The 144,179-nt window shown below is 36.8% G+C and overlaps 4 protein-coding genes across 32 annotated transcripts; 2 read left to right on the forward strand and 2 right to left on the reverse strand.

Moving 5' to 3' along the window:
- The first annotated feature begins 6,740 nt into the window (after positions 1–6,740).
- Positions 6,741–12,413, forward strand: LOC114311674 (Transducin/WD40 repeat-like superfamily protein). The gene is made up of 5 exons (XM_028257808.2): positions 6,741–6,996; positions 9,128–9,379; positions 9,623–9,766; positions 9,994–10,743; positions 12,042–12,413. Exons 1-5 carry the CDS (start codon positions 6,874–6,876, stop codon positions 12,276–12,278), a joined length of 1,506 nt encoding a protein of 501 aa, XP_028113609.1. The 5' UTR covers positions 6,741–6,873; the 3' UTR covers positions 12,279–12,413.
- A 14,164-nt stretch (positions 12,414–26,577) lies between these two features.
- LOC114311677 (uncharacterized) lies at positions 26,578–37,008 on the forward strand. 8 transcript variants are annotated; one of them, XM_028257819.2, is made up of 6 exons: positions 26,578–26,684; positions 28,185–28,235; positions 28,321–28,406; positions 28,512–28,660; positions 28,831–28,912; positions 36,509–37,008. In XM_028257819.2, exons 2-6 carry the CDS (start codon positions 28,208–28,210, stop codon positions 36,620–36,622), a joined length of 459 nt encoding a protein of 152 aa, XP_028113620.1. In that variant the 5' UTR covers positions 26,578–26,684; positions 28,185–28,207; the 3' UTR covers positions 36,623–37,008. The 8 variants fall into 8 exon arrangements, with proteins under 8 accessions (XP_028113620.1, XP_028113621.1, XP_082724351.1 ...); XM_028257820.2 differs by having other exon boundaries at positions 26,580–26,684; positions 28,182–28,235; XM_082868225.1 differs by having other exon boundaries at positions 26,580–26,684; positions 28,182–28,235; positions 36,555–37,008.
- A 1,389-nt stretch (positions 37,009–38,397) lies between these two features.
- Positions 38,398–87,995, reverse strand: LOC114311675 (transportin-1). 14 transcript variants are annotated; one of them, XM_082868222.1, is made up of 30 exons: positions 87,702–87,837; positions 86,597–86,688; positions 84,535–84,822; positions 73,421–73,510; positions 73,232–73,309; positions 73,024–73,104; positions 72,220–72,270; positions 71,925–72,010; positions 65,045–65,111; positions 64,899–64,955; positions 64,775–64,804; positions 64,605–64,664; positions 64,321–64,434; positions 62,870–62,983; positions 62,351–62,449; positions 60,596–60,721; positions 60,446–60,520; positions 60,233–60,304; positions 58,870–58,980; positions 57,593–57,676; positions 44,560–44,667; positions 43,937–44,038; positions 42,998–43,060; positions 42,848–42,922; positions 41,605–41,676; positions 41,327–41,484; positions 39,671–39,722; positions 39,521–39,589; positions 39,358–39,417; positions 38,398–39,109 (listed from the first exon to the last, which is right to left on the reverse strand). In XM_082868222.1, the coding sequence occupies exons 3-30, from the start codon at positions 84,811–84,813 to the stop codon at positions 39,026–39,028; spliced, it is 2,517 nt and encodes an 838-aa protein (XP_082724348.1). In that variant the 5' UTR covers positions 84,814–84,822; positions 86,597–86,688; positions 87,702–87,837; the 3' UTR covers positions 38,398–39,025. The 14 variants fall into 14 exon arrangements, with proteins under 14 accessions (XP_082724348.1, XP_082724337.1, XP_082724338.1 ...); XM_082868211.1 differs by lacking the exon at positions 86,597–86,688 and having other exon boundaries at positions 87,702–87,994; XM_082868212.1 differs by lacking the exon at positions 86,597–86,688 and having other exon boundaries at positions 41,360–41,484; positions 87,702–87,993.
- A 5,999-nt stretch (positions 87,996–93,994) lies between these two features.
- On the reverse strand, positions 93,995–101,130 carry LOC114311678 (protein EIN6 ENHANCER). 9 transcript variants are annotated; one of them, XM_028257827.2, is made up of 5 exons: positions 100,816–100,957; positions 98,006–98,202; positions 96,080–96,254; positions 95,364–95,431; positions 93,995–94,468 (listed from the first exon to the last, which is right to left on the reverse strand). In XM_028257827.2, exons 3-5 carry the CDS (start codon positions 96,252–96,254, stop codon positions 94,337–94,339), a joined length of 375 nt encoding a protein of 124 aa, XP_028113628.1. In that variant the 5' UTR covers positions 98,006–98,202; positions 100,816–100,957; the 3' UTR covers positions 93,995–94,336. The 9 variants fall into 9 exon arrangements, with proteins under 9 accessions (XP_028113628.1, XP_028113627.1, XP_082724369.1 ...); XM_028257826.2 differs by having other exon boundaries at positions 96,080–96,266; XM_082868243.1 differs by having other exon boundaries at positions 98,006–98,140; positions 100,816–100,954.
- Positions 101,131–144,179: the final 43,049 nt, after the last annotated feature.

Below are 144,179 nucleotides of genomic sequence, written 5' to 3' on the forward strand. Positions count from 1 at the left end.
GAAGGTTTGTTTTTATAGAGGAAGAGAGCCAAGGCTTCTTGGAGAAGCCTCAAGAAAAGGTCAAAGCTTCTCAAAGAAGCTTAACCAAAAGGGTCAAGCTTCTTGAGGACGCTAGACCAAAGGAAGCTTGACAAAAGGGTCAAGATTCTCCTTGAAGCTAAGCAAAAGGATCAAATCTTCCTTAAGAATATAAACAAAAGGCTCAAAATCCCGAAGGAAGGGTCAAGTGCTTCACAGTTGGCACAGTTGTGTTGCACTCAAGAAGGCCAAAAAGCAGAAGGCTGGCTGACCAGCCAAGGTGGTCGGCCGACCAGGGGTCAAAAGGGTCAAGGTGAAATGCTGGTCGGCCATACCAGAAAGGTGGCCTCCCAGATGAGTAGAATGCAGTTGTATAGTAGGAGACCAGAAAATGTGGCCCATGAGTGAGAAAAACCAGCTTTCTAGCAAGGTTCAAAAGGGCCAAGAAGAAAAGCTGGTCGGCCTACCCTTATTGGTGGCCTCCCAGATGAGTACAACACAATAGTGGTATGGGAGACCAGAAATTATGGCCCAAAAGTAAGGAAAACCAGCTTTCTGATAAGAAAACCGGCTGGAGGAGAGAGAAAATGATTTCCAAAAGAATTGCTGGTCTCCCACCATACTACCACCCTCCTAACAATGAAAATAGGGTCCATACCAAAAATGAACCCTAACCGATGCAAAACGAGGGTTCGGGGGCCAAAACGCGCAGCCCGAGGCCCCGAAAACAGGTTATTAGGTACCGAAAGTGGCGTGCAACCACGAAGGTGGTCTCTCGGGCCACAGTGTGCCTCAAAAAAGAGGAAACAAGGTGTGTGTGCCAAAAACCGGAGCAAACGGAGGTAGTTAAGCGGTCCCGAACCGAGGCACACGGCCGACGGCTCTGAAAATCAGAAACTAGTCTCCAAACGGGAAAAATGGCCTACGGCCACGAAACGTAGCCTACGACCACTGAGAGATGGTCTACGAGACCTCTCCCTCCCTTCGGGAAGAGAAAACAGAGAAAACAGAACCTGATTCGCAAACTGAGGCAAATCACAAAAGAGCCCCGAAGTCCGGAGGCAAGGCTAGCAGCCGAGACTCTAAAACCTCAAAACGAGCGCAATATCCACCATCACCGAGCGCTCAATTGGTGATGTCTGAGTCTTAAGGTCGGTCAAAAATGGGGTGTCTACATGTATGTGTTGAATTAGTCACTTGCATATTAAAGCATGCATTTTTCTAACTATTTTCTGCTATTTTGGCTTGCCTCGTTTGAGTACTAAGTGAGCGTTTTTATTTTAGCATGTTGCATGTATGTTTATGTTGCCATATCAAGCATATCACAATGAGGCTAAGTGCTTATTTGATATATCTCTTAAATGCCTATGGATTGAGTCTTTTTCGCTTAAGTTAGAATGATTTGATTAATATATATATGAGATCACTTTTTTTCAAGTGGTACATATTCAAAACACTTTTCAAAAACAAACATAAAATCAAAATGTTCCAAAGTGGATGCATTAGTCTATACTTGTTTGCCCTCACATAGTAAGGTTAGCATAATAATCGGAACAAGAGCATATAATGTAAATAAAATCACATCATGATTAGTAGAGATCGATCTTTGATCGGGTGAGTGGGGTGCTCAATTCATGACCTTCCCCTTTCATACCTAAGTTCTCGAGCCGAGACACTTTGGTGATAACAAACAAGTGGCCTTTGGCACGAGTCACGATATAATAACCCCGATCCGTAATTAGCCACTAATCCGTAATTAATGATGCTAATGAGAGAATTAAAATAAATTATGTGTTTATTCTGTATTTTGCATGATATTTGGCTTTCTATCTGTTACCTGTAGAAATACCTGTTTGGATTTTCCGCTTTAATATGTAAATTGAAAGCCTTATTGGCATCCGAAACCGAAATTGATTACATCAATATGTTATTTGGAATTTTTAGAACCTTGTGGCAAATTTTATTAAAAATTGATTTAGAACGATTAATTAGGTCGCGTTTGGTTAGCCTAATGTCCCAATTAATGCATTATATCATCATAACTATATATACATCACATTTAGCTCTTTTGAGCTCATTTCCCTTCATTTCCCTTGAGTGGAAAAATCTGAGATTTCATCTTGAGAGAGAGAATGCAATTCTAGAGAGAGGGAATGAGAGATTAAAGAAGAAGTTAAAGATTTTACTAGAGTTCATCAATTTTGTGCAAGAGCTAGACTAATTCAAGACTATAGGTATGAATTCAACTCCTAAATTTATGAATCTAAGTTATTAACATGTAGATTGTGAGTTTAAATGTGTATATTGAGCCTAGGATAAAGATTTGAGTTACCATTCATACATGCATGCATAGATACATGGAGTTTTGACGTGTTAAGTTTGATTTTGGGCATCTATGTTGTTATCATGAGTTATTTGGCACATGCATGTGTAATTCATCATATTTTAAAGCTTAAATCCATGTTTTGAAAAGGATTTTCCTCATGCATGGAGCCTTTTAGCTCAATTTACTAGTTTCATGAAGTTTGAAGAAAAGATTTTACATGCATGTTTGTTTCTTGAATTTGAAGTTGAAATTGTGAGTTTTTAACAAACCCTTGGGCCATGATTTTATGAAATGATCCTAAATTCTTCATGTTTGACAAGTTTACTATGTTATCTCAAGTTTTGGGGCCCAAGAGATGTGTTTTGGATGGTTGAATTCGAGTTTTGAGCTTGGTGATCAAATCTGGAAATTCCAGAATTTGCATCCATGCTCGAGCGTGGGAGTTTACGCTCGAGCGACCATTCTGAGAGCGTGCACTCCGCTCGAGCGACCAAAAGTCCGCTCGAGCATGAATTGCAAGCTCCCAGAAGTTTCATGTCGTTTACAGATTGCTCGAGCGAAGGAAAGTGCGCTCGAGCGACCATTCTCATTTTGCATGTCCGCTCGAGCGAGAAAGTCTACGCTCGAGCGGGGACCTTATTTTCAGAAATTTTGCCTAAGTGTTCCAACTCATGTTTTGGTATCCTCATTGCATCTTAGGCATTCCTAAGCCTTAATTAAGCTTTGATAATGAGGTTATGGATTAGAAACACACTAAGAAAAGAATGTACCAAGTTCCGAGACGGCAAGTGTGTGTGTGTTTTAATCAATGTGCTAAGTATGAACAAGAACCAACGTAATGAAAGTTAAGCTGTGTTGGCCATGTGAACATGTAATAAAGAGATATGTTGTGTTATGTAATTTTGTGATTGTAGGTCAACGTCTGAAGATTGATTAACCGTTTGCGAGAACCACTGTGAGTAACGTTATTGTAAAGATACATTTATATGAAATTATGTTCCAAATGACATGTGATAAGCTATGATTTCTGTTATGATATCTGTTTTACGTGAACAAACATCCCCAGTTTAAAATCTATTATGGCATCCATAGATAGTCCCAAGTCATGGGGGACGACATGAAAATGCGGGTCCATGACATACAAGTTTACGAGATCTCGTTAGCTACTTCCTTGTGGTGATATGTGTTTAATCGGTATCCGGAACCGGTTACTCTAGTCGGAAGACGTTCTGTGATGTGTTCTATGGGATGTACCATTATTATGTTCTGATATGAGAATGATTATGCTATGATCCATTTTCTGTTTATGATATGTTCGGATTTCGTTCACTAACCCCTTTACCTTAATGTTATTCACTGGGCTTTAGCTCACTGTTTATATATATATATATGTATAGGTAAGCATTCCGGAGTTTAAGTCTGGAGACTTTTTGTCTGGATCTATGTTCGGTTGTCATCCAGCCATTGTGCCTCACGTGGAGGTTCCCGAAGTGTCCTGTGTTCAAGTTTTGTTGGTCCTGTATATCTATTTGACTTGATATAATTCTGTTGGCTGTACTTTAGTACTTTAATGTGTGTGGGTATAATGTATGATTGACTTTTGACTATGTATATAAAGTTTTAAATATTCTGTTTCATATAAGTCAGCAGAGCTCATTGGACAACTATATTTATGTACTTGCTTCCGCTAGCCCCCTTATTATATGTTTATTTGTTCAGAGGCCTTCGGTAATCCAAGGATTACTGGCCGGTTACGATGCTAAACCTATAGGGGCGGGTTTGGGTCGTGACACACGGGTTTCCTAAATTTTTCAAAAACATTTAGGTGGCGACTCTGTAATTTGGCAATGCTGTCCATTTTTTGCATTTTTGATTAAAATTGATTTTCTAAAAGATTTGTTGAATTTGAACTCATTTGTATTTATTTATTTCACATTGCACTTGTGAAATCAGATTCAGAACCATGAGAGTCTGAACTGTAGGGCTATCGTATCTGATGAGACTAAACCCCTCCGAGGAGCACGAAAAGCAAACTACATGTAGTTTATTCTCCTATTAGACTGATCTTAGGGAAATTGGCAAGAAACCAGGCTTAAAAGAGCCAAAAAGGGTCACCTACACTATGGCTAATTCTTTTGTCATGGAAGAAGAAAAGTCCTCTGTACATGTTAGCCAATAGGAAAAAGGCAAAAGCCAGTTGTTTTCCCTTTTGAATTAGGAGGGCAAAGGTAAGGTATTCTTTAGTGACCCTAAGGCCACCCATACAAAAAAGGAATTAGCCCAAGCAGCACAAGTAGAAGGCAATCCTCTCAGTGACTAAAAGGATGCCATTTTTTTTAAATGGTTTGAAATGAATTTATCGTAGTTGCCTATCTTAACGCCATGCTTAATTTCTGGGGTTTTGAGTAGGGCATGGATGTCTTGACCATAAGTAAGAAGACCAGTAAGGTGCATGACATCAAGGATAGTGAGGGAGGCTATACTAGATTTAAGCATCATAGAATTACAAAAAGTATACCAAGAACATGTGGTTACGCCAATAAGCTAAGGGGTCTATTTCAAACAGAATGGTGAACAATTGAATAACATAGTAAATGCCCAGCTTATACTATATGTCCCCTTCAAAAGTAGTCATTCTCTTCACCCAAGCTACTCACACGTCAGTTGGTTTGGGCCATGACCTAGGGCATGTCGACCAGTTAAACCGCGAAAGTGAAGATTGGTCCAGAATGAGAGTCTTACCATCAGTAATTGGGACAAACCGTCTAGAAAGGTGGTTAGGACACAGGGGCCAAGTTCCCCAGCATCGGCAGTGAGACTAGCTGTAATTTAGGAGTCAAGTTTGTTCTTTTCGATGAGTTAGATAGCTTCATGAGGGAATTGACAAACTAGGTCAGTGTCTGAATCGGAAGACATGCCTAGAGAGCTTAGGGTTCTAAGGTTCAAGAGTAAATGAAGGGTTTGTTAAAGGGAATAAGGGGCAAAGAGGGAGAGTTTGAAAAGCTTTAAGTACTTTCGTATGGGGCCCAAGTAGAATAACAAATTGGATAAATTGGAAAGGGGCCTAATAGTGTATGGGCCTGCAGATTGTTGGGAGGCCGGAAAAGGTCAAAGAGTTTTAGGCCCAAAATTGGTCAACAGGGGTCTATGGTTATCAATAATCCCAGAATAAAATCATTCAAAGCAAAAGATTTTTTACCTTAAATGAATGGGGCATTATTGGTGCTAAAAATTGAAAAAAATTCGTCGACAGGTCACTAACGTGACAAGATTGATTAATGTGGCTGACATAGCATAAGGATGTGTTAAGAATGAGTTAAGAGACTCTTTTAAAAGGATAAGGAAGATAGCGGCAGAGAATCAAGGAAAAGATCAAAAGGTCAAGGAAATAGTTTCTAGAATGTTGGGATAGATATGCAGAAATGCAGAGAATCAATGAGGCTCAAAGCTACAAGTCAAAAGTCAAGTATAAAAGAGAACTGGGTATAGAGAGAGCAGGACACATTTAGAACCACTCACAAATCGTGAAGAAGTACTTAGGAGTAGTTTAAGTTAGCATTTTAGGAGTAGATTAGGTAATTTTCCAACCCCCACTTCTCTTCTTTCTATCGATTGTTATATTTTTCATTTAGAGCAATGGTAGAGGGCCCAAATTCTGTGGCTCAAATGTGGCTCAAATAGCCAAAACGACGTCGTTTTGAGTACAAAACAACATCAAAATGGCCAAAACGACGTCGTTTTGGCCATTTGAGCCACATTTGAGCCACAGAATTAGGGCCCCCAAACATTTTTCTTTCATTTATTTGTCCTTATTTAAGTTCTTATAACTAGTAACAAATAACAATTTAATTGAATAAATACATATTCTATTTCTTCTTTATTTAATCACCTCCAAAAAAGTACTTAATCTATTTAAAACATATAACCCAACCATGAAAAACATAATTATTTTCTATGTTTATTTGAAAATTAGTCTTAAAATTTTATTAAATTTTTTTATCAAATATCTCATTTATCTAAGAATTCACAGGAGACCGCATGATGTGGTCCTGCATCGAGATTTAATAGAAAATTTGGTAAAAAACGATGGGTGTGTTTTGTTTGTGTTTGTAGAGTAGTTTTTGAGATAAAAAGTACGAAAATTTATTTAATTTGTCTTTTTTTAAAAATGGTTGTGGAAAATTGTTTTGGGGAGAAAGTTTTAAAAAAAGTGATTGATTTAATGTGTATGAAAGAAAAAGTTATTTTGAAAAGTAAGGAACCAAACAAAATTTTAAAATTTTAATGTGTATGAGAGAGAGAGAGTTATTTTGAAAAGTAAGGGACTAGACAAAATTTTAAAATTTTTTTAAAAAAAAATTATTTGATTTAATTACTATTAAAAAAAATTTGTAATGAAAAACAAACCAAACAATCTGTCTGGTACCTTCGACGGAGACACCCAAAGGCCCTCTCTCTCTCTCTCTCTCTCTCTCTCTATATACAGAGATAGATTCATAGATACATACGTATACCAAATCGAAAGCACGATGGAGTGGAAGATGAGAAAGAGGCCGAGAACGAGGTTCGACACGGCCATCGTGGATGTTTGGAAGCGAGAAGTCGGTGTGCTCTCCACCAGACACTTCGCTCGCCGTCTCGGCGCTTCCCAGGTCCTTTCTTCTGGATCCTCGTCATTCTTAACCATTTTTTAATATAATCTCGTTTCTGATTTGTTTATATCTTATCTTGTGTAAATTACCATTGCAATTTCGATTTTTTGAAATCTGTTTATCTTGTTTATTTACACATTTACGATGATCGCTTGGTCGTTTTTGCTGAAGGAGTATGAAGTTTAGTCGTGCAATCGATACGATTGATGCTAGATTTAAGTCGGGGTGTTTGTGTTTTTGTGGAAGAAAGTGTAGGAACATTTTTGTTTGTCTTCTCTTCTCTCTAATATTGCCATTGTAATTGTGACATTGATGTTTGTTTTGGTAATTTGGTGGGTGCTAGAAAAAGATTTGATATTGGGGCATTGCGGGAAATTTCATAGATAGACTCCCCAATTGTTTCACATTTTATGAGGGAAAATTATGTTTAGAATTTTATTTATGTATTTTTGCTTCACATTGTCATGGTGATTGGTGTGGATGTATTAGCTAAAGGTTAAGATTGAGGCTTCTTTACTATCAGCTAATTAGTAGTGGTTGATCCTACTGGGACTGCCAATATAAGTTTAGATGTTTACTAGATTTGACATTGTCTTGTTCATCGAGAGCCCTATTTACAAACCACATTTCATTTCAAGGCACACCATTAATTGATTTAATTTTTATTACAATATTAACCTTATATAAAATGACCACAAAGGACTAAGGAATGTGATACACACCTTTTGTAAAATTACCATAAAGGACTATAATGAATACAATACACACCAAGTATTTCAGACGTTATATACATATCTTCACTATGAAGAATCCAAAAACCCTGAGACAAAAATCAAAAACCCTTAAAGAAACAACCAAAAATATACGTGTTATTGAAGTTTTTGATTGGACTGAATGATGGATGCATCTGATGATATTAGTTTGGAACAATAGAGTAAGAAAAAGGTTAGTTTTTCATTTTTTATTTTTTATTTATTTATTTTTTTCCGTTTTCGTTTACTTGCTGAGCGGTAAATTGTTTGTATTCATTCAGTTATCTAGAGTCGAACAATATACCCATGTTCGACTATCTACAACCGAACAAATTGTATATGTTCGATTTTATAGTGTTGAACTTTGCTTGGCTTACAACTCTTGTACCATCAGGAATTGATAATGTGAAGGGGCCTTTATAAGCCTACTAGCATATTGTGGATTCTGAAGTCACTAAGGCCATCTTGTTCAATTTTGTTCAACACTCAGATTTCGAACATATTGAAATTGTTCGACAGACTAAGTTCTAATAGTTTACTTAAGTTCGACACTAAAATGCCGAACATATTGAATTTGTTTAACAGAAACACTCCTGACAAAAGGTTAATATTCGACAGACCAGTGTAAGGGTGAAGATGGAAGATATGAGCGGGGTGTGTGACTAAGGGCAAAGATGAAAGATTGTGGTGTGTATTGAGTAAATTTTGTATTTATCAAATTACTAAATGTGTGCCTTGAGTAGTGGTGTGTCTTGAGATGAAAGGTGGTGTGTAAATAGAGGCTCCCTTGTTCATCAGCTTCCTTCATTATAGATAAAAAGTAGAGCAGGAATTTCTGAAGATCACAAAGAAATCATCTTTACACGTTTAGGCTAAAACTAGGGTCTGCTTTTCCTCTTGAAATATCCTTCTTCATTTTTGCAATGCTTCACAAGGGAGTTGGAAGAATTTTTACTTTTTGGTTCTTTCCTGATAATTTTTTTGGTACACTAGTGGGGAGGCAATGAACGTAGATTCTGGTTTAGATTTCTTAAAAGACGGCAATGTTTTTTGGTCTAATATTGCCCGGTTTGTTATAATATTAGTCAGTTTGTGGTAATTGGTGAACTTAGCTTTGTTCCCACAAATATTCTTCGGCACATTTTTCTACAGTAATACAGTTTATAGATATATATGTTTTTGTTTGGATTGGGTCTTTGTAGTTTTTGTTCATTGTAGCTCTTCATTTTTTTGGCAAGTGAGGATCAATCTGGAAATGTTGGATTATGTGCCTTTTGATGGAACTTTAAGGCTTGGTTTGGCTTGGTTATATGGAATTTTATATTCTACAAAGCTTTATTTGCTTCTTTTTTTTATTATTTAAATTTTTTTCTGTACAGGATCTTGTCCTCCGACTTGATATCTTCAGAAAGCTGGAAAAACACAGAGGTTGTGTTAACACAGTTAGCTTCAATGCAGATGGTGACATTGTTGTGTCGGGCTCTGATGATAGGAGAGTCATACTCTGGGATTGGGAAACTGGTTATGTTAAAGTCTCATTTCACTCTGGTCATAATAACAATGTTTTCCAAGCAAAGATCATGCCTTACACAGAGGACCGAAGCATTGTTACCTGTGCTGCTGATGGGCAGGTAATTCATTTTCTTAGAATGCTTATTTAGGACAGCATACACTTAAACAGTGGGTTCCTACTACAAGTAAGCATTTGAGGTGGATTATATTCATTATTGATGCATGTTTGTCACAGAATTTCCTCCTGGCTGGAATTTTCACTTTGTCTTATCATACTTTTAGAATTTATGATACAGGCTGTATTTCGTGAGCTAAAGAAATCACAAGTGTTTGTTTTCAATGAAAACATTTCTCAATTATAGGTCAGACATGCTCAAATTCTGGAACGTGGGAAAGTGGAGACTAAATTGCTGGGGAAGCACCAACGTCGAGCTCATAAGTTGGCCGTTGAACCTGGAAGCCCTTATATTTTTTACACCTGTGGTGAAGATGGATTGGTTCAGCATGTAAGTCAGGATTCATCTTGTTTTTGTTTTTGTTATTAAATTTCTATTATTTGTTTTTTCGTTTTCAATTAATCAATTTAAGTACTTCTGAATAAACCAAAATAACTATTCATAGCAATATTAGCAGAAGATTTTATGCATATTGTGTTTCTTGAATTATATTTTTGTTTTCTGTGCTTTGTCCAAATTGTAGACTCAACCGGTTTGACACTTGTTTATTCTCACAGTTTGATCTGAGAACTGGAGCTGCTACTCAACTTTTTACCTGCCAATCCCTCCATGACAACAGTTACTTGCCAATGATTCATCTAAACGCAATTGCAATAGACCCAAGGAATCCAAATCTGTTTGCAGTTGCAGGGTCCGATGCATACACTCGACTTTATGATATCCGCAAATATAAGTGGGATGGGTCAACTGATTTTGGTCAGCCAACTGACTACTTTTGCCCTCCACATTTGACCACTGACGAGGACGTAGGAATAACAGGCTTGGCATTCTCGGATCAGAGTGAGCTTCTTGTCTCTTACAATGATGAGTTTATCTATCTCTTTACAAGAGATATGGGATTGGGACCCGATCCTGCCCCAGCCTCTCCAGTGTCTATGGATAGTGATGCTGGTGAAATGGGAGCGGATCATCACTCCGCAGCATCTCCCTCAGATATGGATGCTGATGTTATAGTTACTCCCCAAGTCTACAAGGGGCATAAAAACTGTGACACAGTGAAGGGTGTGAACTTCTTTGGGCCTAACTGTGAGTATGTTGTGAGTGGGTCAGACTGTGGCCGGATTTTCATCTGGAAGAAGAAGGGTGGGGAGCTCATTCGTGTTATGGAAGCGGATAAGCATGTGGTGAATTGCATCGAGTCCCACCCTCACTCTGTTGTTCTTGCCAGCAGCGGGATCGATGCTGACATAAAAATATGGACTCCAAAAGCCCTTGAGAGAGCTACTCTGCCTACAAACATTGAAAAGGTATCCTCTGTTAAATTGAAGTAAATATTTGAAACATAACAATTTTGGGTATTATCCCAATTTCTAGCCTGAAGTCTACAATGTTTTATGTTTATTGCTTCATGGACCATGTATGTGTGAAATTGGAGTTTCAAAGTTGGAAAGGACAATCTATGCATACAATCTGGTCCCAGTGTGCTGAGAATATATTTATTGAAAATCAACCAGGTCAGAAGGTGTTAAGTTTGTTCAATGATTGGTTGCCTACATTATCCATTTAAGTCAAGCTTTCTACAATGTGTACTAAAATATTTACAGGACCATTTTGGGTATTGGGGGAAGGGTCTGTCTAGTGCCTGTTTCCCTTGCATTTGTATCATGCCAACGAAAGGATGTTGGTTGCTTTAATGCCTCTACTTTATGATCTCCAGTGAAAGTTTGGTTACAACTCTTTTATATTGTTAGAGTTATTCTCTAATCTTTGTTCCTCTACCAATTGAATCTTGTATCTCTCTAGTCCTATTTAGGTGATTCATATACTTTCCTGCTTATTTGTTAAACATGAAGGTCCATGGTAGACCATTACAATTCAATTATGATTTTATTAGTATCCTTCCCCTTTGTTTTTCTAAGGACACTGATTGAACCACTGAACAAACCACAACCCTCTTACATGCATGTGGGGCTCACATCCGTGGGTGGTTTGTTCGGTGGTTTGGGAGTTGTGTCCCTAGTTTTATTGTTTTTTGCCTTGTGAGAAAGAGTTTATCTCCAATGTTGTTTCTTGTTTTATGTTTTTTAAATAACCTCATGGGTGTAGACCTAGGCCACCTTCTCTTAAGTGCTTTACTAACCTACAAACTTCCCAACAATTGGCAGTTTTGTTACTTAAAAAATAAAAAATAAAAAAGGTGGCATTTTTGTTTACAGATATACATGGGCATAGTATCCTTGCTACAAACTGTATGGGTTGCAGATGAAGTTCTTATTTCTCTGCTGTTACTTGTTGGATAAGGTTTTGATACCTTGTCGAATTTATTTGTTTTTCATTGGTGATACGGATGGTGATGGCGATGGTGACAATGACGATGATAATGATGTTACTGATGAGGATGACGATGATTATGATGAATCCGGTGATGATGGTTCTAATGATTGTGGTGATGATGGTTCTAATGATTGTGACGATGTCTATGATGACGATTTAAATGATGGATGACAATGGTGACGATGATGAGGATAATGATATTTATATTGGTGGTGATCATGTTGCTAATGATGACGCTTAATGCTGATGATTTTCTTCTTTCTGTTTCCAGGTGAGACCCAAGACAAGGGGCTGGAATTACCACCCCTTGGCTTCACCCCAGGACCTGATGTTGCAGCTGTTTCCGTTGCAAAGGCGAAGGACAAGTTCAGAGAATGTTGGAGATAATTCTGCTGAGCGACGTGAACTGCTTGATTTTCTTTTGACATTTAACACCAACAGTGATGGTTCCTCAGATGATGGCAGTGATACCTTTGTTGCTGATTCTGCAGAAGACTTCTTTAATTGATTGGTGCTACATTCAACTTTTGTTTTATGAGATACTCTAGTAATTGTACATAACATAGCAAATATTTTGTTGTTCTACTCTTTCATTTTGAATCTGTTGGATACCTGCTTATTTAGTAAAGCTTTCATTCTTTTATCGATTTTCTTATTATTGATCTTTACATGTCATAGTTATGTTTCATCTATGTTTTCATACTGTTGGATGTTAGTGGTTTAAAATTTTCGTTCTCAGAAGGCATTTCAGATTAGGAATCTTAGAGCAACTTCACCCAATATGCCAATTCCATGTGGAATGTGGCAATCCAACGGCTCAGTTTTTGGCTGCAAGAGTGAGCTCGAACCGGTGTACAAAAAACTGACATGGCTTTTGGCATCACTCTTGCATGTCGATTTTGACACGCTCTTACTTCATGCCTTTTTTTGGAAATAAAAGAGCTTTCATGTAAAATAAAAGAGTTTAAATTTAAAAAATAATAGATTAATAAATTTAACATATCGGGTGGAGAGTTTTTATTTTCATGTTAAATTGACATATGCTAATTTGTTACCCAAGTTTTTAAAAAATTTTGCCATCAAATTTTAAAGGTTTGGGTGGAGATGCAGGATGTTCTAGAACTCTTACGTTTTGCTATTGATGACATGGTTTCTGCGAATGATATAGCTGGTGGTGAATCTCTCATTTTAGGTCTCTACTGCAGTGTTTATTGCTAAAAGATGGTATTACCTTAGCTGAGTTCCATTTCTACAGCAATCTAATTGAATCTGAAATATATGTTTTCCTGTCTTTGTATTCTGAAACAGGTAGCTGCCAGTGCTGAGTCTCTGTGTGTGTGTGTGTGTGTGTGTGTGTGTCTGAAAAAGATGAATCTCATGAGGACTTCTAGTTTGTGATCCTTATTTGTTGCAAAGCAGATGTTGGAATAGCCGTTGGCAAGAGACCAGGCCTGATGCCCACTCTCTCTCTCTCTCTCTCTCTTTCTCTCTTGCAAAGGATATCTAGTTTGAGGTTTTGTTTGTAGGGATGTAGATGTTGGAAGAGCCATTGGCAAGAGAATAGGCCTGATGCACACTCTAGAGACGTCTCCAACTTCAATTACATATAATTTCTCTGATATGGTGACTCAAATTACTGCAGAGTCCAAGTGAATTTGAATGAGAATAAGAGTAAGAAATCATCCTTCCAAGTAAAATGTAATGAAAAAGTTTACATGCACAAAAGGAACCAAACACAGAATGTATGGATGTGAAACAAATGTTCGCATCTCACATTTATGCATTCTGTCTTTGGTTCCTTCTGTGCAAGTAGCTTGGCTGAACCTAATAAAAAGAGACTGAATTTCTGGTCACATACATATCTTCCCCTGCCACAGGCTCTCCAAGGCTGAGGTTCTTAATATTGGTCCTGCACTGCACACATGGGTAAATCATGATGAAGCATTTTGACTGATTGCCTGAGACTAATATATCTAGATGTTAAATAGCATCTAGTTTGAGTAATACTATACAAACATTAATTTTTATATATAATGATGTGGCGGTTCTTTCATTTTTAAACCGAAATTTCCACCTTTGTAGCTTATAATTTCAAAAAAAATCATTGTCACATCATTCTGAATAGATCTTATATATAAATTTATATTTTGAGGTCATTTTCCATCTAATTTTTACATAATGGTGCATGACATGTTTGTTATGAGTAAGTCTACCACTTAAATCATCAAGAATACATGCTTGTTAGTACAATATGACCCATCTCTAATGAAAATAATGAAGATATCTATGAATGAGGAAATCTCTGATACTTTCAGGCCTTATTGTACGACAGACACTCTTGATACTTTCTGTGAATTAATTCTTTCTCATTTTTTTTCTCTTGAGTTGCCTCTGCATTATATATATACATATATTTTTTTCCCGGTGTGGGGGAAAAAGAACTAGTTGGAATCTGAAAGTAGATCACCTGGGAGAGAAGTAGCTGGCAAGTTGGATGCGCATCCAACCTGCAGAAACCCAGTTAACTTCTGATGAGACCTCTTATCTTCAAGAGAAGTGATTCTTGAAAAATAAAAATAAAAAAATTTAGTGATTCAACAACCTTGTTGAGAAAAGTAAATGCAAACATTTCTTGTAAAAAATATCTCTTTTGGTCCCGAGATTTCCGTGCTGATAAACTCATCATTGGCCTTGACAGATCATCATTCGTTGAAACCCTCTCCATTTACACAATCAAACCTTCAATCTTCTTTGTAATTTCACAGGCCTTTCTCTTCATCTCCTGATCACCCTAGCCATCACTGTCTTGAGGTTACTTGAGCTAGCAGGTTGTGGGTGGGAATGTGACATTCCATGAGGAAGCAGGTTGTGGTATGTGACAATCCATGAGGAGGCTCTTAGACTTAAAAGGGTGATTGAAACCATGGTCTTCAAAGGGCCGAATGGCGATGATTGTACAACATCAAGGGTGACTTTCTAAGGCATCAAAGGGCCGAATGGCGATGATTAAAGGAATGAGATGGTCTTCACCCATGAATGAAATCTCTCTCTTCACAATGCTACTATTGGTGAACTTCATCAGAACATGCCCTTGCTACCTTGGATGAGTTGGGTTGTGTCGTAAATTCCTCAAACAACTCGAGGAACAGGGCAAGCTTCTTGATTTTGCTTGTGAAATATCTGATTTGAAAAATTCTCCGATCTCAAAGTATAGACAACTTCATGTCTACAAGAAGATTTATTTTCAGATATTGTCTTCACTGAACCTTTTCTTTCAACAATATATATCCCACCTTCTCAATGGACGGATACAATTTATAAAATGAAACAATAAAATGCTTCTTTGACTCAAATCAGAGTGTTGTTATTGCCGCCATGTATACATCTATTTATTATAATTATGTACCAAGGTCAAACAAGAAAACAGGTCTATATCAGAAAGATAAATAAACATATGTAAATGAACAGGAAATTTGTCAGCTTATATGATCATAACTGTTGTCATTTTGGAGGACTTTGTAAGTCACTGTCCTACATGACTTTCAGTACCATTTATTGTTGTCTTATGCACTTGGATTAATGGGTAAGTGACACATACGTAAAAACATACAAGAGTAGAGAAGGCCTTGTTGCCACCAGAGTTTATCGTTTCAGCTAACATATTGTATAAGGAAGTTTTCTCAATGGAAACATGTTTTTGTCATTTATAATCCAAGCTAGCAGAAAGGAGACAATCGAAAGAGATCCACCAGAGTTTGCAACATCGAATGTTTTTGTCATTTATAATCCAAGCTAGCAGAAAGGAGACAATCGAAAGAGATCCACCAGAGTTTGCAACATCGACCAATACATGTCGTATCAAACTAATCATGTTTGAATTTGAAAATAGGACATATTCTTAGTAGATATAAAGGTATTAAGATATATGTCAGTATTGACTATACGATCATATATATAGACGATATCAGACAATATTGACTAATATTGTAAGTCCAAAATCTCAATACATCTTGTTGATGCACCTAATGGTTACATTTATCTGGTGCGAATATACTTTGTTTTGAAATTCCTCCATCCCCTCCACCACCCTCACCATTCATCATCGTCATCGTCATTTGAAGGACAATTGATCGATTACATTCCACTACGGAACTTTGTTTGACCTTTGATCGATCCCTTCTTATTTTTTATTCTTTTAAGTCAACATGAGCTAGGTGGCAATAAAAACTAGGCTGGATTTGTCTCACATGTTGTTGAGCAAGTACATGATATCTTCTAACAATGGAATGTTGTTTAAGGACTCCACCTTAATAGATGATTCACCATGAGAGTGAGGGAGTAGAGAGTCCTCTTCGACTTCTATCTTCAAGATTGGCCTTGTCAAAAACATTACCGTTGCGCATTTTGTACCAGTATCCTTGAAAAACATTCTTATGCATACTGCTTCAACCATTGATATTTGATACAAATGCATTGATAGGCAACAGAAGAGATACAATTGCGGTAAGGAAAGGTAGGTAGTTAGTAAATTTTATTTTATTTTATTTATTTATTTTTTATTTTTATTTTTTTCCACTCGTCAGAACCTACAATAAAGGTAACGAACAGTAAATTGCAGCTAAAAGTGACCAAAACAAAATAAACAAAAATAGAAGCTCAAACATTTGAGCAATGTAGAGGAAGCCAGCAGCTAAGGTGCTGGCCCCACACATGATAAAAGGCATGTTGGTTCTGTATTTTTTAAGCTGAAAGTTAATAATCAAAAAACATATTTTCTCCCAACTTTTAGATAATTTTTTTTTTTTTTTTTTTCGACTTGTTTAAGCTAGTTTTATGTTGTAAGTTATAAGCGAAATATTCTTGCACAAGTTATAAACAAGTAAATAAAATTTTGTAAACAACTCTAATAAATTGCACCAAACAAGACCAAAACCCCCTAAGGTCTGCTGTGTCTTAGAAGTGTTGCATGTCTTATAAGAAAGAATCATGATAGGAAAATGATACGTATACAAAATTTAAGATCAAAATGATGTGATAATATATATATATATATATTTATTTTTTTTTCTTTTACAATTATGAAGTATAGTGATGGATAATTTGACTTTCTATAAATGATTTAAAACAAGACACTATGAAATTTTTGTATGCAAATTTCGTTTGTATGAATAGTATTACCCATCCACATGCATCCACAGAAATTAGAATGGTGTTATTTACGAGGGAAAAGTGGTCACAACCGTATTAACTGTCGCAGGCTCACTCGCACATGAAGGCCCAGCGTACGATGGACTTTCATTATCATTTTAAAGCTGTCCTTTTTGGGTTCCAAATTGGCCCCTACCTAGTCTGATCAAAGGCCTATGCATGGTTCATTGGGCTTGGATTCGCTTACTGGTGTAATTTTTGTTTGGCCCATTGGACCATTAAACTTTCATTTTCTTTAAGGGCCCAAAAAAAAAAAGATACACACATACACATTAAGGGTGTTCGCGGATCGTTTTTGTGCGGTTTGCGGTTCGGTTTTGATCTGCCCGCATCTATGCGATTTGGGAAAAAGTCAACCCCGCAACCGTCGGCAGTGCGGTTTGCGGTTTGTGCGGATAGGATTTGTAGATGTGCGGGCGGTTTGCGATTTACACTTTTTTCTTTAAAAATTAATTTTTAATTTTTTTTCTCCATCGAATTTAAGCATTAGATTCATTTTATATATTTGTGATCATTTGACAACAATTTTTTGATGAGTTTACAAATAAAAATTGAACATCAATGCATTAAATGAAAGTACCTAAGACAAAGAGACCTTACACTAGCATTTTTGCCATGAAAAAAATGTATATCAATGCATTAAAGGTTGTACTCAATTAGAATTGTCAATTCAGTAATCAATAATCAAACTAGAAGCTTCATCGACCACCAAAAGAAAAATTTATTAGGAAAAAGTGGATGAGTCATCAATGAAAATTATATAAGAAACCAAGTTTAGGACTTGATAATTCTACGACATTAAGAAAGTTGAGAAATACTTAAAAATAAGGATCCTAGTGTCATAGAGAATATAAGTGTCATAGAGAATATAATGGTGCTCCTGTTAAAGTTATTAAGTTTGTATATAAAAAAAATAATAATAATAATAATAATTAAAGTGCGGATGGTTTTTGCGGGTACGCCCGCAACCCGCAAATTTTTCATATTTCAAACCGTATCCGCCCGCATTATGTTTGCGAAACTGCCTATTTATATGCGGGTTGGGCAGTTTGAACAGTTCGGATAAACCGTTGCCCACCCCTAATACACATACATATACACATAAATTCAAAACACTTTTTATTTTTTTGTTATAATTTTTCAATTTATTTTTATCCCATTCCCAATATTATTTTGTTAGGATTTACTATTATCTTCTTTTTTACTATTTACTATTTACTTTTTTTCTACTTTGTAATTGTTTTTCAAAAAAAGGTTATGCTATATGTCAAAAAAGTTAAAGCACTAATACACATTTTACATATTTTTATATATTTTTTAAAAAGATTTTTATTCTTTTTTTACACATTAATATGAACTACAGTGGTGCTTAGCATTTCCCTCTAAAGAAAATGTTTCATTGAATTTTTAAAAATTGTTACTAAAAATATAATTTGGTAAGAAAAAATTAAATTAAAATATTTTTTTAATTTAAAGATAAATTTTATTAATAAAATACAAATTTTAAAAATTACCAAACATATAACTATAAATCAGTATTAAAGTCCAACAATTTAAAAAGAACAATGTTAGACCATCTCCAATCCTTCATATATTTTTTTATTAAATTTTAATTTTATAAAAAAAATGTTAAAAATCAAATTTTCATTAAATCAATAGAGAGTCGTTTTTTAAAAGTCAAAAAATTATTAAAAACTCAAATCATACAAATTAGTCATTTACGTTTTTTTTATATAACTAAACAAAGGTTACTTTCAAACACATTGATTTTTTAAAATTAAAAATAAAGAGTAAAAAATTCGAATCTCAAATAACACCTTAGCTAAAAAAAGAAGAAAAAAATTCAATTAAGTGTAGACTTTTTTTTTAAAAAAAAAGTACAAATAAATAATAAACTTTATACACATTAATAATTAATAAGTTTTATGAATATATAATAATTTTCAAATAACATCAATGATCGATAATTTCCTCCCCAAAAAAAAATTAACCTTAATCCCAAACACCCCTAACTATGTTAAAAAACCATTTAAGGCCACAGGTAACTTTACTTCTTTGAATTAAAGATGATATATGCACGTGAAAACCAACTTAACCTTGCCACACCAAAACAACAAATGACAAAGGAATAAGTGTAGTTCAATTTGTGGTTGGGGCTGACTTTTTGGTGTTAGGCTAGTCCCACCTTTGTAATTCTCTTTTGTAGATAGGAATACATACATTCATTCCTTTTGCTCATGTTGCACCCAAACATTCTTGTCAATTTAATATACTCTGGCCTAATTTTATTTTTTTTTAAATTAAATGTTAATAATTAAAAATAAAAGTTAAAAAACACTTATTCCTTAATTTTCTTAATGATTGTTTTTTTTCTTTAACTTATTTAAGTTATTTATATCTAATCAACTGTAAATAAGAAAAAAAATACCAAATACTCAAAAAATAATAATTTTATATATATATACACTATAAACAGTACTTGTAATTGTACCAAATGAACCATTATTATATACATGAATATCAATATTAATATATAGGTTTCGTCTGTTAAGTGGGTTGACTTATTGTCTTTTGACTATTTTAGTCTGTACAAAAAAGTTTAATTTTTTTGTGAGAAAAATAATGTAATGATTATGGATTGAATGTGATGTGATGTGATGTTTTGTTTTATTAGATTAAAAAATCTATTTTATTTTTTTTGACTATTTTAATCAAAAAAAATCTTCAAAATCAACTTCCCAAACATAGGCATAGAGCACCCAATCAAGCAAAAAAAGTACTATCATATATACTTCACCATGAAAGTTAAGTCTTTGAAACATTGTTGGCATACTATTTTCCATTGTTGGCATACTATTTCCCATGGTGTAAAGTACTATCATATATACTTCACCATGAAAGTTAAGTCCTTGAAACATTGTTAGCATACTATTTCCCATGGTCTAAAGTACTATCATATATACTTCACCATCAAAGTTAAGTCTTTGAAACATTGTTGGCATACTATTTCCCATGGTGTAAATAAAAATAGGGTAAATTATAAATACACTTACTGAAGTTTGTTTAAAGTATACACTGTTTGTTATGATTTGAAAAATTAAAAATATCTCTTTGTTATAATTTTTTATTTAACAGAATTAATTAAAAAATAAAATTTATAATTGCTTTCTTATACAATAATAAAATTACATAAATTATTAATTAAAAAATATTTATAATATCATTATATAATGTTAATTTACTTGATGATTTATTAATAAAAAAAACTATTTGTTATGAAATTAGAAATCTCAGGAGGTAGAATGTAATTTCCAAACCACAGGAAGCGATTCGTATTTTAATCAAATCTCAGGGGATGTATTTGTAATTTACCAATAAAAATACTAATTTACTTGTTAAAAAAATAATAATAACTTTATATTAATTAATGACTAAACAACATTAATTATGAAAAGATTAAAAACAAAATGAGGTGTTAGATTTCCTCTAGTTCATAATTTGGATCGGAGAGGGATATCCAGACCTGTGAGGCCCACCATGAGTCATAATCATTCATTTTGTAATATCCATCATGTATAGCAACTACAAAAGAAAATTAGATTAATATCTAAAGAAATAAATAATAAATTTGTCTTTAAAAATAAATTATCTATTTTTTTTACAAACACAATATATTGAAAAGACTATGATTATCAAATTAACACTCCGTTTATTTGGATGGAAAACATTTTTAAATGAAAAATATTTTCTACGAAAACTTTTTTTCATAAAATGTTTTATGGAGAAAATGTTTTTCTATATTTGATACCGGCGGCACCGGCGGCAAAACGAAGGTGAAGGTGGTGGCATGGTGGTGGAGGTGGCAACAACAAAGGTGATAGTGACGATAATGGTAACAATGGTTGTGGTGATGGAAATGTGATGGTAGAGATGAAAGTAATGATAATAGTGTGGTAATATTGATAAGATTTTAATCTGAAAATTATTTTTCGCTTTCTAAAAATAAAAAATATTTTTTATTCATATAAACTTATTTTCTGTTGATCATAAAAAAATATTTGTCGTTACCTTTCATTTTCTATTATATCTAATATCAAAAAATATAAAAAATATATTTTATCCAAACAAACAAAACGTTAATAAATGATATACATAAAAAAAATTACAAAATAAATAATCCACATCATCGAAATAGAATTTGTAATGACCCTACAAACTCCACAGCGCCCACGAAAACATTCTATCTATTGGATCAAAAATCTATAGAATTTGTAATGACCCTACAAACTCCACAGCGCCCACGAAAACATTCTATCTATTGGATCAAAAATCTATTTACGCAATACACATCACCCATTATAAAAATAAATAGGGCAAATTATAAACACCTCCATCGAAATTTGGTAAAAATACAGATTCTTTTTGAAGTTTGAGAAATTACATTCCGTCTTCTGAGGTTTATATTTCCATAACAAATTACCTTCTGAGATTTTTATTTTCATACAGATTTTCCTTAATTTCTCCTAATTTATTATGAAAATTTGAGATAATTTGTAATTTCTCAAATCTCAAGAGAGAATTTGTATTTTTCACCAAACTTCGAAGGGTGGTTGTAATTTGCCCAAATAAATAAAAGAAAGATAAAAGAGAAAAAAAAAATCATCAAAAAAAAAAGAATGGAAAAAAGAAAAACAAAAAATTTATATAAAAAAAGTTCTATCTACCGGTCAAAACGAAGCTTCAAAAAGCAGCTCCTCAATGTTCAGTCAACTCTCTCTCTCTCTCTCTACTGTACGATGATCATCATCATCATCATCTTCTTCATCTCCATCTTCATCGTCATCTTCGTCTTCTATATTCTCATTCTTCTCCGAAACCAGCACCAACCTCTTCACCGTCTTCCAGACGACGTCGTTGAAGAACCCTCCAAAGCACCCAAACAACCACCACCCACCACCGCCGCACTTCTCCTTCCAGCTCTGCCCATCCCCCTGACGCGCCGCCGTCGACATCGGCTGCAAGTACGCCCACGCCGCATGCTGCACCAACGGATCCTTTATCGGAATCTCCCTCCAACTCTCTCTCCGATTATAATGAGTCGGTGACGTAATCAACGGTGGAGATACGGGCAAAAGATCTTTCAGACTGATGTACGACAGTGATTGTATTGTTACCATCTCTATGTCCGACATTCGGATTGGTGAGCCGGCGTGATTAATGCCATTCGCGATTAGGAAGCTCTTTGCTTCCGATTTTAATGGAACAACATCGTCGATTAGCGTTGTTTCTTCCATGTCTGAAATGCAGAGAGAGAAATAATATGGGATTTTAATAAATTGAATGGTTTGTGAATTTTGAGGAGGGTTGTGAATGAGATGAATTTTTACTCCTACTAGATTTTTATAGGAATGACAACAACTGTTGTTGGATATAGAAATAGAGTGGAAATAATAGTACTAGTGAGTTTGTTTGTACCCAAATCGGGTATTCGTTGTTGTTTCATTTCCTAGAGGGGAAGTGAGTTCAGTTTTGGTGGTGTTTGTGAACTTGTTGTGGGCCTTGTGGAGCAATTAGAGAAACTTAGAAAATACTGGGATGGGATGCTTATCCAAATTGTAATATAAATGGAATCTTAAAATGTAAATTGTAATTGGATACCACAGCACTTGAGTTTTAAGGTGTTCCAGCTCTATTTGTAGTCAAGATCGAGGGCTCGACTTCGCCTCTAAATTCATCTTATATCTAGTTGTAAATTATACATTTTAGTTAAAAAATTAAAAAATTATTATAAATTGTCATATCATTCGTTCTATTTTTTTATACTTTTTTTTATAAAAAAACAAAAAATTACTAAAACAGTATATTTCGAAACGAGACGTTAATTAAAGAATTAAGTTCAAACTTCAAACTTTAATTTTATTCTAATTAATTCGATTACATATAAATCAATTTAATTATATAAATGAGCCAATCTTGAAATGAAGAGGCTGTTATAGTTTTCATAGTTATTTGTACTCAATTTTGGTTTTATTCATGCACAACTCAATTAGTAAACAAACTTGAAAATTTAACTTGAATTTGTATATTTGGTCGCTTTTGGAATGAATTAAAAAAGTCAATTTATTAACTTATTTGAAATAAATTATCTTTTTAATTTTTACACTTTTTTCCGTAATAAGCAAACAATCTAGCTTAGAATTTGCATTCTGGTTCAATACCAAATAAAACATAAACTTTAAAAATATAAAACTTAAAAAAAAAGGGGTTTTTGTAGGTTTTATAGATTGGACAACCTAATCTAATTCTGTGTGATTCTATTTACATATGAAATCATTTTCATTATACCAAATTTCTAATTACACTCCACACAAAAATTTAAAAATATAATTTTATCTCTTTACACTCACATTAATACCAAACATATCTTTTATCTTTACATTGCACACTTTTTGAACCCTACCTTTACACCACCACCTTCAGTTCCCACTGCTAACACCTTCGATCACCAACTCTAAGTGTATCTCATTGGTGTATCCCATCGAGACCTCTATGGGATAGATCTAGAGTTCGTGATCCCTTTTTCCCTTTGTTTACCTTAAAAATGAAAAAGACAAACAAAGGGTAAGAGTGGTGGAAGTGGGGAAGGAACGAAGGAGAGAGTGGAATGCTAGTGGATTGATGGAAATTTGTATCATAAATTTTAGGGTGCGATAATTCTGAAAGGGGAAATTTATTAGAATTTTTTTTAAATACTTATATCTCAATTAATTCATAACATAATTTTATATTTCAATAAATTTAATTAGTTGGTCATTCAATTCATTAAATCCTAATTTTCATATTAAATATATTTTATGAATAATTTTACTCTTACAAATATTTTTTGAACCCTTAGCAATTTGGTGTGCACTATTTTATACTTTTTACACATTAAATTTTAAAAATTTATAATTTTTGTTGTACATTTTTTTAATGAAATTTATTATAACAATCCGAAAATTTAAATTGTCTCTTAAATTTTATATTAATATTATTTAATAATAATAAAATAACATAAACATATGAAATAATATATCTCATTACAGAACTACATGTACCAAAGATATAATTTAATTTGACCTTAATTTATTAAAATAAGATGAGTATATTGTACATAAAGGCCAAGTTAGCACAACAATTAATTGTGCAAATTGTCGGCGAAAGGAAAGCCGAGCCAGCTGTGCTGCCTAACACTGGAGAGGTGAGTCACCAATCGGAAGGAATCATTACATGGGTGATTCATCACCCAGGTCATGTATGTATGTGCCGATTTGGGAAGCTTGGCAAAACGCCACGTTTTTTATCCATGGAAAAAAAAGCTTCCGGCCAAAAACGTCACTTTTATTCATTTGGAAAATCAAAAAACGCAACACTTAAAATTACAAATTGAGCCTATGAGAAAAAAGTGAAAAAGTAAAAAATAAATGTTAGATACGGGTGTTTTAGTCATTTTAATTTAATTTAACAAAATAAACAAATATTAAATTAAAAAATCAAAAGTCAATTTTTTATCAACTTCCTAAATCACTTTTCAAAAAGTTAAAAAACTTGATAAAAAGTTAAAAGTTAACTTTTTACCAACTTCCTAAAACACCTATAAGGGGGCTGTGTGAAGTAAAGAAAAAAAAGGTAAAAAACAAAAAAAAAGAGGTGTAGTCTGTCTGCAAAAAGGGAAAATTTCGGTGAACGAAAAAATATTAACTTGGGATTAATATTAAGCTGAGTTATATATACTTTGAATTATCATAACATATTTTTTTATATATTTTGAGGTACTATAATTTATTTTATATAATTTATATTTTATAAACTATATTAATATTTTAATTACTTTGATAATTTTTTAAATTCTATTTGCTTAAAATAAAACACATGGATATGTATGTTTAAATTTGATTATTTATTTGACAGTGATTTCATGAGCAATTATTTTTTGTAAGTACCACTACAGAGATCCCATGTCATGGGAAACTTAAATAACCATTGACCCTTTGATTAGTCACTTTGTGACCCTCTGTCTATTATGGATCCACTGCATTCTGATATCTGGTATAGAGCAAAGTGTTGTACAAAGCTAAGTGTTACACTATTGTGAAGGCACCTCTATAATTCGTACGAGCCATCTCTTAAATCCTATTCTAGTGTGGAGCAAATTGTTGTGCGGAGCTAAGTGCAACATTATTGTGGGAGTCAGTTCTAGAGTTCATATGAGCTACCTCTTGAGTTCATACATCTGTTATGTTCTGTACCGTATGATTTCTGTATTATATGCCAAATGATTTTCGTATTATATATTTTGTATTTTAATATCAAGCCCTGTTTAACCCCATAATTATCTATAGTGAATTTTATGTCCTTATGCTCTTAGTATAATATTTCTCATTCTGCTATGTGCTTATAGTTGTTTACCAATTTTCAAGAAACAATGCAATTTAGAAATAACTTTGGTGAGTCTTAGATGTGGGGCTGCAGAATAGACACACACAACACTTTTAATGTATTTATAATTCTATTCTTCATATGTAAATATCGGCCTTTTTGGTCAATAAATTTTGTTATAAAAGTAGAAACTCCAACGATTATTTTGGTATCCTCACTTAAATATTTTTTCCGCTCGCATTTAGTAATTTGTTTAAGAATTGACCGGAGGTAACTTCATTTACTGGCCATCATGATACTTAACCCTTGAGTACGGGGAGCGAATCGTGGCATTTATATTTTTAAAACCTAGTTAATGCAATCTATCAAATAAGATCTCATTTGAATACGTAATTTTAAAAAATACATATAAATAAATAAATAAATTTGACAGTGTGAACATTCACATTTTCATGATGTTAACATTCACATTAAATAAATTTCACTATGTAAATGTTCATATCATAGAACATTCACGTTGCCACTGTAAACATTAATATGCATTTCACCCTATTATTATTAGGAATATTTTAGTAACTATATCACTTATAAAACTTATTGGAATATAAAAAATAATTTAGACAAAATAAAATATAAGTAAGTGAAGAAAAATTTAAGAATAAATGTCATTTTGAAAATGAATAAAAGTAATAAAAAATAAAAATAACATTGTAATGAGACTTTTTGTATTATAAATAGAATCATTCCTAATTTTTCAATCGTATTTGTGACAAAAATTTATATAATTTTCATTTTATTTTTATTTTTTTGGGATTTTTTGTTTCAAATTATTTGTTCATTTTGACTATTCTACACAAAACCATCAACCTACATTTATTTATTTATTTTTATGGATTTCAAAGATTTTATCCATAAAAATTAATTGAGATATTATAATTTATAAATAAATAAATAACCTGAATTTTTTTTCATAAAAACATTATCAATTTATTTATTGAGCGTGCGAATGTAAAAAATTGAACAAACAAAATGGGATAAAGTATATTTTAGGAATGAATAATATTTTAGAGCATTAAATTGGGAGCTTTAGAGTATTATTAATGATGTGGTACAGTGGTCCCCACCAAAATGATTTGATGTTTTGGTTTGAGATTTTTTTTTTTTTTTTTTTTTTTAAAAGCTCTTTAGGAATATAAAGTTCACTTTTTTTTTGCGCATTCCTCCTCTTCTCTTCTCTTCTATTCTCTTCGGCGTCCGTGAGGGCAAAACCCTCAAGTTGGATTCCAAGGTATGGCTTATTCTTCTTCGTCCTCGGCTAAAACACTATCCTTCTTTCGCTTCCTGAAATTAAAGACAGATTTCATAGATTTGTTGCTGAATTGTACTGTCTCAATCACAAAAGATTGATCAACTGTCATTAATATACATAGAATCCCCCAACAATTCAACAATTTTTACATATTTCATGCCCTTACCCTAACAATTGCTATTAATTGACCTTTATATATATATATATATATATGTGGTGCACTGAATTCACCTCAACAATATGTTCATATTTCTCTTTCACTCAATTTTTTCAACTTTGGGGTTTGGTTTTCTTCCTTTGGTGGTTCACCAGTAACCCTTTTAATCAATTTTGATTAATTCGTGGAATTCAGTTGCAAATTATATATCTGAATTACATTTTTGGGTTCATTCTTTGAAAACTGGATGGTATGAAATGTTATAGAAAGATGTTTGGCTAATTGATTAGCATTTTTCGCTCATTCGATCATATGTAGCCACTAGCCTGGATAGGGTGTAAGTCAATGCTTTAGAAGCAAGATGCCCTATCAAAGATGTTCATATACAAAGAATGTGCTGAACTGAAACCTGGGTTTGACTCTTGCTAGTGTCTCCCGGGATTAACTAATACCTGTAATTTGCGTGTGATTGCATGTACTCAGGTTTTAATCTGCAGAGGTGGGTCCAATGTGGCCCTGCCTTGGGTAGGTTCCTCATTATCAAACTCAAACTGAAACTGTTTTTGTTTTGGTTTAAGTTTTTTATTTATTTTTATTTTTTTAACCTTAGAAAATCATTCCCAAAGGTTGAAGTTTCCATTTCATGATTTTTAGCTTCAAACAATACTTAGAGCAACAAAATTTCTTATTTGCAAGATGGCTATTGCCTTGTGTGTCTTCACATTAGGGCTTTCAGTTTGCTAAGTAACCTAACTTGATCAATTGATTGGCTATATATGCACATTACCCTCTTTGAATTTTACAATTGTTGTACGTGGTCCAGTGTGTGGGATACTCATTGAAATTACTTTAAAACTGGGCAAGCTAATCCTTTACAACGTAGGTAGCAACAGTGATCTGAATAAAAATAGATGTGCAAGAGTATCTTGTTAGTTTTGCTGTCCAGTGGCAAGGTAAGAATTGGCATCAAAGGTTGCTTGCAATGGACTGATTGTCATTTGATACCAAAATGCAGTCGTTTCATCATTAAATATAAATACCCTTCACTATTCCTCTAAGTGAGGACACTTTTTTATCTTTTTCTTTTTTTGGCTATTTGGCATGCCTGACATATTTCATTATGTTTAATATCCCTATATTATTGTTGTAATTATATTATGGCTCATCATTCATCAGAGTTCTGACTACTATATCTGTTACCATTGTATTGTGCTTCAACTGAATTATATGCCCAGTTGTCTTCCCTCATTTATTTTGTACTTAAAAAAAATAAAATAAAAATAAAAAAATTCCTGATGAATTTCTTATGTTATTGTCAGTAGGTTTGGATTAGCATTGGCATAAGATGGCAATAATCTCTGGGTTGATGACAGGTTGTTCAGATTCTTCTCAACCCCCCAGTTTGTCAGTGTTTCAGTGCTTTTTGTTACTTAATTGGTATCTATTTTGTTTTAATAGGCTTCGTCCATCCCAAAATACCATTCCAGATTCAGAAATATGACAGAAGCAGAGATTACAATGGCATTCGACTGGAATCTAAAATGGTAACTTATAATTTCTTTCTTTTTAATTGTAAGTGTTATATGTCAACTCATATGTTCACATTAGAGTTTTTTTTATTTATAAATAAAATAAAAAATACTCGGCAGATTCCTAGAGCAAAGATTCAGTATTTTCTTGGAGGTGGTTTTCACACCAGATATGCTACATCTCCAGGAGGAAATCATCATGAATTGAGCTCTGGCAATGACTTCCTTGAGGAGCCCTTTTGGTTAACCCTGATAAAGGAAGCTTTCTGGTATTGTGCATGCAATCCTCTTCTTTAAAAAGGAAATTAATCATGTTGAATTACTTCAAATTAACACCTGTTTGGTGGATACCAATCAGAACAGAGTTCACCTTTTGACATTAATATAGAAAGAAAAGACTAATTCCCACAAAGTGATTGATGATATATCTTTTTTTCAGGGCTTTGAAATCTTTGTTTGTCTTCCTCCTTGAACAACCTAGCCAGCTGAAGTACATAGAGTGGCCAAGTTTCCACAGTACGGTTAGTTTCTAGAATGCTGGTTCTTCTTGTGCAACTTATTACTATAAGTTCTTGGTAGAAAAATAATACCCTTCTGAATCACAGTGACATAAACATGCATACATAGGCGAGTTAAAACAAATAAAAGAAGAATCGTTGCTATTGTAGCTGGCACTACTACCACCATTTAAAGCCATTTCGTTCTCTTATATATAGTCAATAAATAAGTTTAGAATGCTGGCTACCATCAAATGCAAGACATTATACCATTACTTTTTTTTTTTTTTTGATAAATAACCAAACTTTATTAAGAAGCATCAAGAAGATGCAAAGAATACAAAAACCGGCCACAAAAGCCCAACGAAACTAACAAATCAAATTCTCCACAAAATCTGTAAAAGCCAATACATTTGGATCCACTAATCCTGTCACCCAACTATACAGAACAGAAAGAAGACGCCTCTCTAACCAAGTGATGGAATGAGCGACCCCATGAAACACCCGCCTATTTCGCTCCAGCCAAATCAGCCAAAGTAAACAGTGCAAGGCAAGAATCCAAGCCTTTCGACGCCTCTTCCCCACCCTCCCCCCGACCCAACTCTGCAAAACTACAAACAAAGACCCCGGTTGAACCCAAACCAACCCAAACATTGCCACCACAAGCATCCAAAGACGAGAAGAGACCAAACAATGAATAAGCAAATGGTCAACCGATTCCGCAGCCTGACCACACAAACAATACCAATTCACCAAAATATGCCCACGACGAATCAAATTATCAATAGTAAAAAAACGACCCAAACTCGCCGTCCACACAAAGAAGGCAACCTTGGATGGTGTGCCCGGCACCCAAACACTCTTCCACGGATAGACGAAAGAGCCATCAACAACACACTTATCCTCAACAAGCGCCCCATAGAACGAAAACACCGTGAAAATACCTTTGGCCCTAGGTCAAATCCAAACCAAAGCATCATTATCCGCCTGTCCAAGATGTAAACCATATAAAAAACCCAGGAGGTTCACTAATTGATCTAGCTCCCAGTCTTGGACATGACAACGCAGCTGCACATTCCACACCCTCAACTGCCCCTCCCCAACCCTCACAGCACTAACCAACACCTCAGAATTCGCAGCAATAACAAATATCAAAGGAAAGCGAAACTCTAAAGACAAGTCACCACACCACCTATCCCGCCAAAATCGAACTCTATCCCCCACACCAATTTTGAACCTCACATGTCGTCAGAACGCTTACCGACCTAACCAAATCCCTTTCCATAACCCGCAACTGTGAGAGTGACCCACCCGTCTCGAGCACCACATCCCCCTAACTACACCAAACTTAGCAACCACCACCCGCCTCCAAAGACGCGCCCTCTCATCCACAAAACGCCACAATCACTTCCCTAACAAGGCCAAATTAAACAAGACCAACCTCCGAACCCCCAAACCCCCTTGCTCCTTAGACCTACAGATCCGATCCCAAGACACCAAATGGTAATGACCACCCTCACCCCCATCACCCCACAAAAAGTCCCTTTGCAATTTCTCAATTTGCCTTGCTACAGAGACCGGGATCACATGAACAGACATAAAATAGGTTGGGATACTTGACAGAACACTTTTAATCAATGTAAGCCGCCCACCCTTCGACAAATACTGACGTTGCCATCCTGCCAACCGACGACGCACGCGATCCACCACTCCTTCCCAAATCCCTGTCGCTTTAAAGGAAGCCCCCAAAGGCAAACCCAAATATGTAACAGGTAACGATACCACTTTGCACCCCAACATGGCTGCCAACACCGAAGACCTCGCTACTTGCCCCACTGGAATCAATTTTGATTTTGCTAGATTAACCCGAAGCCTGGACACTGTCTCAAAACACAACAACACGCATCTCAAATGTTCAATCTGGGCCTCCTCCGCATCACAAAAAATAAGCGCATCATTTGCATAAAACAAATGAGACACCACCACGTTCCCCGGAGCTATTCCTACCTCAAATCCATTCAGCAAACCTGCTTGCACCGCCCTTGCCAACAAACGCCCCAAAGCCTCCATAACCAAAATAAACAACAGAGGAGATAAAGGATCACCTTGCCGCAGCCCGCGATGAGTGGGGAAAAATCTTGCCGGGGAGCCATTAACCAAAACTGACAATCGCACAGTAGAAATACAAAACAGAATCCAACGCCGCCATTTTGCCCCAAAATGCATTCTCTCCAACAAATACATCAAAAAGTCCCAATTCACATTATCATAGGCCTTCTCAATATCTAATTTACAAATAATCCCTTCCTTCCCTTGACGCAACCGCGAGTCCACACATTCATTCGCCACAAAAATCGCATCTAAAATTTGCCTACCCCGCACAAAAGCATTCTGGGATTCCGATACCACCCTTACCAACACCTCACGCAAACGATTCACCAAAACTTTAGCCAACACCTTATATGCACTCCCTAGAAGACTAACAGGCCGGAAATCTCTAATGTCCTCCGCCCTCCCCCCTCCTCTTGGGAATCAAGGCAAGAAATGTAGCATTAAGACTTTTCTCAAATTCGCCTGACTGATGAAACTGCTCAAACATAGCCAACACCTCCAACTTGACCACCCCCCAACAGTGTTGAAAAAATGAATTAGTAAACCCATCCGGACCAAGCGCCTTATCCCCACGCATACTTTGCAAAGTCTTAAACACTTCCTCTTTTGTAAATGGCCTTTCTAGAGAAGTACAGTCTACATCTAAAATAACATCAAAACTTACCCCATCCAAACTCGGACGCCACTCCTTCCTTACGCACCCAAACAAATGCTCATAAAAACCCACGATACTTGCCTTAACCTCTTCGGAGGCGAAAACTCCACCCCATTTACTCGAATCCGACCAATCTGATTAACCCGCCGGTGAGCATTTGCCATACGATGGAAAAACTTAGTGTTACGATCACCATCCTTCAACCACAGACATCTAGACTTCTGGCGAAAACCAATCTCCTCCATGTGTGCAATATGACCAAATTCCTGCCGAACTTCCTCCCAACGAACCACATCAGCCTCAGACAACCCCTCACCACCTTGTTTCTCCTCCAACACCTGCAAAGCTTCTAAGACACTAGCCTTTTGCCCCTCCAGTTGTCCAAAAACCTCCCTACTCCCAACTCTTCAAATCTAACTTAAGGAGTTTTAATTTTTTCGCTAACCGTGAACTAGGCAATCCTGCCACTTTGTAAGTCACCCACTAGCCTTGAACCATCTCCACAAAGCCCTCAGATTGTAACCACATATTCTCAAACCGAAAAGGCGTCGGACCACTTCTAATACCCCCACTATCCAACAAAATTGGCCAATGATCTGAAGTGGGACGTTGTAACCGCCATTGAGTTGCCTGAAAGAAATGCTCCTCCCAATCCCCGGTGACCAGAAATCTATCAATTCTAGACATAGCTCCACCCCCAGACCAAGTGAAACCACCGCCTTAGAGCGGAAAATCTACCAAATCCATCTCATCAATGAAAGAAGAAAAACGCCGCATAGGACCCCTCCCTGAGGAAGCCCCTAATTTCTCCTCCAGACAACGAACTACATTGAAATCCCCACCCACACACCACGGAACCCCCCCAACGATAAGCAATAGTCTGTAGCTTCTCCCAAAAGCTTGGTCTCTCTACTCCCCGAACTGGCCCATAAACCCCTGTGAAGGCCCATTTGAAATCATCATCTACACATCGAAAGAGGCAAGACAAAGAAAAACCCCCCAATTTTACATCCTCCTTTACCTCCACTCATTGATCCCAACACAAAAGAACACCCCCAGCCACCCCCAGTGCAGGGAGGAAATCTCAATCCACAAATCTACCACCCCAAAGATCCCGAACTACCGCCCCCTCAATACAGTCCATCTTTGTTTCCTGAAGACAAACCACATCTGCCCGTGCACTTCGAAGAACGTATTTCACCAAAACCCACTTCCCCTTGTCATTCAATCCTCACACATTCCAAGACAATTTTTATCCGCATGATAACAACAATGGTTGATCACGTCCTCGTCTAGTACAACGCACTCCACCTCCCCGAGAACGATCATAATTAACAGTACATTCCAACCTTAGTAATTCCCTAGCATTTCTGTCATTATGGCTACCCGAATCCATCCCTTGCTGAAGAGGAACCTCACCTCTCCAAGATTCCTCTAATGCCGAAAATAATCTCAAAGCTTCTTCTTCATGGTCCTCAAAAGAAACCCCCTGTAATTGGCTTACCTCATTAATTCGAGATAAAACCCAAGCAGAAACCTCCTCTGGCGCCGGTATATCAACATCTGAACCAACAGTACCACTCTCAAGTTCAACCTCATCCGAACCAATCACCTCATTCACATCGTTTTCCACAGCCACCTCATCCGAACCTGCCTCAGGCCTAACCTCCATGGCCAACTCATCCAGCATACTAGACCAGCGATGTTCAGCATAAACAGGTTGTCGCAGTTGCAATTTCGGAAACCCGACTATACTAAGCTGATGTTCATGCCTCTCGACGCCCTCTGAAACTGAAGGGACAGCAGCGACACCAACAGACGACAGCAATGGACCAGTCGGCACCATCTCGGCATTACCCAACAAGTCACGCACCACCGGCGATGCCCCGACTGTGCTTGGACCGAAACCAGCTTTCAGCGAAGAGGTGTGCCACTCCACTCGCTCTAAATCTGAAGGAGCATCATCAACGTCACCAGACGACGGCGTAGGACCAGTGGTGACTATCTCGGCAATACCTATCGAGTCATGCACCACCGGCGAAGACCCATCATCTGGTCTTGAACCTAACCCAGCTTGCAGCAAAGAGAGAACCCGACTGAGAGTTGGGTTTGCATGGGCTTCCACAGAATGAGCCCCTTCATCCCTCCTTACACCATGAGATGGCCCACTTCGAGTATTGGCCCATTTCGGTTTGGGCAGACCCTCAATTCTAGTAGCTTGGACCTTAGCAAAGCCCAAATGACTCCTTTGGGTACCTCGATTTAAATCCTGAACCAGGCCCATGTTGGGCAATTCAAATAAATGACCCCGTCCACCCTTATCCCCATTTGTCGGCCCAAATCTCTGCAGATATTCATTGACCCCCAGCTTCCGCCATTTTCGTCGAAGTGATTGCACCAAATCTGTCCCATCCTTATCCGTTCCCCCTCCTCCACCGCGCACCATCTCCGGCACCGCCGGCGTCATCGAAGGACCCTCCTCCACCCAAACAGGAAAAGAAAATTGCCACAGACCCCATCGGACGACCACCCGCGGCAGAGTGCCATGAGAGCTTCTAACTCACAGCCGAACATAGCCTAGGTCCACAGAGGATTCATTGGCTTCCGCATAACCACCACACCGATCACCAATGACACGGTAAACATCTTCCCCTCAAAGGTGGATGGGCACCCCCATCACCCAAATCCAAACACTCTTCGCCGGGAAAGTTGTATCTTTTGACGTACAAAGTGCTAAAGGGGACCACCATTCCAACTGGAGATCCCTCCCATCAGCAATCCACCACTGTCGCAGCAACACCTCTGCCTCACGTCTGCTTGACAAAACAAAGAGGAAGACCTGGCTACCTAACGGACGCACCTCCACCTTTCCCGAAATCTTCCACCAACGATTAACCTAATCTGACATTGCAGCAAAGCTCATCCCCTTGCCACCCAACTCTCCTACTCTACCAACAAGCGACCTATCCAACATACGGAACCATTCCACCTCCGTTGCACTCCGTACTGCCTTAACCCCGTCAGGCACACCCTCTGCGGTGGATAGCGAAGGACGAGGTCTGGACCCTACCTTACCCTGCATTGGACCACCATAATGCAGCCCAAAACCTTCAAGGACCAAGGCCACACCGTCCCACCCATCCCCAAAATCAGACATGGGAATGAATATTTGATCTGTTCTCTTCCCTGTCGTCACCACTATTTGGAAGGACGAACCACCATTCTCTTCGCGACGTACCCATACTGCCACAGTCCTACTACCCCCAGTCAGCCAACCCAAAAACTGTAAATTACCTGGATCCTGCGAAGCAAACCGCATTCGCGCCACCATCCAACGCACGTCATGACCATACACCACCACTGCCCGACGAAGCCCCGCACCCCTCTCCACAATCGACACACCGCGACATCCAGACGCTTCCACTGAAACCTCCTCAAACTCAAAAGATCGGTCACCAAGGAACAAAATCCGCCGGCGTGGGCCGCAATCATTCAATGCCGGAAACATCCGCAGACATCTTGGCTGCTTTTGACATGAATGTGCTTCTGTTTCTCTTGTGCATTACTGATTTCTGAGGGAGGGAGGGAGGACATCTATATACACTTATTTGTGGTAGGGAGGGCGTTGTATAGGGCGTTCTCGGTAATAATTAATAAATATGGTCTTATCTTGCTTATTTGTGGTGCTCTGTATGTGGAAGGATCTCCAAGCAACAAAAAAAAAATGTGTACACATAATATAGGCTGTCTTTTATTGTAGCCCGTCCAAATTAGTAATAACAATAATAGTTAACTAAATCAATAAAGAAACAAAATGGTTTGTTCTTCGTTTTGGGGTTTGCACCACTTCATCGTCTTATTGAATTTAAATTTGTGGTGCTATGCTATCTTCCACACCAACAATGGCAACAATATGAATCTTGAATACAACTCAACTCAACTAAGCCGTGATCGAAATTTATTTAGAAGTTCTATTTTGTTGAGAATAAATTGATCTGGGAACTTGCTCAAGTAATCCCAGTTCACATCTCAAAAATCATTCCCGTACTTTAATAATGAGACAAATCAATACTCCATGTTGATTATTATAATATATATATACCAATGACGAGGAACATGAGATGAGATTTTGGGTTTTCTTTAATGTGAAAAAATGAGCAGCTACTCAACTTTATATATGTTTGATATACAAGTTTTACAATAGAGGGTTGCGTTCTTTAATTGTGACGTTTGACAGGATGTTTTGGGGGTTATTCGTCATATTTTTTGTTTGACTGGCCAGATAATTGAAAATGTATGGCCTATTCCTTGTGTTGGGTTGACTGCCTTGGATCACTTGCCAGTTGTTTGATATGAGTGTAAATATGCAGTTCCATTTTAATTGTGATTCAGATTTGTCAAACTACAAAGCTTTTAACCTCTTAGAAGATAATTAGAGCTTGTTTGGTGTAGTTAGTTCAATTCTCATAAATATGATTCCTAAAACTGTGTAAATTTTGAGAACATGGTGTCTTCAATCTTCTAAGTATGTCCATGATTGGAAACAATAAACAGAGAACATATTACAATATTGTAGTGTTCGCTGGAAACTGCTGATTTTTCAGCTCAATTTACCAAAACAGTTTTCTAGAACAATGCAAGTGCTATTTGCCTTTGCCACCTCTTGTGCACTGGATACAACCTTTTATAACCGTGAGTAAAAGTTGATTTAAAAGGAAAAAAAAAAAAAAAAAAAACTGACAAGAAGCGTTGTTTTATTATTATAGTTAAATTTTAGTTAGTTTTGTGCACAAAAAATGAGCCAATATATTGATTCTCTCTCTGTATGCGTGTGTGTGTGTGTGCGCGCGCAGCTGAAGACTGCTTCTCTCACTCTCTTTCTTGTGGCACTACTTATAGTTGCACTCGCCTCAGTTGACTCTGCCCTCTCCTATCTGTTGGCCTTGCTTCTACGAAAGCCTCTGTGACCCATTGTTGTTGAAATGCCAAGTTAAATCGTGATGGAGGACATACCTTGCGGTCATCGGTTTTGATCATGCCACTAGGCATTTGAGTATAGTCAAGCTCAACACTTCTCCTGATGCCATTCAGAGCCTATCTTATCAGCACTGTGAGCATAATTCTCTTTTACCTCTCATACATACTGGCAAAGAACAAACTTTTTGTTACACGAAGCAGGGGCCACAACTTCCAGAGTGAAAACAATGGCAGGCAACATTTAGGTTGCGTTTGGTTGTATTTTGTAAATGTGATTTGAGAGTATGAGTTGTATTTTGAGTTTGTGTGTTGTAGAATTATGATTTGAGTGTAGAAAATTTGTTTGGTAAAGAGTTTTGAAAATAGTTTTAGAAAAGAGGTTTGATTTGAATGGAGAATTGTTGATGTGATATTTGATATGTGATACAAAAATTTACAACTCCTAACTAAACATACAACTCAAAATTATTTTAAAGCACATTAAATATTAAAAAAATTTCAGAAAATACTTTTCCCAGTCATATAAATCAATTGCAAAAAAAAAAAAAAAAAAAAAAAAAAAAAAAAAAAAAAAAACTGTACAACAGAGGACATCCGGGTGGATGTCTCCAAGAACGTCCGGGTGGTAGTCCCTAGGGACGATTGGGCAGTCTTCCCCTGGCCAAAAAAAATACAAGAAACGTGCAGAATGGACAGAGTTTTCGACAGAGTTTTAGAAAATTAATTCCAAAATTCTTACCAAACATGGAGCTAAAACTAGCATGTAGAATCACATTTCAAAAGCACAACCAAACAGCCTTTTAATGTTTTGATTCAAAGCTGTTCCTACATCTATGACAGCGGTTATGTTAAAATCTATGTTAATATCTGAGTCTTTTATTTTATTTTATTATTTGTTTTTTTTCCCTTGCTGGAGAAGCTTGTATCCATCTTTTTATTATTGGCAGCCGTATGGAAAATTTAAATCTTACTAACATATTCTACCCAAGTCCTGTCATATTTTGATTATAAAGATTCTGTCTCCCCCTCATAGGAGCATGAAAGGCAATCATTGTTATTTTATTTTATTTTATTTTTTTCACTCAGAATAATTTACATATTTGACCAGCACTCAAAACTCATGCCTGAATGTTGGTTGGAGGTGTGCCAAAATGGTGTGTTACCATTGAAATACCATTGTTATAATTTGGCATTTCGCTACTGTAGAATGCTACATTATAGCTTTGGCATTGCTAAAATGACGATAACCATTGAAGATGCTCTAAGCATTTCCCATTCCAAACCATTTAACCCAGGCAACGGTTATCCCTAGGGTTTCAAATGATTATTCCATCTTTTCAATAAGGCATGTATATAGGCATGTGTAAACATTACAGAACTTTCAACAAGCATAAAGAGCATACTCAGTGCATGAAATTCTCGCCTAAGCAGGGTCTAGAAAAAGGTTGACATACATAGCTTTAACCTTGCAAACGGAGAGGCTGTTTTTACGACTCAAATTCGTGACCACTGGGTTAGCAAGGGATGACTTTACCGTTACGTCAGGTCTGCCCTTCAACTTTCAATAAGCATATAGGTTCAAAACCCCCCCAACTATTGTAACAGATGAAGGAGGCCATAAACATACACATAGAAGTCTTATAATACAAGCAGCTGCTCGAAAATATCCCACTATCTTCACAACCAAACAAGATGGATTATCAAGGAATAAACTTGGGGGGGAGAGTTAAAATGGAAAATAATACAATGAAAAGACACCTTGTAGTTTCTACTAACTGAAGAAGTTTGCTCATTACAATTTTTATCAAATCATGAAACTCAAAGTTACAGCATACTTATTGTCTCCACCGGCCCAATACCCCACGCAACAATGATTCAGCTAGATGTGGGAAAGGGAAAAAAAAAAAAAAAAAAAAAAAAAATTCTAACAATCAATATTTATTTTATCCCTCGTAACAAAATCTGTGGAACTCGCACTGGAATCTATTTTAACAGTATCGTATACACAAGAAACTCTGATCAAGCAGGAACAATATGAATCTAAAGTTTGAATGAAATATATATGACACCTTTTCTTTAAATTCAAGACCCGGAGAAGGGAAAAACTCGCTGAAAAAACTTTGGAAAACCACACCCCTGTACACCATATTATAAGTCATCCATGGGCAGCTTTGAAGATTACAAAAAATAGCTTCAAGCTTCAATGGAAACTAGGGAAATAATCCGGCCTGTACTTCGAAAACGTCACCAGCCCTTTGGAATCTTTGCTCAAATGAAACACAGCTTGACAATTAATCAGACAATGCACAAAACGATAACAATACAGAAGCAGGTACAGAGCTTTGAAGCAAGCAGCATGGCGGAGAGACACAACTCTCTTACAAGGAAAATATTCATACTTGATACTTCGACAACTTGTCTTTCACCGGGGGCTCCAAAGTAAACATGCATTGCTCCCACACTCCATCCCTAAGCATCTGGAAATATATTTATTGATACATTTATTACATCAGTTGTTTGCTATCTATCTTTGTCCATTTTCTAATATTGTAAACTGAATATAAAAATCATTACATATTTCACCATGCAACCACAAGTGTCTAATTATATTCTGGATTTTTAAGCCCCATGAAAAAATTGTAAGCTGTTACACGACGTAAAATTGCAAAATTTGTTTAAATGAAATCAAATAAGAATGATGATATAGAATCAAAGCACCACTAACCTGTTTATAACCATGCAACACTTGGCAAACTTCGTTGTGTAGATCTTTGCTTCTTATTTCCTGTAATCAAATAAGGACAGACAGAAATTCACAATCTCTCTTTTTTTTCCTTTCTTTTTTTCTTTTTAACTTGCAAACAATAATTTGGGAATGTCATTCTTACATGCCAACTTGCAATAGCTTTACACATGAAAACAAGTGAACTCAAAGCCCCAGATGGGTTTGTTCTAACCTGCAAGCAATTGATAACACGAGATGTTTATTTCATTTCTAATCTCAAACCTAATTGGAAAACAAAGAAGCATGCTTATACCATTGCACATAGACCTCGGAAGGCTTCCTCTTTCTCAATATCATCTCGTATCCTGCCACAATTTGTTAATAAGATATGGCTACAAGTAGAATGACGTAGAAAATGCCAAATACGCTTGCTTAGAAAACAGCACATGTTTGAAACCCAACAAATAATTAATGTAGAGGGAATTTTAGATATACAACTATTATTTCACTCCTACCTCTGGCTTCAGTCGCATTTATTGAATTCCATACATCAATCATCTTAGATCTTGCATGAATCATGCACAAAGTCATAGATACTAAAGTGGTGAATTGCTTGTAAAATATGAGGTAATGGATGCACAAAAATATTGCCAAGGTATATTTAGGAACAACTACATACTAAAAATGTAAGGGCTAAACCCTTACAAGACAAGCTAAAAGAATCAATTTTTCCCATTTACCCTTGATCACTTTAAGACCACTAGCAGGAAATGAAACCTAGAACCACCCTCACATGCCTATACCACCATTTTGGATTGGGTTTGGTGAAATCCCAATATGCTTTGTGGCATAAAATGCTAAATAGTCAAAAGATAAAATATCCATGTGAATAGCACATTTATCAGAATAATGGGATGGAAAAATGGCTTAACAACAAAAGAAAATCATACATTGTTGGGAAGCTGGTGGAAGCATCAATTGGGAACAAGCTGACTGCAAGTTTGACATACACACATATATATATAAAGCCCTACAATCATTTGAATTTTCTGGCTAGTCCTATAGAGTTTTCCTTCAACTTGGCAGGAATGTCACAATGACACAACATTCCTGGTACACTTTGAGCATGGCCAATTACTGTTGTGGCATTGATGAGAAAAATTGTGCAAGTAGATTATTCTGGGCTAGGATTATGGGCCACATCCTACTCAATTTCTTCGTAAAGATGATTGAATTCAAAATATCAAAACTTATCACTATTAGTTATTTGTTAAGCATCAAGTTCTATTCTTATCATTATAACTATTTCTTATTTTGCCAAAATTACATCTTTTTTGTTTTGGTGCTACTTAACATAAAACCTTTATATTCTAAAGTATCTCTCTACAATTCTAAGTTATCCTACTCTAGTTTTTATCGTTTCAAGAATTGTGTCATGCATTGAAATCTTAATTTTACGAATGGAAAATCAAAACAAATTGAGAATCATAAGACATGATTACATCGTAGCCATTTATCATGATAAATCCTATGGCGAGCATTGCAGTTGGAATCAAGTACAGTTTCTTAAAATGATTATCCTAGAGTAGGGAGAGAAAGAGAGTTGCTCAAAAGGAGAAAATCAAAGAGAAAGAAATGGAAAGGGGCGAGGGGTACGAAAGTTTTTTTTTTTTTAGGGAAATAGACTGAGTGGTCCAACAGATACATAAGAAAGCACACATGGAAACTTCCAGCGCAAAAGGCATCAGTTTGACAAATATCATATATTTATGCATTGTCCTACCTTCTGTGTACATGCTACATCATACATATATAACACATCCTTGTTTTCAACCAAGATTCAAAGTTCCTTGTTTTAACACTGAACTTAGATTATGGCCATTCCCTTCTGATTATGACCAAGAATCTCTATGATATTCTTCTAATAAATTCAAAGCATTGCAAATACTAACATCAAGAAATCATTTACCGAGGAGTGGTGAAAAATAAAACAAGAACATACATGGATAAAGCAATACACCATGCTTGCATGAAATGCTCCATATGTGGTGATACAAGCTCCGGACAAACCCAAGCAAGTCGTCCAAGGGTGATAGCACTATTCTCCATAAGTGACTTATTGAACTCCTGCTAGGCAATCAAGAAACATAATTAGCGATAATATAGTCCAAAACATATATCCATGCACAGAAGAGTGCAAATGCTTGCACATGCATCACAGTCACACAGCAAAGGAAAAACAATTACCTCGGCATGTTGAAGAATTGGAACCAAACATGAAATAAGAGTCATCACCATTGGAGAAATTTCTTCCCGAACCTGAAATTTAGTAGCGAACAATATGTCAAAAAATTTCTAACCTATGAAATGGCATTATCAATAAATTCATTTGCTATTGATTCAAACACACACACACACACTGAAATAGTAAACATAGAGATGAAATGCAGGTAAATAAGGAGATTAGCAATCAAATCCAATCCCAAAATATGTTACCATGTTACATACATATATAAAGCATGGGGTAGCTCACCCCTTGCCCATCATCCCCTTAGCCAAGGTGGTGGTATTCCAATCCCAGGTCTTTGGTACGACTACTAAGAGACTTAGCAACTAAGCTAGCTGGTAATGCCAAAACAAAGGATAATTAAACATTTTTAATTCATTTGTTCCAACTTCGGACAATTGAGTCCCAAAAGTGATATGTTGACACAAAACATATTGAAATGATGTAAAATGTAAGTAGGGGGCAGATAGATTTTTAAGAATCAATAATATAAGAACCTAGGTAACTCCAACCCTTCCCATTTGGTTCTTCAAAGAATAAACATAACATGCATAACTCATGAAAAAAAATTATTGCATCAATAAGATAACTTTCACAAATGTCAAGAAGCTAATAGTAATACACCCGAATCTTAAAGCCACTGCAGTTGGCATGTTAAGAATGAGCTATAAAAATTGGCAGGCCCTTCGAAACAAGAAGTATAGAAGGTTCATGTTTAGATTAATGGATTTGCATACCATCCAGTTTTAAAACATGATCAAGTATCTGAACCATGCCTTTCATATTTTTCCCACTAAATTTGCACATGCTAAATTAGTGGATCATATTTCAATGTTTCATACCAACATTCAGGGACTAAATCAACTACAACATCAGCATTCCTACCCACAAACCATGGGACAGACATCTATGATGTCTTGTTTTAGGATCATGGATAAAAACATAAAAGTTATAAAAAAAAAATGCCACAAAGCATTGAAAATCAAATCAGCTGTAAACAGATAAACACCACATGCAGGGATAAAAAAAAAAAAAAAGAAAGAAGAGAATTATGCCAAATTTGAAGTCATAACAAGCATCCAAACTTCAAATTAAGCCACAATCTTTAAGCCAGAGTTGGCTAGTTCAAGAACAGAGGATGATTTGCATCAACATGCAATATAATCTAGAATTGTTCTGACGCTATTAGAAAGGTGAAACTACCTTAACTGCTAGTTCTCCAATCGCCCAACAAGCATTGTTTGCCACAGCAATAGTTTCCTTCAGCTTAGGGGTGTTCTGTACACAGCATGTCTATGTAAATAATAGAACCACCAAACAATGTTTAGAAATCAAAAAATATATTGCTCTTACCAGTTGCTTAGTGGCAGCATCGAGAAATTCAGACAAACGAGGTTGCAAATAAATAGGACAGACCTAATCAAACACAACAAATGGTATTAATATTATAAAAAACCACATAAATCTGCACACACACAAAAAGAAAGAAAGAGCATCGGCTTCTGGAGGCACTTCCTGGCCCTATGGCTCATTTATATAGAGCAGCTTACAAGTTACCCTGCCCCACCCCCTAAAAAGAAAAAACCCACCCTCCCTGCCCTACTGCACGGAAGTCTGTAGTTTGTAAATCCCACTATAGGCAGTTCAGTGGGGTGAAAGCATAGTCCATATGACGGTTGATAATTTGAGAAAGAGAGGCAAATTCAAGCTGGATTGGTGTCGCTTGTGTAAGAAAGACGGTGAAAGCATCAATCATTTTCTTCTGCATTACCTAGTTGCTAGAGAAGTTTAGGATATGGTGTACTATGTGTTTGGAGTATAGTGAGTTATACGTAGGACAGCTAGGAAACTGTTTGCATCTTGGAGTTGGGGCTGTAATAGGAAAGTTTAGGAAATCGACCCGTTATGCTCTTATGTGATGTGATACTTGAGAAGAGACAGAAATAGGAGGTCTTTTGAAGCTGTGGAATGTCCCATTCCCTGCCCGTAAGGAACTATGCTAGTTTCCTAGTATTTTTGGCTTAGAGAGGACTTTCATTTTTCCTTATACTCTTTTGTAGATTTTTTGTGGCAGATTTGAATATCCACGTAGATATGTAAGAGAATCATAGGGCTTTCAGATCAACTGTATACATTGTGTGTACAGGGCAGTGCCCCATTTTTTTTGTGCCTTTTGATTTATATATTTTGTAAACTGCTATATATATGAAACAGGTAGAGGTAAGAACTCTTTCTAGTCGTTAGGCATAGGAGTAAGTTACACAGTAATGTATATGTGCACTGTCAACTTACTCTTGCAAGGTCACCAAGCAATGCAAATGCACTTTGTCGGACATCAGGAGCATCATCAATGCAACATTGAAGAAGCAGGTCCCTCAAACTACTTTGTGTAACCTGCAGAATGATTTGTGACAGAAGACATGGACAGGAAAATTAATATTCAAGGCATAATAATCCAGATAGTCTGTTGCAGGTGACTCCCGTGTAGTCAATAGCTTTGTTGAGATGTATTCTTATGGACAGCAGTACTAATATTAAAATAAAAAAAATAAAAAAATCATTTTCATAGTTAAAAATGCGTTGTTTAAGGTAGTTGACATATGGACAGATTTATTATAATATAGACACAATATGTTTGTCTTTTCCTGACGTGATGAGTGAGGATGTAAAGAGCTATCGAAAGAAGCAAAGACCTTTAATGGTTGCCGATAATCACTTTTTGCTGAATGAATAATTCCGCTCATTTGTGTTGTGATTTGTCAAGAATCCTCAGGCAGTGTATAACAAAATTATTAACCACCATCACCCAAAATTTATTTTAATCATTTACATTTTCAAGGAGCATTGCTCAGCAAAAGCTAAAACCATTTCATATATATAGAGAGAGAGAGAGAGAATCGGAAAATGGAGAATACCAAACTCTCTATCCCACTACCGAGACCTTCTGTAAGTCCAGAGAGCAAGTCCAAAGAACACACGATGAACTCTCTATCATACTGAACGCCAGATGAAACAGGATTGATCTGCAATCAAAGCGTCCATAAATGTGTAATTGAAGATTTATCAAAAAAAAAAAAAAATAAACGTGTAATTGAAGTCACAGTATCAGAATTCAAATTTTAGAAAAATAAAATGTGATCATGAACCAATCTAAGGAATGAAACGCAAAGCAGAACGCAGAATTTGTAACATTGCCATAAGTGGTGATAAATGGGGCCCATGTTTTATCATTCAAGATAATAGTATTTGTCAGAAGAGCACATGCATGTATCCCAATATCAAGGAACAAACTTTGGTTTTGTTTTCATGGAAATGGCCAAAATGTTTCTGTTTCTTAGGATACCAAATCAAAAAATCAGTGGAATACCAAAATTCTAATATTTCCACCAAACCATACCGAAACGCACCAAAACACAATGAAGCATACCAAAGCTATGAAGCACGGACACGCATACGGACACGGACACGGCAGTTTCTAAAAAATGGGGGACACGGACACGGCAGGAGACACGGCAAATTTTTTAATTTTTTTATAAATATTTTTATTTTAATACACATTAATTATTTTATTTATTTATTATATTTTTTAAATAATATATTCCATTTAATTTTTTTATTTTATTTTACATATATGTGTTTATTTATTTATTTATTAATAAGTATATATTATCTTATAATATGTATTATATATTATCTTATAAGTATATTTATGTTATATAATAACTATTATATAATATATAATAATAATAGTTATTATATATAGTTATTATATAAAATGTTTTAAATATTTTAACATAAAAAAAATAAAAAAAATAAAAAATCACCTTCTATAAAGAAATCTTGTTTAACCATCAATCCATTGTGATTAAAACTATCTATGATCGTATTTACTCTAATAAAGTTGTTTACCATTCCCTTTATATTCATAACATTGTTTCCCTGGCTGAATGGGGTTCTCCTTATCAGCTTTGAGATTTACCTAATCACTCTCTTCAGTATAGTTATTATGACTATATTTATGTCTGGTTCAAAATATTTCTATATCAAACTGAAACCTTTAGTCACTCCTAGTTCATTCAGTTTGATCAAAAGTTTAAATCTGAACTACCTACTTGGTTTCTGAGATGGTGGACTCATTATGGCGCCATTTCAGATATCTTTCCAGCCATTGTGCTGGAACAGACTAACTATTTTTCAACTGTTTTCTCATTCACTCTCTACAAAAAAAGAAATTTCCTAAACTGCTCATTTTTATATCCAAATATAAGATCCCTTGGATATTTAAATGGCACTATGACATTTCTGATGATGTGATTCAAAGGATACATTTAGTTAAATGGTGGGATAATTACAAAATTCCCCGCATTGTTGAAATTGAGTTCCCGATTAACATTCATGCTCCTACACCTGCCATGGTTAAAGATCAACAGATCCCAACTGCTTCAATCACCCAAGGAAGCCAACTTCCTACTGTTAATCTTGGAAGCCCAACTTCAAGTTCTTCCAAGTCCAAGTAAAAGGCTAAATCAAAGACAGCTAAGCCCAGCTCTGTTCAACCCAAACTATCGGATAAGCCCATTTCCAAGAATAAATCAAAATCCAAGGCTCAGTCTCCAGCTCCTGCTTCACAGGCTCAACCAAAGGTTAAGTCCAAGTCATCCAGAGATGAACTTCTCAAGATGGCCCGTCTGCTTGTTAATCAGGCTGAAGCTCAGTCAGATTCGGATAATCGGATAACAACAATTCAGAAGAAAGTTCAGACAGTTCAAACTCTTCTGAAGGTTCAACTACTCAAAGCCCATATGGACCCAAGTTTCAAGATGCTCAAGACCCATATGCCTAGTCAGCTTTGCATTGGATTCCATATACATACAAATTAGCTTCAATCAATACACTTTTGAGAAAAGCTGCCAATTTGTATTTATATTGATTCCTTTATTAATATGTCTCCACCGAAAGTAATGAATAGTAAAAAGTCACTATTCACATTTACTGTTCATCACTCGATTAATCTGCTAAAAACTACATCAACTTTTGTCAATCAGCCGAAAGCATCAAACAGCCTGCTTTTGCCCATGTGCTGCCAGCTGCTCTCTTGATCAAATCCAAGTCACATGCTGCATAGTTAATTTTCCTTTCTATAAATTGTAATGGTTAAGTCATTTGTAGGTAGAGGTTCAAAAGTGAAAAGTTCTGTGTGAGAACTGAGTGAGAACCAACAACTAGTCAACTAGTCAATCTGCTTTTGTTTAAAAATGTATTTTGAAGCAATTCAGTACTACTGCAACTGCAACGTTTGTTAAACAATTGTAAGTTATTATTGTATTGTATTAAAATGTTTTAAATATTTTAATACTTTGTGCTATTTCAATTATCTGTATTTCCGTGATTTCCGTGCTGCTTCTTCTTCTTTATCTCTATCCCTGCTTTCGTTCCATTTCGGGTAATTCTGTAAGCAGTTTGATGAATGAAATCACGGTAATGGGTAATTTGGGTTTTATGGTAAACAATAAATGGAGTGGTCATCTCTATCCCCCTGTAAAAATTCCCGAGTAAGAAAATCAGGAATAGAATTTTGACAACTAGATATATATTCAATATCAAAATCAAAAATACTTAATATAGATTGCCAACGGGCAAAAATTTGCTTACTAGCAAGATTCTGAACATCTTTTTTCAAAACATATTTAGCAGATTTACAATCAATACGAAGTAAAAACTTTTGATTTAAAATATCATCTTGAAATTTGCTAATACATAAAATAGTAGATAAAATTTCTTTTTTAATAGTACTATAGTTTAATTGTGCTTTATTCCAGACACCAGAATGATAGCGAACAATTTGTTCAAAGGACTGAGAGTGACTTTTTGAAGAAGAATGCCACCATAATCAATATCAGAAGCATCAATTTGAATGATTTTGAAGGAATTTTCAGTAGGAATACCAAGATAAGGAAGAGACTTGACATATTGTTTGACTTGTTTAACAATAGAAGTGTGAACAGGAGACCAAGGAGGAGGATTATCTTTCAATCGATCAAACAGAGGTTGACAAGTTTTCCAAAGGTCTTTGTAAAATTCAGCAATGTAATTGAGAGAACCTAAAAACCGTTGTAATTGGGTTCTATCGAAAATTTCATCAGGAAACTTAGACGCAAACTCAATGGAGCAACTAATAGGTAAAAGTGTATTTTGATGAATATCATATCCTAAAAAACGGACTTTAGTTTGGAACAATTTAATCTTAGGAGCAGATATAACTAGACCATGACATTTAATAGTGTAGAAGAATGCAGTTAAATGTTTCCAATGTGCACTAATGGATTTAGAAAAGAATAATATGTCATCTATATAGACAATAGAAAAATGACTAAATGGGTTAAAAATATCATTCATTATATTTTGGAATTCACTAGGAGCATTTTTTAATCCAAATGGCATTACATTCCATTCATAATGACCAAAATGTGTAGTAAAAGCAATTTTATATCTATCTTTATGATGAATTTGGATTTGCCAAAAATCAGTTTTTAAATCAAATTTACTAAAATTAACAGCTTGACTAAGTCTTTTAATCAAATCTTTTTTATTAGGAATTGTATAGCGAATCCATTCTAAAATTTTATTTAATGATTTATAATCAATAACTAGGCGAGGGACACCTCGTTCTAATTCAGCATTTTTATTAACATAAAAAACAGGACATGACCATGGTGATTTACTTGGACTAATTATTGTATTTTTTAATAATTTATTAATTTTTTTTTTACACATTTCAAGTAATTCATGATTCATTTGAATAGGTCTAGATTTAGTAGGGATTTGTCGTTCATGAAAATTCTTAATATATGGTAATGTAATTACATGTTTTTTCCTATGCCAGAACGCAGTAGGTAAAGTAGAACAAACATTTGTTTCTAATTTTAATTTAAATTCATGAATTTGAGAAATAAGAACTGGATCAGTTAATTGTTGATCAATTTTCTTATAATTGATTTCTTCTTTAAGAAAACGTAACTGTCGAGTTAATCGATTAATAGTTTGAGAAATAGAACAATCTTTTAATTGATTTAATTCTAACATTTCAGGTGGAGACAAGAATTGAAAAGTAACAAGTTAGCCTAAAACATGAGTAGTTATTCCTTCACTAGATGTAGTAAATGGATATAATAAATATATAAATGGTGTGCCTAAAATGATTTTATCAGTTATATTTCGAACCAAAACAAATGAAGTTCTAAAACAAACATTATTTTGACAAATATGAACTTTAGGTAATTTATATTTAACATGCATTTTACTACCATTAGCAGAAGTTAACTTTTCATGACATTTTTCATAATATTTAGTAGGGAGTAATCCTTCTTGAATGCAATTAAGATTAGCATCAGTATCAATTAAAGCAATAACATCTAATTCAAAATGATTAATAACAATTTTAACTTTGGAATACCATTTTTAAATATGGATTTTATTAATAAGATATAATCGGTTATCTTTAAGATTGGAATGGTGTGATCGATTATCAAACAAAAGATTTTCTAAATTTTTAGTAAGTTTTAATGTAATAATTTCAGCTTCTAATGATCTATCTTTATTTTGTAAATCTTTAATAATTTGTTTAATCTGATTGATTTCATGTTGTAAATCTTGCAGAGTAATTTCTTTTTGTTTAGTTTTAAATCTCTCTAGAGTTTTAGATAAACTAATAATAGGTTTATCCAACTTAGGTTTTCGATCAGGATTGTTTAATAAAGATTTAAGTTTATCAGTATATTTTTGTTTTAATTCTGGATCTTCTAATCGACTAATTAATTCGATAAGAGCAGATTCTTCTTGACATTGTTTAGTAAGGACAGTGATTTGTTTAACTAGTTTACAACAAACATCATTACATCCTATTTTAATATGATTATCAGAATCTTCACTGGGTGAATGGTAATCAGATGAAGTGGTAATCAGATGAAGTATTAGGATTATCAGAAGAGGAATTACTAACAGATTGATTTAATTGAAGGATTTCATATAATTGATTTTTTGATTCATTATCAATTTGGAGTTGATTAACTTTATCTTTTAATTTTTGTTTTTCTTTGCATTTATTAGAATAATGACATTTTTTACCACAGTTATAATAAGTAATATCTTTATTAGATTTAGATTTTGGATGTGATTTTTTATAATATTTTTTCTTGGGTGTAATATAGAATTTATCATTTGATTTAGAACGTGAATAATTCTTTTTGTATTTATTAGAATATTTATATAATGATTTATGTTTGTGTTTAGAGTATTTATGTGATTTACGATGAGAGGGTGCGACCGGAGGTAGACTACATTGTTCACAGAAATTACCTAATTCATATTTAGCCTTATGTTTATCTTTAATAACTTTTTGACTAAGTTTAAGATCAATACACATTTTTAATCCTTCTTTTTGAATAGTACTAATTATATCACCATAAGTTAAATTATCATATTCAATAACGTCAGTGGGTTGACTAAGGACATTTCTAATTTTATGAGCAAAAAGACTAGGTAATCCATTAATAAATTTTTCTTTTCAAAAAGATTTAGTACAATCTTCTCTTAACATTACTTTAGAGGTAAATACATCTTTATACCATCTAAAATCACTTAATGTTAGACAAGTAAGGTTACTAAGTTGATCGTGTATGCGAGAATATATATTAGTAGGAGTTCCTATAAAATGGCGAACTATAGCATAGATTAATGTGTTAATACCATCAAGGTGATAATAACCAATAGTTTCATCAAAAATAGGTAAATAATTTTCATCTTTTTGATTAGCATGTATAATAGATTCTCTTTGATCGTCAGTAAGGTATTTTTCTCACCAAGATTTGAGCATACCAGTAAAACCAAAAGTGATTAAAGAAACAATTTCAAGTTGAGAATAATCAGGGTAATTACTAAGATAACTATTGGAGACCATGGATAAATGATTTAATTTTTGAAAGATTTGATCCTCACTAAGACCGTCAATATTCCATTCGTATAATTATTTTTTAGCAGATACAGAGAATTGATTATTAAGATTAGTTTCTTCATATTGGAGATCAGGTGGAGTAGGCCGAGAATACCAATTTTTGGTAGTTTGAGGATTTACTTTAGGACAATGGATTTTATTAAGATTAGAGGATTGAAATTGTTGAGCTAACTGATTTATTTCATGATCAGTGGAATCAGATTCAGTTTGATTAGAAACAGTATCTAAAGTAGTTTGTTGATTTAATACAGTAAGACCTTTTTCTTTTGTGGTAGATGGAGAAGCAGATTCAGAAATGGTTAACTTACTTATAAGTTGTTCTATAGCTTTAACAGTGGAATGATCTTGGGTAACTAAACTATTTCTTTTAGAACGATTATTAGGTAGATTAAGCAAAGGTTGATCTAAGGATTGTTTAGTAGAGGTAGTATTGGCTGAATAATCATCTAAATTAGTTTCTATCTTATCTAATTGTTTACCAATGGTTTGTAGACATTGATTAGTATAATTATTTTGTTCAATAACTTTTTTAATTTCAGGATCAGTGCCAGGCAACTTAAAAGGAGAGGCTGGAACTGGAGATCCTTCATGTTCAATAATTATATTAGCCAAAAGAGGATGACTAGAGCTAACAATTGTATTAGGAGAAGTTTTCCATTTATGTTTTGTGATTGTATTTACTTTTTTGTAATAATTTTCAAAGTATTCAAAGAAAAGAATTTCTAGACTATATTCAATCATAAAATCATATAATTTTCGAGTTATTCGAGATTGTTGCATAGAATCATATTTAGCACAATAAGCATGTTGTTTAGTCCTATTTTCTTTAGATCTAAAGTCAATAAGAAGTTTATCAAGATTAGGGGTAAAAAGTTTACTAATTGTCATTAATTGAGGATTGATTGGAGGTGTGACTTCAAAATCAGTTTGAGTTGGAGAGTCTTGAGACACAGTATCTTCTTCTTGGAGATGTGTGTGAGTAGAATAAACAGGTTTACTAATTTGAGAGGTTATAGAATTATCTATGCCTTTCATTTTACTATGGGAAGTTTGACCAAGATGAATTTGACTATTTTTCCTAAATAAAGGTGTATTAAATATTTCATCTTCAGTTTCAACATCAGTAGGTACACTAGAAGTACTATGACGAGAAGATTAAGATCGATTAAATTTAATCTTAACAGATCCATCTGTAAATTGTTAAATATCTTGAATATCTTGACAAGTAAATTGTTGTTGGTCATGTTTGTAATTTTCATTAACAGTAATCCATTGTTCAGGGAGAGTAATATTTTTCCATTCATTCATTTGAGGAATATTAATATGTGTATCATTACTACTACTTTGAATCAGTAAAGTTTTATCCTTTGGGCTTTTGTGTAAAGCTTGAACATTTAAATTGGTTTTAATACATTTATAATGAACACGATAAATTAAAGCAATATTATGGACTTTTTCTTTCATATTTGTAAAGGAGCCATATAATTGAATATTTAATGTTAAAGCCTCTAGTATATGAGGATCACGAAGACTAAGTGTAAAGTCAGGAAAACAATTAAAATGAACGTGGCCTTTGTGGAGACCAGTTTCCATCGTACCCATTAAACTATCATTATAATCAAGAAAACGAGCATCTCTTAAACATAACAAAACAGAAGTATTTTTACCTTGTGAAGTTAACTGTTTTATTCCAACTTGAATTAATCCTAAATGAATAAAATTGTGACCAGTTTGTAAATGTCGTTTAATAGTATTAGCATCAAATAATTGACAAGTTTCGCGGGATTTTTCTAAGGCATAAACTTGTTCTAATGTTTTAACATGAAGATTAACTTTCAATGTATTTTGTAAAAAAGTAATTTTATAAATTTCTTTAACTGATAATTTTGGGATATTCCAGCTTAAATCAATTGTATCATTCTGTATTTCTACATCTTCTTCATTAATTACTAATCCGTGATTAGGTATTGAGGGCAAAGTTGTGGACGACTGACAACTGACTGAAGAGTTACTCCTAAATAATCGACTCATTTTTCTGTTAATTAATCTGTTTTACAGGAATCTTAATACGTTGTCTAAATTTATCATGCTTTCACATACTCTGGTTTCACGCATACCCATTTCGGTTGACCCCTAAATCCAACATTGCCTAACCAAAGGACTTACCAAGGACTGGGACGAAGACTAGGTGGCTAGTTCCAAAGTGGAAAGACACAGATAGAATTTTGGACAGATTAAGAAAACTGAAACCAAATTAACAGACAGAAAATAGAGAAAACAATTAAACAGAATTAACTAGACAGTAAGCAAATGATAGCAACATAACTTGGCTCGGATACCAAATGGAACGGAAGCAGGGATAGAGATAGAGAAGAAGAAGCAGCACGGAAATCAAGGAAATACAGATAATTGAAATAGCACAAAGTATTAAAATATTTAAAACATTTTAATACAATACAATAATAACTTACAATTGTTTAACAAACGTTGCAGTTGCAGTAGTACTGAATTGCTTCAAAATACATTTTTAAACAAAAGTAGATTGACTAGTTGACTAGGTGTTGGTTCTCACTCAGTTCTCACACAGAACTTTTCAGTTTTGAACCTCTACCTACAAATGACTTAACCATTACAATTTATAGAAAGGGAAATTAACTATGCAGCATGTGACTTGGATTTGATCAAGAGAGCAGCTGGTAGCACATAGGCAAAAGCAGGCTGTCTGATGCTTTCGGCTGATTGACAAAAATTGATGTAGCTTTTAACAGATTAATCGAGTGATGAACAGTAAATGTGAATAGTGACTTTTTACTATTCATTACTTTCGGTGGAGACATATCAATAAAGGAATCAATATAAATACAAATTGGCAGCTTTTCTCAAAGAATATTGGTTGAAGCTAATTTGTATGTATATGGAATCCAATGCAGAGCTGACTAGGCATATGGGTCTTGAGCATCTTGAAACTCGTGTCCATATGGGTTTTGAGTAGTTGAACCTTCAGAAGAGTTTGAACTATCTGAACTTTCTTCTGAATTGTTGTTATCCGAATTATCCGAATCTTACTGGGCTTCAGCCTGATCAACAAGCAGACGGGCCATCTTGAGAAGTTCATCTCTGGATGACTTGGACTTAACCTTGGGCTGAGCTTGTGAAGCAAGAGCTGGAGACTGAGCCTTGGATTTTGATTTATTCTTGGAAATGAGCTTATCCGATAGCTTGGGTTGAACAGAGCTGGGCTTAGCTGTCTTTGATTTAGCCTTTGACTTGGACTTGGAAGAACTTGAAGTTGGGCTTCCAAGATTAACAGTAGGAAGTTGGCTTCCTTGGGTGATTGAAGCAGTTGGGATCTGCTGAGCTTTAACCATGGCAGGTGTAGGAGCATGAATGTTAATCGGGAACTCAGTTTGAACAATTTCAACAATGCGGGGAATTTTGTAATTATCCCACCATTTAACTGAATGTATCCTTTGAATCACATCATCAGAAATGTCATAGTGCCATTTAAATATCCAAGGGATCTTATATTTGGATATAAAAATGAGCAGTTTAGGAAATTTCTTTTGTTGTGGAGTGAATGAAAAAACAGTTGAAAAATAGTTAGCTTGTTTCAGCACAATAGCTGGAAAGATATCTAAAATGGCGTCATAATGAGTCCACCATCTCAGAAACCAAGTAGGTAGTTCAGATTTAAACTTTTGATCAAACTGAATGAACCAGAAGTGACTAAAGGTTTCAGTTTGATATAAGAATATTTTGAAGCAGGCATCAATATAGTCATAATAACTACACTGAAGAGAGTGATTAGGTAAATCTCGAAGCTGATAAAGAGAAGCCCATTCAGCCAGGGAAATAATGTTATGAATATAAAGGGAATGGTAAATGACTTTACTAAAGTAAATACGATCATAGATAGGTTCAATCACAATGGATTGATGGTTAAACAGGATTTCTTTATAGAAGGTGACTGTTTTTTCTGGATGGAGGGGAACAAAATGCCATCCAGGAGGGAAATAAGATTTAACCAGCTCATTAACAGACTGACTCTTTGGGTGACTGGGTTATTTGAAGAATAGGTTAGTAGTGGTTGATTTAACATAATCAGATCGGGCAGTTTTAATAGGATTAGGAGGGTATGGAGTAACTGCTTGACTGGATGAAGCAAAGGGATCAGTAGCCAAAGCAGATGTGTAACTAGGCTTAGAAATGTTACCAAGAACTTGGTAACGGTTAATCATTTCAATAGGATGGTATTGAGTTACTAGCTCCAAAGGTGGAGGAACAATATGTTGACCAGATGGGACCAAGGCTTTGGAAGGAGGCCTGAGACAAGACATCTGTTTAATAGAAACAAAGATTAGCAATGAAGATTAACAACCACTGAGGAGATCTAAATAAGCTTGATGATAATCCAAACAATTGTAATAATCAGCAAGTAAATGGCGACGAGCTTGAATCTGATGGTAGTTAATATACTGAGCACGAGCAGTAGTTTTTCTGGCTAATTTTAGTCGGGTAATTCTGTAAGCAATTTGATGAATGAGATCACGGTAATGGGTAATTTGGGTTTTATGGTAAACAATAAATGTAATAGTTATATAAAAACTATTATATAATATATAATAATAATAGTTATTATAATAATAGTTACATGCATTATACTCCTATATGAATCAAGGATAAAGACGGGAGACAGAAGAGACAAAGAGGGAGACAAGCGATCGCGATCAGCGAGAGAGGGGGAGACAGAAGCGATCGCGATCGCGAGGGAGAGAGAGAGAAGGCGAGAGAGAGAGCTCTGCAAATGCGAAGCCGAAAGCGAGAGAGAAAGCTCTGAGTTGAAGTGGACTGGATCGTCGAAATGGACTGGATGGAGGTCGATTGGCTCGAGATCGAAGGCTGGGAAGTCGCCGACCAGGTTTGTACTCCTTTTCTCTTTCGTTTACTCTTCTCCCGTGTCCCATGGCGTGTCCAGATTTGGACACATGTGTCCCCGCCGTGTCCCTCTCAAAAAAATTAATTACATTAAGGGGACACGCCAGATGCCGTGTCCCGTACGTGTCCCCGTGTCCCCGTATCCGACACCGCCACGGCTTCCATTTTGGCGTGTCCATGCTTCATAGTACCAAAGCAATGACTTGTTTTGAAACCTGTTATGAATACCCAACAAAGGTTATTTCTATTTGGTTCTTTTTTGTCAAAAAACAAGACTTAAGAACAAAGAAAAATATTAAATTTATTAGAGAATCTGAGAAGCTAAAACAAACAAGATTGAGTCACTTATTCTCTTTCTTTGTTACCCCAAATAGTAATTTTTTTTTTTTGATAAATATTGTCACTGGTACATTTTTTCCTTCTTTCATCCCTACTACTACTAGAGTTGTATTTTTTTTATCTTTTTTCTTACAATGGCAACCCCTGCATCCTTAACCAAGCCTTTAAACCTTTTGTTTATGAGCTAATATTCATAGACCTCAACATGTTCAGTTTTTTAATTATTGTGAATTTATTAACAGTTATATAGGTTTTTAGTTTTTATGTCCAAACATTTTCATATGTTTGCAAATACTTGTCATTTCCCTTATGTTTCCAAAACATTTCCCAAAAGTTTCCAAAATATTTTGCTTACAGGCTAACCGAAACGCAAACAAAATTTTGATCCTTGCTAACATAAATCTCATGGAGATGGCAAGCCAGCTTGGTTTGTAAAGTCTGTTGGTGGGGGATTCAAAATTGACCATTTGAGAACCACAAAAGGACCAAGGAAAGAAGAAAGCAGTAGAGAAAGGCCAAAAAAACTTGAATTATAAAGTTCAAATATTTATTTCCAATGATTTCTTATGTAGTGTAAGATTGGTAAAACAATCCTATCAAGTCACTTTAAGATGCAGAGATTCAAAAAGAACTCATGCATTCGTCTTATTTATTATGTTTTGTTTATGGCTTGACTGTGTTTCGGTTTTGGGCATAGAGAAAAAGGTGAATCCAAGGGCTCTTTACTAATATAATATCATAGGGGACGCTCCCTTGAAGAAAGCCATGCTCCCATCAGCTGATCATGTTCCCCTCCCGAAAATTGTATTGTCTTTGCAGCCTCCTTGGCTTTACAAAAAAAAAAAAAAAATCCCCCAACGATGGAAAGGGAAAAAAATCCTTGAATTTCATTTTTACACATCAAAGCAAATTCCATGCATGTGAACTTGCAATTCAACGAAATATACAAGACCGATGTCTCGGAGACTCCATGTAAGAGCATTTCCAACGCTGTATCTTTTTTTTCACCAAATTTAAGTAAAAACTCCATCTGATATCACGCGCTCCAACGGAGGATTTTGAACTTTCATCAACACACCAGTCGACCGGGCAATGTAATTTTTTCACAAATTTTTGCAAGGTGGTGATCATTGTGGGCGACAACCGGCCGATTGTCCGATGGTGAAAATGACATGTAGCTTCAACGTCTATGAACAGTGATTTAATGAAAGGCACATCCATCCTTAATTTGATGAAAGATTTGAGAAATCCTGGATTTAATACTTATTTGGTGATAGGGTAGGCACATCCATCCTTAATTTGATGAAAGATTTGAGAAATCCTGGATTTAATACTTATTTGATGATAGGGTAGGCACATCCATCCTTAATTTGATGAAAGATTTGAGAAATCCTAGATTTGATACTTATTTGGTGATAGGGTTGGAGCAACAAAGGGCACCTGATGCAACAAAAGGCGCCTGATGAAACAAAAGGTGCTAGGTTGGGGATGGTCTAACAATGTTTTCTTTCTACCAAAAGGCATGAAGAACATTTAAGCACAAAATGATGACTGATATTGTAAAGGCATCACACAGACTTCAAAATATTAATAATAATAACATTTATCAATGAAACACAAATTTGAAACTAATAAAAGAATCAAATTATCATATTTATAGAAACCTTTGCCAAATATTGGGAGTGGATGATGTCTATGCACCTCTGAAATACAGGTTGAGCAAACTGCGAAAATCCAGTACCCAATGCCTGAAAGAAAGTACAAAACACATTATACTATTCTACCACTTGAACTCCTGGTCATTATTATTTTAGCATAATTCATGGTCATTATGTCTATATAACAAAGTTTTTCCTCCAATCACAGACACCTGAAAAAAGCAGAAACAGCACAAGCGCAGGTACTGGTACGGTAAAAAAATAACAAAAATAGTTATTACTCAAGATAATTATGCAGAAATCAAGACACACACGCAGACCCCCAAAAAAAAAAAAAAAAATAGAAAGAAGAAGAAGAAGAAGAAGAATAAGTCACTGCAACTTAAAAAAATGAGTCCAAAGGAAAATACTTCTCAAACTAAATCAAAAGAAGTTCATGAACCTCTCAGTATAGGCGCAACTAAAAGAATTGAATGCACAGGCAGTTATAACTGGGGTTTGCTGGCTCACTCCACCCATTAGTGCCTGCCTATTAGCAGAAATGATGAATTACAAGAGACCTTTCTAACGCATATTATTCAGTAGTACCAGCATGGCCCCACTAATTTGTTTTCAATCGGAGCATCAAGCAGCGCAACCCGGTTCTACTTGACTAAGCCCCGTGCTCGTCCAAGGAGGGAGTTATTATTTGTTCTCAGCTAAGAAATTATGAAACTGGTAATACCATTGTATATTGAAATATGTCCAAACAGCCTAATTAGCATCACTTCAAAAAGAAAACCACCTTGGATATCTCAATAAATAATCTATCTACAAATGCCAATTTCCATATAGAACTGTTAAACAATATTCTTAGAGCTCACTGATTTATCAAGGAGGGGCAATTATGCATTTCTATGATGCTGAAAAGACAAATTCCACCAGTCACGACTATTCTCACCACAGTAGAATTGTGCTAATCATTTTAATCCCTGCAAGCCTCCAATGAACCGAGATTCTCAGTCTCTAAATCTCATCTACAGGATACTACCTACTGGTTTGCGTACTACTATGTGCCTTGCACATGATTGAGTTATCATGCCTTGAATCTAACATGCAAAGCACTTATGGTTCAACGTCGATACAGCTAGGATTATAATTGATTTGAAAGCAAAATAGCCAAAGCTTTTAACTGTTTTTTTCTCCTGATGCATGAAATTACTTGTGAAAGAAAATAGCCACTGTTTATAAACAAACTTTCCTGAATAAGCAAAACATAGCAAAAGTATAACAATCTCAGGTACCTGTGCTATTGATGTAAAGCACTCCAGTAGGGGAAAAAGGTCTTTGTCTGAATTTGAAAGTTGTTGCCACTTTGCAATTAATGGTGGCATCATAACATCAATATACTTGGGCTGCAAATCATCACAGTGAAACAGCATTACAATAGAAAGATTTAATGCAGCATGCATTAAGTGTTTGGTACAACTCCAAACTTATAGACATGATTGGTAAAAAGAGCATATATATACATACATGTGGCATCCAAATAAGCTACGTAGCACGGACACGGACACGGGACACGACACGAACACTCGAAAATGCAATTTTTCAAAAAATAGGGGACACGACACGCTGGGGACACGTTTAATATATATAATTTTATTTATTTATTATATGTCTAAAATAAAAATAAAATCATTAATTCTTATATAATCACAATAATAATAAAATTTTAAAAAAAAATTTAAAAAAAAATTAATAAAAAATGAGTTTTTTAAAATAAAAATAATTTATTTTATGAATTTTAAGTTTAACAAAAAAAAATAAGTATAAAACAAAAGAAAGAAGAAAAAAAAAAGAAAGGGAGAGAGAACGTAGAAAAAAAATATAAAAGAGAAAATAGAGGAGAGAGAGAGTGAAGTCAAAAAGCAGAGACAGACAGAGTCAGAAAAGGGAGAGACGAAAGGGAGGAGGAGAGGAAGAGATTGAAGAGGAGAAGAAGACCAGAGAAGATGGAGAGAAGAAGGAGAAGAAGAGAAGAAGTAGAATACCTCAGCTTCTTGGATTGATCTGAAACAAGTTAGGCTTCTCTCCCTCGATCTCTTTCTCTCTCCTCTGCTCCCTTGATCTCTTTCTCTTTCTCTGTTTCTGTCGATCTCTTTCTCTGTCTCCGTCGATCTCTTTCTCTCTTTCCCTGTCTCCGTCGATCTCTTTCTCTCTTTCCCTGTCTCCGTCGATCTCCTACTCTCTTTCTCTGTCTCCTCTCCAACAGTTAGGGCTTTTCGATCCCCCTCAGGCGTGTCCGGAAAGTGTCCCGCCGTGTCCATGACGTGTCAGACTAGAAGATTTCAAAAAAAAAAAAGACACGTTAGAGAGAGTGTCGGACATGTGTCTAACGCGTGTCAGACGTGTGTCAGTGTCCGACACGTGTCTAACACTCGTACGCAGTGCCTGGGGACGTGTCGGTGCTCCATAGCAAATAAGATATGTGATTAACACATAATCCATGCATGCATCGAAGCTATTTAAATTGACAGGCAGGTTTCATGGTACAATAAAGCACACAATTGCATCCTATGTGACATGCATACAGTACAAGTACGGTGCATAATAGACTCTACCTGATCTACTTATAATAATAAAAGAACAATAATAATAGACTACCTGATTTAATTCCCCTCCAACAGCATCTGCTAGAGTTCCAATGGCATCATATACAATTTGGAGGTTCCGCCTCTAGAATAATCACACACAATAAAAAAGAAGTTAAGGCAGTAAAAATAAAGCAGGATGTAATCTTCTATATGTAAGCAAGAGGTTAACAACATAATGATGAATCAAGATGATCTTAGTGAATATAAGGTACAAAAAAACAACCTGATATTTTCCAAAAGCACACATTAGATGTTGCAGAATAATTTCCAAGCGCGGTGCCAACTCTTCGGCAGCCTCCTGCAAATAAAATAAACCACCATTTGAATTTGAAAAACAGAAATACAATCGGTAAGCTCCATTTTCAGCAAGAACCTCTTCAAGAGTTGCAAAAGCTGAACAAGCAGCCTCTTGCACCCGCTTGTTATCATCCAATATCCTTCTTAGAATCCCCATCAGAACTTCATCAAATTGCTCACGGCCTTCTTGATGATTAATACTCTGGAAAAAAACAACCAAACAAATTACTGGGTTCAGAAATTATTCTTAGCTAAATCTAGATTCTCACACATGAATTTAATTCTACTTCTATCCGTGTCTCTGTTTCATGGTTCCACCATCCCTTGTCTTACCAATTTACACTCTTATCACCCATCTTACACTAATTCTGTAGGTACTATGCTCGTCAATCTCAAAACCCTTTTGGAGTTCCAACACTTCTAATCAACGTAAGCCTGTCTTGGTCACATATGCATACCCTAGTTACATAAATATATCTTGAAAAGTGCATTATATCTAAATCAGTGCTCAGATACTAATTATAGAAAAAATAAAAAGAAGAGTCTTTATTTTTTTCTCCAAAGCCATAGAGAAACTCACTGTGCCCCTATGCCCATATGCTTCATTGTCAAATCTTTGAGGGTTGTGTGGTTTCCCTCAAGCATCATGTTTTTATATTTAGAGGGTTATTTCTCGGGTGTCCCCATTCCCTTGTCCGTTATTTGTAATATCTATACTCTGTGGGTCTAACATTCTCTTCCCCGGTCCAGGTTCTCTAGGATCCAGTCAGTCCTCATCCTAGCTGTGCTTTGGGTTGTCCACAGGTAGTTTTATTCCGACCTCCTTTCTTTCCCTTCTCTATGGTGTTGGGTAGCTTTTTGAAGCAGAGTGCCATGTGTTGCACCATCGTAGAGTTGTGAAGTACTTTGCTGCGGGAGGGAGGTTTTAGGCTACAGTGGTTTCTAGGCTTGTGTGCTGTGTGGTGGACATTTTCTGCTCTAGAATTCTATGGGACAATGGGTGATGTTCTGTGCGAGCTTCTTCACCTGGCTATGGATGGCCAGTAACAGGTGCATCCTTCTCCGGTGGGGCAACCAACAACCAGTGCATGCTTTGGACTAACTAGTGAATACTTCTACTAGTCAGCTGTGGTTGTTTTCGTTTGTAGGACTTTATTGGGCCTATGATCTCTGCAGAAGAAGAGAGGGGCAGTGTAGGGTTGCATAGCCAGATAATACATAGTTCCATTCACTGTTGAAGCACGTATGTGGGTAATACACACTGCTGTCAGTGTAGTGTTTGGAGGGGTGTGGCTTGCAGTTTGGTTGATTGACCCAATGCTTTCAGAAATTCTCTCTTGGTGCTGACACGTGGTTACTTCTCTCAGAGAAAGCTGAGCATTGTTCTGTTTTTGGGTAGGACTTCCTAGGTTCCCATGCATGGGTGGTTATGTAGCGACCAGCAAGGGATTTTGTTTCATTGATCTAATGAAATGGGTGGCCATGTCATAGATTTTGATGGCCCACTGTGTTTGTTCATTTTCAATGTAATGTAATGCCCTTTAATTAGGCTGGGGTTGGATAGGTTGGTTTTCATGGCTATTCATTTGTAACTCATTCAAGATCTTAATCATGCTTTGCCTAGCCTTTCAAGCTGTGAGAGGTTTAAATGTTATGTAGGCTAAGGCATGTCTTGCTCTATACAGGGGTGTATTGCCTCTGGGTGTGTCTTGGGGTTCATTGAAAATCCTCTATTCTTGTTTTCATTATTTGATATCCATTCACAAGGCATAAACAGCAGGAATGCATAAAAAATAATACGAACACACTTTGAAATATAATGTACTCATACCTGAATAATGAACTTGCTGAAACGTGAAACTGTCCAACATGAGATACTTCGTATCAAAGGAAACTTATCATCTAAACGTGGGGTAAGAAATGCAACAATCTGCACATGATTTGTAAATGTTCATTAGAATGTGAAATGAATGACACCAATAAGAGTATACTGAGTATACAATATGACAGATGCAATAACACGTTAGGCACACAATACACATCAGTTGTGGAAACCTGGCCAGCTTCTTAAGCAAAGGGAACATTTCATGTCCAAATAATATTTTGGCTACAAAGCCTACATAATATCAATGCAACTAAACAAGCAAATATACACACAAATGCATACAAAAATAAGACTAACCACAAATAAGAAGATACAAACTCCAAAAACTGCAGCAAAAGCAGAAACACCGAGAGACTCAAACCAAAAGACATACATACACATTGTATTCACACCCAATTGTTTAACGCATGAATTAGCATCTTCAAAACTAAGTGAATCAGCATCTAACTACAAAATTAAGATTACCTCCGATAAATGGGGATAAAGACCATTGATGCAACCCTCTGCTATGGCACCAAGAGCTAAAACTGCGGCTTCCCTTTCTTTCCAGGCAACATCATCAGTAGTGGATAACCTAGACTGCAGAAACTCAAAGAAAAGAAAATAAATATTCGACACCATAACAAATACTTATCTCAACCACACGTACATAGCTTGCATAGCAATCAACAATGAATCAAATTCATATCCTAAAAAGCACGGACACTTCTAAAAAAGTAATGTGTAGTGTCCGACACCGTCACTCCATGACACAACACTCATCGGACACTTCCCAACATTTAGTCATACACAAAACACGAATAAAATTACTTGGAATCCAATGATAAAATAAAAATGTAAAATTATATCTATTCTCAAACTTTAGACTTTAAAATTTATTATATTCATATATATGATATGTAATAATTAATTATCCTTATATCTATGACATATAATCATATATTTTGCACGTGTCCCCCATGTATCGTGTCCTACATTTTTTGAAAATTTGCGTGTTGGTGTGTCCATGTCCATGCTTCTTAGTTCACATCGGTTTAACTTCCCATCCGTACACACATCTGAACAACAAAATAATGGAGTGACAGTGATTGCAGTTTATTCCTTCTTTTACTTTTATCTTATTACTACTCTGTAAGAAAATCCAGAGAAGAAAGAAGTTGACATTCATGGTAAATTTCCATTCCTGAAAAGGTAAGTTTGAAGAATAACAAGCTAGCTTCGCAGCTTCCTTTCAAAAACCAGTAATTGAGTATTAGAACAACAAATTCTAGTTGACGCTAGCAGCTGCCATCAATTATTGATAAAATTTGTAAGCCTTTCGATTTTATTATTCCTAAATTCTCAAAATTTCACTCTTTTGATCGTTTGCATATATGATATATCTTAATTTATATTTACATTTTAACTTAAATTCAAGATTGTTTATTACAAAACAGCTTCAACTCAGTTCAACTCAACAAACACTTAATCATTCTCAAAATTTTCCAACTTATGAAGAATTTATCTGCATCACATGTAAAATATTATTATGACAACCTGCACCTCGACACAAATGAGATGCAGGACTTGGTTTAACTTTTATTCATAATAATTGAAAATGAATGAAGCAGATTTTCAACAAAATTTTGAAAAAGAGCCGGAGGAAAAATCCCTGAACTCATGCATAGAAAGAATGTTGCCTCCACAACCTAAGAAAAGGATGCTGCAAATCCAAATTTGCAGTTTATGAAACCATGTAGATTTCAGATCAGTTAAAAAGTTTTAGCCTTGCTTACCATCCAGCTAGTAGTAAGGACAAGAAAACAAAGCTGGCACATGATGCCTTTAGAAATCAATACCAGAACTTGGGAGAAGAAACAACAGTGGGGCAACCCAGCAAATTGAACTTTGAGTTTAATTATGAAATTGATAGTTACCTGAACTATAGGCATTAATGTTGGTAAAATCTCATCACCAAACATATTTGAGAGAATATCTAGAGCAGCTGCACTGCACTTCCGTAAATTCCAAATATTGACTACGTCATCGTCCTGTAATTACAAAATCTAAAATTATTTAGTAACAGAAATTTTATCCAATGACCTCATTCACCCATCAGAGTTCAAACAAAAGCAATCAGAGCCATATTTGTTGATTCAAAAAGATTGTTCAAACAATTTTAATGATCAACTAAGAAAAGATAATGTGGTTAAAAGCGTACTTCATCTTCTGCATTCTCAGATCCATGAAAACGTGATGAATGAAAGCGGGGCCTCAGATCCTGTTAGGCAAAGGTTTAATGAAAATAGGTTTATAAAGACAATAAACTGAGCAGGATATTTTGAGAAAACTAATGGAGAGTATCCAGAAAATCAACAATTAAAATTGTACCTGATCTCGATCTGGCAGAGACCCATCCTCCTGCAATTTTTTACTGATATTAGGTAAGGAATGAATTCAAGTTAAGTGCCAACTCGAAATAAATTGAAACACAAGATGATGAAGAAAAACTAACCTCCGAAACCACAAGTGACTCATCATCATCAGCATAAACCATGTTCGACAACAAAATCTACAAAATTGAGGCACACATCCGACCAATATTGAACACTGTTTGGTTAAAAAATACAAAGAGAAGAAGAATGACAGTTTGAACTATACTGGAATTAGATGGGGCAAGAATTCTCTTAGGTTCTCAGGTGGTAACTCAGTGTCACAATATGCAGACCTGTGAATCATAATCAATATTAAAATAAATAAAAAAACAGCTTGAAAAAACTCAAAATTCGAAAGTTGAGTGACTCGAAAATCATAAATTTTGTTTATAATTAAATTAATACTGCAGCATAAGTCAAGGTTTCTACGGTTTTCCACACGAAAACTTTGGAATATAATTGCCATGACATGAAAATCGATGCAAGTGGTTTTTTTATTATTATTATTTTTTTTATTTTTTTTCGTCAGCAACAAAATAGATTTTTTTTTTTTTTTTTTTTTTTTTTTTTGCCCTCGACTTCCGCAAGTGATCACAAAAGCTTTCCACATAATAGGCCATCGTGGTGTTTGATATAGCTTACAAGATCTGTGGTATGTTGAATATCCCTCATGGGTGGCAACTCATCACATTATTCTGGCGTCACATCTTGAAATTACCTCAAAAACTTGTTGACCTCGGGAGAAAGGTCAACTATATATTCAGATGCAACATGAAAAACTCCTCTAGTATATTTTCTCAAATTTTCCATTGGTCAGGACATGAAGGTGTTGGAGCATATGTGAAGGTAGGAGTCCCACGTTGGATAAAAAGTAAAAGAGGCGGGTCTTAATATACATTAGATGGGCTCTCCACTTATATGCTTAAGCTTTTAAGTGGGTATGAGTTCCAAATAATGTATGTTGGACCTTGTTGTGATGTCTGTGGACTCTATAGTTTCTCCATAATGGATTGGGCCGGTATTGATGTGCGCTTATGGGCTCCCTGATTCCCTAACAACTAGTATCAAAGCCAATGGTAGAAAATCTATGGCCGGACTCTCCTGAAGCATCAATGTTGGTGGACTTAGGCTTGCACAGAAAACTCTTGATGGAGCAAGAAAAAAAATCCATGGTGACTCTTGATGGAGCAATATTCTTGGTACACATGGAGGTTGGATTGCGGCAAGGTGGCTCTCAATGGAGTATGGTGTGGCTCACAATGGAGTGTGTGTGGGTGGCCCAAGTTGGATTTGATGTTGGAGAGTTATAGATCAAGATTAAGGGTGGGGGCGTATGATCTATGATGAACTTGCAGATGATAGATCAAGATGCCCAATGTTTGGTTCACACATGGGGGGGAGATTGTTAGAGCATGTGTGAAAATAGGAGTCCCACATCGGATAAAAAGTAGAGATAGGTCTTAATATACATTAGATGAGCTCTCCACTTATAGACTTTGTAAGAATTGATGTTTTATTGATTGATATTTGTTATATTGATTACAATGATTCATGATTCCTATATATAGAAGAGGGTGAGTGTGTAGTAGGTAAGGAGTAGGTGAAGTGGAGGTGGTAGTGGTGTAGTGGGTTAGGTTTAGTGGAGTAGGTGAGGTGGTAGTGGTGTAGTGGGTTAGGTTTAGTGGAGTAGGTTTAAGTGGGTGAAGTAGGTGATAGGTTTTAACAGCCCCCCGCAAACTCAAGGGGGATAGGAACTAGCCAACTTGAGTTTGGAGAGAGTAACAAAACAAGAAAATAGACGAATACATAAAAGAAAAGAGGATAGGAGACACTGTATGGTCGTGTCAGACCGATGGTGAAGACACTGTATGGTGGTGTCATAACGTTGTAGAGGACACTGTATGGTGGTGTCATAACGGTGTAGAGGACACTGGATGGCGGTGTCAGACCGATGTAGAAGACAGTTTATGGGGTCATGTCGGACCGTTGTAGCAGACAATGTTGTGATAGTTGTTGTGACAGTTTACGGAGTCTTGCTGGACCCTTGTAGAAACTAACCGAAATCAATGTCGGGACAGTTTACAGAGTCTTGTCGGACCCATGAAGGAGTTAACCGGAATCAATGTCGGGACAGTTTACAGAGTCTTGTCGGACCCATGAAGGAGTTAACCGGAATCAATGTCGGGACAGTTTACAGAGTCTTGTCGGACCCTTGAAGGAGCTAACCGGAATCAATGTCGGGACAGTTTACAGAGTCTTGTCGGACCCTTAAAAAGTCGCACCCTCAAAAGGTGTGCCCAATCTTTTCAAAAGGCGTGCCATCAAAAGGCGTGCCCAATCCATAAAAAGGCGTGTCAGATATGATGGCGAGGCACGTGAGGGCCTTGGCTGACGCGCCCGTTTGTCGTCTAGCGTCAAGTGGCGCGCGATACGCGTGGCTGCCTCGGCTATTTAACCAAGGTTGATGCTGAGGCTGAGGCAGACAAAAAACTTCTGAAAATCCTCTGAAAAAAACTCTTCCTTTGCTGAGAGAGAAATTCTGTAATACTCTGTAACCAACCCGTCTACCCGTCTCTGAAACACTCAGCAACATGGCCTCTTCTTCCCGTCCAGCTACCCAGAACCTGGCCTCCTCTTCCCGTGGTCTGCTCACGCTCTTTCCAGAACTGAACGAGTCCACAAGAGAAATAACTGGTGCGGTGGCCAGTGAACCTCAACCAAACACCTCTGATTTTGCTCCGTTGAACTTTCCGATGCGGTCGGTGGAGCAAAAAATGGCGGTGCAAACTGATATTGAGGCCAATCAGTATACTCTGAAGTCATGTGTGGAAACCATGACTGCGGTCACAAACTTGTCGCACCGGCTGCAGAGCAGGACAAATGAGGTGCAACAGTTAAACTCCCAGCTGGCTCTGCTCCAACGCATGTATAAGGATGCGCGAGCAGAGATAAGTGTGCTAAAGACAGAAAACAAGGAGCTGAAGCGGAAGACCACCGTGATGTTCCGATTTGGAGGTCCACCATATGCTGTAGTGGAGGAGCAGGGTGGAGTGATCGTGCCCAGTGGAGTGGGAAACACGGAGGCAACACTGTCAAGGGCCGCCCAGGATGGAGGCAAGAAGAAAAGACCGGCGGAATAGGCGAAGAAGTGAGGTCGATTGGTGGCCGGCTGCAGAAAAGAAAACAAAGCTGTTGGTGTTGTGTTTTTTTTTTTTTTTTTTTTTTTGTGTAAAATTGTGATCGGGGTGGATCCCGGAGATGAATAAAATATGGTTTGGTGTGCAAAGTTATATGGTATGAATGGAATGGGAAAAAGATTAAAAATAATGTGAAAGAAAAATAAAGAAAAAATAATAAAAATATATTTGAAATCAAAAATGAAAGATGGGGGAAATAAGGAAAGTGGTTTGGAGAAAATAAATAAAAATAATGGAGTTGGAAATCAAACGGAGGAGAGATGATGATTTTTTTTTTTTTTTTTTTTTAATATAATATAATAAAAAGAAATATATATATATATATATAATAAAGAAAGGGGGAACAACATGATGCCTTCGGGGATCGTGTTGAATGATGGTGTGCATTGGGTGACCTTTCACAGTGGGTGGGTCACATGGGATAGAGAAAGTGTGTGTTTTGAGGAGAGAGAAAGAGGGTGGCGTGAGGGTCATGCACATGGGGGGCAAGTGCTTTAGCAGATGGCGGAATGCTGGTGCAGAAAATCTCTTTGAAATTGCTAATCACCCCCTTGTTGTATGGATTGGGACGTTCATCATATCGATATCTAAAGTTTTCATAAGTAGACTGGTTTGTACTTATGAGATAAAGATGAAAGACGGTCAGGCCACCCACAAACCAGACTGCTATAAAAGAGTATATTATTAGCACAATCGAAGCAGGAGTCTTAGTCATCGCTTTCCACAATGATGTTCTCTCACTATCCATGATCTTCCTGATGTAGACCCAGCAAAATGCAAACACATATATGCAAAGAAGAGTTGATGTGGAGACAAACATGAAGAAGAACCGGTAATTCCTCAATCCAATACACTGTCCGACCCAAGGGCAATGATGGTCAAACCGTTCCACACAGTTATTGCATATTGAACAGTGCGAGCAACGAGGAGGTCGATAAAGCATGCAGTTGCCGATGAAGAGCTCCGATCGGGTGAGCGCCTCCACATGGTACCAAGCCTTGCACACCAGGGAGACTGCGTTTCTGTCTCGGCGATTGGTGAGGAACAAAAGCACGTTTTCTAGAACGTTCTCGAGGACTTGATCCGGGTAAGGCGACACGTACTCGCCGTCGGCAGAGCAGCCGCGGGGCTGGTTAGACGACGACGTTTCCGGCCTGTCATCGTCCTCGGACATATCGCCATTCACGCTTATGCTCTTATGCTCTATCTTCTCCATCTCTTCTTCTCTGTAATGCCAAGACTCTAAAAAATGTTTTAGAGCTCTAATGGAAGAGCTCAAGGGAAAGGTGGACACGCGGCAGCCCCACATATGACTAGAGACCCAATTCTTGCAGCCTCTTTGTCAATTCTTGCTCTCCAACAGATTGTTTCACGAGAGACAGATCCTCGTGAGGCCAGAGTAGTCTCAGTTGGGTTTATTGAAGGTGGTGGACTCGAAGAAATTTCAAGGTATGTGTAGAAAATTCTAGTGGAGTAGGTTGAGGTCCGGCGGACGGCTAAGGTGAGGTTGCCGCCCGCCGGTGAAGCAAAAAATACTAGGTTCTAAACTTGCTCTGATACCATGTAAGAATTGATGTTTTATTGATTGATATTTGTTATATTGATTACAATGATTCATGATTCCTATATATAGAAGAGGGTGAGTGTGTAGTAGGTAAGGAGTAGGTGAAGTGGAGGTGGTAGTGGTGTAGTGGGTTAGGTTTAGTGGAGTAGGTGAGGTGGTAGTGGTGTAGTGGGTTAGGTTTAGTGGAGTAGGTTTAAGTGGGTGAAGTAGGTGATAGGTTTTAACAGACTTAAGTTTTTAAGTGGGTATGAGTTTCAAATAATGTATGTTAGGCCTTGACATGGTGTCTATGTACTCTAAAGTTTCTCCCTAATGGATTGGACTGGTATTGTTGTTCACTTGTGAACTCCCTGATTCCTTAACAATAGGTTTAGTGTGTTCAATGCCCAAGAAGAAGACTTGTGATTTGCACTGTTACACTTCTTGGTGGATTTTAAGGTTTTAACATTATAGTCTTACCGCCATAATTAAACACAGTTATTCTCTCTCACATAATAAGTACAATTTATCATAAAACCAAGGGTGACAAGAACACTTGTGCAACATCCATGAGCAGGACATCCCACAAAATACTCTCAAAATAGTCACCCTTCTGTGACATGTAACAAAGTCTTATACACCCAAACAAACCCTAAATGGTTAGGAATGTTCCTCAGGCTACAACTTCAACTTACCAAAAATTTGTTTGACGACCACATTCATGGTACGCTCACCATCAATTACGAACCTTACACACCTTATCCCTGTATTTTACGAATGTATCGAAAATACTGTTACAGTTTCAATCTTCATACCTTATGTGGGTAAATACCCATTCCCCAAATTATCTTGAACATCCACTTTCTCACACTCTAAAAGGTCCTCCAAAGGGTCAACTTACCTGGTCAATATCCTCTCCTACATATTCCTCCAACTCATTATCAATGTTCGAAGTACGACGCAATGCCAAGAAGAAATATGCCCCTTATCATGACAATGATGACACTTTTTATCCCTAAAACCTTATGATAAGCTTCTTTCAATGAGTTAGAGATGCGCAAATTGCCCTCTCCCTTAATCTCTTGTCTCAAACCATTCGTGAACTTGGTGTCTATTAACAAGGTTCCTCTCTAACATCACACCTCATAAAAATTCCTCAAACTTAGGGAATGGATTCTCTCCAATTGGGAAGCCAACTAGAGAGGTGTTTGTTGGGCCCCAGTAGATCCATCTTGGCTTGGGACTTATCTCGATGATTCGAACAAATCATCTTTTAGGGCCTCCTGAGCAGAGCATCTATGCACACACACAAAAACAAACAAACAAACAAAAGATGACTAAGCATCAGTAGCCACATAATCGGATCACATTTGCCTTAAAGAAAATGGACGGTCTATTCTCAAAATAACACTTGTCATCCATTTTTTAAGATAAATGTGATCTAATCATATAGCTACTAATGTCCAATCAACCTGATTTTTTTCACATTGATGGTTGGCTCAGTGGGCCGTAGTAGATGAACAATTCAGATCATTGAGCTAAGAAGCATGCATAACCATGAGCTAACCTCTAGTACACAACCATCTAAAAGCCTTACCTTGATACAGAAACACGACAAGGAACAATTTACAAAAGTAAAAAAATTAATACATATATAATTAAATAAAGGAGGAGAAGGGAGGAACATGACCAAACGGGAATTCGCATCTTCTAAGAAAAAGGAGTATCTCTATCCTCTAGTACACAACCAACTAAAAGCCTTACCTTGATACAGAAACATGACAAAGAACAATTTACAAAAGTAAAAAAATGAATAAATATATAATTAAATAAAGGAGGAGAAGAAGGGAGGAACATGACCAAAAGGGAATTCGCATCTTCTAAGAAAAAGGAGTATCTCTATGTATACATACAGATATCCACTTGTCAATTCATCATATCAGTATACAAAACAATTATGATAGCCATTACAGCTGCAGCACACTGCCACAGCAAAATAATATTTCCATTATTTCCTCAGAATATATCTTCCCAAATGATATTCAAATAAAATAACTATCAGCTTTATAACCAATTCATATTACATATTGGAATCAATCATCTAAGACGCAGGATGAGCTGCCTATCAAAATAATTTCCAGATCTCTCCATAATCTCACTTTAGACAAAGTCATGATAAACATAAGTGAGTAGACTTTGTAATTGACCATCTGAGGGGACCAATATAAATTGAGCATAAGCCAGCCAGCTACCAATAAACTAATTAATAAAAGAAATATGGAGCACCTAAACATGTTCCACCACTCTTACATACACAGAATTGTATGACATCATTTAGAAATAGAGTTCACAAAATGGAGCATTACCAAAATTCACAGGCTTCAAGGGAGACCTCATCGTCAGGGTCCTTGTTGACTTGCAACATATATTCAATTACATTCCTCAGATGTGGCTGTATACGATATATATATCACATCAGGAACAACAAACAAATAAATGAGGAAGAGATGGGAGCAGATAGTGTAATGTAGTAGGTAAGATGTAAAATCAAAGAAGTGAATTGTATTAATTCAATTTTTAGCTTCAACAATCGAAAGAAATGAAAACAAGTGAAAGGGTATCAGCAAGGAAGACTTCATATAAAGCAGGACAATTTCCCACCTCCAAGAAAGCTGGACGAACTTCAATTAACTGAACGAATGCTGCACACACCTATACATGAAAGCGACAAATAGATGAAATCCCTGCAAAGTCTTACATAAAACAAAACAGATTTCGATAACATTCCACATTGCAGAATAACGAAGAAGCTCAAATATGGAAACTCTTGAACACAATACAACCTTTGAAGCAAGCAAAAGCACAAAAAAAAAGAAGAAAGAAAGAAAGAAAGATAGACAAACAGTCCGGTCGTCCAGATGTTGTGGTGCTTCAATATCAAATACAAATAGCAATGCCTACCCCCCACCTTCACTACCCAACCAGAAAAAAAAAAATGAAAAATGAAAAATGAAATATAAAGTCTCATGTGTCCAAGGACTCAAATCATGATATATAATTACTTTACACCAACGTAACCACCAGGCACCAAGGAACAAATACCAAAAGGGGTTTCTACATACTAACACTTTATTCGGTTTTTCAATTAAACAGTTCATAATGCATAATGCATGTTATTTTCAACTAATTTTATTGTAGGCAAGTAGCATACAAGTAGGCAGGCAAACAATAAGAAATGACCAGACACCTGCTCGGACAAATGGATCCAAATGAATTGTTGCACAAGAAAGCAAGCTATAATTACCCAATACTTTGGTGTAAACCATAAAAGGAAGGGTTTTAATAATATTCACAGCAGTAAATTAGTAATACTTTATCAATAATAATCACAATAGTCACAGCAGCAGCAGTGGCGGCAACAACAACAACAACAATTAGTTGATGCCAATTGGATAAACAACTTACCAATTTCCGCACATCTGCAGCAGGGTCATTTGCAAGAATGAACAAACCTTGCAGATATTTATCCATGGACAAATATAAAACCTGCAAGCAGATAACACTTCATAATGAGTAACAAATCCTCCAACAACACTTTGATTAGGTCCCATGAGAACATGGATTTAATACAGAAAAAATTAGTACATAAATAAATAACAACAGTTGTACTCACTTGGGGCATCAACATAATGAATTGATTTACAGAACCCAATGAAAGCTTCCTCAGTGAGGCATGTGAAGACTGAAAAAACTGCTTGGAGAAAAACCATGTCGCAATATAAAAGAAAAGAGGAGCTCAAATCCTAAAGCAAACTTTGGAATTATAACCATGCAACTCTGACAAAGGAAATAATTCTGTCACCTGAAGTAATCTAGGAAGGAATACATTAATGGGTCGCTCAGTTAATCCAGGCATCTCTGAATCAAGCACTTGAGGTATATCCTCACAAATCTGCGTTGCACACATCATCCATGCATTAAAGAGAAACATTTATAGAAGAAGAAGAAGCTACTATTGTCCTTGCAAGAATGTAGATTTTGTTCAAGAGCAATTACAATGATTACTCACTGTCACCAACTCCAGGAATTACAAACATAAGATAAGAGTAATGATAAAGAATAAACAAATTCACAAGCACACACACACTAAGAAGTACGGACACCTGACATGACATGGACACATAAATTCTCAAAAAATGCAGGACACAACACGTCGGGGACATGTTCAAAATATATTTTTATTATATATATTTTTAAATATTTAATATTTATTTTATGTCAAATATTTAATTTTATCAAATTTATCAACCTTAGAGCATCTCCAACGGTTCAGTAAATTTTCACCAAATTTGAGTAAAAAAAAGGTAATTTTCTCAATTTAATACGACAACTCCAACCGTTCACTAGCGTGCATCAAAACAAAGGGGACGTCCAATGGGACGACCAGCCGGTCGACCGGGTAGGCAACTCAATTTTTTTTTTTTCCCCTCCCTTTCTGTTCCCAATACGTTTATTATTTCTTTTTCCCTCCATTACATATTTTCCATTTTTGGTTGCCTCCAATAATGATTTCCTTCAAAACCTGATATAAACACATTATCCATGTACCAACCACTTCCAACCATCACTGAAAATCCACTGGAATTCACACAGAAACTGCAAACAAATGAAACAGAACAAACCCAAAACAAAATTGCAAATAACAAATAGCACAAGAAATCCACTGGAATCATGGGTTTGATTAGAAATTTGAATCCTCCAACATACATACCTATATTTGAACACAAACAAGAGACAAAGATATGGGTGGTGAGCTGGATCTGTGAGAAGATAGTAGAGAGTCTGGTCTGGGTTTTTTTCAGTTATAACAGGTAAGAGAGAGAGAGTGAGAGATGATGATGATAACGATGATGGAGATGGGTATGAGATCGAAGAGAGAAAGAGATTGTGAAGTAGTGAGAGCATAGAAAGTGGACCCAAGAAGTTACCCAATACAAACCAGTTATGTATGAAGCACCAGTTATGTATGAAGCAGATTGAAGCAATGCCGGTCGACTGGTGGGTCAACCGGCCGAACATCCACCACCAACATAAATGCACAGTGAAATGGTGAAATCTCACGCAGGTTCTCAGTTTGATGAAACTTTTGCTCCGTTCTCAGTTTGATATCAGTTTGGTGAAACCATTGGAGAGAGAAAAAGTGACTTTTTTCAACAAATTCAAATCTGATGACAAATCTAATGCAATGGTCTTAGAGCATTTCCAACGATTCAGCTATTTTTTCACCAAATTTAATTTTAAAAAAAAAAGGCAAGTTTCTCGATCTGATACGAGCGGCTCCAATGGAACTTAGAAAATATGAGGAAGAAGAACTCCGAAAATATGAGGAAGAAGGAATATATTTCTGTTATATTCAAAACTTCTTATCTTACAAGACCAAATGACACTCCTTATATAGGAGATATTACAAACATCATTATAACCCATTATATGCCACTTACATATTATATATTACCACTATCTACCCTATCATCTTATATACATTGCCACCAACACCATTATCATATTCTATACATGCCACTATCTACCACCAACACCACTATCATATTATATACATGCCACTATCTACCTCCAACACCACTATCATATTATATACATGCCCCTATCTTATTATATACATTAACACAAATTTCCAGCACTCCCCCTCAAGCTGGTTTGAAGATATCTTCCATAGCCAGCTTGCTAGTCAGCTTATCAAATTGCTTCTTGTGTAGTCCCTTCGTTAGCACATCAGCTAATTGTTCACCTGTTGGAAGGTAGGTCATACAGATTATGCCAGCATTGATTTTCTCCTTGATGAAATGTTTATCCACTTCTATATGTTTTGTGCGATCATGTAGAACTGGATTATAAACTATAGATATAGCTGCTTTGTTGTCACAATAGACCTTCATAGGTGTCGGGTGAGAAAACTTTAATTCTTCAAGAATTCTTTTAATCCACATTACTTCACAGATTCTATGGGCAACAGCTCTGAACTCTGCTTCTGCACTACTTCTAGCTACCACATTCTGTTTTTTACTCCGCCGTGTAACTAGGTTCCCACCTACAAAGGAGCAGTATCCGGATGTTGATCTCCTGTCTGTAACACTTCCTGCCCAGTCTGCATCTGTGTATACTTCAACTTGAAGATGTCCATGTTTCTTGAACAGTAAGCCTCTCCCTGGAGTTCCTTTCAAATATCTTAAGATCTTATAAACGGCCTCAAAGTGCTCTGCCCCTGGTGAGTGCATGAACTGACTTACCATGCTGACTGCAAAGGCAATATCAGGCCGCGTATGAGACAAGTAAATCAATTTCCCTACAAGTCGCTGATATTGTTCCCTCTCTTTGACTTCTTCAGCCTTAACAGCTTGTAACTTCAAGTTAGGCTCGATCGGAGTCTCCACCATCTTACAACCAAGCATACCTGTTTCTCCAAGGAGATCAAGAACATATTTTCTCTGATTAACGAATATACCTTCCTTGGATCTTGCAAATTCCATTCCGAGGAAATACTTGAGGGCTCCCAGATCCTTAATGTGAAATTCTTTTGCGAGTTTCTCTTTGAGGGCTGCTAACTCTGCTTCATCATTACCAGTTAAAATGATGTCATCAACATAAACAATCAAAATTGCAATTTTACTGTTTTTTGAATGTTTATAAAATATTGTGTGATCTGCTTGACTCTGCGAGAAGCCACAACTGATAACTGCCTTCCCAAAGCGTTCAAACCACGCTCTTGGTGATTGTTTGAGTCCGTATAATGACTTGTTCAATCTGCATACTCTGTCGCTTCCAAGTCTCTGCTCAAATCCCGACGATAGGCTCATGAACACCTCCTCTTCAAGATCACCATTGAGAAATGCATTTTTAATGTCAAGTTGATGTAGAGGCCAATCTGAATTTACTGCAAGAGATAACAGTACTCTGATGGAATTTATTTTAGCAACAGGAGCAAACGTCTCCTGATAGTCGATCCCATAAGTTTGAGTGAAGCCTTTAGCCACCAGTCTCGCCTTGTATCTCTCAACGCTTCCATCTGCGTTACATTTTATCGTAAACACCCATTTACACCCAACTGTTTTCTTGTCTTTGGGTAGATCAACTATCTCCCAAGTACCACTTCTCCTTAAAGCATTCATCTCCTCCATGACTGCTAATTTTCAATTCGGATCATCCAATGCTTCCTGTATATTCCTTGGAACAAACAAGTGTGAAATCCTAGATGTGAAAGCTCTATGGTTTTTAGACAGTCTTTGATAGGAGAGGTAATTTGCAATAGGATGTTTAATGCAATTTCGGACACCTTTCCTAATTGCTATAGGAACATCAAGGTCGGAAACAGAAGGAATAGGATTACCTAAAATTTCGATGCCAGAACTCGGGTGGACATTCGGGTCATTAGGATGGACATTCGGGTCATTATTGCTCAGATGAAATCGCTTCCTAGTATAAACCTGAAGCTCAGGATTTAGATCATTTTGTAGTACTTCTCCCCCTAAACAAGAATCTTCTTGACTAGGCACCATAGAACTTGGTTCTCCTAAGTGATCATTATCAGACAGATGTGATTTTTGTGTAGGATAAATGACATTGGGGAGCGGGATAGAAATATCCCAAAAACGATCTTCTACTCCACTTGTCTCCCCCTGAAGAGAAGTGTTGGGGAAATAGGATTTTGTTTCCACAAATGACACATCCATACTCACATGAAATTTCTTGGTTTGAGGATCGAAACACTTATACCCCTTTTTGTTTGAGGAATAACCCAAAAAAACACATTTTATAGCACGGGGGTCAAGTTTTGAACGAAATTGACTGGGAACATGAACATAGGCAGTACATCCAAAAACTTTGGCGGGTAAATCAGAAAATAACCTCGTGTCAGGAAAAAAAGTTTTGAGACAATCAAAAGGTGTTTTGTATGTTAACACCTTTGTAGGCATCCTGTTTATCAAATAAGAGGCTGTTAAAATTGCTTCACCCCATAAATATTTAGGAACATGCATGTAAAACATTATAGCACGTGCTACTTCAAGTAGATGTTTATTTTTTCGTTCTGCAATGCCATTTTGTTGAGGGGTATCCCGACATGTAGATTGATGAAAAATCCCCTTTTTTCCAAAAACTCACCCAACTGCTCATTGAAATATTCTGTTCCATTATCAGAATGTAAAATACCAATTTTGGTTTGAAATTGGTTTTCAATCATATTGTAAAAATTTGTGAATAAATTTTTCACGTCAGATTTTTTATTCATCAAATAAATCCAACATAAGCGGGTATGGTCATCAATAAATGTAACAAACCATCTTTTACCAGAAAGAGTAGTGATTTTAGAAGGGCCCCAAACATCACTATGAATCAAATAAAAAGGTTTGGAAGCCTGGTAAGGTTTTGGCAAATAAGTAGAGCGATGAAATTTTGCAAAAATGCAACTTTCACAATGAAAAGAAGAACAATCAATCCCTTTAAATAATTCTGGAAATAAATGTTTCAGATAAAGAAAACTAGGATGTCCTAGCCTATAGTGCCATAGCATTATTTTTTCTCGAACAGAGATTGAACTAGTACTATTAAAGCTCTGAGCTTTTTTATTACTAACAGGTACTTCATCAAAGTAGTAAAGACCTTCAAGCATCCTAGCACGCCCAATCATCATCCCCGAGTTCTGGTCCTGAAATTCACAATGGGATTCAAAAAATGTAACACGACAATTAGAATCCTTAGATAGTTTACTGGCAGACAAAAGATTACAGGCTAAGTTGGGGACGTGAAGAACAACATTGAGATTAATTTTCTCAGTTAGTTTAATAAATCCTTTTCCTGCAATAGGTGAAAAACTACCATCGGCTATTCTGATTTTGTCATGACCAGAACAAGGGAAATAGGTACTAAATAAATGGGAAAAACTAGTCATGTGATCGGAGGCACCGGAATCTATGATCCACGGAGAGAAGTTTAGGCAAGAGAAGGCTTTAGGATTTCTACCTGTTTGTGCCAACAAAACACTAGGAGTACCGGATGAAGAGTTGGATTTTATCAGCTTTAAGAGTTGATCAATCTGCTCTTTGTTGAAGGGACCTAAATCGGCTTCATTAGCGGTAGGAAAGCCACGATTCTTCTCTCCTTGTTTGCTGCTTTTCCAGTTGACAGGTTTGCCATGGATCTTCCAACACGTTTCGCGTGTATGGCGAGGCTTGTTGCAAAAATCACACCAGACCCGTGGCTTATCATCAAACCTGTGCTGGTAATTTGCAGCCTTGTTGGCCGCAGCATCGCTAATTAAAGCAGAAATTTCAATTGATTCACCAGTACCTTTTTTCTTAAGCATGACGCTCCTTCGGCTCTCTTCCCTTCTGACTTCAGCAAATACTTCGCCAATGGATGGGAGAGGAGGTCTGCCAATAATTCTTCCTCGCACTTCATCGAACTCAATGTTGAGGCCGGCAAGAAACTTGTAAATACGGCTGTCTTCCACAGTTTTCTTGTGGTGGTTGCAGTCGTCAACCGATTTCCATTCGTATGTGTTGAAGATGTCAAGATCCTGCCACAACCTTTTCAACGAATTGAAATATTTGGTGACGGAATCATCTCCTTGACGAATCTCTCCCAACTTCAAAGTTAATTCGAAAACTTGAGATTGATTTCCTAGGTCAGAATACATCTGACTAACATTATCCCACAATTCTTGTGCAGTAGTATAGCACATGTAATTAGAGCTTATATCCTCCTTCATGGAATTGACCAACCATGTCATAACCATGGAGTTTTCAGCGTCCCAACTGTCGAACAGCGGATCATTAACAGCAGGAGCCTTCTTGTCACCAGTGATGTAACCGATCTTTCCTTGCCCACGGATATACATCCGGACAGATTGTGACCAGCGGAGAAAATTATCACCATTTAGGCGGATGGTGGTGATTTGGACAGAGTGAGAGTTGGACGTTTTCACCGGAATGGCAGCGGCAGGGGTTGAAGTGGTTTCGGACGTGACTTCCGACATGGCTATGACGGTTTTAGGGCTGCTGTGTTTTTTGTTGCTCTGATACCAACTTAGAAAATATGAGGAAGAAGAACTCCGAAAATATGAGGAAGAAGGAATATATTTCTGTTATATTCAAAACTTCTTATCTTACAAGACCAAATGACACTCCTTATATAGGAGATATTACAAACATCATTATAACCCATTATATGCCACTTACATATTATATATTACCACTATCTACCACTATCATATTATATACATTGCCACCAACACCACTATCATATTCTATATATGCCACTATCTACCACCAACACCACTATCATATTATATACATGCCACTATCTACCACCAACACCACTATCATATTATATACATGCCACTATCTTATTATATGCATTAACACAAATTTCCAGCAGTTTTCATCAAAAGACAAGGGACATCCGGCGGGACGACAGGCTGGTCGACCGGACAAGCGAATTTTTTTTTTTTCCTTTCATTTGGTTCGAGCAATTCATCAAACAACTAGCGTACATCTTTTGATTCATATCATGATTTGAATCAAACACACCTCTAAAAACAACTCCATCAAAACCGACTTGTCGACGAATTCCTCGAAATATACACCCCTTTCGAAAGTAACCCATAAACCCCTTTCTCTTTCTTGCCCATTACACATTCTAGAGAGAGAGATATCGAGGTGAATTGTTGTTTTGGTTCCAGGTTTATTCAAGCCAAGTTCTGAATTCTGTTTTCTTTTCTAAAGATTTGGGTTGTATTACATGTTTCTATCATTTTATATGTAATTCAAGTAGTGGGTTTTGTAGTTTCTTTGATAGTTTGTTCATTACATTCTTCATCAACTGCATTTAGTTAGTTGCTTCAATTCTGTCTCTGATTCTGCAAAAAAACCGAGTGTTGGACTGTTATTTTGTATCTCTTCCTCTTTGCCCAATTTCACTGCCAATTTATTCTCTTCACTCTCTAAAATTTCAATGTTCAGTTTAAAATTTTTTGGGTATCATAAATCTTTTCAAAATTTGTTAACTTTTTGGGTATCATAAATCTTCACTCTCTAAAATTTCAATTTCCAAAGACTCGCAAGATGGCGACAAGTCCTCAACAATGTAGCCAACTCCGAATTACAACAGTCCAATGGAGTCTCCTTCTCACCCTTCATTTGGCAGGCACTCTAGGAATTCCTTGGCAAGTCGGTTTTCGGGGATTTTGGAAGCAGGGACGACCCATGGGACGATTGGTAGGACATCCGGCTGGACGTCCGGCCAGTTGTCCAGTGGGCCCACTTTCAATGTAAACGCACAGTGTTTTGGTAAAATCTGCTCCGCTTCTCATTTTAGTGAACCTTTTGGTAGATTCTCAATTTGATATTCGTTTGGTGAAACCATTGGAGCCATAAAAGTGATATATTTTCACCAAATTCAAATCTGATAATGAATTTGATTCACCGTTGGAGATGATCTTAGGTATGCAATTTTAGTAAAAAATTAAAAATTTTAATTTTTTTTGAAAAAAATAGCACTCAGCGTGTCCCTAACGTGTCCTCAACGTGTCCCTAGCGTGTCTTCAACGTGTCCCTCGCATATCCTCAACGTGCCCCAACGTGCCCAACACATGTTCGGATCGTGTCCGGTGCATATCTGTGTCCGGCACCTATACACAACCTCTGGAGAGGTGTCCATGCTTCATAGCACACACATTTACATCCTAAAATTAGAGCTCAACCCCAAGTGGAAAAGCAACATAGAGGTAGTCAAAGTCAACAAAAGAGAAAGACTGAGAAGAAGAAGAAGAAGAAGAAGAAGAAGAAAAAGAAGAAACAAATTGAAGGATTCTTCTACCAAAAAAGGCTTGAGTTGATTAGTTTTTTTTCAATCTACTTTCTATTACTTTTTTTTTTTTTTTTTGGGGGGGGGGGATAAGTGATTTCATATAATATGCACACACATATATATAAAGCACACTATAATCTAATCAAAGAACCACGGGCACTTCAAAGAAGGTGTCGTGTACATGTCTGACATGTGTCAAACATCAACGCTCATTAGACACACCTTGACACACATCGAGCACACATTTACATGTAACCTATTACTTTTTAAATCTTTTTAAAAACGGACATGCTACGAACACTAACTAGACACGTGTCCATCACTTAGACACATATGAAACGCATTATAGATTTGGATATAAAATAACTCGGAAGTCAATAATTAAAATCAAAACAATGTAACTTTATGCCTACTTGAGGCTTTTAATTTTTGGAAATAAAGCCTATAACTTGTAATTTGTTTAGGTATAAAGCTTTTCAAAATAGATATTAAGACTTTATGTTCATACATCTTTTGTAGCATATAAAATGTTGAAAATAATTCTTACAATTTTGATATAATAAAATATAAACTAGTTTGTAACGTAAAAATTGAAGTTGTTATATTTTCATGTACATGCATAAAAATATAGAGTTAATTCATCAATTATCACTGAATAATAATGTTGTTAAAATCAGGATCCTAGGTAGGATTAGTGAGCGAGTCTCGTGGATCAGATCGAGAATCGTAAAATCCTACTTTATATTAAAAATAAAGTAAAAATACAAATTAGAATGATACATATTAAAAATAAGGTGAAAAATCACAAAATTTATGATCCTACTTGCGATCCTATTATAACGCCGATCTTACAACGATCTGGATCGTTTTAGCAATGTAGGATCGTATGATCCCACAGTCCGGATCGCAATTTTAATAACCATGAATAATACATAATCTCCCAACTACAAAACCAGACATTTGGACTCCTCAACTATAGAATTGCATCACTATCAACTTGCCAAAAGAGGGTATTTGTACAATTTTTTTATAGTTGATGAGTTGAAATGTATTGTTTCGAAGTTGTGGGAGTAAAGTGATATTTCAACGACAGTTGAGCGGGTGTCTGCGTAATTAACCCCAAATGTATATATATATTATATTAATATGTTGACATGTCCCCATCCTATCCATTTCCTAATATTTTGAAAATTTTTATGCTAGTGTGTACGATGTATGCAACTATGTATTAGTGTCTCATGTCCGTATTTGTGCTTCTTAGCATCTAATTTTCATCCCAAATGCATCAAGGGTGTATCTTAGTTCTAATAATGATGAAAACCAAATCATAAATAAAAGTAACTTTGTATCATGTCGTATCCATGTCTCGTGTCCGTATCTATGTTTCTTAGCATCTAATTTCATCCCAAATGCATCAAGTGTGTAGCTTCTAGTTCTACTTATGATGAAAATAGAATAATACATTATTACCACAATTTACATAATTCTTATTTGCATTTCTTTTTGTTTCTCTTTTGAAAATTTGAAAATGGGTTCTTGAGCTAGTTTTAGCATTTTAAAATTTTGTATGCTCAAGCTTTAAGTGGAGATTCCTCTTTGAATAATTAAACCTTAGTGCATTAAGGGTAAATGTGACATTATTTTTTTATAAGTAAAGCATTATCAACAAAAGTGCCAAAAGGGGGGTGAACATATTGTACACCCAAAAAGCCTTTGAATCCAACAAGCTAAACATCCATGTATAAGACTCCAATAAAATGGACAAAAGACAATACAAAGAATGGAAAATCGTCTCTCATCCAAAAAAAACTACGAAAGGTACAAAGATCCTTTCAAACCTACGTTACACGGACTCGGGTGCAGGTGCGTATTTGGGGGTCCGACACTTCAAAACTAAAAATTGAGAATGCATGGATATGATCTAAATGTGGATATGGGTACGGGGATAAGTTAAATAGTTATTTTTAAAATATATTTATTACATAAAGATGAATTAAATAGTTATTTTTTATCTTATGTATTATTTGTATTGATAATATTTTTAATTTATCTATATAATTTCTTTTTTTGTTTTTAATTGACATATAAATATTATAAATAAAAAAATTATAAAAAATAAATAAAAAATAAAAAATAGATGTTTTATTTTATAGATTTTTTTAATTTTTTTATTATATATGATTTAATTAGATTTCTTTTAAACAATTCAATGAATTATTTTATTTATTATATGTTAAAAAGGAGGAAGGGGGAGAGAGAGAGAGAAGAGAAGAAGATAGATCGACTGAGAAAGAAGAGGAGATCAACAGAGAAGAACACGAGAGACAAGATCGAAGAAGACAGAAAAGACCAGATCGACGAAGACTGAGGCCTTGTTTGGTTTGTGTTTCTTAAAAAATTTTGGAAAAAATTCTCTACAAATAAGTTTTCAAAAGTAATCAAACCTAACAAATTTTCCCAAAAAAATTTTCCAAAACTTGTTTGGTTTACAAATTTTCCAAACAAATCTCTCTCTCATACACATCAAATCAATCACTTTTTCTAAAACTCTCTCTCAAAATAATTTTTCAAAACATCTTTTGAAAAAAAATCAAACCAAACAAATTTTCGTACTTTTTATCTCAAAACATGTTTCTCAAATACAAACCAAACAAGGCCTGATTCTCTCCTTGCTCTCTCCTCTTTCGTTTCTTCTTTATTTAGGGCAGAACATAGCCGTATCCATTTGTAAAGAGCCGTATCCCAGCCATATCCCGCACCCGTACCCGTGTCGTGTAGTGTCGATACAGGTACCTCCAAAATTTCAAAGAGTCCGTATAACGTAGTTTCAAACTATAAATTGGTAACTCAGTTCTCTCAAAAGTCCTATTATGTTCTTCCAAATAGTCCACAAAACACACGTGTAGTGGTCCAGTTGACTCAAAGAGTGTGAATCAATTTCTCTCAAGGTGTCAATTCAAAAGAAATAGTAAGACATTTCTTTTAGTATGACTATTTTTCAAATGATAGAAGCAAGATTGATGCACTATTGAAAATTAAGATTTAAAAAATAAATAACTGAGAAAAATCTAACAATTATTCAGAGGCGAGACATACCTTGGACAAAGCATCCATAGCACCTTCCATGTGATTTAAGTCGTTACTATCCAAGCACTGGACAAGAGTATGCAGCAGCTCAGGCCATCCAAAAACTCCCCCTATCTGAACAAGTTCACTTATAATGGTCCCAGCTGTAGACCTTATATGCCTATCTGCTGCTCCCAAACAAGGCAGCAACTCTGATTTTATATACTGCTGGCATGGAGAAGCCATTGACTTAAAGGCAGCTCTAAGGTTATTCTTCAGAAGCAATCCAGCAGCCTGCCGAACCTCCATTGGTTTTCCCTGTTTAAAATTTTCAATAGTTTTGTTTGAAACAAGAAGAAAAAACAGCAAAATAATCACCAACAAAATTAGAGGAAACAAAAGTGTGCAAAACACATTCCCAGTATAAAAACAAGAAGATATCTTGTAACTGCCAGAATACAACTCTTTTAAGTTTTCAACAAATATTGTTTACATTTTCTGTCAAAACAATTTACCGTATGGACTACTACTCTTGCTTAAAAATTTGGCCCCAAAAAAATGAGAAGGCACAAAAGAAGTAAATTACTTAATCAGAGAAAGAAAAAAGGTCTAACTCTCAGTCTAATTGGAGCAAACTACTGACAACACTGAATGGTTCTACTAATGAACCAGAACAAACAGGAGAGAATACAAAATAATAAAGTAGCCAAGTCTGCCAAGACAGTTTTGCAGGCATGTGATCAAACCTAACATGAATTTAAGCCATTACATACACTCGTGATGTTTCAAACTGAAAATGAAAGTGTATGACAACTGATAAAACTAATGTAAACAACTAATGTTATTTCCAATAAAGTTATACTTGTTGAAAACATTTTTTTCCCAAATTGCTCTGAAATTATGAAGAACTAATCTCCACATGTGTTCATAAATATAGAGAATTAACGGCATAACAATGTTTAGAACCTGTCAAATGGGACATTACAACAGAAAAAGATAAACAAAATAAAAGAAATGTGATTGAAGTCCGAATTAAACACGAATAAAAGTGGAGCAAAGCATTCACGGTTGAAAGAAATTCAACAACCAATTTCATTGATATTATTCACATGTTAATCATTTCTTGATTGAAGGATGAAGGGCAGGCAGTAACAAAAAAATTAAAAATTATAATAAATAAAAAAAAGGATAATATCATCTTAGCACTAATCTAGGAACTGAACATTTTGACCTCTCAACTACAAAAATGCTTCACTTCCACGGAATATTATCTTACGCCTTATCCATAAACACGACAATTTGACACCTCAACTATAAAAATCATCACTTTCACCCCTTCGAAAAGTGGCATTTGCGCTAAAAGTTGAGAGGTTTTGGTGTAATTAATAAAAGGTGTGGGGGCATATTTTTGTGAATAACAACACGTGGCCAAGGTGACACCGAAGTGCCAGCCGAGGTACCACGTGTCCTGGTCATGGTGCCAAGGTAATCTCGGCTAGGCCGAGGTTATCTGCGGAGATACCGAAATCCGAAATGAACGGATAAGCTATAAGAATCCTAGAATGGGGGAGGACCTCAGCCTGGATAAGGATAAAACTCTTAGAGAGTTTGGCCTTGTTTGGTTTGTGTTTCTCAAAAAATTTTGGAAAAAATTCTCTACAAATAAGTTTTCAAAAGTAATCAAATCAAACAAATTTTCTCAAATTTTTTTTCCAAAACTTGTTTGGTTTACAAGTTTTCCAAACAAATCTCCCTCTCATAAACATCAAATCAATCACTTTTTCCAAAACTCTCTCTCAAAATAATTTTTCAAAACATCTTTTGAAAAAAAATCAAACCAAACAAATTTTCGTACTTTTTATCTCAAAACATGTTTCTCAAATACAAACCAAACAAGCCCTTTATCTTTATCTATTAGAGAGTCCAGGATGAGCATTGAGCCAGAATCCAAGAGAAGCTAGACTTCTACAGGGATCAGGTTAGTACTGGCTATAAAAGTAAGGCACCCTCATAGGTCTAAGCTATACTTTTTGTATTATGACTAATGAGTTAAGCACTGTTTGCTATCTTTAAAAGATAATTGAATACTGACTTGATCGTCGGAGTGCCTCCAGGTGGACGAACCACCAGCAGATAAGGTTGTTCGAACTTAATCTATTCTGCCGGTACTCTCTAGCTGAGTACCTGCTAGGCAGTGTAGTCAGAAATCAGCATCCACAAAAGGGTTTGGCTATTCTCAAGGTCACATCTCAACATAAGAGAACTTGAGGGGTTCATAAGACCCACCATGAGTCCGTTTCAATGATCCGAACCGCTCATTTTGTAGGGCTTTCAATGTATATCATCCATGAAAAAAATTAGTACAATCCAATAATCGTAACATTTTCAATTTATTGTATTTGTCTCCGAAAAAATAGATAGCAAATACATTTTTTAAAATATACCATCTATTTTTTAGAGACAAACATGATACAATAAAAAAGTTACAATTATCAAATCCACATAATTTGTTTCATGGATGATATACATTGAGGGTCCTACAAAACAAACGATTCGGATCATCTAAATGGGACTCGTGATGGGCCCACAGACCCCTACAATTTTTCCATATTGAGATGCGAACATGACAACCCCAACCCTTAATAAAAAACAACAAAACAACAAAACCAGAAGAAAAAACATAGACTAAGATTTTTTTTTAAAAAGTTAATTACATTAATACCCCTCAACTATTACAAATATCACTTGATCCCTCGTATATGAACCTGTATAGTTTGATCCCCCAACTACAAAAATTATCACTTTTACCCCTCTATACCCCTCCAAAAGGGGTGTGTAATAGTATTCCAGTGATTTCCATAGTTGTTAATGTACCAAAATAAAATTGCTAATAGTTGGGACGGTCTTTGTATAATTATCCCCCAAAAAAAAAAGCTGTTTTTACGTCTGAATTGAGCAAGAAGAAAAATTGGGCAAAGCATTGGCAATTGAAGAATCCAACCCAAAACCAATTCTATCAACATTATCCACGTGTTAACCGTTACTCGATCGAACAGCATCATATAAAAATCCCAACCCAACCCAACCCATTCAAACAAAAAAATACCAAACACTTGAACAATAACACACCATACACAACAAACCCAATAAGAGAATGACGCCAATTTTCTCAAGAAACAAACAATTGGGAGTGGTACCTCGGCACGCGCGAGGATAAAAGCAAGGTAGTTATTGAACTCGGGGTACTGAGAGTAGTGATGGAGTTGCTGCAAAATCTGAGACTTATCGGAAGTCGGAGACATCTGTTTTTCGAGTAAGCCACAGATCTCTATGAACCCTTCTTCCTGGGGCTGCCACGAAGATGTCGCCGCCATTGTTGTGAAGGTTTTGGAGAGAGAAAGAAGAGGAGTGATTGAGGATTTTTGTGGGGTTGAGAATTCAGACAGAAGTAGAGAGGCAGAGAGAGAAGTGACGACGACGAGAATGTGTCTAATAATGATATAAATAATTACTGATATAAATAATTATTAATGTATTGATTAATGATGTATTTAAATTTTTTAAAAGGATTGTGTCTAATAATGTTAAATAGTTCAAAATTTTGTGGTTTAAATTACTCAAATTACTTGAAACGATGTTATTTTGAGTATAAAATGATGTCGTTTTGATATATTTAAGTTATTTAAACCACAAAATTTTAGACTATCAAACATTTTCCTTATTCAAATTATTTTGAGATTAGAAAATTGTGTTTTGTAAAGATCTCCATCATTACTGATAGGAAATGGTGGTATTTATGGTTGGATTTAGTGTTCTTATTGTTTTTTTATTTGGTATAAATTACAATCATAATAATAATAAAGATTAAGGGTTGATTTGGGAAGTAGATTCACTATTTGATTTTTTTGACTATTTTAGTTTGGGCTAAAAAGTTTGGTTTATGAAGGATTTTTTGACTTTTTTGTGAGAGAAGAGTGTAATGATTATGAATTGAATGTGATGTTTTATTTGTTGTGATTAAAATAACTTATTTTATTTTTTATGACTGAAATAATAAAAATAAAAAAAAAAAGCATGAAACCATCTTCCAAACGGTGCCTAAGTATAATTCACAAATAGATGAGAAGATGCCAGACTCAAACTACCCACTTTTTGACGAAGTGCACGAGTTATGTCCAATTGTGTCAGTCCCGTTGGATTGTTTAGTTATCTTCTTTTCTTTTTTTTTTTCTTTTATATATATATATATATATATATGATGCATTTGGTTGTTTAGAGTTTACAGGTTATTTGAGATGTTTTAAATAAATATATTTTTTTATTTTTTATAAAAAAATATGTAAAAAAATAAAGAGATAATTTGATTTGAAAAAAAAAATAAAAATATACTTATATAGCACATCTTAAACAAAACTTAGTCGATGTGGTTGTAAAATTAACCTAATTATTTAATTATCAAAATTTAAAAAATTTTAAAAAAAAACTTTGTTATACGGCAAAGGTTAGGCCTTATTTGAGATAAACTAAAAAAGTCAAAAAGTTACACACATTTTCATAAAAAGTTAAAATATTATTTCAAACATACACTTTTTTTTCTCTATTTTTTTAATCAAAAAGTGCATTTATATTGCACATCGCAAACAATTACTAAATAAGAGTTTCACGTACATATCATGCAATAAATGATAATTAACATGATGTAAAAAAAAAAAATTTGACTTTTTTAAAAGTAAGTTTTTTTTAAATAACTTTTTGGCTTTTTTATTAAAATATGATATAAAAAAACTAGTATGCTTGGGATGACTTTTTAGTTTTTTACGAAAAGATATGCAAAAAGTAGAGAGGAAAGAAAATCTTTGACTTTTTTGTATACGTTGCTGTCTTTTTGATTTTTTTAGTGACTTTTTAATTTTTTGGCTAAAATCACTACTTGCCAAACGAGGCCTAAAATTTTGTTTAGGTATAAATTTTTTAGTCTGATTTTTTTTTTATTATTTTAGTCTGATTAAAAAAGTTTTGTTTATAATGAATTTTTAGTTTTTTTTTTTTTTTTGTAGACTTGTGAGACATAAAAATAAAATAATTATGATTTAGATTTGATATTTTATCTCATAGACTTTTTAACATATTTTATTTTAATAGGTTGAATTAATCCCAACTATGTTGCCAAAAACAGGGGCAAAGTTTTAGAAATAAAATTAAATATAAAAAAAATGTCATTAAGACGAGTTAACAATCTATATAATAAAGCAAGACAGTTTTTAAAAATATTCAAAACGTATACATTTAGTATTAACGGTGTAGATCTTCTCAAACAAAAATAAACGATTGAGATCAATTTTTTTTCCATCCAAATGTTCTCTCTCTTGTCTTTCATCTTTGTCCAAAACTCATTCCTTTTTCATACGCTTCTCTCTTTCTCATCTATCTCTCATCAATTTATCATCTGCCTCTCATCTCGCGACAACACCGTGGCTCACCACCTATGCTCTCCTTTCGCCGTCCTCTTTCATCTCTCTCCTCTTGCGATGACCACCATTGCAATAACAATTTCCAACCATTGACCACCAATCCTCTCGCCGCCCTCTCTCCTCTTTCAATGACACTAGGTTTTGCTTTAAAATTAATGATTCTGGTGTAAACTATTTTAATTTATTGTAGTTAGAGTGGTTTTGATTTATAAAATGGGTTTGATGGGTTTGATTTCTGAAAATTGAAATAGGTTTGTTCGGTTTTGATTTCTAAAATTTAAAATGGGCTTGATGGGTGTTATTTTTAAATGTGAAATGGGTTTTATTTTTAAATGTGTTTTGATTTCTAAAATTGGTCTAATTTTTGGAAAGATTTTTATTTATGAATGGGGTTGACGGGTATATCTGAAATTTGAAATGGGCTTGATTTCATCTTGATTCTATTGCATTTCAAGCTCAACCCATTTTTTGTGCCATTTTTGGTTGATAGAAATTTCTTATTGAGTTTTGCTTATTCGGTTATCTTTGTTTTTTGAAATTGAGTTTTGCTATTTTTTGTGATTTTTTTATTTTTAGTAAATTTTTAAAATATTTTACGTAAATTTTATATTTTTAGATTTAGTATATTTTTGTATTTTGTTGTATTCAATAAAATTTTTATATATTTTTTGTACAAATTTTATACTTTTTAAATATATCAAGATTATGTAAATCTAAAAAGTAAAAATATATATATTAGAATATTTAAAAAAATCTATAAAAATATGAATTAAAAATTTTAAAAACTATTTTTAAAAAATTCAAACTAAATTATAAGCTAAACAAGTTATGCATTTCATGTTAGTTTCTTTTTTTTCTTCTTCAGCGTGTGTGGTATTTTTGTCAGTTAAATTTCTTCCTCTAGAGTTCCTTTCGTACTTTTGCTTGTCAAGCTGTAGCGGGCGACTCTATTTACACAACATAAAACTCTTTCAATACACACCATTCACTCATTTCACACCACATCTAATTTTGATTTTTTTATTTTTTGCTCAATGCACACCATCAATTTTTCAATATTCCCAAACTATCCCATTCTTCTCCAATCACAACCCTAACCTTAACTCCACCCTATCATCGCCATCAACAGCGAGCCGCCAGTCATCATTCCTACTCAGTCCTTCAGGTCGCCACCCTCTTTCGTCGCCTCCCTCTCGCCACCTGTCATAACCCTCCTCATGCACCTTCTCTTTTCTTTTTTTATTCAAGTCTACACTTGTTCTCTACTTTCGACCGCCGTCATCAGCCATAGCCACCAAGATCTGCTTTCCTAGTAAAATTGCAGCCCCTCACCGCCGTGATGCACCTTCGCCACAACCCTCATCCATCATGACCCCCAAATCGCATAAAGAGAGAGATTCGCTGTTACGCGAAAGAGAGAGATCCGCCGCAAGACAGAGGGACAGATTAGGGTTTCACGGTGAAGAAGAAGAAGAAGAATGAGGAGGAGGATGACGTGGAAAACTAGAGGTGTGATGAGGCTTGAGGATGAAAGAGGTGGAGTCACAAGAAGAATGAAGAAAGGCAAGGGAGCGACGTCGGCGCTGATTTGAAGCTAGAGACTTGTGGATTGCAGTGGTGGTGTTTAGGTGTGTATGAGAAATTAGGGTTTAAGATTTGTCTAAAAAAGTAATTTAACTAAGGGACACAATTGTAATAAAAAAAAATTGAGAAACGGTGGGTAGTGAGTAAATGAGTGGTGTGTAAATAGAGTTACCCGTAGTTTGCTCTTTTGGGTTAATGTTTCATGGTTGATTGCATTCTATATTATAACTTTTTTCTGACAATTTTTGGTTTGATAGAAATTTCTTATTAGGATTGTTTTTTGATATTTTTATTTTTTATTTTTTCAATTATTATCAAATAATGACCAAGTATTGTGAGAAAGATAGGTTTTTATGGTGAGAGAGAGTAATGAGTCATATAAGTCAAAAAAATCATTATAATTTATCACATCATTCTTTTTATTTTTTTATTTAATTTTTTATAAAAAATTAAAAAATTACTAAAATAGTCTATTCATAAACAAGGCTTCAAGATTGTCAGGTTTTATATGTTCTTTTTTTTAGCTGGTGGAATTTGATTACTCTGAAACTTTTGCAACACAATATTTTTACCTGTTAAAGCAATTAACATTAATATTTATACGTTAATATCACAAAGAAATGAGAATTCTAGAAACTTGTCCTATCAGCAATTAAAAGTCAAGATAAGACATTATCACGATCTCCAATCTTTTGAGATTGTGATATCTTCCTCACTTACCATTACTCATCAAAAACATGTTGAGATTTTTTCACGGGCACGTGAAGTTGATAATGTATGCATAGCACTCATCTTAACGTTTTGAACAAGAACAGTACATTTTTTAATGGTGTAGTCCCTTATTATCCGAATCAATTGTATGTGAATAAAGTTGTTCAACAAATCATCAAATAACAATTAAAACGTTTTAAAATTTTTTGTTTTACATTTAAGCAGCAACTTAAATAATTTGCTGAATGTTTATTTGAAACAAAAACATCCTCATAGTATTAGTCTTGTGGATCTTGTCCAATTTGTATGGAATTCTATAACGCATCTTGGAAATTATTCAGTGAACGTAAGCTATTAGTTATTCTTTAATTTAGTTAATGTTGTTTAAAACAATTTTTATAACTTTAGTCATTTGCTATATAAAATAAAAAAAATAAAATAAAATAAAGTGTCAAGCATACATAACTTAGAATCACTCACACGTGAGCTTTTGACTCAACTTGTTATGTATTTCAAATGAGATTCTTTTAGTTTATATAGTCATTCACCTCTTCAATAGATGGCTATGATCAATTATTTAGTTTCTAAAATATTGTAAGATACCCTTATCCTCTATTATATTTTAGAATTCTCTAAATTATTCTAGTACATAATGTAATTTTTTATATTTTTTTAGAATATTGTAAAATCTTCTCGACCCTTTTAGATTTATTTAGATTTCTCCAAGGATTTAGAATATTTTAAATTTCTCTATACTTTCTTGAGTCTTCTAGGCTCATGTGGAAAATTCTAGAGTCTGTATTAAATCTCAACAAGTAATGACACTCAATAATAGTGTGAGAAACAATCATGCCGCCTAGATGACACTCACACCAATACTTCTACTTTATAGAATTATGATCGAATGGAGGGTTTAACAAAAAAAAGACCAATTTTTCTTTTCTTATTCGGGTTGAAAAATAATAATAATAATAAATAGTATACTCATCAAAGAAAGTGTAAAAATATCATATGCATATACTTTTATTATATAATTTTGTAATTTAAATTATATATTTTTATAAGATGATAAGTTCGTAAAAATTTATATAATTTTATAAATTTCAAAACTTTTTTGAATAGACTTACACGAATTTGTATTCAACCATTTTTATAAAAATTTACGTAATTTTATGAATTGTGCATACAACTTTGCACACCCAAACACTTCTTATAATAGTATAGATCAATTTTTTTTTTAATTATCTCATATTAACTTTTAAAATTTACAATCCATTACGCTTTAATCAATGTCGCCAACGTCATTTAAAATCAATATTAGAAAAGAGGATTTTGGAAATTTTACCAGAAGCCTTGATGAAATCAAAATGACTGAATACAGATATGGTCTAAAAGTAAGCATACCATAACTCTTATGGGTGCAAGAGTTACACAAGAAGAAGATATGATTTTTTTAGTAAAAAAATGCTAATAAAATTTTGAGAAAATTACAAACAACAAAAAAAAACTCATCTAATAACAAATCAAATCCTAACTTTTTTTAATTATTTCAATTTAAAAGTATTATCTCATTTAACAATAAACAGAATATTGATTAAAAAATAACAGAGCGATCAATCTAAAAATTAAACTGGTTCATAAAAGTGTTCATGAATTCCTTCCTTGAGCATGCCCGCTTAAATTGATGAATATGACACTAAACAGACTCATTATCAGTCAAATAGTTGGTGCAAGCTCGACAAATGAGTCTTATAGAGACACAGTATTATATCAATCGATTCACAAATCAAGCATGACTTGCTAACAAAACAGCCTTTTACAATGAGACCATTTGACCTGAAAGCAAACTAACAAATCCGACAGCATATCATCTCACTAACCACCACAATTGCTCATCAGGCACCACAGCTGTCGATAATGCTCTAAAATTTCTCTAATTAACACGCATTACAGCAAGCGGCTCATGAAGAAACAAAAACAAACTCCACATAAAACCTACTTCACATTTTCATAATATTTGATTTACAGGAAAATACAGTGCCCATGGCTGCATTAACTATTGGAGGTTACTTCAGAACGACTGCTGCATTTCTCAGAGTCAGATACCTCTGAACATACTCATTAGGAAGTGATCTTATGAGCTTGAACACATCAACATTTGCATAGCGGAGGTTGGTCCTTGGATCATAGTAAGGTGCCTGCATGTGAAATTTAAAATTGTCCCCCCTCACTCAGAAACAATGGTGGATATAACATTAGTACTACCACTAATACAAGTTACCCGAATGAGATGGGATGGCTTCAAACCAGTGGATAATATGTTATAACTTTCTGTCTAACACAAAATATATTTCATTTTAGTCATTGTTAACCAAGACACACCCTCTACACCAAAGTACTTTCAAGCCTTAATAGCCAATGCCATCTAGTCCTAAAGCCTTACCTAATTCCTCTTCATTACAAATTCAACTCAAACAATACAGTTAAAAAAAGGGTGGACTGTATCATAGAATAATAGTCCTCAATTTTCTTTTTGTCTTGTGTGATTCCGTTATTTTAATTCTGAAATGAGCAATGATAGGAACAGTTGAGTTCCTCATCCAGATTGACATAGCCATCACTCTTTTCTAAACTTCCAAGTCATCACGAAGATCATTCTATCATTGATATCATAATGTCAATTCTATGTCAACAAAGATGAAGAATTGACATGCTGTCTTTAACATATGCATTATATCTTTGAATGTCTAGGCTAGTGCACTGCTAAATTAGACTCATCAAAAAGCATAAGCGCAGCTAAAGCTAAAAAAGAAAGATTCAACAGGATAAGAGTATAAAATGAACTGAGCACAATTCGAGTTTACAGCAAACAGCCAACTTTAGCACAAACAGTCACATAGTCAGCTAAACTAATTTATACCCTACTCCGAGAAGAAGAACAAAACATGCAGGAATAATGAGTCTATCTTCGATAAATGTTTGGGATCCATCCAAAAATAATAGTTAAACATCCAGACCTTGACAAGGAAATCATACATGCCCCTGAAGTGGAAAGAAATAACAATAACCACATATTTCAAGAGAGCGACATACCTCATATCCTGTTATATCACAAATTCTTTTGCATGGATGCATAGAAGGTGGCGATTCTATATTAACATCTGCAACAAGAGAACAGAAGGGCAAAAAAAATTCATCAAGTCAAAAGTAATATCACTTGAAGTTTAGAGGCTTGACATGAAATATCAATCTAGGCTTCTAGAAACACAACATATTGATAAAAAGGAAGTAGAGAAAATGAAGCGAAATAGAGGGGCTCCTTTCTCTCTTGCCCATTTCTACTTCCTCCACAAAAGTGGGAAGGAATGGAGAGAAAAGAAGGGGAGTAACTAATTATCTATTTTGCCCTCGATTTTTGGAACAAATTATTGCCTTCATTGCACTTCTACTCACATAACAAAACTTTTCTTCTTTCTTTTCTGTCCTCTATCTTTCTAGAACAAGAGGAAGGATTGCAATTCCTACCATCCTTTTCCTTTTAAGGCTCAAATTGTATTACATCTAATTTTAACACACACAAAGGAAAGGAAGTTTTAATTTCGGAATTTCACAAAGCTATGATAGAATGCACCCATAAACCAAAGACATGATCAAATGCTAAAGCATCTATGAAACAATCTAACATACATTCATAACTTTGGTATAACACATCATCAAATGACTAAATCATCAATGTGTCTATCAAAATTGGTAAATAAGACAGCTTTATGAAAGAAAAAGGCACAATACAATGTATTTTTTGAACTCACAATTGGGTTCATCAGAGGGATAGTTCTCGTAATTTTCGGCTTGGATGATCTGCTTGAGATGTTTCCAGTGCCTTCCCCTCGCTTGTCCCTTCGGGTACTTCTCATACATCTGAACCTTTTTGAAACTAAGGTGAGTGGGCAACACTATATCTGCTTCAATGACTTCTTGCTCCATCTGCAACACAAACTACGGCCACTTAACATTAATCCTATATGCATATGTATATCTTCATGCACATATATACACATATATGTATAGATAATTCACACAAATATAGCTGACAAATTATTCCAATGGAAATTTGAAACCCTTGTGCTCTATTTGGTTCACTGGAATGATATGGAATAGAATGAAATGGCCATTACTTTGGCTCTCCTATGGAATGATCATTCCCTTTATAATGGTGAATGATGATTCCATTTACAATATATTTTTCATTATCTTTTTAGTCAAACCAAACATAGGAATAAATTTTTTGATGGAATGATCACTTCATTCCACTAAACCAAACAATACCTTGCATGATATCAGTTATCACTAGTGTTTTTTGTTTTCGCTTTTTTTTTTTTTTTTTTTTTTTTGGGGGGGGGGGGGGGGGGGTTTGCTAATGTCAGAATTTTTTTCAAACCCAGAATAATGACCATTCAAGAGTCAGTGCTTCAAACATAACATGATGTTATGCATTGCATAAAATCACAATTTAACAATTCATCTAGGAATATAGAAACGAAAAATGGGATATAACCATGGCAACTGACAAGTAAAATTTGACTGGCCCAGTAGAACTGTCTTGGTTAATTTTCCAACAGCATTATGTACACACAACCTTTGCCCATTTATGCATTTTCAAATTTCATTTTTTATCTACAAACAGCCCCATTTTTTTTGCACAAACGAAGTCATTTAACAAACAATACGAATTCTTCAACAAACTAACAAAGCATACTTTATCACAACCACCACAATGGCACAACATATTATGAAATCCAAACTTTAAACCAGATTCATCCATCAAGCATCACACCCAACTTGTCTGCGTATGAGAGATACTGACCTGAATTTGGCTACTCGAAAGTCACTGGAGTTAGTAAATGGGGACTTACTCACATGTCCTGTTTGCATTGCAATTCTGATAATGAAACTCATGACCATCTATTCTTCCAATGTAGATATGCCAGCAAACTCTGGAGGGATGTTTTAAGTTTGAATGGAGTGTCTCATCAGTCCATGGATATGCATCAGTTGATTTCCTGGGCTGTGCAGAATCGGAAAGGCCACACACTTTTCAACAGAAGTTGTTCAAGCTCTCCTTTCGTACAGTTGTTTATTTCATTTGGCAGGAGAGAAATCTCAGATTGTTCCAAACTAAAGCTAAGCCTGTGGTGGAGCTTTTGAGGAATCTAGTAGAGGATATTAGATGGAGAGTTGCTTCTTGGCCTAACATTGAGAACACCCAAACTTCTAGGACTCCTATTTGTGCATGGGGTTTTTCCCCTAGAATCCTTTCTGGAAGTATTTCCTCTTAATGTACTTGTTAGCTTAGGGTATTGTTGTCGATTGTGTTTCGTGCTTTATAAAATTCTCACATTTCACCAAAAAACTAAAACACACAAAAATGCAATGGAAACAACAAACATTCTTAATTCATAGAAAAAATTAAAATCAAACTCTCTTCTTCACCCCATTATTGTTCCAACAAGATTTCACAACATTAAGAATTATGTTGAATAAAAAAAAACCATTTCGGAAAGCTGCAACTGGGATTCCAAAGTGGACAATAGACATATCAAAGTCAAGGCCTTTTTTTTATTGCTTCATTACATTCAATGATTTGAACTTGAAACATACACATTAACACAGCAAGTATGTAGAAGGGTTACAGTCCAAATTCAAGAATTTCAAATTTTAAAGGTCAGAGACCACACCAGTCTTGAGCAGGGAGGATTGGGAAGGCAAATTGGGTGGCTTCTTCAGAGAACAAGAGGATTTGAAAGCTTCAATATGCGATTGGCACTTAACATAGTCCCCTTTGTTTTCCTCCAAGCATTTCTTCAAAGCCTCTACATCACACGGTGACATTATCTTCTTTTTCACACCATTGTTCTCACTCTTCTCATCCATTCTCCCCAAAAAAAAAAAAACACTTTTTCAATACAAAAAAGCCAATGAACCATCAAAATCAATTCAACTGCTGATCAAAATCAATTCAATATGTGATTATGTATAATATATATACACATAAAATAGATGTGAAGAATTTGATGAACTCCCTCTTTCTTAAAATGCCTATTTTGTTGATACTGGTTTTGCCACTAAACCCTAATGCTCACTATCTTTGAGTTAAGGTGGGCCGATGGCTCACCCAGCACATCATACATTACTTGGAATGAGTTACACTTGAGCTTTTGACTCAACTTACTATGCCTTCCAAATGAGATCCCTTCCCTTTATATAGCCATCCACCAACTCAATGGATGGTTATGATCAATTTGATCAAAGGGCCATTATTTGATCCAACTCAATAGATGGTTATGGAAAACTCTAGAATCTATGTTGAATCTCAACAAGCAATACATAAAATTTTGTCTTTTGTCTAGTTAAAAAACAAAAGGATTTTTTAATGAAGTATATCCTTGGCCAAGTCACTATAAATTGTTAAATGAAGATTCTTGTAACATAGATAAGAGTATAGAACATATTGAAGTATTTGATGTTACAGACTTGCACAACTCTCTGTTTCCTATTATAGCTAAGAACTTTCCTTTGTTCTTAGTTGCTTACTTCCTCGTGTCAGTTGCAATCCCTTATATAAAAGGGGTTGAAACAACATACAAGGCGAAGCAAGCAACTAAGAACGAATGGAAATTTTTTGCCCCAAGAGCAAACATAGAGTTGTGCAAATATGTAGCACCAAATACTTCAATTTGTTCTATACTCTTTTTCACGTCACAAGAATCTTCATTCAACAACATACAATAACCTAGCCAAGGATGTGCTTTGATAAAAAACGCATCATCCGTGCGTTTTTTGACCAAACGAAATACATGAGCTTTTATATATTGCTTTGCTCAACAAAAGTTTTCATCAGCAAAGCCGAATTGAAGAAGACAATACCATCCATTCGAGGAGTCAAGTAGATGTTAGTTCACATAGGGTTCATTTGGGAAGTGAGTTGGCTTTTTGATTTTTTGGTTTTTTTACTATTTTAGCCTAGGGCTAAAAAGTCTCATTTGGGAAGGACATTTTGATTTTTTTGACTTTTTGTAAGAAAAAGAATGTAATGATTATGGGTAAGATATGATATTTTGTCTTATTGGGCTAAAAAATCTATTTTATTTTTTTGTGACTATTTTAGCTAAAAAAGCCCAAATCTCAACTTCCCAAACGAGCTCATAATAAGCCAGATGTGTTTGGCTTATGAGAGGTAATGGCGCCAACTATGAAGCACGGACACGGATACGGATACGGATACGGATACAAACATGGGACACGGCAATTTTCAAAAAATGGGAACACGGACACGGCAGGGACACGGCGAATTTTTTATTATTATTTTTTTATATATTTTTATGTGTTGTGTAGATTCATATTACATTCATCCTAAATCAAAATTAACAAATACTAATATAATAACATTAATTCAATAAATATAACCACTACATTTAAACAAATTAATAGATCATCCATTCATAAAAAAAATCATAATAAACGATAACAAGAACTAAGGCGAGAAAGGAAAAACATTCAACATCTAACAATATTCCTTACAAAAACACTAAATAAGAGAGGTAGAAGAAGAAGGAGGGAAAAAAAAAAAAGTGAAACCCACCGTGTCCCATGCCGTGTCCCCGCCGTGTCCCTTACAAAAAAATCATTAAATTAAAGAGACACGCCATCTGGCGTGTCCCGTACGTGTCGCGGGCGTGTCCCCGCGTCCCTGGCGTGTCCGCGTGTCGGACACCGCCACGGCACTGATTTTGGAGTGTCCATGCTTCATAGAACGTCAAGATCTTCAACATCCCTCCTAACAAATCCGAATTCTGAAGTGATAAATGCATACACAATGTATACAAAACACATTATTGGTTATCCACATTACTCCATTTCTGGATCTCATATAACAATCTACACTCCCATGTGTGTTAATCAACATGAAAAGCGAATATGTAATATTTTCTAGTGATCCAGAATAAAATCTTAGGCTCAATGACAGCATGAGAAACAATCATGCCTAGATGACACCCACACCAATACTCATACCGAGAATTAGGATAGAATGGAGGGTTTAACAAAGAAGACCGTTTTCTTTTCTTTGGGTCGAAAAACTTCAAAAAAAAAATATAGCACACTGATCAAAGAAAGTGTCAAAGTTAGGCATATCATATCTGAAATTACATAAATCATCCCATTAACCGGGATGATAGTGGGCAATGCCTTCCCACTGGGAGTTTCTTCCCACTGAGAGCTACCATTCTTCTTAAATGTTTACCTTTTTTTTCTCATATTATTTTGTCTTGTTCACACTCTCTCTACTCAATTGATTAAAAATTGCAATATGACATAATGACATTGATATCGATAATAACTAAATGAATGACACCATTTAACCAAACTTTACGTACACCATGCCGTGCCAAAACAAGTTCTTCAACAAACTAATAAAGAATACAATATCATAAACGCCAAACCCTAAACCAGACATCAAGCATCACCTCCGGCGATGAGATATACTGACCTGAATTAAGCTACTAGCAGGCCGTCGGTCGCCGGAACTGTCACCGTTGAAGGAGAGAGAGAGCTTCTCGATTTGGGGTTGATCGAACTGATTTTGCCCTAATTGTAATTGAGAAGCTTCCTCAATTTGCACTGGCTTGTTTGGACCGCTTTATTCGTAGAAGATAAGCGTTTTTCTCTGTTGGGAAAAAAAAGCGATAGGAACGGTGAATTCCTCGTTAGCCAAACAAGGCCTTGAAAATTAATAACCAGCTGCATATTTGTGATTTTAAACGCCGCACCGGGACTCGGCCCAGTGATCTCACGACGTCGTTTTAAAGCCTCATCCTTTTTGAAATTTGAAAGAAAAATGTTTGGAACTCTTTTTTTGAGCCCACTGCAATACCTTTGAATCCCAACTATTGATGTATACGTGGGATTTACACCATCACTAGTTGAGACTCAAAGAGAATTGTGGAGCCTCCAAAAAAAAAAGAATTCTCAATCATTGTTGAATTTGAATTTCTACTCCCATACCAATTGGATCACCGCTACTCTCTTTATCTCTTGGGGGATTTTATTTCCATCTAAAAAATTATTATGTACGTCTAATTAAAATTTTAATTCTTATTACACCTTAATATAAATTGAAATGTGTGTAATTTCCTTTGCTTCTAGATAGATAGATATAGATAAGATTCACATAATCTGGTGAAGAATACTTTGTTCCGTTGACTTTTTTGATTTTCGAATGTTAAAAATGTAATTATAGCGTACCAGTAATGATCAATAAGTTCTTACAAAAATAATAAATGCCAACCAATTAAACAGATGATTGTTTCGAAATTCTTTTAACCTTAATGAAGAAGACTTCTATTAGTGACTTGTTTCAGGAGAAAATTCAAAAGAACAAATCACAATAGTAACAGAATGAGGGAGAGAATAATGTCAGAAAATAAATTTTATTAAGTAAACAAGTGTTTACAATTGTACCTTTACATCTCTACAGTTTCGAAAGGGATTATAGCAATGGACAGACTAATGTAGAACTACTCATAAAAAACTGAAATGCAGTGCGAAAAAGTGAAGGATTGGGAGGCAAAGAACTGGAAAGTAAAGAACCAAAAAGATGTGAAGTATAATAGACTGATTTCTGGATCTGGTTCTGAGTCCTTTCACTATCAACTTTCTCTTTTATTTATATGCTCTGGTGACAACCGTCGAAGTGACTGGTAACTGACGAAGTGGCTGATAACTGACGAAGTAATCTTCACAAACATCAAACATGGCTCTAAGTAGTTTGCCTCCACTAAGTCACTTCTTGCAATTGGGCGTCCCTCCTAAATTTGAATTTACACCTTCAATAATTGTTTTAGCCTCATCACCTTGCTCTTTTCGATTATTCCAGTACTTCGTAGATCCATGTTATTGATATAATTTGCCATGTGTCCTCTAATGATTGGAGACCTTTACTAATTCCTCCAATTACCCCTGATCGACCACGTGTCAGGCCATGATTGGCTAATACAAAATATATGGCCAACAGTTCCACATAAGTAAAAAAATACACAATTCCAATATTGAGCGATATATATCATAAATGAAATATATAACTCCAATATTGACATGATAATAACGGACATAAAAAAAAAAATAGAGAGAGAGAGAGAAGAGAAGAGAAAAAGAAGAAGACATGGGCAAGCATATGTTATTTTGAATGAAATTAGTTGATGGAAAGTTAACGGGATAAAGATTGATAAATATTTTATGAGATGCAAATGTAATCTGTGGAGTGCAAGAGTAATCTGTGTGGAGTACAAATGTAATCTGTATAAGGTTAGAACATCAAATAATTTGACATTGTCCACTTCCTAAGTATGCATAGATCATGACAAATAAATAAAACCTCAATATATATATATTTTTATGTGATTATTGGATTCTAAAATCTTTTCCCCCATCCCCCCTATATTTAGAAGATCTATACACATTTCACCCAAAGAAGCAAAAGAAATCTATGCCTGCGTATGATACTGATGGGCCTCCAAGAGGGTCTAGTCCACGACCTAGACACAAGGCCCAACCCACGGCTTGGATATTAAAGCCCAGTAACTTTGAGAAACCAATAATGGGCCCAGGACATCGTCGCATTCCTCCAGCGGGGAACACTTCCGGCAAACAAACTCGAAACCGCCAAAGTCAGGACTCGGTCGTCGAATTACATCATTATCAGTGGCACCTTGTATAAAAGGGGATTCTCACGACCATATCTCAGATGCCTCAATAATGACCAAGCGACTTATGCAATGAGAGAAATACACGAGGGAGTTTGTGGGAATCACTCTAGGGGGACGATCTCTGGCTTATAAAATTCTCCGAACAGGTTACTTTTGGCCTACACTCAGTCAGGACGCCGCTGATTTTGTGATGAAATGCGACAAATGCCAACGCTTCGCTAACATCCCCCACGCCCCTCCAATGAAGTTGATCACGCTCAGTAGCCTTTGTCCCTTCACTAAATGAGGAATCGATCTCGTGAGTCCCTTGCCGACTGGCAGGGGTCAAGTAAAGTTTGCCGTAATGGCCATCGATTACTTTACCAAGTGGGTCGAAGCAGAACCTCTTGCCAATATTACTGAGCGGAATACCACAAAGTTCATCTGGCAGTCCATTGTGTGCTGGTTTGGGATTCCTTAAGCCATTATCTCTGACAATGGCAAACAATTTGACAACGCCAAATTTAGAAAATTCTGCGTAGAACTCAACATCAAGACTTGTTTTTCCTCTCCAGGCCATCCTCAAGCCAACGGTCAAGTGGAGGTTACCAACAGCTCCCTACTGAAAATCATCAAGACCAAGCTGGAGGCCGCCAAGGGCCTCTAGGCAGAGGAATTACCCAACGTCCTTTGGGCCTATCGAATGACCGCCTGGACTCCAACTAGGGAGACCCCATTTCGCCTAACATACGGCGCCGAAGCGGTCATCCCTGTGGAAGTCAGCCTACCAACGCCCAGAATCATCCGCCCCAATCCACACCTGAACGAAGACCTTCAGAGAGTCGACCTAGACCTCATCGAGGAATTGCAAGAAATAGTCTCCATCTGATTGGCCTCATACCAACAAAAAGTAAGGAAGCACTATAATCACAGAGTCCGACTGAGAGCATTCACAGTAGGAGACCTCGTCTTATGCAAAGCCACTCTCGCCACCAAAAACCCAATCGAGGGCAAGCTAGCAACTAAGTGGGAAGGCCCTTACATCGTCAAAGCAAGACCCCGCCCAAGCACATATCGTCTCCAAGACATGGAAGGCAGAGACCTTCCTCATCCATGGAATGTCGAACACTTGAAACGCTATTTCCAATAAAGTGGCAGTTCCTGCTTTATGTTTGATTTAAGTTGTTGTATGTTTCATTTTGGTGATCGGGACACTTGTCCATTTTGGCTCTTGCCATGCCATGCATGTATTTATGATCGCAGGACTATGACAACAATTCAAGATTCTCATTATCTGTGTCGTGCCTTAATCCAAAATTAAACAAATTTGGCTGAGTTAAATATAGACTGCACCTAAAGAGCCTCAGCCAGACTAAGTTAAACATAGCCTCAGCTAGACTGAGCATAAAGAACTCTGTAACGCCCCAAACTAATCCAACATAAATTAGGTACATCAACTAACATCCATTAATCAATAAGGTTTGTACAAAAAGTCCCACATGCGAATTATACATTCAATGATATAGAATACATGAATCTATAGCATGTAGAATATCAAATCCCAAAAATAAATAAAATGCCCTTGAGGGCTTACATCTTCCAAGGCCTGAGCTCGGTTACACAAAAATGGTTTCACGAACCCATACATTTCTAGCCCTTGGCTAGCAAAAGGAATCACAACAAAATAAGAGTCATTTACTCTCCAAAATCCTAGAGGGGTGAGCGTAAAGCCCAGTAGAGAATCCTTAACAAAGTATATGCAGTTATGCAAGATTTTCAATATGAAATGCAAATGCTATGCAATGTCAATTAAAAGAGGATTTCATTTACATAATTAAAAAAAAAAAAAAAAACACACCATGTTCAACAATAGCTTAAAATCTCAACAATTCAGAAATTTACAATTTTATTCAATGGGGCGGTAAATACGACTCAGGTAATCTCTAGGTCAGTGTCTGCAAGTAGGCATGACTAGCACTATTAAACCCCACTTTACCGGTTGCTAACCGAAAGGGAAGTGGTACCTCCTCCGCGCGTGTTTTTGATCTTTCACCCCAGACACTCAGGCCAACTTATCAATTCCATCTACACCTCCTATCCGGACTTACCAACGTATTTACCCCATAAACATTTCCATGATTTCCTTTCACAATATTTCATTCTCAATGAAAGTTCCAAATCCTAATTCAATGTTCATGACATGCAAGGTTTTAGAAAAGCCGATACAACAATTATCTATCCTACATCATATTTCTCCACTTTCTACATAACTCCAACAAATGTTCCATAAAGATCAAAATTTTCGTTTTCTCTTTTGAATGCCATCCCAACAAATAGCCAAAAGTTTGCTACCATTTATCAATATATAACAATATGTCCACAATTCGTACACTTCTATCATTTTAATCATTTCACAGCTATAGCAATATTTGGACAACAACTTCCAATCTCAAAAATTCTCATATGTTAAAAAACCCATCATCAATATAAATGCATTTGTATAAAAACAAGAAATTCTCCATTTTCTTTACTTATCGTGGCACACAACAATGTATATATATATAATATCAACCATGTACCCTCATCTTCTTTCATTTAAGGAAATCCCCAAATTTTTAGGTTTCTTCTTTACAACAACACATACACACTAAACACTTGAAAGAAACCCAAAAAAAGACATCATTTCCTTGCCCAAGATGATTTCAACCCTCAAAAGGTTATCTTAGAAAGATTTGAGATTTTAAAACCCACTTTTGAAAATCCCTACATTTTTTTAGCCAAAATCAAACCCTTATAATATCCCCAAGAAAACCCCAAAACCCACATCAAACTTGCAAAGCATATATATATATATATATATAACTCAAAGAAGTCTGTACCTCAATCTTGTTGAAGAGATAAGATGAAACCATAGGATTCAAAAGTGTAGAACTTCGATCTCCACCGCACAAAGTCGATTTCTAGCTTAGCTTCCTAATATTTGTGAAGAATGTTGGGTCAAGATCCCAATAGATTGCAAGAGATCAAATGTTTTAGGAGATTTGGTGTAGGAAATATAGAGAGAAGGGGGAGGAAATGATTTTTAGAGAGAGGGAGATGAGCTAAAAGTGATACACACACAGTCCAAAAGAGGAAGAAAAAAAAAACAGAGATTTCAGACTTAACACGTCCCGCACATGTGGCACTTGCCCTCGCATGTGGGTGTAGACACCTCATTTTTGACCGACCTTAAGACTCAGACATCACCAGTTGAGCACTCGGTGATATTGCATGTTGTGTTTGTTCAGAAGTCTCAGAGTCGCGGCTGCGAGCCCTGCCTCCGGGCTTCCGAACCCTCTTCTGTGCCTTGCCTCGGTTTGCGAACCAGACTCGGTTTTCTCTGTTTCTTTTCCTGAGGGGAGGGAGAGGTCCCGTAGACCATCTCTCAGTGGCCGTGAGCTACATTTGGTGGCCGTAGGCCATTTTGCCCATTTCGGAGCCCGGTTCTCGGTTTTTGGAGCCGTCAGGCCGTGTGCCTCGGTTCGGGACCGCCTAACCACCTCCGTTTGCTCTGATTTTCGGCATACTTCTTATTTGCTCCCTTTTCAGGGACACTGGGGTCTGAGAAACCCACTTCGTGGCCGATTGCCATTTTCGGTGCTTAACAGCCCATTTTCGGGACTCCAAACTGCGTGTTTTGGCCCCCGAGCATTCGTTTTGCATCGGTTTTTGCTCATTTTTGGCAGGTACCTCTGTTTTATCACCAGGAAGGTCACTGAAGGGTGGGAGGCTAGTAATTGTTGCAGCAACCAGTTATCTCTCCTCCGGAGCCTCCCGGCGCCCGTTTTTCCAACTTCCGGGCCAATGTTGAACACCTTGGAGTTAGTGTTGCCAACTTTCAACCACATATTTGTGATCTACACACCTGGGAGGACCCTAAAAATCCATGGCCGGCCAGTAATTGTAAAATTACTTTTTTACCCCTCTCTTCTGGGCCAATGTTGAACACCCTGGGGTTAGTGTTGCCAACTTTCAACCACATATTTGTGATCTACACACTTGGGAGGATCCTAAAAGTTTATGGCCGGCCATTAATTTTTCTTTCCATTTTTGCCCCTCCTCTTCAAATGCAATGTTGAACACCCTGGAGTCACTGTTGCCAACCCCAAACCACATATATGTGATCTACACACATGGGAGGACACCAAAAGTTGGTGGGAGGCCAGTAATTTTGCCGAAAAGCCAACTTCTTTTTGGTCAAAAGTGGTTCAGCATGAATCCGGGAAGGAGAAAAAGCTGCGCGGCTTCACCGAAACGGGCGTAACTCTTTGCACAAGAGGAATTAAGTTATGAGGCCATCACCATTGGAAAGCTTACTTCCGGGGCTTCATTTTGCACTCAAGAATCTCCCAAGTCCAAGTCCGGGGGGGAGAGATGTGGTTGGTTGAAGTCCGTTTGGACTGAATCTGCGCGGCTTCACGGAAAAGGGCATAACTTTTTCTACAGGAGGAATTTTAATGCAAGGTTTGCGCCATTGGAAAGCTAACTTCTGGGGCTTCATCCTAGGGGGTGGCCGGCCATTTTTTTTCTTTGACCTAGCCGGCCGGCTATGTTAAGTGGCCGGCCGGCCACCTGGAGCAAAAGTGATAGGCCGGCCTGCTTCTTCAGGTTGAGTGCATTCCAGCTGTGCCTTGGTTTTCTCCCAAAAATATCTGCATCCGGGGGGGCCCTTTTGGGGGAATTTTGCTCTCCTTTATGCCCCACCTTTACAACTATCTTCTTGTCCATATAACCAGCTGCCATTGTTGGTTATAGAGGTTGGAAAAATTCATCTTCAAGGCTCCATACCTAACTCCATTGATATACCTCTCATTTCTTCAAAAAACCCTAAGTCCCTAAGCTCCATTCCTTCTACACCACCAAGCTCTACCACCACCACCTCATCTCCAGCAGCAAAGAAGGATTCTTGAAGGCTAAAGAAGCTGCAAATCCATCCAAGAAGCAACAAAAGTTTGAATCTTCAAGGGTAAGTAACACTTTTACCCTTTTGACCCTTTTTCTTGATCTATTTCTAAGCCTCACTTCCTTTTTGTTTCAAGCTCCGGCCCTAACTGAAAAGGGCTATCTTTTGAGCTCATCTTCACTTCTCATCAAGGGCTCAACCCTGTTTGAGCCCTCCATAATACACTTGCTTCATTGATCATCTTGTATGTCATAGTTTTGCATGCTATTTTTGACCCATGAGCAATTTATTTTCGAGCATGTTGTAAACTGATATAAGGCTTATTTTGAGCCCCTCTTCAACATTGGAGAAGGGCTCAACATTGTTTGGTATCTCCATGTGTCACTTGTAGTTCAATCCCTTATTTGGCCCCATTTTTGCATAAATTGATAGCCCTCTTTTCTTCTATTTTTGGACCTTGGTCCGAACTGAAAGTGGCCTTGTTTTGGCCTATACATCATGTTTCATTCACACTTTTTTTCTGTTTGGTGATTATTTTGTATACTTCATGTTTTAGCACCTTTTGAGCCTCATTTTGCATCACATTTTTAGCATATTTGTATACTGATTTTGAGACTGCCATATACTGTAAATGTTCATATTTTGGTCCATCTTCAATGTTGTAGAAGGAAATTTTTCAGTTTGGGTTTAGCTTGTACCACTTGCTTCATTACCCCTCTTTTGGCCCCTATTCTTGCATGCTTTTTTCCCCTTACCTATGCTTGCTGTTTGGCCATGTTTATAACTGTGAAAGTGCATCTTTTGGGACTGTCTAGCTTCTGTCTTTGCATTGCATGTCCATATTGTGCATGTTTGGCATGGCTATAGGCCATTTCGGGTGCTTAATGTTGCATTTCGGGACATTTCCTTGCATTTCATGTCATTTCGCTTCATTTCGGGACTGTTTTCCCCCATATTTTGTTGCTGAAATTCCACTAGCATACTTGCATATCATTTTTTCCATGTCATTCCATTGCATTTTATCATTGCCTCAGTTTGCGTGCCCGTGTGCACGCATTTCGAGGCACTCCATTTTTATCCGCCGGCATCCTATGTGAGTGTGGCTGAGGCTCACTCATGTTGGTATAAGCCCATTTGTCATTTCCATGTCATTCCATTGCATTTTATCATTGCCTCGGTTTGCGTGCCCGTGTGCACGCATTTCGAGGCACTCCATTTTTATCCGCCGGCATCCTATGTGAGTGTGGCTGAGGCTCACTCATGTTGGTATAAGCCCATTTGTCATTTCCATGTCATTCCATTGCATTTTATCATTGCCTCGATTTGCGTGCCCGTGTGCACGCATTTCGAGGCACTCCATTTTTATCCGCCGGTATCCCATGTGAGTGTGGCTGAGGCTCACTCATGTTGGTATAAGTCCATTTGTCATTTCCATGTCATTCCATTGCATTTTACCATCGCCTCGGTTTACGTGCCCGTGTGCATGCATTTCGAGGCACCTCTTTTTTATCCGCCGACATCCTATGTGAGTGTAGCTGAGGCTCACTCATGTTGGTATAAGCCCATTTGTCATTTTCATGTCATTTCATTCCATCATATCATCGCCTCGGTTTGCGTGTCCGCGTGCACGCATTTCGAGACACATATCATTGTCTCGGTTTGCGTGCCCGTGTGCACGCATTTCGAGACACATATCATCACCTCGGTTTGCGTGCCTGTGTGCACGTATTTCTAGACACATATCATCGCCTCAATTTGCGTGCCCGTGTGTACGCATTTCGAGACACATATCATCGCCTCGGTTTGCGTGCCCGTGTACACGCACTTCGAGGCACCTCATTCGTTTTGTTTCTACCATTGCCTCGGTTTGCGTGCCTGAGTGCACGTACTTCGAGGTACTTCATCTTCATTGCATTTATCATCGCCTCGGTTCGTGCGCCCGCGTGCACGCATTTCGAGACACATATTATTTTTTCGGTTTGCGTGCCCATGTGCGCGCACTTCGAGGCATTTCATTTTTATAGCATTCTGTGTATGTTAGGACTATATCTTAGTTGCATTTCATGCATATCATGCATACTGCATCATGTTCGGAATAGGAGTTAGCCCGGGCACGGGAAACGAGGTACATTTCGTACTCCGAGTGACGGAATGTGTCTCAATTCCCCCAGTCACCGACACTCCGGATTATCCATGATGGAGTTAGGTTTTTTTTAGCTGTAGTTTCATGTGCATTCATCCTATATTGAGTTGTGCATTTCGACTCCTCGGCCATCATGCCTCGGTATGCGTGATTGGTGGCACGAGAATCGAGGCATGCATATATCTGTGCAAATACATTGCTATGCCCCTTTCCTGCTCTCTGTTGCAGCAAAATCAGGAATCAGCAACTTTTTGGAAATTGGCACGCATTTCAAGAGCAGGTGTAAACAGAGGCTAATTGGGGCATTCCGGTGGATTTCCGCGCAAGACGATCCGGACATGCACCATTCATCAGAAGCAAGGCAGTCCTTGGCTTGCACGCCAGTTTTATTTGCTTTCTTAGTTAATTCTTTAATTAATTAGGAATTTGCATATTTTTCGGACTGTAATATTCTTTTATTCGGGACTGTAACATTTGGACTGTATATTTATTCGGACCCTCTGCGCGAGGGCACAACTGTAATAAGCGTGCGTGAGTGTGATGTATGTCTTCCAACCCCACGTCTTTCTCCCTTTTATTTATCCGCTTATAATGGTTAGATTAGGACATGTTTAAATTAGCATACAGTATGACAGCATGTTTGCATCATTCATCTGTATTGCATGCACCGGGCTCGGCGCACCATACTAACTGCATCGTACTTTCAATTCCAAATTGAATACATGGTAGTTGTAGCATTTCATATACCATCTTAGAATAGCCGAGCCTGCTATAGTTTCATTTTGCATGCGTTGCATTAGGCATTTCTGTATACTTAGGATCATGCATGATTTCTAATACAGTTTTTGTTTTGGCTTGGAGTACCCGGTAAGTTTTATGCTTTAGCATCCTTGCATGCGTGTGAGTGTTGCCATGAATAGCATGCTTACCATGAGGCTATGTGCTTACATGATTTAACTGCCTGAATGCCTGTGGGTGGAGGCTGTGTTATCTGAATTGGAGTAAAACATCAAATGCTTCAAGCCTACCTGCGGGTAGCAAACCATTTTCAAAAAGCGAACATGAAATGTTTTGTTCCAATTCGGACGACCTGGTCTATACTTGTATGCTGCGCGCATCACATAGTAACCTAGGCTAATAACCGGTATAAGAACTCACAATGTTTTCAAAAATTGATATCATGATTAGTAGAGACCGGTCTATGACCGGGCGAGCGGGGGTGCTCACGAAGTGACCTTCCCCAATCGTACCCAAGTTCCCGAGCCGAGGCAACTTTGGTGATGACGGACACGTGGCCTTTTGGCACCGAGTCAGGGTTTCCTAAATTTCCCAAATAAAATATTTAGGTGGCGACTCTGTATCTGGCAAAGCAGTCCATGTTTGGCACTTCTTTCAAAATCAGTTTTTCTCAAAACGATTTGCCGGATTTGGACTCTTTGGTTCAGACTTAGAACCGTGACAGACGAAAAGTCGAGTCCGAGCTGTAGCGAGGTCCCCCGCGGGCTTGTTACAGTTTCTAGAGCGTGCTTCCCGCACATGCAACATTGACCCCCGCACATGCGGCACTTTCCCGCACCTCCCCTCCGCACCTGCCTTTTATGTAGAGTGCAATCCAGAAACTCCCCTGTTTGCCGCACGTGTGGCCCCTCTCCCGCATGTGCGGCCCAAGGCCCCGCACGTGCGGTTCAACCTTCCAGCCTAGAAAATTCCAGCTCAACCCTTGGGCACTCCGGTTCCAACCCGCATCTTTCGCAACACGTGAAATTTAGCATAGTAATGAAAAAGTAAAGACTTTCGAGTAGTTTTTTTTTTTTTTTAAAACAACAATCCAACGCTATGAAAATTGTTAAACTGAGGTTAAACAAAGAGGAACAATTTGAATAACATGACCGGTCATCACAACCTCCCCACCATAGGAAATTTCGTTCTCGAAATTAGATCAACTACTCAAAATAAAAGTTTCTAGCAATCACAACCATGCTATTTAAATTCCAAACCGCGAAATGAATTCTCAACCCACATTTAGGCCAAGTTTGGCATCCTCAAAAAAATTCAAAAAGTCAAAAAGTCACTATCCTATTTAGGTCACATCACCTCTCTATCACATCATTTCAAACCCAACCCATACCCAACCCATATTTCATAAAAAGTCAAAAAGTGCACTTATTTAGGACACCCCAAGCAACCCCTTACTATTCTCATCATGATTTCCAAGTGTCTAGTCTCAAGGCTAACAACAACGGTTCATGATATCATATAAGCATGAAATATTTCAATTAACAATAAGGGCCACACATATCAATCTCATACTCAAAACAACAACACCTATAACGGCACATAGTTAACAATTTTAATGTGTTTCCTTCAACACTAAGGGATATTACAAATTAAAACCATTTAAGCATTTATAAACAAATCTAGATGATTGGAGCAGACTTTTGCCTCCCGTTCCCACGTTGCTTCTTCAACACCATGGTGTCTCCACAACACCTTTACCAACGGTATAGTTTTGCCCCGTAATGCTTGCTCTCGGGTATCTAGTATTTGAACCGGTCGCTCTTCGTAAGTAGCATCCTTATCTACCTCCAATTCAACCCAATCAAGCATATGAGAAGGGTCGTGCTCGTACTTCTTAAGCATGGACACATGAAACACATTGTGAACCCCCGAAACTTGTGGTGGTAAGGCTAACCGGTATGCCACTTCCCCAATTCTCTCCAATAACTCGAAAGGTCCAATAAACCTTGGAGACAACTTTCCACTCTTACCGAATCTCATCAAACTCCACCTAGGTGAGATCTTAAGGAAAACATGGTCACCCACTTCGAAAGACAAAGGTTGTTTCCTCTTATTGGCATAACTTTTCTGTCGGCTTTAGGCCGTAGCTAACCTCTTCCAAATGAGAGCAACTTTCTCGGTTGTCTCCCTAACAATTTCTAGACCTAACAACGGTGCATTCCCCACCTCGACCCAACAAACTGGTGATCTACAAGGCCGGCCATACAAGGCCTCAAACGGTGCCATCTTGATGCTAGCTTGATAACTATTGTTATAGGCAAATTCAATCAACGGTGAATGCCTCTACCATGATCCCTTGAAATCTAGGACACAAGCTCTAAGCAAGTACTCCAAAATCTGGATGGTACGCTCCGACAGCCCATCAGTTTGAGGGTGATAAACGGTGCAAAAGGTCAACTTAGTTCCCAATGCCTCTTAAAGGCTTTACCACAACCAGGTAGTAAAACGAGGATCCCTATCCGATACAATGGTTACAGGAACTCCATGAAGTCGAACTATCTCTCTAATGTATAACTCTGCCAAGTGCTCAACTGAGTCGCCGATACGCATTGGAATGAAATGCGTAGACTTAGTCAACCTATCAACAATCACCCAAATGACATCATTGCCCCATTGTGTTCTAGGAAGTCCAACTACAAAATCTATGGTAATGTGCTCCCATCTGCACTCGGCTATCGGTAAGGGTTGTAACAAACCCGCTGGTCTTTGGTGCTCGGCCTTCACTTGTTGAAAAGTAAGGCACTTCGATACAAATAAGGCGACATCTCGCTTCATGCCCTTCCACCAAAACTGACGGCTAAGATCATGATATAATTTGGTGCCTCTAGGATATACCCCAAGGCGTAAGTGATGGAATTCCCAGAGCATTTCCTCTCTATTGTCACGACCCAACCCCAGGGGCTTAGGGTTGGAATCGCAACTTACTAACTTATTCTATTCGTAGCACTTTAAACTGCGCGAGCGGAAACAAAAATAATTAAACAGGGAATTACTCCATTCTACTATTTTAATAAGAGAAAATGCATTTATAGGGCTTTTATTATTTTATTATTTAGTGACCGGCCTCGAGTAGAACAAAAGGAAGCCAAAAAAAAAAAGATAAATAAAAAAAAGACGGTTCAACATTTATCCAAGTGCAGGTTTCATTTTGTGAGCTTATGGTTTTCCCCTACATCTCGTCACCTGAAATGGTAACAGCTATAAGCACACAACAGAGTGAGAAATATTATGCCAAGAGTACAGAGAATACAAAATAACCATGGATTGTAGTTAAGCCAAAACATTTACATAACTCAATTTGGTAAATAAATCATTTAAGTGCCAGAAACTGAAATACAGAAATTATGTAAATAACTAACTATAACCACGGTACAGAACAGAACAGAACAGAGGTCACAGAAATGACAATCAGAACAGAGGTCAATGGATTCATGACAAACAGAGAACCACGAAGTGGCCAAACAGAGACCAATAGTTATTTAAGTCCCCCATGGCGTGGGACTCCCGTGGTGGTTCTTATAAAACATAATTGTTTATAAGGTCATAGTCAAATATTCTTTAAAATTTAAATAAACGTATCCATAGGTTTCATCTTTAACAAATAGAGTTCAGAAAATAATCCACGTAACTGAAATACTAATATAGTTTATAATAATTTATAAAATATAACTTGTATAAAATAACTATGGTGAGTTAAAACATACGTAAAATACATTATGGGAACTCAAGGTATAATATAACTCATCTTAATATTGACCGTTAGCCTTTCTTTTACTAACACAACCTTCCTATTTATGTATCTCTCTCTCTCTTTTCTTTTCTTTCTTTTCTTTTCTTTCCTGTCTCACTGATTCCAGTGATTCCATGGCTCTCGATCAGTTCTTCCCTATTTATAGGGAAGCAAGAGCGCTCCGTGGCCGACACGTGGCAGATCTTGCCAATTCTCAAATCCTTTTCCATAATTCATTCAGATTGCTTCATTAAAATCGTAGATTAGTTCTTATCTAAATTTTTTTTTAAAGATAATTACATTTTGGCCCAGATTCTTAATATAATTATATAAACAAATTAATCCCTAACTAAATTATACTTTATCGTATACCCACAGAAAATTAATTATTTATTTTACGACCACATACACTATTATTATTATTATTATTATTTACTCTTACTTTTGTATTTATTTATTTACTCTTATAATTTCATATTTGTATTAATTTGGTCCCAAATAATAATCCCTAATTAATCTCATATTTGATAACCTAATACCAAATTAGATTTATATATTTATTATTATTTATTTATTTAATAATATATCATCACATATAACCATAATTATATTTAATTATAAATATTTGTGTAGTATGTAATTCATTTAATTATATTTATACATGCTAATCTTTACACATTAATTAGTGATTAACTTAGCCATAAATAAATTTCTTCATCACATATTTGATAACTAAAATGACAAATTAATTTACATACCACAACCAACCACGAATATTAATAAAAAATAATAATAATCTATAATAGTAAAATAGAAGAATTAATTTTGTGGTTGTATGCGATAAAGTAAAATTTAATAATAATAATAATAATAAGAATAATAATAATGGAAGTAATACAATAAATAAGCTATACGTGCTATGTAAATTAATTTGCAGTTCCGATTCGTAGCTCGAAATTCGGAGGCTTGAATTTGGCTCAACACCAAAACGACGTCGTTTTGGTGTCCTTTTTTTCGTGTTTTTTCTGAAGATGAAATAAATTATTTCTAGATGTTGATCTACATAATTTGGTCTAGAGAAGAAGATGAACATTCAGATCAACATCAATGAAGATCAACATCCAGATCAACATCAATGAAGAAATAAATAAAAGAGAAGAAGAAGATAAACAATTTGGTCATTGATCTGAAGATCAACATCCACATCCACATCCACATCTGAAGATCAACATCCAGATCAACATCTCTAGACGTGGATGTTTGGTTCAGCTCCTCCGTCTAGAATTGTGTTTATCAACATCCAGATCAACATCAACAAAAAAAAAAAAAATATGGTTTTGCAGATCAACAACAAAAATTTGGTTCTGCAAATAAATAAATTTTTTTCTTCTTGTTGGTTCAACAAAAAAAATATACAGAACAGAACAACTTTTTTTCGAATTCATCATCATCAACAACTTTTATTTATTTATTTTTTTTCAGATCCAGAACAAGTAAAAAATAAATAAATATACAGAACAGAATTTTTTGCACCGCCATCATCCAGATCATATTTTTTTTTGAACAGCTTCAGATTTTGAACATCATTATCATCTTCATCATCTTTAACATCATCAACATCTTCAACAGCTTCAGATCACCGACCAACAGCTTCAGATCACCGACTGTCATCACCGCGCCATCACCAATCTTCCTTCTCTTCTCTCTCTCTCTCTCTCCCTCTTCCTCTCCCTCCTCTCCTCTTCCCTCTCTGTCTCTGTGTTCGAAAGAATGAAGGGGAAAGAATGAAAAGGAAAGAAATAAAGAAGAAAAAGAGAAGAAAAAAAAAAAGACAGTCGAGCCATTCGGGCCACAATGATTTCGAGTTACCACTCATTTTTCATTAATTTGTCATTGTGGTTATCAAATATGTAATGAGGAAATTTATTTAGGGCTAAGTTAATCACTAATTAATGTGAAAAGATTAGCATGCATAAATATAATTAAACGAATTACATACCACTCAAATATTTATAATTAAATATAATTATGGTTATATGTGAGGATATATTATTAAATAAATAAATAATAAATATATAAATCTAATTCGCTATTAGGTTATCAAATATGATATTAATTAGGAATTATTATTTGGGGCGAATTAACACAAATATGGAATTATGGCCAAATTAGAGTTAAAGATAGTAAATAAATAAATACAAAAGTAAAAGTAAATAATAATAATAATAATAATAGTGGGTGTGGTAGTAAAATAAATAATTAATTTTCTGTGAGTATACGATAAAGTATAATTTAGTAAGGGATTAATTTGTTTATATAATTATATTAAGAATCTAGGCTAAAATGTAATTATCTTAAAAAAATTTATTTAGATAAGAACTAATCTACGGTTTTAATGAAGCAATCTGGGTGAATTATGGAAAAGGATTTGAGAATCGGCAAGATCTGCCACGTGTCGGCCACAGAGCACTTTTGCTTCCCTATAAATGGGGAAGAACTGATCAAGAGCCACGGAATCACTGGAATCAGTGAAAAAGGAAAGGAAAAGAAAAGAAAAAAGAAAGAAAAGAGAGGGAGAGGTACGTAAATAGGAAAGTTGTGTTAGTAAAAGAAAGATTAAGGGTCAATATTAAGGTGAGTTATATTATATCTTAAGTTACCATAATGTATTTTATGTATGTTTTAACTTGCCATAATTTATTTTATACAAGTTATGTTTATAAATTATTATAAACTATATTAATATTTCAGTTACATGGATTAATTTCTGAAGTCTATTTGTTAAAAATGAAATCCATGGATATGTTTGTTTAAATTTTAAAGAATATTTGACTATAATCTTATAAACAATTATGTTTTGTAAGTACCACAACGGGAGTCCCACGCCTTGGGGGACTTAAATAACCATTGGCCTCTGTTTGGCCTGTAACGCCCTCAAAAATATTCATATAAACCCAACATTCATGACATCCATAGACATAAGAGAATAAAACATATTTCTATTTATCAGAGTATTCATTACAAAAGTATTACATGTTGACAGTAAAAGTAAATGCCCTACGGGCTTACAACTTTCCAAGCCAACACTTGGTTACAAAAAGAGAGTTCTAACTCAAAACACGTTAAGCCCTTGGCTTGAATTTACATGTAACATCAAAAATAACAAGACAACCAAAAGAGTCTTAAAGACCTTGGAGGTGGCATATCACCTGTACCTAAAAATGATATCCCATATAGGGTGAGCCAGAGCCCAGTAGAGATACACTAAACCAAATATGAGCAATAACTAAAATATTAGCATTTGATAAATGTTTAACTCATATAAACAAATGTACATCTTTTTCATAACCAATCCATATTCACAACTATATTTCTATCTCTTTCCATTTCATTATCCAAACCAATTCATAGATATGGTTCTCTATTCATCCAGACAAATTATAATGAGACTACAACTCATATTAACAATACTTCGATCATGATCAATTAACATGAGACTACAACTCACATTTTTAACACTTCAACACTTCAATTTAAAATGAGACTGCAACTCATAACATTAATGCTTCAACACTTCAATTCATCTACGTTATGCAAACGTAATTAAGATTTCGGGATTTTCACCCTGGACACTCCGGCCAACTTAGTTATCACTGGAGTCCATCCGCTATCTCCTCCCAAACAAGTTTAGGAGTACATCCCATATCTCCTCCCAAACCATGGAGTACATCCCCTATCTCCTCCCATACAAGATACATGTACAATGTATTTAAACACTTATCATCTACAATGATTAAGCAAGCACATATTCAATGTGTTGTTCCATCCGTCATATTCAATGACATACTCAATTGATTAGTTTTAATTCGCCTAATCATCATGTAGTGTCTACAATAATCAAGACTATCCTCCACCGATAGTCCAAAACCGTTATGTCTAAACAGATAATAAATTATCAAATAGATAAATTATCTGCAATTTCAAAGGTGAGTGATTAATCTATTCAACTCCACCATTTAATCTCATAATTTCCCAATTTCATGGTTTTCAACTAAATTTCATATTTCCCAAATTAATTATACAAATTAATCAATCACATTAAATTAGGGCTTTTTCCCCATTTTCTCAAATATTGCACCCAAGGCCAAATCTCATCAATCATACACAATAACTTCATTTTAGGGACCACTCATACACTTGGAACCTCAAAAATAGAAAACCCCTCTTTTGTAATTTCAATTTCAAAACCCTAACTTTCCCAAGTTACCCAAACAACACCATTTATACAAAACATTCAACATTTAGGTCAAAACTCATAGAAAAGAGTAGGTTATCCCTACCTCAAGTGAAGAGATCCAAAGGAGATGAAGGTGAAAACCCAAGATGCTCCAAACACCAACTTTTTCAAATCAAAATGGAGACCACGACAAGCTCCACACTTTTTACAAAGGAACTAGGGTAGAAGATCACTAGAACTAGATGTATTTGTAGAGAGAAGATGTATTCTAGAGAGAGAAGCTCTCAAATTAGGGTTTGGAGTGCTTTAGAGAGAGAGAGAGGGCCAAAAAAGTGATTCAAAATGCTTCTTCTTGGACTGATATACATCACAGCCCGCTCGAGCGTGGAATGCATACTTCCAGAAGTTCTACAGACGAAGGTCCCTGCTCGAGCGTAAAAGTGGACGCTCGAGCGTCCAATGTCCTGCAGGAAAAATATTGAAGGCTGAATAATCCCGCTCGAGCGTCAGACTGCCCACTCGAGCGGAGGAGCAAATGCAAAAGGGCCCGCTCGAGCGTCAAAAGCCCCGTTTGAGCGTGAAGGCCAAAATCTGGGCATCAACTATTTGTTTCTAAACACAACCAACCTGTTTCAAACCTGCCCAACACATCCCAAAACTCAAATACAAAGAATTAAAGGATGGAAACATGATACAGACAACAACAATCATCCACGGAATTGAGTCCGGAATACAATAAACAACAAAGGGAAAATCGGGATCATTATAACCTCCCCCTCTTAAAGAATTTTGTCCCCGAAATTAGATATATAAGTTTTCAAAAGTGTGGTTTCTCAATTCTTAACATATTATAATTCAACATTCATTAACTTGACCCATTACCGATCATTCCATCTCTTTTCAAGAGGCAACTTACAATATAACTTTCAACATGCATTATCACCATGCATTCCCTTGAATTTCAACAAGTTCCAATATACATGCTTCACAATCCCATAACATATTCAACATATACAATGTTAAATTAAATTTCCATTTTTAAGGCATATTCAACAATACTTCCATAAATCAAAACATATACAATGTTTTACAACTCAAAACATATATAATGTTTCTAGATTTCATCAAGAAATAAAATTCCCAATACATGGTTAAACATTAACAAATAAGTCCGGGTATTTCCCACAAATCTCCAACTCACGTTCCCAAGTATCTTCCTCTACTCCATGATGTTTCCACAAGACCTTCACCAAGGGTATCGTCTTGCCTCGCAAGACTTGGTCCCGCCTATCCAAGACCCGCACCAGTCTCTCTTCATAGGAGGCATCCTCATCTACCTCTAAGTCAGTCCAATCCAATACATGTGACGGATCCGGCTCGTACTTCTGAAGCATACTAACATGAAACATGTCATGCATCCCGGACAACTGCGGCGGTAAAGCTAAATGGTATGCAACCTCCTCAATCTGCTCGAGGATCTCAAAAGGGCCAATAAATCAAAGGGACAACTTCCCACTCTTCCCAAACCTCATCAAACTCCGCCTAGGTGATATTTTCAGAAAGACGTGATCACCCACCTCAAACGACAAAGGCCTTCGCCTACGGTTGGCATAACTCTTTTGGCGACTCTAGGCTGTAACAAGCCTCTTACGGATAAGTTCAACTTTTTCCGTCGTTTCCTGCACCAACTCCGGGCCTAACAAAGGTGCATCACCCACCCCGGCCCAACACACAGGAGATCTACACGGTCGGCCATACAAAGCCTCAAACGGTGCTATGCCAATGCTCGATTGGAAATTATTGTTATTGGCAAACTCCACTAAGGGCAAGTGCCTCTCCCACGACCCACTAAAGTCAAGGACACAGCCTCGAAGCATATCTTCAAGGATCTGAATAGTACGTTCGGACTGCCCGTTAGTCTGAGGATGGTAAGCCGTGCTAAAGGTCAACTTAGTGTCCAAGGCACTCTGTAAACTTTGCCACAACCTAGCAGTAAAACATGGAACTCTATCTGAGACGATCGACATTGGGACCCCGTGCAACCTCACTATGTCCCGAACATTCAAGTCGGCGAGATGATCTACCGAATCTCTCATGCGCATAGGGATAAAGTGCGCCGACTTAGTCAACCGGTCTACGACCACTCAAATAACATCACTAACCCGTTGAGTCCTCGGAAGACCCACAACGAAGTCCATCGTGACATGCTCCCATTTCCACTCGGCTATAGGCAAGGGTTGTAACAAACCCGCTGGTCTCTGATGCTCGGCCTTTATTTGTTGACAAGTAAGACACTTAGACACAAAAACTGCCATATCTTTCTTCATATCCCGCCACCAAAACTGGCGACCCAAATCACTATACAGCTTAGTGCCTCCTAGATGCACCGCAAAGCCCGAATGGTGGAACTCTCAGAGTACTTCCTCTCGACAAGACTCCGACAGAAACAAGCAGTCTCGGTACCTCACACTCAGGTCGGGATACACAGTCAAACCCTTCTCAGCCTTCCCACTTGAGATCTTCTCCCGGAGGGATTCTACCTCAAAGGCACCCCTCTGTGCCTCTAACACTTGATTCATAAGTGTAGGTTGCGCAACTATAGAGAATAAGACTGCAGACTCAACAGATTCACCCAGAAGCAAATCAAACTCGCCAAGCGCACCCAACATTTCCTACTTCCGGATGGCTATACAAGCTACATCACTAATGGACTTCCTACTAAGGGCATCAGCCGCAACATTGGCCTTTCCTGGGTGATAGTACAACTCGAAATCGTAATCCTCAATGAACTCCATCCACCTCCTCTGCCTCAGATTTAAGTCCTTCTGTGTAAACAGATATTTCAGGCTCTTATGATTTGAGAACACCTCAAATCTCTCACCATACAGGTAGTGCCTTTAAATCTTCAAGGCAAAAATTATAGCTGCTAACTCTAGGTCATGACTAGGATAGTTCTTCTCGTGTGTTTTCAACTGACGTGAGCCATAGGCTACTACTTTCCCCACTTGCACCAATACACAACCTAAACCCTCTCGTGAGGCATCACAATAAACCGCATAACCCAAACCTCTCTCCGGAATAATCAAAACTGGAGCGGTGGTGAGTCTAACCTTAAGTTCTTGGAACGACTTTTCACAAGTCTCACTCCATACAAATTTGACCCCTTTCTGCGTTAACCTAGTCAACGGCGAAGCTAGCCTGGAGAAATCCTTTACAAACCTACGGTAGGAACCGGCCAATCCCAAAAAACTACGGATCTCAAAAACACTTTTAGGTTGTGCCCAATCCTGCACGGCATCTATCTTGGATGAATCTACAGTCACTTTTTCCCCAGATACCACGTGGCCTAAGAATTTAACCTCTCTTAGCCAGAACTCACACTTTCCAAACTTGGCATACAGCCTATGGGCTCTAAGTAACTCAAGTATTACTCGCAAGTGTTCCTCGTGCTCCTCTTCAGAAGGTGAATAAATCAGAATGTCGTCCACGAAAACGACCACCAAACAATCTAAGAACTCCCGGAAGATCTAGTTCATCAAGTCCATAAACACAGCCGGTGCATTGGTGAGCCCAAAAGGCATCACCAGAAATTCATAATGGTCATACCGCGTACGGAATGTCGTCTTAGGGATATCCTCCTCCCTAACCCTCAACTGATGGTAACCCGATCTCAAGTCTATCTTAGAGAAACAACGGGACCCTTTCAACTGGTCAAACAGATCATCTATACGAGGCATAGGGTACTTGTTCTTAACCATAGCCCAATTCAACTTCCGGTAATCAATACAAAGTCTCAAAGCTCCATCTTTCTTTTTAGCAAAGAGGGTCGGTGCTCCCTATAGCGAAGTACTAGGGCGAATAAAGCCCTTATCTAGCAACTTCTAGAGTTGAATCTTCAACTCACTCAACTTGGCTTGGGCAAAACGATACGGTGCCATAGAAATCGGTGTCGTGCCAGACACTAAATCGATAGAGAACTCGATCTCTCTATAAGGTGGCAAACTGACAAGATCCTCAGGAAAGACATCTGAGTATTCACAAACCACTCTGGGCAACTCAATCCAGTTCTCATCACACTCACTACTCATACAGCTAGCGAGAAGACAACTAAGCTCACTCTGCCCTCGCGGATCATACATCGGTGGCAAAACCCTACCAACCCGATCTCCCAAGAAATGAAAATAATCCCCGCTCAAGGTACATACAGTAACCCTCTGGCGGTAGCAATAAATAACAGTCCGATATGATGATAACCAGTCCACACCCAAAATCACATCAAAACCGATATAACCATTACTACAAAAGAAAATGGAAGCCGGCAATCGGCGACCTCTATATCACAACCCCTACACCCTTGTTTCAAAATCAACTCACCCCTAACAGGTGATACTACACAAATAAGAGAAGCTAACTGTGCCAACTCCAACCCCAAAATAGATGCAAATGCAGCAGATGTAAAGTAATGGGTTGCACCCGTATCAATCAACACATTAACAACCAAGTTCCAAAACAAAAAGGTACCTCTCACAACAGATGGAGTCGGTACAAGATCCTATGCGGTAACAGCATACACACGCTCTGAAGGTCTCTGATTTACCTGCTCACCTCTCGAAGCATAAGACTGCTACACAGACTGAGCCGAAGAGGCTCCCTGATTGGCCCTCGAGGCCTAAGCTGACTGAACTGGCTGATGGCTATGAGTCTGCCTCGAACCAAATGCACCAGATGTGCTACACAACTGCGGGCAAAACCTTTTCAGGTGCCCCGCTGACCACACTGGTAACAAGAGAGCGGTTGACCTCTGCCCTGACTCTGGCTCTGAGGACAAGCCAAAGATAAAGCTACTCTCTGGCCTCCTCCCCTCTGTGGGCAAGCTGGAGACTTGTGGCTCAGCTGACCACATTTGTAACAGGTAAAGTCTCCCTAATTGCCTCTCCCAGAGCCTGAACTCGACACTGGAAAGGTAGATCTCGCAAACGCACCCTGGGACTGCTGAGGGTTAGAACCCCTATCTCATCCCAAACCATGGAGTACATCCCCTATCTCCTCCCATACAAGATACATATACAATGTATTTAAACACTTATCATATACAATGATTAAGCAAGCACATATTCAATGTGTTGTTCCATCCGTCATATTCAATGACATACTCAATTGATTAGTTTTAATTCGCCTAATCATCATGCAATGTCTACAATAATCAAGACTATCCTCCACCGATAGTCCAAAACCGTTATGTCTAAACAGATAATAAATTATCAAACAGATAAATTATCTGCAATTTCAAAGGTGAGTGATTAATCTATTCAACTCCACCATTTAATCTCATAATTTCCCAATTTCATGGTTTTCAACTAAATTTCATATTTCCCAAATTAATTATACAAATTAATCAATCACATTAAATTAGGGCTTTTTCCCCATTTTCTCAAATATTGCACCCAAGGCCAAATCTCATCAATCATACACAATAACTTCATTTTAGGGACCACTCATACACTTGGAACCTCAAAAATAGAAAACCCCTCTTTTGTAATTTCAATTTCAAAACCCTAACTTTCCCAAGTTACCCAAACAACACCATTTATACAAAACATTCAACATTTAGGTCAAAACTCATAGAAAAGAGTAGGTTATCCCTACCTCAAGTGAAGAGATCCAAAGGAGATGAAGGTGAAAACCCAAGATGCTCCAAACACCAACTTTTTCAAATCAAAATGGAGACCACGACAAGCTCCACACTTTTTACAAAGGAACTAGGGTAGAAGATCACTAGAACTAGATGTATTTGTAGAGAGAAGATGTATTCTAGAGAGAGAAGCTCTCAAATTAGGGTTTGGAGTGCTTTAGAGAGAGAGAGAGGGCCAAAAAAGTGATTCAAAATGCTTCTTCTCGGACTGATATACATCACAGCCCGCTCGAGCGTGGAACGCCCCGCTCGAGCAGACATAGACTCCCGCTCGAGCGTGGAATGCACACTTCCAGAAGTTCTGTAGATGAAGGTCCCCGCTCGAGCGTGAAAGTGGACGCTCGAGCGTCTGATGTCCTGCAGGAAAAATACTGAAGACTGAATAATCCCGCTTGAGCGTCAGACTGCCCGCTCGAGCGGAGGAGCAAATGCAAAAGGGCCCGCTCGAGCGTCAAAAGCCTCGCTCGAGCGTGAAGGCCAAAATCTGGGCATCAACTATTTGTTTCTAAACACAACCAACCTGTTTCAAACTTGCCCAACACATCCCAAAACTTAAATACAAAGAATTAAAGGATGGAAATGCGATACAGACAACAACAATCATCCACGGAACTGAGTCCGGAATACAATAAACAATAAAGAGAAAACCGGGATCGCTATATGGCCACTTTGTGGTCCTCTGTTTGTCATTGATCCATTGACCTCTGTTCTGATTGTCACTTCTGTAATCTCTGTTCTGTTCTGTTCTATACTGTGGTTATAGTTAGTTATTTACATAATTTCTGTATTTCAGTTTCTGCCACTTAAATGATTTATTTACCAAATCGAGTTATGTAAATGTTTTGGCTTAACTAACTATCCATGGTTATTTTGTATTCCCTATACTTTTGGCATAATATTTCTCACTCTGCTGTATGCTTACAGCTATTACCCCTTTCAGGTGACGAGATGTAGGGGAAACCCATAACCCCACGAAAGGGAACCTGCACGTGGATTGATGTTGAACCACTTTTTTTATCTTTCTTCTTTTCTTTTTTTTTAATCATATATTTTTGCTCCCTTTTTTTTTACTCGGGCCCGGTCACTGATTAATAAAATAATAAAAGCCCTATAAATGTATTTTCTCTTATTAAAATAATAAAATAGAGTAATTTCCTATTTAATTATTTTTGTTTCCGCTCGCGAAGTTTAATTTTCTACGAATAGAATAAGTTAGTAAGTTGCGATTCTAGCCGTAATCCCCTGGGGTTGAGTTGTGACAAAGGTGGTAACAAAGCAGCGGTTTAAGAAAAAATATACATATATATTTTAATTTGATCAGGAAGTTCAAAAAATTATAAATAAATCTATAAATAAAACTATATAGTTAGATAAACATAATAAAATAAAATAAAATAATAATAAATATTTACCTGCAACATTAGTCATTTTGTGTAAAATCTCACATTTATTCTGGTATTGTAGAAATGTCAGAGATTAATCTGGATGATGCGTTTTGGGATGAGCTCGGGGATACTAATTTAGATGAAATCTTAGCCGAGCACCCCGCCCCCGCCTCACCTGAGGATTGAGGAGATTCCGAGGACATAATCAGGGGACTACACTCAGGCCTTGCCCAGTTGATGGGTTGACCAGTTTATATCCAGGCTGATCCTACCGACGTCTCACATTTATTATGGAGACAAAGCCTTGTCGATACACGCAAACGTTTCCCTGGACTATCTCGTGTCCTTGGAGTTGCCCCAAGACATGACCGTCCGCACTATATTATAGGCCCTCTACTCCTAGACTTTGTGGCCAGAAGGGAGACCGTGTACCCTGAGGATTATACTTTCACCATAGTCCCAAACCCGCTAGAGATAATTAATATTCAAAATGTTGATGTTAATAATGACCTGTCGTATGTTGAGACATTCCGCTGGATTGTCGACCAAGCATTTTTGGGATAGATATAGTCCATTCTCATTTTCACAGTCCAAGTAGTGTGGATGTGTTTTGGTGTAGTCCAGTTGGGGTGGGAATTTGAGCTTTTCATGCAGCACTATTTCCCATGGTTTTTCAGCCCATTTGACCCACCACTCTAGATTTGAGTAGAGAAAAATCTTTTTGTATGCTGACCATGATGTGTTCTAATCCATTTTTTTTGTTGTCTTTTTTTTTTGTTTACTACAGGGATGAGACACTAGCATATTCTGACTGATGTAATATGAATTGTAAAAAAAAAAAATTGTAAAGTTGGCATTTCATATAAATATAGATTGCGCTACACATGTTTATATATATGTGTAGACATCCCATTTTTGACCAACTTAAGACTCAGACGTCATCGATTGAGCGCTCGGTGATTGTGCATGTTGTGCTCGTTCTGAGGTTACGGAGTCTCGGCTGAGAGCCTTGCCTTTGGACTTCGGGACTCTTTTGTGCTTTGCCTCGGTTTATGAACTAAGTCCTATTTTCTCTTTCAGAAGGGAGGGAGAGGTCTCGCAGACCATCTCTCAGTGGCGGTAGGCTACTCTTCGTGGTCGTAGACCATTGTTCCCGTTTGGAGACCAGTTTTTGGTTTTCGGAGCCGTCGGCCGTGCGCCTCAGTTCGGGACCGCTTAACTTTCTTCGTTTGCTCCAGTTTTTGGCACACACCTTGTTTCCTCTCTCTAGAGGGACACTGTGGCCCGGGAGACCACCTTCGTGCTCGCACGGCACTTTCGATGCTTAACAGTCAGTTTTCGGGGCACCTGGCTACGCGTTTTGGCCCCCGAACCCTCGTTTTGCATCCGTCCTGGTTCATTTTCGGCATGGGCCCCATTTTCATTGTTTGGAAGGTGGTACAAGGGTGGGAGACCACCTTTTCTCCTTGGAGACCCCCTTTTCTCGGTTGGCCGATTTTCTTGTCAGGTAAGTGGTCTCCTTCACTTTTGGGCCATAATTATTGGTCTCCCACCACACCACTTGCTTGCTTTGAGTGTGGAGACCACCCTAGGAGGCCACCGACCAGCTGAACCTTTTGACCCTGGTCGGCCGACCACCTAAACTGGTCGGCCAGCTTTGTCCTTTTCTGTCTCACTGAGTTAGTGCCAGCTGTGCCAGCTGGAAGCCACAGATTGCATCCTCTATACACGTGTATGGAGGATGTTTAACCTTGGTTTTAAGCTTCTTGAAGAAGCTTTAGACCCTTGGCTCTATAAAGGGAAGGCTCCTCTTCCCTTGCAAGGGTTCAGAAAATTGTTTAAGGCTTATGCATACACTTCATTCTATATCTCTACACTTTGGCTCTAAAGTTGCATAGTTCTTGACCCCTTTGCATACCATCTCCTAGAAAAACACCTCCATTATCAAACTAAGCACCTTGGAGATGATTTTCAGAGGTTGAAGGTGTGCTATTTTTGGTCCAGAAGCTGCTGGTCCCTTTGGCTACAAGGGTAACACTCTATTTCCCTTTTTTTAGCATTGTTTTGTTCCATCTCTTAGCCTAGTTTGCAAGCATATTTGAGTTTTGTCATAAACGAAAAAAAATCTTGTTTTGAAGTCCTTAACATGTTTGTTTAAGACCATTTTTCTGTTGGGGGTCATCTACCCCCTTGCATGCTTCATATCATCTTGTTTTGAGCCATGCATTAGGGCCTTTGTGTTGAGCTTTGTCGGCCCTTTTAACCACTGAAATCCAGCGGATTTTCAGTGGTTATTCTGCTATTTTGAGCACCAAAATTGGAGAGGGGTGACCCTCTCACCCCTTGTCTTGTTTACTAGCATATTTGGCCTAACAAAGGAGCCTTTATTTACATGCCTCCAAGCCATGTTTCAGGCTATTTTTGGTGGGTTTTAGGACCTACATAGGCTCTGTCCAAAGCCCTTTTTGCCATTTTGGGTGTCCATCTTGCATGTGTAGAATAGCCCTCTTTATAGCCTATCAAAGGGGCATGTCATTCTTGCATGCATTGGTCAAGTTTCAGTGGGTTTTTGGGCTTCATTTGACATGCCATGATTCTCTTTTTGACTAGTTTGGTGGCCTTTCATGTGCTTCATATGGTTGTAGTGTAAATCATGGTTCACTAGCTTGTATTGTATGATGTTTTGGCCCTCTTTCCTAGCATATTTTGGCCATGATCCAAACTAATTTTATTCATATTTTGGGCTTCCTTAGCTTTGTTTGAAGTGTTTTGTGTCATGCATGCATTGTTGTATATGGCCATAGTTCAATTTAAGCTCACTAGCTTTGCATATCGAGTCCACTAGCATGCGTTGTTTGGACCCTTGACATGTTTTGGCATCATCAAGCATGATATTTCAGAGCATATAAGATCGCCATATTCTCATGTTCATCACTCCTTCAATATGTTTGAGAGTTGTGCTTGTATGCCTTATTTTTTAGCCTTAGCATGAGCTTCATTTCTATGCATTTTGAGCCATCATCTTAGGCCATTTTCCCACTGTCTTGGATCTACCTAGGGTCTGTTTGGGGCTGGTTTTTCCATTTGTACATTGCTTTGTATACCTCTAGTGTAACGCACTTCATTAGTTTCGGTATTCGGGCCATTTAGCATGCATTGTGTGACATATTTGCATGATTCGGGACCATCTTGCATATCATTTCAGAGCTAGAAAAATGTATGATTGTATGCTATATTTCATCCCTTGCCATGCTTTGGTAGAGTGGCATTTGATGCCTTAGGTTCGAGCCTTTGCATTGTGCATGCTTATGTGTGTCTTGTTACTTTGATTTCATCATGTTTGGCCACTAATTTGGGTGTGGCCGAGGCCCATTCACTTTGGTTTAAGTCTATCTTGCATTGTGTATGCCACATAGTCCATGTTGTCGCATGAGTTGATCATTGTATTGAGCATGCCTTGTTCATCCCATTGTGTTTGTTAGTCTTCACATGTGCATTGTGTGTGCCATTGTTTAGGCCATGTGCATTGAGTATGTCATGTGTAGTTCATAGCATTGTATATGCCAGTTGCATGCTTGCATGTCATTCCTTGCATCTTTGTATCATTTAGTTGCATTACATTAGGATTGCATGCTAGAAGTTGCATTGAGCATGACATTCTTGTTTCATCATGTTTGGGATAGGAGTTAGCCCAAACACCGGAAACGAGGAGCGTTTCATACTCCAAGTGATGAAACGTGCCTCGATTCCCGGACGCCGACACTCTTGACTATCCATGATAGAGTTGTTGGCTTTAGATGCTTATTTGTGCATTCATGTCACATTAAGTCGTGCAATCCGACTCCTCAGCCATCATGCATCGAGATACGTGATTGGTGGTCCGAGGATCGAGGGTTACACTTCCTAGAGCCTATGCTATGACGGGGAGAGTGGTCGAGCACACATTTGTTGAAAATACCTTGTCATGCTTCCCTATTGCTTTGTGTTGCAGAAAACCAGAATCCAGGGGCAGAAAAGTGGTCGGCCGACCAGGTTTTCTGGCAGACCGACCACCCTTTTTGGTCTCCACCACAAAGGGGTGGTTGGCAGGTGGTCTCCCATGCCATTGGTTGGTTGGCAGCCCTCCCACAACTTCCTAGAGTGGAGTTTCAGCCTCTTAGAGCTTCGTGCAAGTTTCTGAAATAAATTGCACACAAAGGCGGGATGAAGCATCACGATAGATTTCCCAACGAGGCGACTCAAGCATGCATGCATCCATTGTCATCCAAAATAGAGCCGAGGCAGTCACATTCATTTAGTTTACATGCTTACTTAGCTAGTTTGTTAATTAGTTAATGTCATGTAATAATTAGCTGTAGTTCATTATTCATCTGGTTTTGTATTATTCGGATCCTCCGAGGAGGGCAATGTTGTAATAAGTATGCATGTGTGTGATGTATGTCTTCCAACCCCAAGTCTTTCTCCCTTTTATTTACTAGCTTTTGATGGTTAGTTTAGGGCATGTTTTAATTAGCATACTTATGCTCGCATATTTGCATCATTCATCTGTATTGCATGCACCGGGCTCGGCGCATCATGCTAACTGCATTGTATTTCAATTCCAAGTTGAATACATGTTATCTGTTGCATTTCATATGCCATGTTTAGAATAGCCGAGCCTATCCTAGTTGCACTTTTGCATGTGTTGTATTAGCCATCTTAACATGAACTAGGATCATGCATCGATTACTAACTAGTTTCTGTTTTGGCTTGGAGTACTCGGTAAGCATTTATGCTTCAGCATCCTTGTATGTGTGTGAGTGACTGCCATGATAGCATGCTTACCATGAGGCTATGTGCTTATGTGATATACCTGCCTGAATGCCTGTGGGTGAAGGTTGGGTTGCTTAAGTTGGAATAATTCGTCGAAACTCGTGTTTTAGCGTACTTGCGAGTAGCAAACTTCAATCCATTTTCGAAACAAACGGATATGCGATGCTTTGTTCCAACTTAGGCAATCCAGTCTATACTTGTTTTGCTGTGTGCATCACATAGTAATTCTAGGCTAATAAACCGGAATAAGAGTACATGTGTTTTCAAAAACTCGATATCATGGTTAGTAGAGGCCGATCTTTGATCGGGCGAGCAGGGGTGCTCACGAAGTGACCTTCCCCAATCCTACCCAAGTTCCCGAGCCGAGGCAACTTTGGTGATGACGGACACGTGGCCTTAGGCACGAGTCAGGGTTTCCTAAATTTCCCCAAAATAAAATATTTAGGTGGCGACTCTATATCTGGCAAAGCAGTCCATGTTTGGCACTTTTTTCTAAAAATCAATTTTTTAAAATGATTTGCCGAATTTGGACTCTTTGATGATTCATCGGTCTTGCATTGCACTCTGCGAGATTAGATACAGGACCGTGACAATTGAGTCCAAACTGTAGTAAGCCCAAATGAACAAAATGGGATTCCCTCCCGGGACGTTCGGGAGCGTCTACAATATACTGCGTTGTGAATGTAATGCCTCGTTTATTACTTTGTAGAATGGCCAATAATGGTAATAGAAGTAAGTCATCAGTCAGTGGCACTGAATTGATGGAAAGAATAATAGAAAGAGTAGTTACTAGTTTTTTACAAGCCTTGCAGACTAACATTAACAATGGGACGCTGGAACGGCGAGAAAAGCCGGTTACCATAAAACAGTTTCAGGATCTGAAACCCACCACATTTACCTGTGGCCCAGAACCAATGGTAGCAAATGCTTGGGTTAAAGACATAAAAAAGATTTTTCGTGCCCTACCCTGTACCGAAAGACAAAATATAACTTTCGCCACTTTCACTTTCAAAGACAATGCACAGGAATAGTGGCTTCTCACTCTGGCCAAAGAAGAAATTACGACTTGGGTAAGATTCTTGGAAGTATTCAACGAAAAATACTTCCCAGATTCATTGCGGGAATAAAAGGCATCCGAATTCATACATCTAAAGCAAGAAACCATGACGGTAGCTGAATATGAGAGCAAGTTCACACAACTCGCTTGGTTTGCAACATACGTCATCCCCACCGAAACTCGAAAAGCAAGAAAATTTGAAACATAATTGGATGTTGGAAATAAAGATAGGCTCGAGGTCTTGAAATTGCCAACCTATGCAGAAGTGGAAGACCGGGTGTACATTACAGAAAAGGGGATTAAAGCCTTACATTCCGGGGAACCAAGCCACAAAAAGTGATTCTGGAAAAGAGACAACAGAAGACCCGGTGCTACGTCACCCAAAAAGGTGAATACGGGCACAACCAGTTCAGGCCATTAAGGTCCTACCAACCCCCGATGTGGCACTATTCCAATTTGTCCCACTTGTGGGAAGGCTCATTGGGGACAATGTCATCGAGACACGGGAGCATGTTTTAAATGCGGACAAGTTGGCCATTTGCTGAGGGATTGTCCAAAGCTGACTAATCCTGCAGCCAACCCCTCTGGCCCTGTCAGGAAACCCGTATGACCTAGAAGAGAGAGGAAGGACCAAAAATGCCAAGGACGGGCTTTCGCCTTGGTACTTGGAAAACCAAAAGTTACCAAAAATGTTGTGTCAGGTACACTTTTTGTCTGTGGCCATTAAGCTCATGTCCTTATTGACTCTGGGTCAACTTATTCTTTTGTGGCACCACACTTTGCTGCCAAGTTGGTGTTAACCCCTGAACCATTAGGATATATATTGTCTATGTCTTTTCCTTTCGATAAGTCTGCGCGTAGTACTGATACGTACAGATCTTGTACCATAATCCTAAAAGGCAAAACCTTATACGTAGACTTGATTCCCCTCCGCATTGGGAACTTTGATGTGATCATAGGTATGGATTGGCTGGCTGCCAACCACGCTTCAGCCAAAAAGGTCTTCCTTAAGATACCAAACCATCCCGAACTTGCCTTTGATGGGACTGGAGTTTCTAACCCTCCCTGTATTATATCCTTCATGACAGCCCAACAACTTCTAAGAAAGGGATGTGATAGATATATTTGTTATGTGATTGATACACAAAAAGAGGCCCCCACCGTTGATACAATCCCCGTGGTTTGAGAATTTTCGGATGTTTTTCTTGAAGATCTACCCGGTATTCTAGTTGATCGGGAGATCGAATTCACCATTGAAACCCAACCTGGCACACAACCAATATCAAAAGCTCCTTATCGCATGTTGATGACAGAATTGAAAGAGCTGAAGACTCAACTCTAGGAACTACTGGACAAAGGTTTCATTCGACCTAGTACCTCACCCTGGAGAGCTCCAGTATTGTTCGTGAAAAAAAGAATAGCACGATAAGATTATGCATCAATTATCGAGAGCTAAACAAGGTCACCATCAAGAATCGATATCCTCTGCCATGAATTGATGACTTGTTCAATCAACTTCAAGGTGCCCAAGTATTCTCGAAAATCGACTTGCGTTCGGGTTACCATCAGCTAAAAGTCAAAACGGAAAGCATCGAAAAAACTACTTTCAGAACCCGTTACGGGCACTACGAGTTTCTTGCCATGCCTCTTGGTATCACAAATGCCCCAGCAGCCTTCATGGACTTCATGAACCAAGTGTTCAAACCCTATCTTGATGAGTTTGTCATCGTTTTCATTGACGACATCCTCATATACTCTAAGTCACCAGAAGCCCATGAGCAACACTTGCGAACAATTCTACAAATACTACGTGATCACAAACTTTATGCCAAGTTGAAGAAATGCGAATTTTGGATTACTAGTGTACACTTTCTCGGTCATGTCATTAACAAATGGCATCTCAGTTGACCCCCAAAAAGTTGAAGTAATCGTGGAATGGCCACGACCTACTAATGTGTCAGAAATTCGAAGTTTCTCGGGTCTAGCTGGCTATTATCAACGCTTCGTGCAAGATTACTCAAAGATAGCATCACCCTTGATCCAGCTAACTCAAAAGAACACACCCTTGAATGGACTGATAAACAAGAGCGTTGTTTCCAAGAATTAAAAAGTTGACTTGCGTCAGCTCCTATACTAGCACTCCCTACAGGAGCAGATGGGTTCGTAATCTATGGTGATGCCTCATACAATGGTTTGGATTGCGTTCTCATGCAAAACAGAAAAGTCATTGCTTATGCGTCGCGACAATTAAAGACTCATGAGAAGAACTAGCTGACTCATGATTTGGAATTGGCTGCGGTAATCTTTGCCCTCAAAATCTGGCGTCATGATCTGTACGGTGCAACCTGCGAGGTTTATACTGACCATAAGAGCCTTAAATATCTGTTCACGCAGAAGGAACTGAATATGAGGCAACGGCGGTGGCTAGAATTTATGAAAGACTATGATGTAGAGATCCATCACCATCTAGGCAAAGCTAACGTGGTGGCAGACGCACTGAGCCGAAAGACGACGAGAAGTTTGGCATGTACTCTCGTTTCTCGCAAGATCAATGGATTGCTCGCCAACATAACCGTGGAGCCTACATTGATTGAAGGAATTAAAGCGTGTCAATGGGAAGATAAACTTTTGAAGAAAAAGTACGAGGAACAAAGAAACACGCCTGATCCTGATTTCATTATAAGCAATGGGATACTGAAATTTTGAAATCGAATTTGTATACCCGACATCCCGGAACTCAAGAAGAAGATACTGGAGGAAGCTCATAACTTGAGATTTGCAGTCCACCCTAGAAACACAAAAATGTACCATGATCTGAAGGAACACTACTGGTGGACTAGAATGAAAAGAGATATAGCAAGCCATGTTTCCAAATGTCTGCATTGTCAGCGCGTTAAAACGAAAAATCATAGACCTGCAGGACTACTGCAACCACTCCCTATTCCTGAATGGAAATAAGAGCACATTATGATGGACTTCGTGGTCGGGCCACCACAGTCATTTTTGAAGAATAATGCAATATGGGTTATAGTAGACTGATTGACGAAGTCAGTGCATTTTCTACCAATCAAAATCATGTGCTCCCTTTATAAGTTTGCCACTTTATACATCAAGGAGATTATTCGTTTGCATGGTATCCCAATTTCGATTGTGTCTGATCAAGATCCCGCTTCGTGGCTCACTTCTGGAACAAATTGAAAGAATCTTTAGGAACCACACTGAAGTTTAGCACTGCATATCACCCATAAACTGATGGACAATCCGAAAGAACAATCCAGACGATGGAAGACATGTTACGTGTATGCATGTTGGACCTCAAAGGTAACTGGGATGAGCACCTACCTTCAGTGGAATTCGCCTATAACAACAACTATCAGGCAAGCATTGGAATGGCGCCGTACGAAGCTCTGTATGGAAGGAGATGTCAATCACCTCTGTGCTGGACGGAAGTCGGAGACAGGAATTTGTTAGGCCCCGAGATCGTGCAAGTCACAAGTGAGAAAATCCAACTTATCCAATAGCGAATTCGCACTGCTCAGAGCCGCCAGAAAAGTTGTGCAGATACTCGGAGAAGGGACTTGGAATTTCAAGTAGGGCATCATGTGTTCCTCAAAATCTCACTAACAAGAGGAGTGATCCAATTCGGAAAGCAAGAAAAGCTAAACCCACGTTATATCGGGCCATTCAAGATACTGGAAAGGATTGTTCCTGTAGCCTATTGCCTTGCACTACCTCCTGAACTATCCAATGTCCACAATGTGTTTCACGTTTCAAAGCTCCGACGGTATCTCCGAGATCCAGAACATGTCGTCGACTATGAGAACCTGGAAGTTCAAGAAGATCTCTCTTATGAAGAACAACCAGTGCAAATTCTCGATCGTCGTGATCAAATTCTCTGAAACAAGACCATACCGCTGGTAAAGGTCTTATAGGGAAATCATCGTATCGAAGAAGGTACGTGGGAAACGGAAAGTCAAATGCGAGCCAAATACCTACACATTTTTGAAAATTAAGGTACGTCAAGTTTGGGGACAAACTTCTATTTAGGAGGGAAGAAATATGACACCCCAAAATATTTAATTAATACCACAACCAACCACGATTATTAATAAAAAAATAATAATAACCTATAATAGTAAAATAGAAGAATTAATTTTGTGATTGTATGCGATAAAGTAAAATTTAATAATAATAATAAGAATTATAATAATCGAAGTAATAAAATAAATAAGCTATACGTATTATGTAAATTAATTTGTCATTGTGGTTATCAAATACTTGATGAGGAAATTTATTTAGGGCTAAGTTAATCACTAATTAATGTGAAAAGATTAGAATGTATAAATATAATTAAACGAATTACATACCACACAAATATTTATAATTAAATATAATTATGGTTATATGTGATGATATATTATTAAATAAATAAATAATAATAAATATATAAATCTAATTCGGCATTAGGTTATCAAATATGAGATTAATTAGGGATTATTATTTGGGGCCGAATTAACACAAATATGGAATTATAATACTAGTAGGGCCAAATTAAAATTAAAGATAGTAAATAAATAAACACAAAAGTAAGAGTAAATAATAATAATAATAATAATAATAATAATAATAATAATAATAATAGTGAATGTGGTAGTAAAATAAATAATTAATTTTACGTGGGTATACGATAAAATATAATTTAGTTAGGGATTAATTTGTTTATATAATTATATTAAGAATCTGGGCCAAAATGTAATTATCCTAAAAAATTTATTTAGATAAGAACTAATCTACGGTTTTAATGAAGTAATCTGGATGAATTATGGAAAAGGATTTGGGAATCGGCAAGATCTGCCACATGTCGGCCACAGAGCGCTCTTGCTTCCCTATAAATATGGAAGAATTGATCAAGAGTAGGGATGACAACGGGCCGAAGCGGGGCCCGGGATCGCACTCCCCGTCCCCGATCCCCGATGGTAAAAAATTCCCCGTTCCTGGCCCTGATCCCCGACGGGAAACCTATCACCACCCCCGTCTCCGCCCTCAACGGGGATCGGGTTTTCCCAACCCCGACAATTCCCAGACCAAAATAAAAAATAAAAAAAAAAACAACAACACCACCACCACCACCACCATATACTCAACAAAAAAAAACAAATCTGAGCAACATTCAACAACAACGCCACCATATATATATTCATCATCAACATTCAACAACATCATCACCAAATAAAAAATAAATATTCAACAACAACATCATCAACATTCAACAACAGACTCTGACGACATATATCTTCACCAGATCTGAGGAGATTGGTGGTGATAGGGAGGAGAGGACAGAACTCTGATGATGGCGAGACAGAACTAGAGAGGACGAGGGAGATCGGCCGAGATAATGGAGGAGGAGGAAGATCGACCGGAGGAAGATGAGGGAGATCGGCCTACGCCGTGAGTAGCAGTAGTTGCACAGAGAGAAAGAGAGAGAGAGAGAGAGGTTCAGAGAATATGAATTGCAGTGAGTGAGATAAGAGAGGCAGACTCAACTCAAACATATATATATGGGGGGAATATTCGGGGAAGATTCGGGGATTTTTCCAGGGATAATTCGGGCCGGGGTCGGGAAACCAATCCCCGTTCCCGGCCCGAAAACTGTCGGGGAATTAATTTTTAATACCATCCCTGGTCCTATGGGGATAATTTTTGGGGAAAACCCGTTCTAATCGGGGTCAGGGAATTGGGTCCCCGTCGGCCCGGGTTTAAATTGCCATCCCTAATCAAGAGCCATGGAATCACTGGAATCAGTGAGAAAGGAAAGAAAAAGAAAAGAAATAAAAGAAAAAAGAGGGAGATGTACGTAAATAGGAAAGTTGTGTTAGTAAAAGAAAGGCTAAAGGTCAATATTAAGGTGAGTTATATTATACCTTGAGTCACCATAATGTATTTTATGTATGTTTTAACTTTCCATAATTTATTTTATGCAAGTTATATTTTATAAATTATTATAAACTATATTAATATTTCAGTTACGTGGATTAGTTTCTGAAGTCTATTTGTTAGAAATGAAACTCATGGATATGTTTGTTTAAATTTTAAAGAATATTTGACTATAACCTTATAAACAATTATGTTTTGTAAGTACCATTACGGGACTCCCACGTCTTGGGGGACTTAAATAACCATTGGCCTCTGTTTGGCCACTTTGTGGTCCTCTGTTTGTCATGGATCCATTGACCTCTGTTCTAATTGTCACTTCTGTGACCTCTGTTCTGTTCTGTTCTGCACCGTGGTTATGATTAGCTATTTAAGTAATTTATGTATTTCAGTTTCTGCCACTTAAATGATTTATTTACCAAATCGAGTTATGTAAATATTTTGGCTTAACTAACTATTCATGGTTATTCTGTATTTCCTATACTCTTGGCATAATATTTTTCACTCTTCTGTGTGCTTACAGTTGTTACCCCTTTCAGGTGACGAGATGTAGGGGAAACCCATAACCCCACGAAATGAAACCTGCACATGGATTGGTGTTGAACCACTTTTTTTTATCTTCCTTTATATATATATATATATATTTGCTCCCTTTTGTTACACTCGGGGCCGGTCACTGAATAATAAAATAATAAAAACCCTATAAATGTATTTTCTCTTATTAAAATAGTAGAATGGAGTAATTTCCTGTTTAATTATTTTTGTTTCCGCTCGCGCAGTTTAATTTGCTATGAATAGAATAAGTTAGTAAGTTGCGATTCCAATCCTAAGCCCCTAGGGTTACGTCGTGACAAAGGTGGGTTGGAATTGCAACTTACTAACTTATTCTATTCGTAGCAAATTAAACTGCGTAAGCGGAAACAAAAATAATTAAATGGGAAATTACTCCATTCTACTATTTTAATAAGAGAAAATACATTTATAGGGTTTTTATTATTTTGTTATTCAGTGACCGGCCCCGAGTAGAACAAAAGGGAGCAAAAAAAAAAAAAGGTAAGAAAGATAAAAAAAAAAAAAAAGTGGTTCAACATTAATCCATGTGTGAGTTCCATTTTTTGAGCTTATGGGATTCCCCTACATCTCGTCACCTGAAAGGGGTAACAGCTATAAGCACACAATAGAGTGAGAAATATTATGCCAAGAGTATAGGGAATACAAAATAACCATGAACAGTTAGTTAAGCGAAAACATTTACATAACTCGATTTGATAAATAATCATTTAAGTGGCAGAAAATGAAATACAGAAATTATGTAAATAACTAACCATAACTACGGTATATAACAGAACAGAGGTCACAGAAGTGACAATCAGAACAGAGGTCCGTGGATCCATGAGAAACAGAGGACCACAAAGTGGCCAAACAGAGGCCAAAAGTTATTTAAGTCCCCCAAAACATGGGACTCCCGTGGTGGTACTTACAAAACATAATTGTTTATAAGGTTATAGTCAAATATTTTTTAAAATTTAAACAAACATATCCATGAATTTCATTTTTAACAAATAGATTTCAGAAACTAATCCACGTAACTGAAATATTAATATAATTTATAATAATTTATAAAACATAACTTGTATAAAATAAATTATGACAAGTTAAAACATACGTAAAATACATTATGGTTACTCAAGGTATAATATAACTCACCTTAATATCGACCCTTAGCATTTCTTTTACTAACATAACCTTCCTATTTACGTACCTCTCCCTCTCTTTTCTTTTCTTTCTTTTCTTTTTCTTTACTTTCTTACTGATTCCAGTGATTCTATGGCTCTTGATCAGTTCCTCCCCATTTATAGGGAAGCAAGAGTGCTCTGTGGCCGACACGTGGCAGATCTCGCCGATTCTCAAATCCTTTTCCGTAATTCACGTAGATTGCTTCATTAAAACCATAGATTAGTTTTTATCTAAATAACTTTTTTTAAGATAATTACATTTTGGCTCATATTTTTAATATAATTATATAAATAAGTTAATCTCTAGCTAAATTATACTTTATCGTATATCCACAGAAAATTAATTATTTATTTTACTTCCACACCCACTATTATTATTATTATTATTATTATTATTTACTTTTACTTTTGTATTTATATATTTACTATCTTTAACTCTAATTTGGCCCAATTAGTATTATAATTTCATATTTGTGTTAATTCGGCCCAAATAATAATCCCTAATTAATCTCATATTTGATAACCTAATGCCGAATTAGATTTATATATTTATTATTATTTATTTATTTAATAATATATCATTACATATAACCATAATTATATTTAATTATAAATATTTGTGTGGTATGTAATTCCTTTAATTATATTTATACATGCTAATCTTTTCACATTAATCAGTGATTAACTTAGCCCTAAATAAATTTCCTAATCACATATTTGATAACCACAATGACAAATTAGTTTACATAACACGTATAGCTTATTTATTTTATTACTTCTATTATTATTATTCTTATTCTTATTATTAAATTTTACTTTATCGCATACAATCACAAAATTAATTCTTCTATTTTACTATTATAGATTATTATTATTTTTTATTAATAATCGTGGTTGGTTGTGGTATTAATTAAATATTTTGGGGTGTCACATTTCTTCTCTCCTAAATAGAAATTTGTCCCCAAACTTGACGTACCTTAATTTTCGAAAAGGTGTGGGTATTTGGCTCGCATTTGACTTTCCGTTTTTCACGTAGCTTCTTTGATACGGTAATTTCGCCATAAGACCTTTACCAGCAGTATGGTCTTGTTTCGGAGAATTTGATCACGATGATCGAGAATCTGCACTGGTTGTTCTTCATAAGAGAGATCTTCTTGAACTTCCAAGTTCTCATAGTCGACGACATGTTCTAGATCTCGGAGATACCGTCGGAGTATTGAAACGTGAAACACATTGTGGACATTAGATAGTTCAAGAGGAAGTGCAAGACGATAGGCTACAGGAACAATTCTTTCCAGTATCTCGAATGGCCCGATGTAACGTGGGTTTAGCTTTCTTCGCTTTCCGAATCAGATCACTCCCTTTGTTGGTGAGATCTTGAGGAACACATGATCCCCTACTTGAAATTCCAAGTCTCTTCTCCGAGTATCTGCATAACTTTTCTGGCAGCTCTGAGCAGTGCGAATTAGTCGTTGGATGAGTTGGATTTTCTCACTTGTGACTTGCACGATCTCGGGGCCTAACAATTTCCTGTCCCCAACTTCTGTCCAGCACAAAGGTGATCAACATCTCCTTCTATACAGAGCTTCGTACGGCGCCATTCCAATGCTTGCCTGATAATTATAGGCGAATTCCACTAAAGGTAGGTGTTCATCCCAGTTACCTTTGAGGTCCAACACGCATACACGTAACATGTCTTCCAACATCTGGATTGTTCTTTCGGATTGCCCATCGGTTTGTGAATGATAAGCCATGCTAAACTTTAGTGTAGTTCCCAAAGCTTCTTGCAATTTATTCCAGAAGTGAGACACGAAGCGAGGGTCTCGGTCTGACACGATCGAAACTGGGATACCATTACCATGCAAACGAATAATCTCCTCGATGTATAAAGTGGCAAATTTCTTCAGAGAGTACATGATTTTGATTGGTAGAAAATGAGTTGACTTCGTCAACCGGTCTACTATAACCCATATTGCATCATTCTTCGAAAAAGACTGTGGTAGCCCGACCACAAAGTCCATCGTAATGTGCTCCTATTTCTATTCAAGAATAGGGAGTGGTTGCAGCAGTCCTACATGTCTCTGATGTTCCGCTTTAACACGCTGACAATGCAGACATTTGTAAACATGGCTTGCTATATCTCTTTTCATTCCGATCCACCAGTAGTGTCCCTTCAGACCATGGTACATCTTTGTGTTGCAAGGGTGGATTGCAAATCTCGACTTATGAGCTTCCTCCAATATCTTCTTCTTGAGTTCTAGAATGTCGGGTACGCCAATTCGATTATGAAATTTTAGTATCCTATTGCTTATAATGAAATCAGGATCAGGCGTGTTTCTTTGTTCCTCGTACTTTTTCTTCAAGGGTTTATCTTTCCATTGGCACGCTTTGATTTCTTCAATCAATGTAGGCTCTACGGTTACGTTGGCGAGCAACCCATTGATCTTGCGGGAAATGGGAGTATATGCCAAACTTCTAGTCGTCTTTTGGCTCAGTGCGTCTGCCACCACGTTAGCTTTGCCTAGATGGTGATGGATCTCTATATCATAGTCTTTCATAAATTCTAGCCACCGCCGTTGCCTCATATTCAGTTCCTTCTGCGTGAACAGATATTTAAGGCTCTTATGGTCAGTGTAAATCTCACAGGTTGCACCGTAGAGATAATGACGCCAGATTTTGAGGGCAAAGATTACCGCAGCTAATTCTAAATCACGAGTCGGGTAGTTCTTCTCGTGAGTCTTTAATTATCGTGACGCATAAGCAATGACTTTTCCGTTTTGCATGAGAACGCAACCCAAACCATTGTATGAGGCATCACTATAGATTACGAATCCATCTGTTCCTGTAGGGAGTGCTAGTATAGGAGCTGACACAAGTCGACTTTTAATTTTTGAAAGCAACGCTCTTGTTTGTCAGTCCGTTCAAAGGGTGTGTTCTTCTAAGTTAGTTGGGTCAAAGACGATGCCATCTTTGAGAAACCTTGTACGAAGCGTTGATAATAGCCAGCTAGACCCAAGAAACTTCGGATTTCTGACACATTAGTAGGTCGTGGCTAATCCACAATTGCTGTAACTTTTTAGGGGTCAACCGAGATGCCATCTTTGTTAATGACATGACCAAGAAAGTGTACACTAGTGATCCAAAATTCGCATTTCTTTAACTTGGCATAAATTTTGTGATCACGTAGTTTTTGTAGAACCGTTCGCAAGTACTGCTCATGGGCCTCTGGTGACTTGGAGTATATGAGGATGTCGCCAATGAAGACGATGACGAACTCATCAAGATAGGGTTTGAACACTCAGTTCATGAGGTCTATGAAGGCTGCTAGGGCATTTGTGACGCCAAAAGGCATGACAAGAAACTCGTAGTGCTCGTAACAGGTTCTAAAGGCAGTCTTTTCGATGCTTTCCGTTTTGACTTTTAGCTGATGGTAACCAGCACACAAGTCGATTTTGGAGAATACTTGGGCGCCTTGAAGTTGATCGAACAGGTCATCAATTTGCGGCAGAGGGTACCGATTCTCGATGGTGACCTTGTTCAGCTCCCGGTAATCGATGCATAATCTCATAGTGCCATCCTTTTTCTTTACGAACAATATTAGAGCTCCCCAGGGTAAGGTACTAGGTCGAATGAAACCTTTGTCCAGTAGTTCCTGGAGTTGAGTCTTCAGCTCCTTCAATTCTGTCATCAACATGTGATAAGAAGCTTTTGATATTGGCTCTGTGCCAGGTTGGGTTTCAATGGTGAATTTGATCTCCCGATCAACTGGAATACTGGGTAGATCTTCAAGAAAAACATCCAAGAATTCTCGAACCACGGGGATTACATCAATGATAGGAGCCACTTTTTGTGTATCAATCACATAACAAATATAACTATTACATCCCTTTCTTAAAAGTTGTTGGGCTGTCATTGAGGATATAATACATGGAGGATTAGAAACTCCAATCCTATCAAAGACAAGTTTGGGTTGGTTTGGTATCCTGAGGGAGACATTTTTGGCTTTATAATCGATAGAGGCGTGGTTGACAGCCAGCCAATCCATACCTATGATCACATCAAAGTTTCCAATGCGGAAGGGAATCAAGTCTACGTATAAGGTTTTTCTTTTTAGGAATATAGCACAAGATCTGTACACATTAGTACTACAGCCAGACTTACCGGAAGTAAATCACACAGACAATATATATCCTAATGGTTCGGGTGTTGACGCCAACTTGGCAGCAAAGTGTGGTGCCACAAAAGAATGAGTTGACCCAGAGTCAATGAGGACATGAGCTAAATAACCACAGACAGAAAGTGTAACTGACATAACATTTTTGGTAACTTTTGGTTTTCTAGGTACCAAGGCAAAAGCCCGTCCTTGGCATTTTTGGTCCTTCCTCTCTCCTCTAGGTCCTGCGGGTTTCCTAACTAGGCTAAAGGGGCTGGCTGTAGGATTAGTCAGCTTTGGACAATTCCTCAGCAAGTGGCCAACTTGACCGCATTTAAAACATGCTCCCGTGTCTCGTTGGCATTATCCCCAATGAGCCTTCCCACAAGGGGGACAAATTGGAACAGTGCCACCTCGGGGGTTGGTAGGACCCTGATGGCCTGAGCTGGTTGTGCCCGTATTCACCTTTTTGGGAGGCGCAACCCCGGGTCTTATGTTGTCTCTTTTCCAAAATCGCTTCTTGTGGCTTGGTTCCCCGGAACGCGAGGTTTTAA

The sequence above is a fragment of the Camellia sinensis genome, chromosome 5 (genome assembly GCF_055761805.1).
Source record: "Camellia sinensis isolate YWXY chromosome 5, ASM5576180v1, whole genome shotgun sequence".
Classification (NCBI taxonomy): domain Eukaryota; kingdom Viridiplantae; phylum Streptophyta; class Magnoliopsida; order Ericales; family Theaceae; genus Camellia; species Camellia sinensis.

Bases quoted from the DNA above. Each gene is read 5' to 3' on its own strand.
- LOC114311674 (XM_028257808.2), top strand. From the start codon at position 6,874: ATGGAGTGGAAGATGAGAAAGAGGCCGAGAACGAGGTTCGACACGGCC. The intron at 6,997-9,127 runs GTCCTTTCTTCT...TTTTCTGTACAG, and splicing joins GCCGTCTCGGCGCTTCCCAG to GATCTTGTCCTCCGACTTGA. The intron at 10,744-12,041 runs GTATCCTCTGTT...TTCTGTTTCCAG, and splicing joins TGCCTACAAACATTGAAAAG to GTGAGACCCAAGACAAGGGG.
- LOC114311677 (XM_028257819.2), top strand. From the start codon at position 28,208: ATGGCAATAATCTCTGGGTTGATGACAG. The intron at 28,236-28,320 runs GTTGTTCAGATT...TTGTTTTAATAG, and splicing joins AATCTCTGGGTTGATGACAG to GCTTCGTCCATCCCAAAATA. The intron at 28,407-28,511 runs GTAACTTATAAT...AATACTCGGCAG, and splicing joins TTCGACTGGAATCTAAAATG to ATTCCTAGAGCAAAGATTCA.
- LOC114311678 (XM_028257829.2), bottom strand. From the start codon at position 96,254: ATGGAGCAAGAAGTCATTGAAGCAGATATAGTGTTGCCCACTCACCTT. The intron at 95,432-96,079 runs GTGAGTTCAAAA...CTCTTGTTGCAG, and splicing joins TCCCTCTGATGAACCCAATT to ATGTTAATATAGAATCGCCA. The intron at 94,469-95,363 runs GTATGTCGCTCT...TTTCACATGCAG, and splicing joins GTGATATAACAGGATATGAG to GCACCTTACTATGATCCAAG.
- LOC114311675 (XM_082868211.1), bottom strand. From the start codon at position 87,878: ATGGCGGCGACATCTTCGTGGCAGCCCCAGGAAGAAGGGTTCATAGAG. The intron at 64,665-64,774 runs GTACAATTTTAA...TTTGCCTAACAG, and splicing joins CTCTGCCAGATCGAGATCAG to GATCTGAGGCCCCGCTTTCA. The intron at 42,923-42,997 runs GTAAGAGCAATA...TGCTGTGTACAG, and splicing joins ATGCTGCCACTAAGCAACTG to AACACCCCTAAGCTGAAGGA.